The following is a 126,827-nucleotide window of genomic DNA, read 5'->3' on the forward strand; positions in this document are numbered from 1 at the left end:
AAGAAATTCTTTACAGAGGGTGGTGAGACACTGGAACAGGTTGCCCAGGGAGGTCACAGATGCCTTCTCCCTGGTGATGTTCAAGGCCAGGTTGGACGAGCAGCTTGGTCTAGTGGAAGGTGCCCCTGCCCACAGTAGGGGTGTTGGAACTAGATGATCTTCAAGGTCCCTTCCAACCCAAACTATTCTAGGCCCAGAGAGAGAATGCAAGTTCCTGAGAGCCAGAGGCAAGCTAAAACCAGATCTAGGAAAAGAATTTGAAGCTCCCAAGTCTCATTCCATTCATTTATCTATGCAGCCTTAACAGGTTATTAATCTTCAGGTCCCAACAACACAGATGACTGCAGGAGGTAAAAACCTATCTTGCCTATTCATAATGTATGTAAGCAAAGCTCTCTTTTCCTGAACTGAACAGAAACACAGAATAGGAACTTCCCTTGCTCACATTTCCCAGTCTCACGTTCACTCTACGTCTGTGCTCCAAGCAACACTCTCCCTCTCTCAGTGCTTGCCTGGACATACTGTGTCTGTGTAATTCTGTTCCCACAGAGAAATTCTGACACCACCAACCCATTAACAGCTCCTGTTATGAAGCTCCTGAAAGAGCAGAGGGTGCAAGAGGTGAAGGAAAGCTAAGCTGAGAAATCCAAATTAGTGTCTCCATTGAAAAAAATCCCAAACATCTGCTTAGCAATTGTCTGCTCTGTTTAATTTGACATCAAGCCAGTCAGCAAGCAAACACCACAGCATGCAACCAGTCGGTGTTTTCTAGTAGACACTGAGCCTTTTTCTGCAGCAGGAAAAATCCAAGCTCTGGTATTTATGGCATAACAGATGACATACGTCTTGGGCAGAGATGTAATCAGGAACCCTTTCCACAGCCACTATGCCACACTGATTGGTTGCTTACCCCCTAGCTTTCTGAGGATGCTGTTATTTCCGTGTCCTTTGCAACTGTTGCATTTTCTTCCCACTCCTATGGCCTGAAACCTTCATTACAAAAGCAGATTCCCTCATCTGTTCGATACAACTAAACTTAACATCTGTCATCTTGACTGGTGAGCTCTTGTAATGGAATTTGTGTCAGAGGACAGCAAGGAAGATTTATGTGGAGAGCTACTGCTCACATACACTGACAATGTTAAAATAAGGAATAGCGAATTCTTCTAAAGGACTTTCATTGTTTTTCTCCTCCTTGTAAGCTTCAGTCTAAGCTTTTCTGAAATAACTGTGCCTCACCATACTTCAGTACACCCACAGCAATCAGCAGCAGGAAAACAACTGCCCACAGTGTCCAAAGGGCCAGGCTCAGACTAAATCTCTTGTTGGGTGGAGCCTTGCTCAGGGGCCAGATTTACCCTGCACAAAGGTCTAAGAGAGCAGACAGCAGGCAGAAGGACAGGGTCACTGCAGAAGGACAGGGTCACTGCAGAAGCAGGAAGGTCAGTCACAGGGGACAGGTTCTCAAACATTGGAACAGACTGTCCAGGAAGGTGGTTGAATCACCAACCCTGGAGCTGTTTAGAAGACACAGAAACAAGGTGCTAAGGGACATGATTTAGCACCTGAATTGGTAGAGTTAATAATGGTTGGACTCAGTTATCTTAGAGGTCTTTTCCAACCATGATTCTATTAAAAACTAAAAATAATTTAAAACTGAAACTCATTAGAAAACTAACTGAAATGAGTGTCCATACCTGCAACCCTTTGACAGTTGCTTTAAGTTTCACTCCTGACAATTGCTTTAAGGGAATTCACTCTTGTGAGGTCCATGGGTACCACTGAACCATGATCACAATATACATCAATAACCCTGATTTTGCTGAAAGGTTTTGAGCTGGAAATCACAGGCTAGAAAGTTCAGCAAGCCTGCTCAGAGAGAAAACACAATAAAATTTTAAAGCAGGCAACTTGTACAGTTGCCTGGAGTCTCTTAATCTCCTACACTTGAAGACACATTGTAACATTAACTGAGTACAGTGGATTTTTCAACAGTTTGACCAAGAAATGTATCAGCTAAGTAAAAAACAAACAAAAGAAAACCACAAGTGTCCCACACCACACTATACAAAATAAAGCTTCATACAGAGATCCCCAGGGCACCAAATAACCAAGTGATAAAGCAAGCTGGTTTACAGCTACAGTATAAGAGATGTAAACTACTGTAGCTAAGGCTTGTGTTCAGCTGAAAAAATCTTATTTAGGACCAAAGTCTGAAGCACCATAGATGTTAAAATGACTGAACCTGGGAAATCTCACATACCTTTGAGAGGCAAACATTTTCTTTCCTTTGCCTCCTAAATTCCAAAGGAGATCATTCCTGACAATTCACTTAGCGGACAGAGGCATCCTTAATTCATCTCCATTCATCTCATTATTATAATTTGCTTTGGCACTTCTAAATCAGCAAGATCTCCAATTTCTACATTGCCTAGGGGCTGAAAAAGCAAGGAGTGTAAGTAACTTTATGAGAAAACAGATTTTGCCAGCAGTAGAGAAAATGGAAGATCCTTTCCTGAATGAATGATAATAATAAAATATCTGTGATTGGAGAGATTGCATAAATCCATTGTGTTGTCCCAGGTAAAAGCCTGTGGCAGAAAGTTTACAGGGTCTGCAAATCAATAAAGATCAGAAGTGTTGTTTATTCCTTCAGTTTATTTGTTCTTTTTCCACAGATAAAATAGAACTTGTTAATTGCTTCACCTCCAAAAATTTGATCCAAATAAAATAAAGTTAAATAAAATAAACTAAAATAAAATTTAATTAATTTTTAAAAAATCAAAATAAATTAAATTAATTTACATTACATTAAATTACATTAAATTAAATATTGAAACCATCATTAAAACCACTGGACAGGACAATAACATGTCAGTTGTCTTCCACATAATATCATAACTTAACCTAGAACATGATGAAAGGGGAAAGTAAATACTCACCTAACACCTATTTTTTTTTAAGACATTAATTTAGCTTTATGCTACCTTAATTAAATTCTTTTTCATCTCAGAGACCACATCCTACAGACAGGGATTGTGCAAATGCCTCTTCCTCTAGAAAAGAAACCACATAATTGTAGTGTTCTCAAAAGAGAACAAGTAATTCATCCTTGGCATCTTGGTGTTTAACTATGGGAAACAGGTGGTACCATCATGCAAGACACTTGCTATCCTTCAATTATTGTTCAATCATTAGCATTTAGACCCAGTATGAAGACTAAGAAGGAAACAATATTTTAAGTGTGTGTGGGGAAATTATCCCAATTACAGAGGAGAAAAGAGAATAGGTGTGGCTTGGCTAAGAGCAAGGGATCACATAGTTTTCTAAGGACTTCAGCTTGGGAAAGTCGTAGATTGGCAGAGACAGAGACAGAGAGAGATGGCTAGAGCAGACATACATTCTTTAGAATGAGTTTGACTTCAGTAGAAGCAAACTCATCTGCATAGCTCTGAACTTTCAGAAGAAGTCATATGCAAAAAAAAAAAAAAAACCAAAACAAAACAAACCCCACACCAGTAGAAGCTAAACTTTAGATATGTTGTGGATTGCTGAGTGTTTTGTAGCTCTAGCAGTTTGTCTCCTGATTTTCCAGTTCCTGAAGCTGCAATGGATCCGTACCCAGCTTCCTCCAGGACCAGTTCCTCTCCCCATCATTGGAAATTTGTGGCTGCTGGACTTCAAACTTCGTCGAGAAACTCTCACTAAGGTATTTATTTGTCCCTGTGGCTGAAAATCAGCCTGGATCTATTTTAACTGAAGCTGTACATTGCACAGGAACAGCCTAAACTTGGAATTATTGTTTTTAGCATCCAACTAGATAATCAGCCAATTTCAAAGAATCCAAGGACCTTGCATTACAAAAAATATTTCTGAGAAATGAACACCATAACTTCTTTGCTCCTTGCTGTTTTCTCTCTCTTTTGGATACAGTAACATCCTGCATAACATTATCACATGCATTGTCAATATTATGATACTGCATTGACAGTTTCACTCTCTACTTCTGTGTTGGTAGCTAGCCCTGTACCTCCTATGCCTGACATCTCCAGGCCACAAGTGGTGCAATCTCTGTTAGGAGATCAAAGATATACTCTAAACTGACTCTGTTTTTCTTATTTGTACAGCAAAAAGGTTTATTGCCTTCAGTAAACAAATTATTACTAAACCAGAGCAGGAAATACTGATTGTTGTTATGTTTACAACATGATTCCTTTACAAACCAATTAAAACTATTAAAGACAATAAAGAAACTTGCCTAAAACTATTTTAAAGGAAAATATCAGCATGACCTGAGGAAAGACAATAGAAAAAAATTAAAAATCATACGGAAGCTATAAGAAAGAAGGCAAAGGCATTTCTTTGCTTTCTTCAGTAGAGGCAAGAAAATGTGATAATATTGGTTCATTCATTAAAAAAAAAAAAAAACAAACACAGAAAAGCTCTGGGATTTTGCCTGTATTCATTCCTTCTTGACTCTCAGCTGAAAGACAAGACCTCTATTTCTCTTTCTGTGAAATTTTTAAAGGTGGTCTTCTTAGAGGTGTCTTTAGTATCTATTCCATAAAGTGCTATTACGTCCTGTTCCCAAAGCACTTTGCAACGCAAGGCTAGATGTTTTTTGAAACTTGTCATTCATTTGGACATTGCAAACAGGTTTTAGTTATAACTACAGAAAACTCTTTAAATTAGTGTTTAGATGAATGCATTCCCTGGTTTACATTTATTAATTTGCTGTTATTAACTGTTCAGTTAACCAACACCTACGGCAATATCTTCACGTTGTGGATGGGACAGACACCTGTGGTTGTACTGAATGGATACAGAGCAGTAAAAGATGGAATCGTCACCCATTCAGAGGAAATTTCTGGAAGACCTCTCACCCCGTTCTACAGGGATATGATGGGGGAGAAAGGTACAAGATGCAACAATACTGAAACATAAATAAGACAATATAGAAGAAAGACACTTTCCTATATATGACCCGTGCATGGGGTACTGCTTACACAAGTATGTAACTGGGCTTACTTAGCAAAAGGGTTCCATGCAGAGCTAGCATGCTATGAAAAGCAAAACCCAAAACTTTCTCCTCTTACAAAGCACACTATTGACTTTTTTATTCTACTTCTTTTAAACAGAATTAAAGGAATATATTTCTAGAGGAGTTGTCCTTCAGCTGTATCACTTTAAAACAATAAATGTAAAACATTTAAAACATGTACATTTAAAACATGTACATGTTCACGTCTAGATGTTCAGGTCATCTACACACACCTCTAGCTTGTCCTCACCAAAACTTACTACACCTCAGTGTCCAGGGTCACATTTCTAAGCAGCTGTAGAGCTGGAAGATATAAAAATCTAAGTGAGAGACCCAAAGTCAGTATCTGAAATCTAGACATATTTTTTTTAATTGAAATATAACCTAATCTAAATCGAATTTTGCCTCCTGCAATGAAATGATTTCCCTTTCCAGTAACAAAATTAGATGTTGCTGTGTTCTTCAGGCATTTTTCTGACAAGTGGGCACACATGGAAGCAACAGAGACGCTTTGGCATGACAGTTATAAGAAGCCTGGCACTCGGTAAGAACAATTTGGAGCGTCAAATTCAAACAGAAGCCTGTCACCTTGTGAAGATCTTTGCAAACACAAAAGGTAAGTTCACTAGAAGAAAAAACACTTGAGAGTTTTTTTCTGAAATGCAGTTGATTAGGGAAGAAAAAGTTTCCCAATACATTTAAACAAGCAATATAGATATTTTCTATATTAGTGGAACGTTTACTGGCTTCTTGATTGCATTCTTTGCAAACAAAATATTTTGTCTGCAAAGTAGCCAATATAAAATTGTTGTGTTTTATTTTCAATAAGGATAGCACAAAAAATTTCATTATCAACAGTCTTGGGGACAGCTGGTAACAATTCTTATATTCACAGAGTGTAAGAAAAGCCCTATGTTCTTCTCCATAAAATACACAACTTGTGACCTGCTGTGAGTCATTCTAGGACAGCAGGCCTTTAGGATTTGGCAAAGAAAGGACCCCAACACAAGGAATGCATCATTCAGTTGTCCAACAAAACTTCTTTTTGAGGTTTGGATGAAGTAGAAACCAGTAGAATTTTATCAAGATGCCAAAACAAAGCAATTAAATATAAATATTCTGACCAGCCAAATCCCTCACCCACATCATGTTCCATACTGATGGGAAAACAGAGAGGAGCTGCCTAAGGTCTCTCTCCAGCTCTTCATGCAGCAAAATGGCCCTTCTCTCCTCTGACAGCAACATACTCACAGGTCTTTAAAATACAAGACATGAACAAACCACCAAATCTAAATCCCCATACAGCCCAAATCTTTACCTTCCATGCATGCAATCCTTCCTCAGTTGTAAACTCAATCATTGTATTTACTCTTTCCAAGAAGGACTACAAATATTGGAGTGCAGTCAGGATGCATAATTCACCATTTTCCACAGTAGTATATTTCTCAGGTTGTCCTTGACATTGAAATGTGTACTTAATTGAGTTTTTTCTGAATTTAGCCTCTGTAAATTTTAACCATTTTTAGAGAGAACTGTTTTCCATCCTGTAAAATAAGCATTGTGGGAGTTCTGCCTTTTCTGTCTTTGTGGGGGGAAAAGGTATATGTATTTATACAGTTGAATTGTAAGATCTACTTGAAAACCAAAAGGAGACAAATCACTTCAACATGTCTAAGAAACTGAAATTTTAGAGTGTGGGGTTCTTTCTGGTTAGAGGGAAGGAAGAGTTCCTTTTGTTTTTTAACTTCCAAACCTAAAATCACACAGTATCACAGTATATTAGAAGCTGGAAGGGACCTCAACAGATCATTGGGTCCAACCCTGCTGCCAAAACAGGATCACTTAGGGTAGTCCACACAGGAATGCATCCAGGTGGGTTTTGAAAGTCTCCAGATACTTGCTTCCAGATTTGAATGCATGTATTCTAATTAACTGCTCATGTTTGCACACAACCATAGAGCACAAGTTAGAAAGGGCAAAAGAGACCTAATGTTTTTCCTCCTCAAAACCAGTAATTGCTGTATTTTACAAGAATAAAAAGTAGATTGAAAAAACAGATTCCTTGCACATACAATCCAGCCAGGTAATTTGTATTAGAGTTGCATGAAATGTATCTAGTGCTCTAACCTAACACACTCTGAACTCACATGACTTCTAGCCTTAAAAAACAAAGCAAAACACAAACAAAGAAACACTTCCTCTTAATTTTCCTCACTTAGTCTATTCAGAACATTCATGGCACCTCCTATATTCACAGGCAACCCTTTCGACCCCCACACTTTCCTTGTCCGTGCTATCGCAAATATAATCTGTGCTGTAGTTTTCGGTCACCGGTTCCCCAGCGAAGATGAATCCTTCAACAAGCTGATTAAAGCCATTTATTTTGTCATCTACTTTCAAGCTACTATCTGGGGCAGGGTAAGAATCTGATTTTTTTTTTTTCTTGTTCATATTCCCTAAAGCTCATTTGTGCTTCGCAAATTACAACAAACTAGTTAAGTTATTGATGATTATTCCAAGCATTCCATGCCATTACTCTGTGAGCCAATGCAGTAAGAAATACTTACCCTGTACATCTCATTATTTCTTGTGTTCTTTCTTTATGTCAGTAAATGTCCTAAAGTGTCCTAAAATCTAAATTCTGTCAACAGCATTCTGGGGTGTATTAGAAGGAGTGTGGTTAGTAGGTTGAGAGAGGTTCTCCTCCCCCTCTACTCTGCCCTGGTGAGGCTGCATCTGGAATATTTTGTCCAGTTCCAGGCCCCTCAGTGCAAGAAAGACCACAGAAAACTGCCTGAAAGAGTCCAGCATAGAGGCACAAAAAATTGTTAAGGGGGTGGAACATCTTCCTTACAAGCAGAGACCAAGGGAGCTGGGGCTCTTTAGCTTGGAGAAGAGGAGACTGAGGGGTGAACTCATTAATGTTTATAAATATGTAAAGGGTGAGTGCCAAGAGGATGGAGCCAGACTCTGCTTGGTGAAGCCCAATGACAGGACAAGGGGCAATGGGTGGAAGCTGAGGCATAGGAAGTTCCATGGAAACACGAGGAAACATTTTTTCACTGTGAGGGTGACTGAACACTGGAACAGGCTGTCCAGGGGGATTGTGGAGTCTCCCTCTTTGGAGATATTCAAGACCCACCTGGATGCATTCCTGTTTGACCTGATATAGGTGATCCTGCTCTGGCAGGGGGGGTGGACTAGATGATCTCTTGAGGTCCGTTCCAGCCCCTAACATTTTGTGATGATGATATTTTCTCACAGATTTCCAAAATATATAATGTATTTCCACCGAATTATCATTTGCAGAGCACTGTGTATACAGCATATACAATATCCATACATCTTAAAATGAAAACAACTTTTAAAATTTAGTCTTCAGAGTACAGAAGTGCAATTAATAATGAAGCCTTCAAAGTCCTATTCTCTTGAGAAGCTATCTTGCTTCTCATGCAGCTCATGTTATCCCCAACATCTGAGTTATTCTGAGCTTCCTACAAGATACAGGTGACAATTTCACCATATCAAGAATGTTTTTAGGTCTTGAAAGCTGAACCACTGCTTACATTGTGAATACTTTGGCACACTGGCATTCTGTAACACCACCAGGTTCTCCAATACTTCCATACAGAGATGCCTTTAAAAAAATGAGAGTAAGAATAAAGGTTGAGAAAATCTCCTGCTTGAAAGCCAGATTCAGCACTCTTACTGAGGGGCCAGATTAAGCCCACTTACTCCAATTCACCCATTTGCAGAAGACTCTGTTGCATTACTAGGTATGCAGCAAAAAAATAAAATATTATAATTCCCCTGCTCTCCTTTGACCTGATACCATGCATTGCACAACGCTGACATTTTGGTCATCCGAAGAGGAGGAAGTCTGCACTGGCTAATAGATTCCAAATCACAGGCCATAAATAAAACAAAGATTCTGTCAGCAGTCCTGGAGACTGAAATCCATTTACTAAAGACACAATACAAAGAAAAAAAAATCCCTCAATAAATACACACACCAATTTCTCCTGGAGGAAAGCTTTCCAAGACTGAGAGGTCAAGCCAGCTTCCATGTCTTCTCAGTCTTCAACCCTCTCTATTAAACACACAAAGTGTGACTAGTGATTATTGACTTTCAACATGATCATAACTGTTTAGGACTGCTCCATATTACTAATAGCTCATTAATAAATATCAAGCCAGTTATCCTCAGTGCTAGTTCACTTAGAAGGCCATTTAAGGGTTCATAATCTCTCTTAGAAAAGTAGAACAATTTACATTGGAAGGGACCTCTGCATCCATGCTCAAAGCAGGCCAAATTAGATCAGGTTGCATAGGGACTGGTCTAGTCAAGTCTTCAAGTCTCCAAAAATGAAGATTTCACTGACTCTCTGGCAAACCCTGTTCCTAATATTTAATCTCTCTCCTAGTAAAAATGAAATTATTTCTAACAGTAAAAAAAAATTAAAAAAACAAAGCATAAAAAAACCAAACCAAAACAACAAACAAAAGCAGAACAAAACCAAACAAACCCAAAAAAACGTTGAATCCCACAAAGAAGAAAACAAGACAAAAACCAAGAAAATACAAAAAACAAAGTAAATAAATAAGTATTTTTTTCTCACATCTGGCCAGAACTTCCCGTGTTCTAACTTGTGCCTCTCATCCTCAGTAGGAGCCCATGTGTTGCAGTGACTCCACAGTTACCAGGAAGTCAGAACTGGTTCTCAATTTCAAGGAGCTCATCATTCTTCTTTTTTGTTTAAAATCACAGATGTATGATGCTTTCCCATGGCTTATGCACCATCTCCCAGGACCTCATCAGAAAGTGTTCACATACAATGACTTCATGCACAATTTAGTCATGAAGGAGGTCCAGATTCACGAAAGAAAGAACACAGATGATCCACAAGATTTCATTGACTTCTACCTGGCTCAAATAAGAAAAGTAAGTATATGTTTATCACACTGTCTCCCTCTTGGCCTCAATGTCTACTACAAACACTTGCTGTCCAAGAATTGTCATATGCATACTTCATTTGTTTAGCATTGAAGACTTTTGTCTTGGTGGGCAGCTCACTGTTTTCACCAAACAACAACAATTTCTACCTGACTGACGAAATGTCTCAAATTATTCACTTCATAGTCTTCTTGTGAATATACCCTACAGACCAGAGATGATCCTATTTCTACATTTAATAAAGACAACATGGTTCAGACTGTGGTCGACCTTTTGCTGGGAGGGACAGAAACGACAAGTACCACCCTTCTCTGGGCACTGCTGTATATGGTACAACACCCAGAAATACAAGGTGAGCAAAGGCATTATCAGAGAGAACCACATTCAACATTACATCCTAACTGGGGGGCTGGACTAGATGATTTTTCGAGGTCCCTTCCAGTCCCTAACACTCTGCAATTCCTTTGTGATTCTGTAATGAACATCACCAAAGTCTAAGTGTTGTATAAGTATTGGCTCAGTCACTTGCAATACATCAAAGCAGCCCTTAAGAATTACTGTGAATGGTGATACATCAACAATTGAGATCTAGAAAATGAAAGTCTAATAAACGAAACCTGTGTGTGCTTCCCCACCAGTTCACTAAGAAGCAACACTGACAGGACCAGCCACTGTTTCATCTCACTGGAAAGAGGTGGCAAAGACAGAATAACAAACTAAAGACACTTCATATGCAGCCTAGATTCTTCCTAACCTTCAAAGTGGAAAAGCTGTAAAGAGATACCTGCTCTGATATGTATTCATAAACACAACAGAAATTACAATAGTCATTTCAAACTTCAATCCCTGTTTTTTTTTTTTTCTTTTTTTGAAACACAGTAGTGTATTATCTCCATCACCAAGTGGGGTTTATCTTAAATGAGAGACCACCTTGTGCCTTGGGGACATGCTCTTTTTTGATCAACCAAAACAAATACAGCAGTCAAACTACACACCAATGTGTTTCATAGGAACATCGTTTGTTTCATTAACCCAGTCCTGGGGTCCTACTCATACAAAAATCTGCTGGATGAAAGGGGAAAAAAAAGTTAAACTATTTTCATTTTTGTGCAGAAAAGGTTCAAAGAGAGATAGAGGCTGTTGTGGAACCCTCCCATCTCATCAGCTATGAAGACCGCAAACACCTGCCATATACAAACGCTGTGATTCATGAGGCTTTGCGGTACAGCAATGTCACTTCTGTTGGGGTCCCTCGACAATGTGTGAGGAACACAACTTTGCTGGGCTTTCACATTAAAAAGGTACAGAGTATACCTGCATGTCTCTTAAAGCTTTGAGCTATTAATATGTAGTGTGTGATTCTGTGATTTATATCACATTAGCTTCTACAGTTCCTTGCTTGGCATGTGGCAGCGAGTCACGGACACAGAACAAAGCTGAGTGCTCTGAACCAGGGTAAAGCCTACAGTACTGGATGCAAAAGAAACCTTGGGAAAGGTTAACAGCACAAGTAGCAAACAAACATAAGCAAAACTAGTTTTTATTCCCACCAGTCAAACAGGGATGATGTCTGGGCATCAAAGTAGAACATGTTTTTTAAGGAATTGTAAAGAAACGAGGTTTAGTGAATGTCAAGCCAACTAACTTTCACACATAAAGGAACAGCCTGGAGCAACCTACAGTCATCCCTGACAACACACACACAAAAAAAAGAACCCCCAAACCCTGTACTCTTAAGATGATGGCAGCTCAGTACAGTGAGAGATCTGACAGTCACATCAGGATGGATAAACATCCCAAATATATTAAGCTTTAAATGAATTGAAAGGTACAAAAAAAAAAAAAAAAAAAAAAGCCACAAAAAGGAAGGTGTTATGATTAGCCTGGTAAATATGGAAAAAAATCCATGCTCCACTCTAGCTTAGACTGGAAGACAATTCAGTAGTCCTGGTAGAAGATAACTTAGACAAAGCCAAACATGTTATGATAAACAGATGATACATACAAGTGTTTATTATGGCTGTGCACAGATAAAGAACAAATTGAATCCAAACACTGGGTTGCAGGCATAGGATGGCATATTATCTATCAGAGAGAAGTCCAAAAAAGTATCAGTCATACACAGAAAATACAACCTCTGCTTCCTCTTGCAGGGCACACTCATATTGCCCAATCTGCACTCTGTTGTCTACGACTCTGAGCACTGGGAGACCCCATGGAAGTTCAACCCAAATCATTTCCTTGATTTGGATGGCAACTTTGTAAACAAAGATGCATTCTTACCCTTCTCAGCAGGTAATGCTCTGATACTGAATATTCCTGTTTGCTGTGTCTTGCAGCAAAGCTTAAAAAAAAAAAAAACATCTTTTCTAGGTTCTAAAACTTTTTAAAGATGCTTTTATAAAAAAACATGTTTGACACCAAGATTTAGTCAGGTGTTCTACTGCAAGAGACACAAATATTGTCTTGCAAAATAATAGACATAATGCTATCTCCTTGCTGTATGTAGGGTACCCTCCTACAAGGGTATCTGAGCTCCTTAGTCCCTAAGGCATTAAATCCTGGTAACACCCTTAAATCAGAAAATCAATTTATTCTCGCCTTACTAACAGGGAACACAAAGACAAAAGCGATTTGTCAAAATCTGTGACACAGCAGGAAACCAAACCTCAGTCTCCCAAATTCTACAATAACAGTCCAGCCTCAGGTTCTTTCTTATCTCTAGAAAACTAGTAAAATCCAGTCTGTTCAACAGAGTATTACTCAGCAATCAAAAGAAATTTCTGACTTTAAAAAAGCATATTACAATGTGCAATCTACTTAATTTACAATGCAAAATGCAGCAACACAAAGACATGGGAGAGGGGGGAAAAAAAAAAGTGAAAAGCACTCTAAAACATAAATCCAAGAGCTTTTCTAGGCTGTTTCTCCAATAAACAGATTATTAAGAAAAGCAGCACAAAACAGGAAGCTGGCATTATTTACTGAAAATTAATACGTAAAAATTAAACAATAAAAATACTAAGGGGTTTTTTACGTTGCTGTGACACACTATAACACTCCCCATTTGTTGCAGACAAAAAGCAAATAGTATACTAAATAATGTGCAAAGCAGTCAGCTTAAACATAGTAATCCCAGATTTTTAAAACCATATACCCAAATTGCCTGTAAATCCTAAAACCATATTTGCAGAACAGGTACTTAAGCATCTTGAACTCTTTTCTCACCACACATCCACTAGTTTGCATGAATCAGCAGAGACAGACTGAGAGAGTTGGGGCTATTCTGTCTGGAGAGAAGGCTACAAGAAGACCTTATTGTGGCCTTCCAGTATCTTAAGAGGGCCTACAAGAAAGCTGGTGAGGGACTTTTTAGGATGTCAGGTAGTGATAGGACTAGGGGGAATGGAGCAAAACTAGAAGTGGGTAGATTCAGATTGCATGTTAGGAAGAAGTTCTTCACCATGAGGGTGGTGAGGCACTGGAACAGGTTGCCCAGAGAGGTGGTAGAAGCCCCATCCCTGGAAGTTTTTAAGGCCAAGCTGGATGGGGCTTTGAGTAACCTTGGGGTCCCTTCCAACCCTGACAATTCTATGATTTTAAGACACTAATATAGGCTACCATTTCGATCTGGCAAAGGATTTTTTTTTTAACTTGCTTTGGTTGTTCTGTTTGTATAACCTGAGTATTTATATATCCTGAATAGAATATATTTCTTTATGTTTTAGTCTGGAATATATAGATAGATATCCTGCTATATGCTGTGAAAACAATATGCCAAAATGAGTCAGTGAGTCTGTCCATCACTGCACATGCCTCTTTCATTCCCTTGACTTACATACCTGCTCCTCAACAGTGTCAGTCAGAAATAAGGACCCAATAGAGCCACCCCAATTCCTGTTGAAGAAAGCCTGATTACATCCTGCTACTTATCTTCAGAACTGCATCCCACAGTGCTCCAATCCTCTCTCCTCAACAACCAAAGATAGGACTCTGAAGTAAATGAAGCCTTTTAAAACCTGGCTTAACTGAGAAGCCACTCATGGTTCTCACAGAGCAGGAAGAAAAAATGGAAAAGGAGAATCTCATGCTCCAAGGAGAAAATAAAAAACAGAAGCTAAAACACCAAACCCAAACAGTTGATATAATAAGAGATGTAAAGTTTCTCAATTTAAAAAAAAAGTTTCCTCTCACCTCCAAAGGCATCATGCAGTAGGACACAGGAAACAATTATCTTACACTAACAGAACTTATGAAACTCAGTAGAACTTTGCTTGAAGTTCTTTCTCAGAACCTGATTTTTTACAACTAACTCTTTTTCCCTTCCTTCTGCAGGGCATCGTGTATGTTTAGGGGAACAGATGGCACGAGTCGAACTGTTCATCTTCTTCACCAACCTCCTTCGGGCATTCACCTTCCAGCTCCCTGAGGGAGTGAAGGAAATCAATTCTGAGTACATTTTGGGTGCAATACTGCAGCCACATCCATATAAGCTCTGTGCTATTCCACGCTAGACTGCCACATACCACAGTGCAGAGGGACTTCAACCAGTCAGTAATTGCAGATACTCTAAAACCATATATGACTACCTCACTTATATTCAACTGTAGGTAGCTCAGCACAGCACATACAGATTGCTTTATTTAGGAGGTCTGACTTCATATAGTTGAACTATTTAAAATTAAGTGTACTTGCCAAAGCTCATATAATCATACCTTAGGCACATACAAAACCAGAATAGTATCTTACCAATAAACTGTATTTTCACACTCACAGTAGTAATGAATCAGATGTAGGGTTTCAGGGAAGTGCTCTGTATCAAGCAAAATTTCCTGCACGTGCTCAGTCACACACTGAAAATTACACAACCGTCTTGATGAAGCACAGATGCCTGAATAAAAAAAGTTACACTTCAGTATGCTGTTACTATTCTGTGTTCACAGATCTTTTCTTACATCCCCCTAGCAGGAGGTAGTAGAGTATACACACTTAGTGTTGACTCCTTCTCCTTTCACACTCCCTTGAAGCACTGTATGTTGTAGTATAAACTTCACACACATAAATGATTGCAGAACAGGATCTGTTGTAAACGAAGCCCATCTAGAAATCCCTATACCTTTTTCCTCAACTTCTTCAGTAACCATTTCCTTTCTTATCATAACTCTTGGATCCAGACAGTTTCATGCAACATTTCATCCTTCTGTTTAGAAACATGCATTAGGACTACTCGTGTTAAGGAAAAAAAAAAGAGAGTAATTGTTGTAGGTGATTCCTTTCTCAGGGGAAGAGAGGGCCCCATAGGGTGACCAGATCCATCCCACAGGGAAGCCTGCTGCCTCCATAGAGCCCTGGTCAGAGATGTTGCTGGGAAACTCTCCAATCTGGTACAGCCCCCTGCTTATTATCCATTACTGTTCATACAGGTTGGAAGTGATGGAGTACAGAAGTACAAAAGCAATTAGAAAGGACTTCAAGGCACTGGGGTAATTGGTTGAAGGATCAGGAGCACATGGTGTTTTCTTCAGTACCTTCAGTAGCAGGGAAGACTGCACTGAACACTGAAAGGCACAGGAAAACACAGCTAATGCTCAGGGGCTGGTGCCACAAGTGGAATTTTGGCTTCTCTGATCATAGGAACACCCATGCAGCACTGGGCCTGCTGGGGACAGACAGTTCAGCTGTCTCAAAAGGGGAGAAGAATTCTCATGTCTGAGTTGGCAACAGTCACTGATAGGGCTTTAAATTACATTCAGAGGGAGAAAGGGATAAAACCCAAGCTCACTAGAGATGAGCCTAGGGGTGGCATGCCCCTGTCAGGGGTGAAATCAATAGCCCAGCTCAAGTGCTTCTATACCAATGCATGCAGCACAGGCAACAGACAGGAGGAACTTGAAGCCACTGTGCAGCAGGACAGCTATGACATAGTTGCCATCACGGAAACGTGGTAGGATGCCTGTCCTGACTGGAGCAGTGCAATGAAAGGCTATGAGCTCTTCAGAAGGGATAGGCAGGGAAGGAGAGGTGGTGGAGTGACAGTGTATGTCAGGGAGTGTTTTGATTGTGTAGAACTCAATAGCTGTGATGGTAAGATCAAGTGCTTACAGGAAAAGCCAAGAAGACAGATATCCTTTTGGGAGTCTCTTAGAGACCACCCAACCAGGATGAGGAGGCTGATGAGGCATTCTACAGGCAACTGGCAGAAGTCTCCAAATCTTGTACTCATGGGGGACTTTACCAGACATCTGCTGGAAATACAACACAGCAGATTGTTTCTTCTCTAAGAAGTTCCTGGAGTGTGTGGAAGATAACTTCCTGACACAGCTGGTAAATGAGTCTACCAGAGAAGGTATAGGAAAGACATCGAGCATATCCAGAAAAAAGCAACAAGGCAGGTGAGAGATTTGGAGGGCATGCCCTACAAGGAGTGGCTGAGGGAGCTGGGATTGTTTAGTCTGGAGAAAAGAAGGCTAAGGGAAGATCTTATAGCTCTCTACACCTACCTGAAAGGAGGTTGTAGTGAGGCAGGAGTTGGTCTCTTCTCCCAAGTAACTAGTGATGGGATGAGAGGAAATGGGTTTAAGTTGTACCAGGGGAGGTTTAGATTGGACATTGCAAAAAAATTCTTTACTGAGAGAGTGGTCAGGCATTGGAACAGGCTGCCCAGGGAGGTGGTGGAGTCACCATCCCTGGAGGTGTTCAAGATACGTAGATGAGGCACTTCAGGATATGGTTTAGCGGTCATGGCAGTTGGGTTATGGTTGGACTCAATCTTAAAGGTCTTTTCCAGCCTTAATGATTCTATGATTAGTATATCATGCAGTAATTTCCTCTTTGAAGGGAAATGAACAGCCTTTCAAGAAGTGAAGAAAATAAAAAAAAATGGCAACATTTGTAAGAGCAGGCACAGTAAAGATTTATTACACACAGTGCTTCCTTTTGTTTTCTTACCATTTCACAACAGATGCACAAAGTTTTGCTCACTTAAAATTCAGTTGCAAGCATCCTGGATGCTTTGAATTTTCAAACTTCAAGAGGAGCAAGAATAAATTATGCTAGGATTTAGCTAAAAGCAGAAGTAAAATGTTACATATTTCTTGAACATAAAACCTGGTTCTCCTCTCAAATAGTTCCAGTTGTTCCCTCCCATTAGGTGAAAACACCAGGGCTCTACTACACTAAAGGTTGCTATGCAGAACAAATGCAGATGGCATCATTGACAGTTTTCACCTTTTTAATAAAAGACATCATAACACTTTCAACATTACTTCATTTTTATTGAGGAAAATATAACATCTGAAAAAAATCCTCCTTCAGTAAGAAATACTTTCAAGCATAAATTAAGAAAAAAAAATCTCTTAAACTTCATATTCTTATGGCAATGGCAGACCTTGCAGAAACATTCTCACAGATCTACCAACGTAGTCTAATGGGATAGTTCATAAACAAAAGTTATCAAGTCTTATCTTACTCCTTCGTTTATTAAAGAAAAGCTCACCAAAAAAATCCTTCTTCTCAACCCACCATTTGCATGGCTCAATGAAAGGCCCATAATAAAGTGCTCAGCAGCATGACTGGCAGTGTAGGATACAAACTTAGACTTTCTCTGCTCCAGTGTAATTTAATCATTCTTGAGATATGTCCTACCTGAAAAAAAGACTCCAGTTTCTTTCCTCTGTGTCCCCTGAAGTTACTCTGTAAACTTGACTATTTTTTTTCCAAAGTATTATTTAATTATGCACATATGTTTTCCAGTTTCCTTCTAAAACTGTTAAAACATGCACACATTCTCCACCTGTATTGTTGAAGAACTGAGGTACATTATGAAGATTTGCTGTACAATGCTGGTTTCAAAAAAGCCACGTGAAGAACAAGTATTCAGAGTTTACATGATTGAGGAGGTATTTTTACAAAGAAGTCACAGTTTGTACCAGTGAAAAACAGATGGGCTAAAAGTATCTTGTTACTCCATTTGAAACTGACAACGGACAGAGGTGAGATATTCCTCACCCTTCGGATGTTTCTCATCAGAATGAGAATGACAGCGTGAGAATTCCAGATTATCTTTTCATCACAGTTGTAAACGAAATCTGTAAGAAAATGAACAATGCAGTAAAAAAACCCAAAGTCATTTCATGAATCAACTTTTTCATCAAGAAAAAAGAAAGTCATACAGAACTAAAGTAAATCAGAGAAAATGAAGATTTATAAATTAAGGCCAAAATGCAACCTTTTCCTGTGAAAGATCTTAAAAAAAACCCTAATCCTCATAAATCCCATCACCTCTGCAACAGAAAACACAGAGACAACCTCTTAGAAAAATGCACTGACACCCAGTCCTGCTGCCATCACTCCTTAGGAATCAATTGCCCGACTGCTCAGTGAGACATCCTTTGAGGCCAAACCAAAGAATGATTTAAAGCCTTAGACTATGCTGTTGAAGATTAGCTTCAGATATTAATTTCTGCCACTGATGAGAAAACTGTAACTGCCATTTCCAAATTCCTCAAGGTTTCAGGTCCTGAAGAATCTAAACTGTTCCCTTGATGCCAAGAGCACCCTTTGTTCAAGTCCAACCATTTTCATGGAATAACACAAGAAGGGTTATCTTTGAATATATCCTTATACAATAATGGCCTTGCAAAACAACAGCAATTAAGGACTTCATTACATACTTCAGCTCTGAAACATTAAAATAACAAGCACCATGAAGAAAGTACATTCAGAGTGTCACCCATTTTTGCAAAGCACACAAAATCCACATTGTGTGATTTTAAGGACAAAATGTAATCATTGGTCAACACGACCTACATTAAGAAAATTAGTAAACCAGTTCTAATTCTGGATTAAGAGCTTTTCCCTAAGTTTTTTGGTTTGTTTTTATTAAAATCTCAAAGGAAAAGAGCCAAGTATCTGGATGATCTTGTTCTCACCTAATATGCAGAGCATTATCAAGGACATGCTTTGAACCAAATCAGGTATCTTTAAATACTTGTTAAAATAATCCTTTCTACCCAGTAAAAATATTTTAAGTATTAGGCACTCAGCACTCACCATCCATCCATCCCTTCACTATTACATTCACATTTAAATGAGCAAAAGATACCACCAAAACAGTAAATAGGTGGCATTACCTTGATCAGAATAGCTCACACACTAAAAAGGATTCTAATGGTAGGATGATTTATGGGCTCGCTGTGAGAAAAGCTCCAGTGTGGTGAAAGCTAATCTTTGGATTGTCCTTCCACTCTTCTCTTTTTGTTGTGTTTTCTTAAGTCTTTACAACATTATGACATCAACTAAAATTTCTACATCACAGTACGTAGGAACTCAATATCAAAGCCAATCAGATGGAGGAGTAGCACAATGTATAATTAAAGCTGGCTGACATCAAGAATGAATACATCCAGACACATCCAGTTGCATAAAGAGTGTTTACACTCTTGAAAGCAAATGTACGAGTCAAGTACAGTCACCTGTTCATCACTAATAGTCCAACTTCTCACAGATGGTACAGCAGAGGTAGGTACTGTGGAATGACTTGAGGGAATAAACAATGACTTAATAAAACAGCTACACAGAAGCTTTTGTGCATGAGTGGCACGAAAAGAAAGATTTTATTAGCTGCTAACAAATGCTACTTTCTGTCTGAGAAACAAAACATCAAAGATTAACTGCTTTACTGACTATCAGTTTGCAGCAAGTAAAGGAGCATAATCAAAGTCCAGTCTACTAGTACACAACTCTCAGTATTAACTAATACTTGAAGATGCTTCTGCAACATCTTTGCAACACCTGTAGTTAAAAAGTATCACTTACTTCTTGCAATACTTGTCCAAGTGTCTCCTGGCTGTGAATCCGCTTCCTGTTGAAAACCCAAACCAAACTTATTTCTGCAAAAACACTTGTAATGTTTAGTAATTTGTAATGATCTTGTAAACATCAATCATTTATCCCACTTCAAAAGGAGCATCACAAAATCATAGAATGTTAGGGGTTGGAAGGGACCTTCAGAGACCATGGGGTCCAACCTGCCCCACCAAAGCAGGATCACCTAGGGCAGGCCACACAGGAACATGTCCAGGTTGGCTTTGAAAGTCTCCAGAGAAGGAGTAGGCCATTATGCTAAGCTTTGCTCCACATTCTTTCCATTATGGAATCTGGATGCAATTTTATGGAAACTTTTTGCAATCTTCTAGAATCTACAAACTCTGATTTGGATCTGTTATTATGCACATCAGGAGGAACTGCCTGGAATATTGCCTGCTACCCATTGCATTTTCTCAGAAACAGCTGTTTGTTAAAAAGCTTAGTAAAATTTCAGTGTAAATCTTAACATCCAGATATAGTTATAGATCTTCTATCAAAAGTGAGAATGTGTCACTACAGTTACTGCTTCCAAACATTCTGTAATACATGCACTAAAAATACTGGAAATGCAAATAGATGGCAACATATTTTTACCTGTCTATTTTGGTTGCTATGACCAGTGTAAAATTGCCTTCTGTATTGGGCAAGTAGGTAGAAGGTATAATTACATAATTTCCTTCAGGAAGTCTGCAAAGTTGGCTCACTTCCTGTGAATAGCAATGAGGCACACAGCTAACCAGTGGCTCCAAGTGTAGAAAAGAGGAAGTATGTGGTTTCCAGCTGCTATTAGGCACCTAGAAAGAGGAATGAGAACATGCCTGTCTTTTCACGTATTTCAGGCTTCACAATATTAAATGTCTGGTCTGCCACAGCATGGTAAGTTCCATACCCATTCCACTCTAAATGCTCACTCTGCTGTAAAGAGCTACAGGAGACAGATGGGAAGGCTTCCGGAAAACCCAGATGGCGCTATCAAGTACAGATAAACCATTCCTAGTGTCTTTGTAGACAGTTTACACAACCCACTACCCACATAGCTTAAAAGCTTTTTTTGTTGTCTAACCTCACTCTTCCTTGCTGCAGCCTAGTGCCCTTGTTTCTCACTTCACAGATAAGGTGAACATTGTGTCCTTCTTCCTTCTAGTATCATTTCCTGTACTAAAAATTCATATTAGGCTTCTCTGCAGTCTCTACAAGTATGAAAAATGCTATTTATTCTTCAGATATTGTATATTTGAAGCTATATGAATGCTCATTTAAGACACACCTTTTTTTAAGCATTCTTTCTGAAATTGAACCAGCTTTCCCTGCAAAACAGCCACCTAACCAGAAGCTTCCCATCCTACATTTATGCCATTGATTACTGGCACACACGTCAAACCTGTATTTGCCCACATCAATCATATTTTGTTTTGGCTCAGATCACATGCTCAACATATACAGTCCTTCTGAATTCTAAGGATCCAACACAATTTGCCAACAAACAAATGAATAATTATTAGAGATGAAAGATGTAAGGTTTTTTGGTCATGAAGTCTGACCCTCAGTCATTAAGACACGAAGAATTCTTTGCAAATCCTCAAGAGAGTTCATCATTTCTAAAACTACTTTAGAAAGGTGGAAGAATTCAGTGGAACCAACTATCTGGTTACTACGCTATGTAGCACAGGACCAGCCTGTGTTTCTCCTTGAAGCAGGTAGCCCCTTGCCAAGCTCAAGGAGCAGTCGGCTGAGAGGCTCTCACCTTCACACTTAGCAAATGAGCAAATTGGCCACAAGTCTTACCTGGAAAATATGGAAACCTATAGGACGACACTTGCTATCTTGGCAGTGCTGATGGAGGGTAACTTTCACACTGCTTTTTCCTGGTCCTGCAGGAATGGAGAGGGGAAAGCAGGGATTGATATAGAAGGAGGGGAAGTTCCTGCTACCTCCAGCACTTTGCCCATTTTTCCAGCATCCATGCAGCTGCACTGTCTCCCATTCACCGGCTGGGAGTTCTTCACAGAGAGCAGCATCAGTGGGTGGTGGCTTTACCTCACTACCAAGTGTAAGAGAGAAGAGAAATTAAAACTTATAAACCCTGCATGACTTCACAAAATCTAGAATACAGCTCACAAAAATTAACATAAATTCCTTCAAATTACCCACAGAGAGAAAAAAAAGAACTGTACAACTCTAAGTCCTTAAAAAATTCAGAGAACTCCACAAGAACAACACAGCCCTTACAAACCATGCACTAAAGCCAGGTCAGATTTTTGTACATTCATGAAGTAATGCAGCTTCCATATTTTTTCCTCAATACCTTTGTGCCATTTGTCTTATTTGAATGCAATATAACTGACAGGGTCTTCTGAAGCAGACATGAGCACCTCAGTAAGTCCAAAGCAGACACTGCATTCCTGTCTTTAATCAGAAGAAACTACCACTTTACCTCGCAACTTGGTCATGGTAATGTTAATTCTGTTTTAATCCTAGCCCAGCACTGCATTTCACAGCCATAAGAACAATTTAGTATCATTATCAGTTATGCAACTTTTGAAACCATATTTAAGCATGATTTGAAACAGATTGTCTATTCTTATTGCCAGTTCTCCAGCTAAGAACACAAAACAGCTGTCACGATATTCTGCAATTGTTCATTCCAGGCACACATCCAGACTGGACCTCTGTTTTAGTCCAAGGAAGTAGTATACTTAACAGCAACACTAGAAATTTTATCCCATCACTGAAGATGCAACATATTCTACAGATGAAGTATGTCCAGAAGCCAAGTGTAATGCTAGTGAGAAGTATACAATTTGTACCCATACAGGAAAATTAGCTTCATAGTTTTGCAGATCTTTATTGAGTCTAAAATTAGATGCCATCCTGCTTCCAAATTTTGTTGAGTAAATGATTAATGTTTGTTCTGGCTCTGTAATGTGATTTGCTATCTCTCCAAGGAGATAGCAGTTAATAGTATACTATCTGAATATAAAAATATGTGAATAGCTTTGAAACATCTTGCAAACAGTACATTTTATCTCTGTATGCAGCTTACCTGGCATGAGCTGTTAGAAAACTTCAGATGTTTTCAGGTTTATTGGAAAAAAAGGTAAAATTCTGTCTACTCCACACAACTACTTGTAGTTGTGTCTTCTTAAGTATTTATTTTAGGGCTATGCCCACTAGCACAGAATTACTCACAAATAATTGACTAAAGTGTTGAGATAGCTACAATTAAGTTTGAGCCTGCTACAGTTTAAAAAATTTCAAGTTATCAGAAGCTACTGGACTAACATTGCTGATATTTTCTGTTGGATAAGCAGCACTCTTGAACTAGGAACAATCTTTTCTATGTATTATAAAAGTCTATTTTTCTGTCAGAAGTTATAAGGAAAGATAGCTAGAACACAGTATGCAGTGATCCTTCCAAAAATTTTATAATAATGCTGGTAAGCTTCTTGAGGCACTCATAAGTAAAATTTCAGCTGTACTGTCAGTGTTGAACGCTTTAATTCAAAAAAACAATTCTTGGTTCAGCTGAAGAAGACAGCCTAAACATCAGTGCTATTTTCCACACCTGTCCTCAAAAGATGAGCTGTGACCATTATGCCATGAGCCCACTGTTGACACTACTTGCAGCTGAAGCTATAGTGCTCACTAATACATGTTAGGCAAACTGTTAGCATGTGTTTTCCAGCATACCTGATAAAATGCTGCTCGCCTTTTCTGTCACTGATGGCAATAATAATAACAGCTGCTTTTAACTTCTGTGGTACATCTTCAATTTTTCCAGACATTCCAGAAAGAACTCCCACATACTGAGAAGCATGTTCTGCAGAAACCTTCTCAGTGTTTTTTACAAAACAGGCACTTTCTCAAAACACTGCAGTTCAGAGTCAAGAAGCTGCTCATCTGGCTACTTCTGACTTTTAACAAGAGGCAGTAACAGCTTCATGAAAAAGCCAAGGCAATACAACACTACTTAGGTGAATTCAAAGACAAAACAATGCTGCTGTTTGGAACTTGGTACAACCCTTCAGAATGTTTTGGATATTTACACTTTGTGCTGTATCTCATCTATTGCTTTATGGCAACAACTATAAGAAATTTTCTCTTTTAAACCTACCTGAGAGTGATCCTTCCTGTTGAAAATACACGAAGCAAGAAATTCCCTACAGCATCTTTCAGAAAAGTGCTGGGAACAACAAGATAAAACCCAGGCAAAAGGTCACAGCACACATGCACTTCTCTGTCATAGGAATGGCAGGTGGTACCTACAACTGGAGGAGCAGAGAGGGTCTTTGGGAGGTTAAATCGTTTCTTCTCCACCTAGAATAGATGCATAATGATGCGTGGTGTTTTAGGAAAAAGAAGGAGTTTTTAATACAACTAAAGATGATCAAATATTGTTTAAAACATTTTTTTAACTTGTATGCATTTACAAAATGGAACAAGTAAGGAGGAGAGTATCAGCAGATATGAAGAACATCAAAGAGAAGCAGGAGTAAATTTACTTATAGTCATCAAATAATCAGCCTGAAATGTCATGTGCTAGCTTGGAACAGTCCCAAAAGTTCTGTTACTTGGCACTTAATAATAAGAAGGAAATCCACTAACAATTTGTACAGACAGTAATTGCATTGCAAAACAAACAAGATCATTCCAATGGAAATCAGAGATGTAAAATGAGTGAATAACTGAATTGTGTCACCACCGCAGGAAATTATTTTACTCAGATGTTTCCATAATGCTTTAAAACCTGTTTGCAATAATAAAAATGTCACTATCCTATTACCTTCCAGACGTGCAGTCCCACAGCCTGATAATTCTTCCTCTGTCTGCCTTCAGCCAAAGACAAATTTTCCTCTGCTAAGCAAGTCAGATTTTGAATCCTTCCAGCCCAGTCAGCAGTGTATTTCCTCTGTTTCTGCAGCAGAGCAATGCACACCTCACTCTTTTCACAGACTCTCAGCCAGAACTTAGGGTTGGTAGGGAAGCTGCTGTTGTTACGGCAGCCACCTGCAGACTGGCCTCTCACCCAGGCTCCAAAAAGATTCTGTGAGTGATACAGCACTTTCTCTAGCAAAAGAAGAAACACACAGTGCAGATTTCAGACACTAAAGGCTACTTAATTTTACACAACAGATAGATACATGACAGAGATCCTCCAGCCCAAGAAATCATGTTGTCATAGATAGCACTAACACTTTCTCTAAGCACATATTTGAGAGGCATGAGAATTAATGTCACCACTGGTAATGGCAGATTGATATCATCTTTACAACATGAAACTGTTTCTAGAAATATGAAGTCTACCTCCCTTTTAAAAAAATACAATCACAAAGCTGTCCAAAACAAGAGCCTTCCAGGTGGAGAACACTAATCTTTCAAACTAGCAAGTAACCAGATTTCAGAGAAATATCACAGACCCCTGTAAAGATACTCAGTTTTTGACTGTGCCTCTATTCTTCCCAGTAGAGACAGAAAAGGCCTACAGGTCTAAAGGAGAAGGAAGGACTGAGAAATAATGGTCTAGTTGCATCCATTTGCAATTTAAATCAGTTTTTTTCCATTGACATATTATTGCATGAAAAAGATATTTTTCCATACCACACCTGTATAGAGACTCTGAAGTTGTCCTTCCTCGTTGACTGGAAAACCCATGGTAATCTCATCAAATTCCCTAAAAAACTCATCTTCATCAACCCAGAATTCTCCCTCTTGGATCTGTGAGAGCAGTTCTGAGGCAACCGCTGGATCTAGCTGGCTCCATCCTTGACCACTGGCACAGAAGGCAAAATTTAACATTTAGTTCTTTCCCCAATTAAGTTCCACAACCACATTTTATCAAATATCCTACGGAGCTGGGCAATAAAAAAGCTTCTTCATCTTGCTGTCAAATACTTGCATTGAAAATTTCTCTGTGCACTTTGCTAGCCAGTGAGAGGGGTAACAAAGTACCAATTGCAACATATCAAAGAAAACTTAGAAATATCCTAAGACTAGATTGGATACAGAAGCCTACTTCTAAGTAAAATAGATACTTTGCTTACAAAACAGTGCAGTCTGAAGCTTGAGAGGCAAATAAAGATTTTAATAGTTATAAAAAAAAAAGCAACGAAAAAGTAAAAAAAGCTGCACAATAACTGAAAGAATTGTAATGCTGTAGAATGAATATCAAAACTCACTGTGTGAAGCAGCTGGTTATCCCCAAGAATCTGCTGGCTTAGTAATTATAAACCAAGAATTTAAACACCTTGTTATTTAGAGCCCATTGAAAGCCAGTACTCTCAATTTTTTTGATTGTTTCATTAAGAGCAAACAACAGTTCTGCACTTGAACAAAATGGGGCTCTAAGGCTGCCCAGCGACATGCTACCCTCTTGCAACTGCATGGCAACTTACTGTTTGGAAAGGAACTACAAGAGACTGAGTGCATAAGCAAAACTGCCAAAAGCAAAAACCCATCAACTTAAGCCTCCATTAATGTGATTAAGCCATCTTTTTAACTCAGGGGCAAAAAAAAAATCTAGCCCATTCCTCTAGAATGTTTTATTATCATGATTACACTGTTACCATATTTCAATGCAGAAAGCTTGTTCCTTGGGTCAAGAATTGAATGTTCTTTTATACAGTCAAAATATGCTAATGCTTTTCAAAATAAGCTAGTAGGGTCTGCCCTTTCATTCCTGTTATTTTGCTATATGAACTGCTGAACATATTTCTGCATTTCCTTTCAAACAGATCTCTTCTTTATATCCACTTGTCTATATATATCTAATGGATTCCAGCTTCTCCTACTCATATTAATCTACAGAAATGAAAACACAAGTACAAAAAAATAGACATCCTTCCTTACACTGTATTTTGTCTTAAAACATACTTCTTTGCTTGTCATCAGCAACTGAAACAAGTTCAAATGAGAAAAGCTGAGTAAAGCCAAGTGACTACTTATGTCACAAACATCTCATGAACAAAGATACTTAGATCAATTGCAGAAGAAAGCACCACAAAAATCAGACAAAAGATAGATCAACAAATAATCTTAAGTCTATCTCTACAAAAAGATGCTTTGATAAACACAAAAAAAGTGTTATTAAAAAAATAAATTACTAGAACTAACAGATCAAAATGACTAACCTTAGAACCAACAAGCTGTATGATCTCTCTGAAGGCCTGCACACAAACTGAAGTCTCTCTCCTCTGATGTAGCCTATTGGCAGTATTTGCCTATGCAATGCATAGATATGCTTTGTGCTTCCAAACTTTCACAGACCATTTTCCAAATTAAAATAAACCTACTCACCCCTCACACCAGGGACCTCTCCAGCATCGCCTCCCCCAAGGATTTCGTATTCGTAGTAGGAAGATTTCCTTGCCTGACTCTTCAGACAGATTCAACATGTCTATCACAATAAAGGCATGAAATTCTCCTAGTTCACTTGTACCTGAATAGAAAAAAAAAATGGTATTTGAAAGCAAACAAAAGAATCTGCTCCATATTTTACAATGATAGCCATTAAACAATCCTTTGAAAGAAGGCCATTTTGAGACAAAAGGAAATCTAGCACTAAAAGACCCGAACAGTTCACTTTATTTGTGACTATACAGAAATCAAATAAATGGAAAAATTTTAAGAACTCACTATTTGATCTCAAACACCTACAAGTTCTCAGTGTTGAAATTCATTGGGGTTTTTAAGGTGCTTCTTCAAAGGGTGGGGAGTGTCCATTTGTTTTTGAGAACTGACCGTATCAGCACCAAATACGGAAATCATTCCTCAAAAGCACCCCTCATCCTCAACTCAGTAACATCACTAAATCTTTTATTTATCCAAGGTTGTATCAAGTTGCACTATGAAACTGGTATGGTACTAGATTCAACACTACACACTTCCTGGCTGCCTCGTGCTCTGAACCCTGTTAAACAGAAAAATTTACTTATAAATGTCTAGAACTTTACTATTACCTTGTCTGGAATCAAGGACTGCGCAGCTTATTACACACTGCTCCTTCAGATTCATCAATCTTCTAAACACTGCTTTCTCTAAAACCATGCCAGTTTTCTCTTTCTCTGCATTTCTTCCAGGGTCTTTCAGGGTCCATCTTTCAGCAATTCCTCCAGTCAGATCAACCAATGCATCTGCCACCTGTCCTGCCCACAGCTGTTCATAAGATCCATGTACTCTGTTAAAACAAACAAACCAACCAAAAAACAAACAAACATACAAAAAAGGTTTCTACATACAGCAGAACTAAAGTTCTTCAGTACTTTCAACCCTGCATCACCATCACGACTGTGCCCTACCTCTTATTTCCAAGCAGCAATAGAAAGCACATACTCTATTTACACGATACAACATCTAAATATGTAAGCCATCAGACATGCCACTATTTGATGGGAATTCTATTACAATTCATTCCATTCTATATAGAAACTGCTCTAGTCTTATACTAGTCATTTGTACCTAATTATCTGTGTACTACATTATGTTTTGTGATATACTAACTGCTTTCTGTATAAATAAATGACATTTCCTCCTCTTCTTCAATTATTCTTTGTTCACTACACATGACAAACCAGAATAGCACTTCCTTCAACAATTTAATTAAATCAAGAGACTACTCTATCCAACACAGTGGATGCAAAAGGAACTAAGACTGTAACAGAGTTATAAGACATGGTAGAATGATAAAAACTCTACAGAAAACAAATATTATTTTTCAAGCCTAGAGAGATGATTTAACATGCCACTGCTGCTTCGCAAGTTCAGTTCAATGTATCTACAGTCGAATAAATTACTTCATACTTAAAGTCTTGTTCTGCCCTCTGCTGACAAGCATGCAATCTTTCGTCCAAGTTCTTTGGACATCTGCTACCTCACCAATGTGTTTTGTCTCCAGATTGTGTGGCCATCTGGAGAGCATTTTGATAAAACTTGAAATAGCTGCATTTTCAAACATATTAACAATACGGTTGTTACTTCTTAAATAACAAACCAACAAATTAAAAGAGCAGTGAAACTCATACAGCCAGAGTCTTAACTAGCATAAATTTATATAATGTTGCTGCTTTCCATGAAAATATTTGCATGCTCTGAGCCCTCAGCTACCCTCAAAGGCTACACTAGGGAAATATTTCCCTTAACAAAATTAACTGACCAATGCATAGTGACTTAAAAAGCATCATTTGAATCCTAGCATTCATTGCAACTCTTACTTTTCATCATAATTCTCTTCCTAACACCATCTTACCTCATATGCAACTAGAAACACATCTTATAGATCTACACTTTGAAAAGTGCTTTCTGCAAAACCCAATATGGAAATGCTATCAGCTGTTGTACTTTACATGGATAATCCACAGATCCACGCTCAAAGTAGTGAGATAAAAGTAAGCAGGACTACAAGTATTTTAACTCCCTTTAATTCCTTGATAACTGTGTTCACATACTTTGCATAAGCTTTTTCCAGTAGCGGAAGCCAAAACAAATCCTCTGTCTGGCACTGGGAAAAGCAGAGCTTCCCACCAAGGCAAGGCAAGCGATCGTCAATGGTCACTTCTACCCAGTGTCCAAACTGCCAGACTCGACAAGTGAAACAGCCTTGATAAGTCTCATCTGTCCAGCTGGGCTGACCTGGAGGGATTACCTAGACGCCAAAAGACAAAACCAAGACAAACAGTGCAATTTTGTTAGTTTTTTTTTTTTTAAACAAAACTGGTTTAATATATGGTGAACATGAATCATTTGTAATAATAGCAGAAAAAAATACCACAGCAAACCCAGTAAAAGTAAGCGTAACAAAACTGACACTCATATGGAGGCTTGGAATTCTGAAACATGAAACAAGAAACTTCTCTCTACCTTATTCAATAGGTATTTACTCTTCTGCAAAGCTACACAGGCACACAGGAACCAACAGTCTCCCAAAATCCCTTGTTTCACTTGCACATCCTGCAGGTTGTTTGAAAATAACCGAGGGCTAGAACAAATGTCCTAAGATTAAAAGAAGAAGAGTTAAAGTCAAATCCTGCATGACATTCTAAGGAATCTTAGGGAATCAGAGGACTCCAGAGACCTCTCACAAAGTAAGGGAATTTTTACCTCTAGAACATCTCCTCTTCAGATACCTTCAGCCTAAGCAAAGATTAAGAAATTACTGCCTTCTAGCTATTTTACAGGTATTTCATGTGAGGCAAATCTAGTTCCCATGTGAACTTCAGTACACGAAAGTCACCATCAAGCACAAACATAGCAGAGGCACCACTAAGTGGAAGACAACATGATCCATCAGCTCCTTACTAGATGTACGATCAGCTGTGATAGAACTGATGCCATTCACATTGAATGGCACATCTCAAGTTACAAAAAATCTCCAAATTAGCATGAGAGAAAAACATTTCCCAGAGCAATAAAAATAGATTGCTGGTAGCAAAGGAGGTAATTTCAAATGCAAAGTCTGAACGTTTAATCAAATCTGAAAATGAGTTTTTTTAATGGTTCTTCTCTTACCTGTAAACACTGCAAGAGATGGAGAGTTTCAGTCATCAGTAGTAATCAAGGTATGAGGTACAAAGGCAGAAAGTTGCACACTGGGCTTTTTGAAATCATTTGTTTGCCAATTCTATTTGATAACCAACAGCTCTATCACTGTTCTACGGCCATCCCCAGATGTGTGGCATAAAAACAATGCCACCAAACAAAATGTGGCTTTTTCTTCATTACAGTTTTATAGCTTTTTAATTTCCCCTCCATACAAAGGCAGTACCATAAATACTTCACTTGAAAACAATGCACTGCAGAAACACATCCTAAACTTTTTAGCTCTCATATGGCTTATTCTAAAACCCACCCATTAAGTTTAAAAGCAAGGCAAGTCATATGACAAGTTATAACTTTAAAAGTTCTGTCTTATCAGAAATCAACAATCAAAAAAAAAAAAAAAATGCTTCTGAAAAACTCCAAAATCCAGTTACTTGGTTTCAAGACAGTTATGTAAAATGTCTGGAATTTTGGAATGACATAATGCTGGTTTTTAACCTGGTATGCAAATTATCTTCCTCATGAAACATATTCATAATAAAATACCTGAATTTTTACTAGTGTCATGAAATTCAAAAGTTCCACCACAGTATTTAAGTCAAACCTATAAAGAAGCACCCAGACTTAAAAATATTGTTAACGTTGTTAATATATTGTTTACACTGACATACACTGGCTTTATGACTTCTTTCCTTCTAAAAAATAAAACCACCCAGAAACTACTAACTACCATTTACCATTTTAAACGCAGTTCTGCTAAATTCACAGTCTTTTATACCTTACAACTCACCTTAGGTCTCAACCAAGATATCTCGCCTCTGAATTGGGCAAGTGGAGTACAATAATCAAAAAATATAGAGGTATCACTGGCTGGAAACGTGGGATCTGTGTAAAGGTCTCTTTTCACAATTACTTGATTTTTCTCTCCCAGCATTTTCAGCACAATCTTAAGTAGCTTTGCTATTTCCACGGCTTTATATTGCCAAGCACCAACCTATAATACAAGCGAGCATTACTCAAGAATTATAACCAGGAAACAAATAGACAAGACAGATTTATTTAGGAACAGCAAGCCTCTCACTCTTCCCACGGAGCACCCTGAATCACGCCATTGTTATCTTTTTTTCAGCACCTGATACCACCCTAGAGATTCCCTGCTCTGCTGGAAAATAGAAGAGGGGGAGGGTCTCAGAGGTGACCTACATCCAGGAACCCAGTTAGATGCCTTTCTCGCGGAGCTGTCCCTGCTCACTGCAGTGGGGTTGGACAACACGATCTTTGAGGGTCCCTTCCAACCCAACGCAATCTGTGAATCTGTGTAAGCGCACTCTCCCCACAAAGCCCGCTCCCTCAACACTCCTTTCCTCACAATCAGGCCCCTCCACACACCCCTCCTCCTGCTCAACCCAAACCCGCGGCAGACACCCTTCGCCACAATGTGCTTCCGCAGACCACCTCCGCGCACATCCCTCGCCACCCTGAAAACCCCCCAGTCCCCGCCACCTCCTCACCTCGAGGCACGCCCCGCCGCCATGCCCGGGGCGGTCGTTACCGAGGCAACGCCGGACACCCTCTGACCGTCCCTCAGCCACTGCCCAGCCCACAGGTAACGGATTGCGCCGCCGGCCAATGAAGAGGCGATGGGCGGGCACGTGATGCGTGCTCCACCAACCCGGCGGGGCTGACGGCGCAGAGAAGGGGCAGGTCCCGGCGTGCCTCGCGGCCCTGGCAGGTCAGTGTGGGAAGTCTCGGGCACGCCGGGATCCACAGCCCAGGAATGCTGGGGAGAAACGGGGCAGTCCCTTCAGGAGAGCTGGAGGAGGACAGCTTAGCGGTCAGCTCTCACGTGGATACCTAAGCAGCTCTCGGAAGCCGGAGAAAATGAAACCAAACTCTGTTCACGATGGTTTTGACAGAAACTATCGGAGAAATTGCTGACTTTCACAAAGCAGTTTCCTGAAATAATGGCAAAGACCACATTTCCAGATAGTTTATCACTAAACAATTGTCCTAAGGGCTAAGCTGACAAAGGAAACATGTCACTTCTCATACTTTGACACTGCCTAGTGAAAAAGAAAATACCTCACAGTATCACAGAAACATTCAGGTTGGAAAAGACCCTCAGGATCTCCAAGTCCAACTGATAACCCTACTCTACAAAGTTCACCTCCTAAACCATATCCCCAAGCACCACATGCAAATCACCTTTAAACACATCCAGGGCTGGCAACTCAACCACCTCCCTGGACATCCCATTCCAATGCCTGACCACTCTGAAAAATTTTTCCTAATGTCCACTCTAAACCTACCCAATCACAGCTTGAGGCCATGCCCTCTCGTTCTATCACTAATTACCTGTGAGAAGAGACCAGCATCAGCCTCTCCACAATGTCCTTTCAGGGAGTTGTAGACAGCAATGAGGTCTCCCCTCAGCCTCCTCTTTTTCAAACTAAAGAGCCCCAGTGCCTTCAGTTGCTCTTCATAAGATTTATCCTCCATCAAAGAATACAGACTCTATAAACAAAGAACAACAAAGGAAAGAAAAGCAGGAATACAAGGCTTCTTGCAGGTCCTCCTTCAAGAAACCATTGCTAGTTCCAAGGTTTTGCAGCCAAGAGAAGTCCTACTGAAGCAGGCTGCTTTCTCTTCTGTATTTAGATCTTTTATGTTAGTGTTTCTCAGTAAGTTCAAGAGCAGACAAATAAGCAGGCTGCTGAGCTAGTGTGAGAGGACAAATGTGTACCTGAAAAGCTACTTTTCACACTCACTTTATTATGATGATTTTAAGTCTAAGTGTTATGTCACAGGGTCCTTGGGTAGAGAGGTTGTCTTAATGAAGGGGGATCCACAGATAACAGTTGCCTGTTTCCTTTTCACCAGAAAACAGTGCAGGAATCTTCCACTCAAACCTACACCTTAGCAGTGTGGAAATACTGATGGGTCACTGAAGTATCTGTCCAACCACTGCTGTTCTCTGCCCTTTTCTTATGCTCACTGGACAGACATAAAGCCTCTCCCCTGCATACAGCAAATTTAATCAACAAACAGGACTTTCTACATTCAAGTTTTGACCCTTTCAGGAGTAGAGGAAAAACTGCCATCAGTAAGAATGACTCCTCTTGTCTACAGCTCAAGCAAGAGCTGCAGCTGTGCAGGCTGTGTGCAAGCTGACACAGGAGAGGTCTGTTGGGGGAGGGAAATGGGGAAAAAAAGGCCTCTGTCTGAAGAACAGTGCAGCTCTCATCTATGTCACAGAATGGTTTGCGTTGGAAGGGACCTTAAAGATCATCTAGTTCCAACCAACTGCCATGGTTCTACTAGATCAGGTTGCTCAAGGCCCCTAGGGCTTGGAACACAACCCAAATGGAGTATTACTGTCAGAATACAAACCTCAGAGAGGGCACTTCTCATCTCATTAACACAGCCATGCTAAAGGCTTACAAAGGAGATTAAGATCAGATGTTTAGAAACTTGAACAATAAGGGAAGGTTAGAAACTCTAAACAGCTACTTGTATTTCACTACAGTTACCTTCAGAGAACATTTGACTAAACTCCAGCATCTGCTGTGGTCCTTGTATTAAAAGGAAGTTCTAACACATCTAAAGGATAAGGCATAGCCATCTACTAATTGGCATATTTGTCTCAGTTTGTGAAAAGATCCTTAATTTGTTTAAAAAGCAAAACAAACTCCAGCTGAAGGGTTGGTGTTTGTGAAGGGGCTAAGAGCAGCTGCCCTTGTGGTAAACTTCAGCAGTTATCAACAGCACACTCACCCAATGCCTGTCAGTTTCCTTTTTACCAGAAACCAGTGCAGGAATCACAAGGTGATACCAGACCCCAAAATTAAAACAATGCATAAAGCTGATGCTTGCCAAGGTCATACACCTGGAATGTCAGACAGTTGTTATGACTTTACCCTTGTGACACTATCCACCAAATCATGGGAGTATTAAGAATATCCCATTTCCCACTCTTTCCTATAACCTCCCACTATTTCTTAAGACCCTTGGATCTCAGCACACCTGTGGAAAGGTGGCTAATGCTCTGCAAAACCCATTAATGCCATTTCTTAAATTTTAGAGAGATTTATTTTCAGTATATTAGAACACCTTCCTTGGGGAGCACACAGCACACTATGTTCAACATAATCCTAATTCTCTTGACCTCTTATTCAGAAGTATACTTTTTCAGTGCAGAAAGTGCATGCACGTTAAGAAGTAAGGGGAAGTGGTCACACAAGCTCTATCATTCAATGTAACCATCTAGTCTCCCTCTGTATACACTGAGGTCACCTGCAGAGTACAGAAAGCTTTTCTACACTCCTTTATCTATAAAAGAAAAGATTGCCGTGTCCTTTTAAGACATATCTAACTGGTTCCCAAATTATTACTGTAATTAATGAAAAATCAGGATAAAAAGAAATGGTTATAAATGTTTATAAACTTTATAAATTGTTATAAACTTTATAAATAAAGTGCATTTAAATTGGTGCAGAATACAGAGCATGTGAAGTAGTCTTTAAGAAAGTGTGCAATTTCCACTTTAAAAGGATGCTGAAACATCATGCTCCACCCCAGAGCTAAAGCAATACATGTTGTGTGGAAGACATACCTTGCATAAAGAGAGCAAACAGCTCAGTCTGTTTCCTGTAAGAATTAAGAGGTACATACATGGGAAAGAGGTTAGTAACAGTAAGAAGTTTGTGTCACAAAGCAGTAGCTTCAAGAAGTGGAAATTAAAAAATAAGACAAACCCAAACTAGAAATTAGGTATGCAGTTTTAGAAATGTACATATTTAAAAGCTAGAACTTACCTGGGCCTTTAACAAATCTGGTGTCATTTAAATTGGGTCCTCCTAACAGAAAAATAATTGTGTCTCAGAGGATAGTGGCTTGATAAACCCTCACACTGTGGTTTCTGCTGCAATTTCTTTTATACACCAAGTCTGATATTATGGTCAGAATAGCTTATAGCTTTTAACAATCTATAGTACAAAGCATGAAAACAAGTGTCATGTAATGTGCAGGTGCTGGCTGTGTTGGACTGTTTTATCTCCAGACAAACACAAACAGGGAAAGCAGACTGAAGAAGTGCACTTGACCTAAGTGAATTGTGCAGCACATGTGCTTAGTATAGACATACAGAAGATCCTGTGTTATCTGAGAAAGGCAATAGCCAAGGCCACTGCAGTGTGAGAACATGAGAAAATGTAGGTTCAATCAGAATGTCAGAGATGCTTGCTAGAACTGTTCTTGGTTAGGAGGCTCCTCCAGGGAGACTTAGCAGCCTTCCAGGATCTGAAGGGGCCTAAACAGGAGGATGGAGAGAGACTGTTTGCAAAGGCCTACAGTGATAGGACAAGGGGCTTCAAACTAGAGAAGGGCAGATTTAGATTGGATGTTAGGAACAAGTTCTTTACTATGAGGGTGGTGGAACACTGGAACAGGTTGCCCAGGAAGGTGGTTGAGGACCCATTCCTGGAGATATTCAAAGTGAGCCTTAACAGGACTTTGGGCAGCCTGATCTAGCTGAGGATGCCCCTGCTTACTAGATGACCTTTGGAGGTCCCCTCCCACCCAGACCATTCTATGATTCTATGATCAAGCGGTGGACTACAGCAGCAAAATTACTGATACAAGCTTACTGGAGTAATACGTGTAGCTAACAAGAATCATACCTAAAGTATTGACGGATGTGGTGATCAACTGCTAAAAATTGCTGTTAATATTCCATTTTAACAAAGAGTTTGGGTCTTCAGAACTTTTCCACAAGTGATATTTCTAGATCCCATGTCACCATGCTCAAGGATGCAATCAATAAAAAGTCTTAATTTTCAAAATCAAGAAGATAACTCCATCTCTTGGCATCTGCTTAAATAAAACAAATTTGCTGTATTAATCTTACTCTAACAGATCCAAAATGAACGTACCAAAGATAAGGCATATAAATAGTTTCTATTTAATCTCAGTCTAATTTGCCTGTCAATGTGAAGCCTGCTACAAATCAAGAAGAAAAGTAGCCTGAAGCGTTAATTTGCTTTGTGTCAACAAAAGGCAGCTTATCTCCAAACTTGCTGCCAATTTTTTCCTCTCCTCAAAATAAAAATGCACTTCTTGCTTGCACAAGGAGCAAAAGCACCTGAAGGACAACACAGGGAATACTTTCAATAGATCTTGCTCTGCTTTTGTGTTTCAGAGAACCTGTCTTATGAAAACAACCATCTGATGAGATCTCACAGAGATGAGAGCAGAAACACTTAGACCTCATGTTCTTTAATCAGGAAAACAGTCTTACATTCAGGCAGCATTTCCCTGTTCTGATGTGTGTTTATACAAACTCCCAGCTGATCTGTAATAACAATAGGTAATATTTACTTTTGATTATTTGCTTTTGCCACCTCTCCAATTTCTTGCTGTGCCGCTTTTAAATAGCTTCCAAAGTCCCTCTGTGCTTCACTCCAGAAAAGGACAAAGCAAAGCCAATTTACCAAGTTAGCTCTTCCACATGTCTGTAGCGGGGACGCCAAAAAACTGCCCGGAAGGCTGCACTTGTCACAAAGCTGAGTTTAATTTGACAATCATCATAAGGCATCCAAGTAAATTAAAAATTCCCACTAGGGTCACATACATTCTCCCACAAAACAGAACGTGTTAAAACAGAGGTTGGGGGGTCCAAAGGATGCTAGTGGTTACTGGTCTTGGCCAAGCTGCTGCTGCTAGCAGTGGGTTCAGGAGACGCAGCACCAACAGCAGCAACTCAGGAAGTGGAAAGTTAGCTTGCACAAATTTCTTTCAATAGAATAACAAATAATAAGGAAAGAGGTTTGTATAGAAAACACCATTCTCCATACTTTCTGGGAAAATAAAACAGAATGAAAAGGATAATCCCATTCAAGGATCAAAGAGCAGAGCTCGGAGTTCTGAAGCCAGCAATGCTGATGGCCCATTTTGAAAACTACAAAGGCCTGAGTTTATTATTGCTTTTTATCCCAGTTCAGCCCAGGCTAAGGCTACGGTGAAGTCCAAATTAATTTAAAGCCAGAAAATGAAGATCCAGTAACAGCACCTAAGTCCCCATCCACACATGGGTGTAAACAGATATTTTGGTGGAAAAAAAAAAAAAGTCTCCCGAATTTCCTCTCTCCCTGTGCTATGCAGATCCCCACAGCAGGGCTACAATTTGCCCCAAATCATGTAAGTCTCTCTTTCTCATCTCCTTTAGCTGAGCCTCTTCAAAATATTTCACCTTTTATTCAAACTAGTCCTCAATCCTGGTGATACATCAGCTCAGAGATGCTTCGTGGGAGCTCTCTAAGAGGCACCACAGATTCCCAGACATTAAAATTAATGTGGCACAGAGTCTAAGAACCACAACCTGCGCTCTGCGATGCTCTGCCCTCAGCTTCCTGAGACCAAACAGCACAAAGCAGAGCACCTCCCCATCTCATGTGCCTGGCCAGTGATCAAGAGAAATTGTATGCTGCATAAATGAAATGGCATCTTACCACTACCAGAAGTCAGAAAACAGACTCAGGTAAAGTGGGGCTTAAAAGTTTTGCATTTAAGAAAGAGGGTGCTTCCCTCAGGCTATCATATTACAGGGCAACTGTTATTCAAGCAGATGTTATTCAAGGCAGTAAAATTCTAGCATGGATGTCTCCACAGCTGACTGACAGGCCCAACATATGCTAGAGATCTTATAAAAAATTTAATTAAAGGTCTTGATAATAAATGTCCTTTCTGTCTTCCAAAAGGACAGAAGACACACAGTGTATCTGATGAATGCATGTGATACACATCCTAACACATTAAGAAAAGTTGCAGCTCAACTTGTCAAAACAGTTCAAAAGATCTAGGCATCCTGATAGTAGATAGAATTGATGGCATTTGGGGACCTAAATGTAACTTTTTTTTTTTTTTTAATTTGAGCCTACACATTTCTTTATTGCTTGTCCTATTGAGTGCAAATGGAAATGTGGATAATGTTAACTATAGAAGGATTTCAAATTCATCATAGGTTTCCTTGTTGTTTTATATATATAAAAAAAATTTATATATATAAAAAAAACATTACTATTATTATTTAGTCACCTGGGGGCAGGGGGAAACAGGAGTTACTTAAAATTAGTTTCTTAATTATTTAAGCATTAGTTCCCTACCTCCCAAATCACAACATGAAAATGTGTTTGCTGCCACGGACAATTCCTGAGTCTCTCCCTTGCAGAACTTCAGCCCAAATATCAGGATAATGGTGGCCTGACACATACAACAAGTCCCCAGCAACATACACACAGCAAGTAGGACATGCTTTAGTGGCTTCAGTCAGAAAAAAACCCCAAAACAAACAAAAAACAAACAAACAAAAAACTCCACCAAACAAAAAGCTTGGAGAAACCATCCAGAAGAGCCTCAGGAAATGCAACTAGCCACTTTCCATGGAGAAGCAATTGCCCAGGCATCCCTGCCCAGTAAAAACTGAATCAAAATATCCATCCCACAACTGAAGGAGATCTCTGGAACCTGGCAGTGTCACAGGCTGGATACTTGAAGGCACATTTGCTTTGTGTTTTGGGAGAGAAATCCAGTTACAACAACACACCGCAGCTGATGCGCTGAGGGAAAGGAGGCAACACTTGGTCTCTTTCCTCTGTTCTGTCCTCATTTTCAAGCTTCATGGCTGACATGAGCAGGTGATCTAAGCAGACACATTAACATCCCTGAGTGAAATGGCACCATTTGTGGCCTCTGAGACTTTGTCCTCCAGCACCATTGCTGGTGTGTCTGTAGTGACTGCTGTAGTGTTTATGGCGGGAAGTGGAGTCAAGCCCTGTGATAAGATCTGTTGGATGGTTTTCCGCAAATTGGGGTGCAGCTGGTTTTGGGTCTGGCAAAAAATTTCTAAGGCAAAAGATTTGAGGGTGCCAGTGCAAAGGTCCTCGTAAAGTGGAATTGTGTACATCCGAGACATCTGCAAAAAAAGGAAAACTGGATAATACCACTTCAATATAAGTCAAGAGGTTCACCTCTTCTACAGCTACACTCCACCTTCCTGAATGACTTCAGATTGGAAACAAGCAACGCATTTCTTCTACAGACAGCTGAGTCTATTCTACATAAGTTTAATGCAAAGATTTTTATGAATGATAGCAAAAAACATTTGCTGTCAAGGATGAGCTACTTCCACAAATAACAAAACTGTTTTTAAAAGGCCAAGGAAAAGAGGCCACAGTGAATACATGCATTCAGCTTTTGCTCCTGCACAGTAAACTACTGAAAAGGATTTGATGAGCCCTAGCCTTGCCTGAAGTGTAAATATCCAATCACATGATTTAGTAGTGTGAAATTTTCTGGTCTGGAAAAGCCAGGGCTGCTACAAAGCAACACAAAAAAAAATGCACTGGGCAGAGCTGGGACAAGGATGTTGAGTGAGGCTAGAAAAGCAGAGATTATCTGTAGGCATTTCAAATTACATCTGCCCGTTCCTCCCCACCCGCTAGCAGGTGAGCCATGCTCAGCCCCTTCACAACACACCTGGGCTACACTTGGCCAGGAAGCAGAAGTTCCAAGGTCTTTCACGTCGCATGTCTCATGCACACGCCTCATGCACTGCGAAGTGCAGTGATTTTAATCCAGCACTTAGTACCTGGTTTTCCAAGAAGCGACGGACTTTGTAAAGGTCTGGATAATAGTCATTTCGGACTACAATCTGCAGCCAGCGGATGCGGATTTCTGCATTCATGGAGTCCAGCTGAGAGGAGTAACATTCCGAAAGCTTTTTTATCACCTCTGAAGAGAGCACACACATAGAGAACAACTGTGATCTATTTTGTCAAGTTTGAGGGACATCATAGAATCAACCAGGTTGGAAGAGACCTCCAAGATCATCCAGTCCAACCGATCACCCAGCCCTAAGCAATCAACTAGACCATGGCACTAAGTGCCTCATCCAGCCTGCTCTTGAATGTCTCCAGTGATGGCGACTCCACCACCTCCCTGGGCAGCACATTCCAATGGGTAATGACTCTCTCTGTGAAGAACTTCCTCCTAATATCTAGCCTATACCTCCCCCGGCACAACTTGAGACGACTGTGTCCTCTTGTTCTGCTGCTGGTTGCCTGGGAGAAGAGACCAACCCCTATCTGCCTACAACCTCCCCTCAGGTAGTTGTAGACAGCAATAAGGTCACCCCTGAGCCCCCTCTTCACCAGGCTAAACACCCCCAGATCTCTCAGCCTTTCCTCATAGGGTTTGTGTTCCAGGCCCCTCACCAGCTTCGTTGCCCTTCTCTGGACACATTCTAGTACCTCAACATCTCTCTTGAATTGAGGAGCCCAGAACTGGACACAGTACTCAAGGTGTGGCCTGACCAGAGCTGAGTACAGGGGAAGAATAACCTCCCTTGTCCTGATGGCTACACTATTTCTGATACAGGCCAGGATGCCTGGCCACACTGCTGGCTCACGTTCAGCCTACTATCAACCAGCACCCCCAGGTCCCTCTCTATCTGGCTGCTCTCCAGCCACTCTGTCCCCAGCCTGTAGCACTGCTTGGGGTTGTTGTGGCCAAAGTGTAGAACCCTGCACTTAGCCTTGTTAAATCTCATCCCATTGGCCTCTGCCCACCCATTGAGCCTGTCCAGGTCCCTCTGCAGGGCCCTTCTATCCTCCAACAGATCAACACCTGCTCCTAACTTCATGTCATCTGCAAACTTACTGATGATGGACTCAATTCCTTCATCCACATCATCAATATTCAATTGTATGGGGCGCAGCACTGATCCCTGGGGGACACCACTAGTGACTGGCAGCCAACTGGGTATGGCACCATTCATCACCACTCTCTGGGCCCGGCCCTCCAGCCAGTTCTTGACCCATTTCAGAGTGAATAATCAGAGAATAACATCATAAAAAGCATGGAATCACAGAATAGTTTGGGTTCACAGAATCACAGAATGCTAGGAGTTGGAAAGGACCTAAAGATATCATCTAGTCCAACTCCCCTGCCAGGCAGGATCACCTATACCAGGTCACACAGGAACCCATCCAGGTAGGTCTTGAATATCTCCAGAGAGGGAGACTCCACAATCCCCCTGGGCAGCCTGTTTTAGTGTTCTGTCACCCTCACAGTGAAATAATTCTTCCTTCTGTTTCCATGGAAAGGTTGAAAAGGACTTCTGAAGATCATCTAGTTCAACCCCTGTGCCATAGGCATGGACATCTTTACTAGATTGGGCTGCTCACAGCCTCATCCAACCTGACTCTACATGAATGATAACATCAATGAGGTGTAGGGCTCTTTAGAATTTGATCAATTATTTCAGGAATACTTTTCTGCTATCCTGATGCCGTAATTACCATGTGGTAGTGGGGACCCATCCAGCAATCTGTCTAAGAAGAGCACAGTTTGGAACGTTCTCCATTTAGTGAGGTCAGCACTGCTGGCAGCAGCAACAGAGTCCAGAGGCTCTGTGGTCCAGAGTTTGAAGAGCGTCTCCACTGGTCTGGTCAGACTGGATCCCTGAGATAAGTCTGGCTCTGCTAACGGAGGTCCTGTAGCATTGAGCCAACGTTCAAACTCCAGTCCTGGAATGAGAAGCATCAAAAAGGTCAAGCAGGAGTCTCTGCATGTGGCTTGCCTGCCTCAAGGTTCAGGACTGCTTCTCACACAGTTAAAAGAGGTTCTAACAACAGTAAATGGAGATCAACCAGCAATGTAACAGCCTTAGCAGTCTCACTGGGCTAGTCTATGCTACACCTGGAAGAGTGCCAGCAACACCTCTCCAAATTTACCCATGAATTTTCTAGAGCCCAGCATTACAGTGAGTAAGTACAGGAATCACATGTGCTCTTAAGAGAGCCAGGCTAACAAGTATCTATGATCAAACAATGTTTTAATATAAGGTGGGATTTTGTTTTTTTGTGCATGCAATTCACTTTCTCAGAATCTTAAGAAAGACTGAAGAATAAGGAGAAAACCTGATTCATTACAAAAATAGAAATAAAAATAAAAAAGAAAGAGGAGATGAGAAGGCTGATTAAACTCCTCCTACCCACAAGCAAAATGGAGCAAGCAGAGCCTAGTTTTCAAAAGAGCTCTTCCCCTTGACTCTTTACCACCTCAGCACTTTCCCAACACTTGGCAATCTTTCCTATTCCACACCATCTACCCTAAAACTCCTCTCTCCTGCATCCCCTGAATATTAGCTGGACATAAGTCAGCACACCCTGTGGTTAACTCATTAGCCAGACAGTGGGCCAAACACAACATATAACCACTGAGCTCATGCTGCAGCTTCTCCCACCGTAGACTCACTCACTGCATCTCTCCACAAGCCTGTAGGAACCCAGTATCCTTAAAAGCTGTATTCCACTGCCAGTCTGGTTTCAACTGACCAATGGGTTCAGTAATAACTTGCAAGGATAGATACAGGGCAGGATAACATTAATCTCATTTATTTAAGCAGGCGGGCTAACAAACACCTAGCAGATTACAGACTTTTCACAAATCCCCCAGCAGCTATAAATATGGGATATAAGGTAGAGTGAAACATTATGGAAAAGATTCTGTATGAATGGATAGGACCTTGGAAAGAGTTATAGTTCTCAAAGCATGTTTTCTCCAACTACAGTAAATGAAATTTCAAAGCGTAATCACCATTTCCTTATATTTGAGCACATGTAAATTCCACATGTGCTGATCATTCTGCCTGCAGTGTCAAAGATGAGTTAATAAGAAAGTTGACTGAGGGCCACTCAACTAATTAATGCCAAAATTATCAGCAATTTAAGATGCGCTCATTCCCCAACATGGAGGCAGTAACAACAAATCACCACAACCGTTCCTATCATCAACACCTGGCTGCTACTAAAGCATTTTTTTCCCCTTAGCATTTTCCTATACATCATCCAAGCCAAGCACAAAATTTACCGTCCAGATTTTCTATGGTGTTTACAGTTAACTAAGTAAATTTCCTACCTGCTTTGCTCTCAACACATTGCTCTTTCAGCTCTGGAAAAAAATTCAGGAAGGAATCCAGAAGATCTTGAGCTACAACACTGGTAAATTTGTACTTCTCAATGTAGGCCTGAAACAGTAAAAAGAATAAATTATGGTTAGGAGAACGACAAGTTCCTTTGGATGTAGAAGCAATGCATGCAATAAAAACGTAGAGACGGAAAAGTGAGAACAAGTACTTTCCACCCCCTGAGAAGACAAAAGCACTATAACTAGAAAAAAAATTGAGTAGTTGCAAATATATTTGACAGCTGAATACAGGGCTGTTTTCTGATACAGATCACAGATACATAAATAAATCAAGGGCAGGAAGGTTTCCTCATACTCAGCACTAGTGAAACACCAGAACACAACTAACCACTGTATATCCACTGATAGATTATGGACTAAAGGACTAAAGTCATACTTACAAGAATAAAGAGAAAGATGGAATGGGGGATGAATGGGAAGAGGAGATGAAAAATATGCATGAGGCAAAAAGAAGAGGCAACGAGTTGTGCCAGCTTTCAAAACACAGTCAATAACTGACTTGATTTTCTATAGATTTTGCAAATGTGTTTCAAGGAACCAAACCTGCCCCAATACAGGAAACCATGCCCTTTGTCACCCTGGCTGAAAAAAAAATCCCATGAGCTTAATGCCTTTTAATACCATGGAGTCACAGACTATATATGCTGGAACAGCTTTCCAATTATTTGGAGCAGAGAACAAGAGGTAACAAAAATATAGCACTACTCTGTATTTAATACCTCAAAAGCTCAGGATCTGAGAAGAAGAGTAGGAACACAATCACTTAAGAGAAATCTCATAGAAAGAATCATTTAGGTTGACAGGCAGGCCCACACATTCTTCCATCTTTAAAGTTTACCCCTATCTATTACCCATCATGACAAAACCTGGAAAAATAAAACCAAAACAAAACCCAAACCAACCCTAAAGCAGCTCTAAACCTCAAGAGAAACACATCCTTACTCATGCTCACCCTTAGGAAGGAGTCAAAGTGTCTTGGATCACCACAGAGCTGGGACAGGTAGTAAACAAAGCAGTAGCCTTTCTCATAGGTGAAAAGGTTCATCAAATTACTAGGATTTACACCTGAAAGGAGAAGACAACAATGTTGTAAGACACACTGACGACAACACTGATTTCCAACCCTTCCAAGTATACATCAAGGAATCAAGACATAGTGACATAAACCCTGTTGTCAGTACATTTAATTTACTGTAGTAAATTAAATGGAAGCAGTCCAAACACAGTCTGAAAACATAAAAAAAAAAAAACTCAGTAATTGTAAGCTAAGTATTAATTCCCAATAGAATAAGTCACTTAAATGAGAAGTCACTGAAGACACACACCTGGAATTTCAAGAATTGTTTTTTGTACCAAACTCAGGGAATTATCATATCACAAATGTTTTAAGATATCAGTATAAAGTAATCACAGATTCTTCCTTTTTTGAGACCTCCAACACATGCTTTATCATTTTATCTGGTTCCAATATCATCTGCAGTTGCATTTTAGGTTGTTTTAAATATCATCCACGTTGAAGATTGCTTCACACCTCCAATGGTGACCATAGAACTAGAGAATTATCAATGAAACACAATGCTGGAGAGCAAATGCATACGTGGCTCAGGGGATAACCAAACAGCTTCTGTGTTGCTCACTCAAGGGGAAAAAAAGTACCTACATTTATCTGCATGCTAATGTTTACACATATAGTTCTTCAATGAAAACATAAAAAGAACAACAGTTTAATAGCAGAGAAACAGGCTGCCTGGAGAGGTGGCTGGGGCCACATCCCTGGAGACATTCAAGGTGAGGCTCGACAGGGCTCTGGGAAACCTGATCTAGTTGAGGTTGCCCCTGCTGACTGCAGAGGGGGTTGGACTAGACGACCTTTGGAGGTCCCCTCCAACCCAGATCATTCTATATGTAATATATGACATCATTATGAACTACTTTATTTTACACACTAAGAAGCTCAAAACCACACAGCTTTCAAGGCAGTTTTTCATACTCTGTTCCTACTGTCTGATCTCTTCTTAGACAGGATTTCTAGAGAGGAGTTAGCCAAATTTGAAAAAAACTTCCAGGTAAATTTCCTTATTTACTTTTAGACTGGTTTAAAAGCCTGTATTTCTTTTTTCTTTCCTTTATAAAGGTTATGTACAAATTAGTCTTTTTTTAGTCTACAGTCCAGCATCAATATACAGAATTTTGTGTACTGCAGCTTCAGCCAAAAGCAATACCTGGTTCCAGTTTAACCTGAAGCTTGCTGACCGGATTGTCTTCTCCAAGGAGCTTCATCTGTCTGTGGAGAGCATCAAGGCGGAATGCAGTCTCCAAACATGTGAAGGCAGCTCCTACCCCAGAAAGAAACTTATTAGTTGTGGGAAAATGACTGGCAAAACCTGACCTGTGCAGAACTAGCATAGGTACAAAATAAAAGATACCAAAGGTGTAAAGGACACAACAGTGAGACAGAATCACAGTAATGTAATGGCAGAGAAATTCAAGTGGAAAAAGTCCAGAACTTAAACCACTGCATTTACTCTGCTGATTATGCAGCAGGCTGAAGTGAAATACAAAGCAGCATGAAAACTGTGCTTAAGTTTACATCCTTGACATCATCTTACCAGTTCTTACAAGAAGAACAGAGCACCAATGGAATAAGTTTTGTACAGGTAACTTTCAAGGAGCAATCAAGTGCTACAAAAAAGTACTGACACTGGTGGGAGAGCAGACACACAATTCAGTGCTAAGGGTATTACTAAGGGAATGTCCCCTCTTGGGTGAAAATGGAAAAGTATTAGATTTAGTTGGTATATTACAGGTCCTGTGATTCTTTTTTAAGCTTTTTCTACCATCCTACCCATATTGTATTATATAGTTGTCACCTTCTACCCATTAGGACTTATTTTACAGCTGTGACTTGGGTAGGCTACCCCTTCTATTTTAACCACAGCGTAGAGCATTCCTGCTTTCAAGCCAAGCTTGGCTTGAAACTCAACAGAGATCTTTTCTATGCCCTTGCAAATGCAAAACACTGTGGAAAATGGATTTTCAGGTTCAGAAGATCCTCAACGTCCAGCACTATTAACACTGGCTTTCTTTGCTGAGTCTTGAATGACAGCATTTGTTACACAGATACAACCTCAGAGTTTCGCTGTATGTACACAGGAATTTGATATAAGCAAAATGAGAATTAAGAACCAGGATGTATTTGGAAGATAGAAGAACTTGTACTAGCAGAGAAAGGGGCAGATGTGCTTCACAGGGGAAGGCAAGAACCAGGACAGCTAGCATTAAGGGCAATTCCTTCAAGCTAAAGGAGGAGAATTAAGCAAGATCCAAGAGGCATGGTAGTCAGAGGACTCCAATTTCTGTAAACAATATCATTACAAAGATGCCTTTTTATTAACAGATGAAGATACTGCAGAAATGTCAGAAACTGTAAGATTTAGATCAGACGTTTATCTTAGAAACAAAACAGAATGCAAAAAGAGCTTTCTAAAGAATATGGCACAGGAAAAGGCATTTCTTAGTTTCCTAAGCTTCTTGAAACAAGAAGTTCTAAATTTTAAGCAAACAGACCAAAATCAGCAAGGATTTTGTCCTAGGTCACAGAAACAGACTACAATGGGATACAGAACACATCAGTACCTTCTGATTCACTCATACCAATGCTATGTGTAGTACCATGTAACTTCTAAGAACAGTCCTAAGCACTGGGAATTACTCAACATGAAACAGCTTTCAAAGTTATATAATAAACATTATAACATCTTCATATGCTCTCAGAGCATTTTACCTAAACTTCATTATCATCAGGTCACCTCCAAAAACAACATACATGAATAAAAGCCAAGGCATCCTTCTGAACACTCTCTCTGCCAACATTTCCAGGAATCTTTCCAAGACAGTGGACACATGAGAATATACACACACCACAGGCTTTTGAGAGCGTAACAGCACAAACTAGAGAAGTGTATGTTCCCAGTATTCACTCTGATAAAAATCCAATTAAATTGAAAAGCAGTAGGAATGATTTACTACTTACATATTCTAAAGACAGTACCATACAATTGGCCTATGAAATTCACTGATAAAAGCAAAGGCAGGGCTGTACAATTCTACAGGAAGCCTCAAGCAGATAAAAAGATAGCTACATCGATCTGCACTTCCTAAGTGCTCTTGCCATCATTCTTTCCAAGAGTAGGTAACTACTAATTGATCAGGATTAGAAAGATACCTGTTCAGAGGATAGGTATTTCACAGTGTAACCATGATAAGATTTCTTACATCTTTCTTTGAAGCATCCTCTGCTCACCTTATTCTGATGTATGAACACCTAACAGTAGTTCCAAAGTTCCTACAAATATCCTTATAATGCTGAGCTAACATACCTCACCCAAAGGCCCTATTACCTTATCAGGTATTGATTCCACTCAAAGCCAAGACAATGCCAGACTCTAAACATCTAAGATGTCCAACACAAAGTATGGGGCCATGTGTGTGTTCAAGTGCTCTGAGTGGGGTGGAGGGGTTGTGTGTTCAAGTGGGGGGGGGAAGTAGGGTGTTTGTTCAATAAATAATAAAAAAAAAAAAAAAAAAGAAAAACAAACACCTCCCTACAGACTTCAGAGCTCCTGAGGCAAACACTCTATGCAGACAACTCTCCATTACTGGCTAAACACAGCATGAGGAGGAACATTTCTGCATCAATACCATAGGTCTCAGTGGTGATCCGGCGCTGTGCATATGTGGCGAGCCCCTCGCTCAGCCACATCTCCTCCCACGTAGCATTGGTGACTGCATTTCCAAACCAGCTGTGGGCAACTTCATGAATAACATCAATGATCAAAAACTCATCGCTCTCCAGAATGGAAGAGATGATAAAGGTCAGGCATGGGTTTTCCATGGCAACAATAGGGAAGGATGGAGGAAGAAAAACAATGTCATATCTAAAATTAGGGAGAGAGAAGAAAAAGAGGAGAAAGGAGATATGTAAATCACAGCTATTCAAGAGACACACACAGCAACTTTTTTTTCTTTTTTTTTTAAGGAAAGTTCTTGTGAGACTATTTTATGACTTTAGGCACAACTGGTCTAGAAATTTTGTTCCTAATTTTTCTGGGCAGGGGATCACAGAGTTTGTTCTGTTGGCCAACAACCTGCTCACATTTGGACATATTGACAAGACAGTCTGTTCACGTGCAGCAGATCCAGCACTGCCCAGAAGCATCATGCTCCCTTCACACACACAAATTTATTACAAGTTTTCTACCCATGAGCCAGGACCACTATGTTTACTCCACATACACTATCACATACACAGTGTTGGGTTCCCAGAGTCTCCCAGGAAAGAGAGAGGCTGGGAAGCTATCAAATGAATTCATTGATCTGGTGTACTTGCAATGCCAGCAAAATGACTCTAATCTGTCTGCTTCAGAACACAACAATACTGTTTGTTTTGTTTTCTAAAGTTCTCCACCAATGCTCAGCACTGGCACACTGGACCATGCTCTCAGATTATTTCAAGCAACAGTTTGCAAGTTTACAACCACAATGCACTCTTCCTGCTTACCTTTAGCAAAGAAATATAGGAAGCCTTTGTAAACATTTTCTCCTATCCAAACAATTAAAAGCGTTCTCTCAAAAACATTCTCTTTCAATACACAGTCAAGATTAACTTCAGAAATTATTGGTACAGGGACTAGGGCTCCCAACAACTGTACTGTTTTCAGCACCCTTAGGCATACCACAACAAATATTGCCTCAAACAGGATAGGTTTAGACTGGACATTAGGAAATTTTTTTTCACAGAAGCAGTAGTCAGACATTGGAATAGGCTGCCCAAGGAGATGGCTGAGTCACCATCCCTGCATGTTTAAAGCTTGTTTAGATGTGGTGCTTGAGGATATGGTTTAAGGGTGAACTTTGTAGAGCAGGGTCAATGGCTGGACTTGATCACAAGGGTCTTTTCCAACCTGAACAATTCTGTGACTCTATGAAATATATGTCAAGTACCATACATAAAAATAATTAAGATAAATAAAACTACCATACCTTTAAAATGCATGGATTTGCATCACAAAAACTACAGTATGAAAAATCTTCACTCCTCAGGGAAGATCTGCTTTTTAGAAACCTGCACTTCTGCCCACCATACCAGGCAAAACACCACTGAGCCTCTGTGGTCCTTTCTGCCACTTGCAGACACAAAACACCAGAGTTTGTTTCCAGCTACCACAGCACTGCCAGATGAAAGGCTCACCTTGTCCTGCCACTGCTAGCACAGGGTGAAAGCATGATAATTTTTCAAGATTGTTTTATTTTATTCCCATTACACATTCCTGGGAGACTTATTAAACTGACCTTCCCCATATATATGGGCCATACAGACTCTCTGCAGCAGTCAACCAGCGTTCAACGATGCCAGAAAGCTTGCTGATGGCTGTTGGCAGCAGGCAAGGCTCTGCCCACACTCTGCTCCTGTCAGAAAACAGAAAACATCAGGTGATACTTCAGCAAACTGAATTATCTCTTAGAAAAAATAGCCTGACTTCTCACCACACTTCCATGTATGGTAATAGAGCTAAGAGATCTTACACCAGACTCAGGCCTTCTTTAGGCTAACACTCCATAGATAGATGGCAACAGATAATCAAAGATCCCTTAAATAAGGTCATGAGACAAGTAACCATGACGACTACATGGGACAATAAGCAGTATTTATGAAAGAGGGAAATATGTTTGCCAGTGCAATGACAGGAATTTCTTTACATCAAACTAAACCTCCAGCTCTCTGAACACTCACAGCTTATGGTCCCAACTGCTCTCTTACCAATTATTCAACATATTTACTACACATAACAAAGAACTGCACAGAAATACAAAAAGCAGAATCAATTCAATCAACTCACTGCAAATCTTACCTTGGACCTATATCTGCATGTATAAGATCTCCTGCCACCAAAGCCACTAGGTAGGCAGGAACTGGATATTCCATGTAAAATTGATATACACCTTCCTCTTCTAAATAGGTACTTTGGGTGGCACTCATCAACACCTGTATGCCTGCTGGAGCCTGGAAGATCAACATCATACACATCAACTCACTAGATGGATCACAGCTGAATGACTACACCACAGATCTCTCTGGGTTTTTTTCATCTCTGCCTGAGAATGTACATTAAAAACAAATAACACAAAACGTAGGATTTCTGTGAGGTTTTTATACCACAAACTACCTAGCCTGTGAAAACACATCAAACAAAAATAATACTTCTCTTACATTGCATGGATCCTTATGCCTCAAAAGTGCCCACATATCAAATTATTTCATCTACACAAAGCACAACATTATTTGATCCTGCTTTCATAAAACTTTGTTTCAAGAATTGATACAGTTGAGTATTATCATCAAAAACACACTACTGGAAGTGACCAACTAAATTCTCTCTTCACATCATCGGTTTCACAGTTACTCATTTTGTCATCGAGCATGGGGAAGACAGGACCCAAGCACCACAGGCAACAGAGTTGTTTTTGTGGCTGTTACACCAGTTCTGGCACAAGAACCAGAAAGGGATCTAAAAAATCCAGCATTTTTTACAGCACTAAATGTCACCATTAACATTTTATGCCATATGTACTCACACAATGGCATTATGCTTTCACCAGTTAGCAGCAGCTAAGTGCTCCATGAACCATTTATAACCATTCTGTCACTCACCTTGACAGTAGCTGAATAGGTGCATTTCACTGCTGGTGTGTCGAAGCAGGGGAAGAAAGACCGGTTACACACCGAGTGGCCCTGTGTGAAGACAAATGGCTTGGCATTGCCATATGTCAGTTCTGGATCCAGCCACCAGATCTATGGAAACACGAAGAGAAGAAGAGGTGAGGGCAAGAGATGACATCACAAGGAAGAACTGTCAAAGAACAAAAGCTGAAATCAATAGGACTGTGAAGGAGAAAAAAAGATCTCAGCTGTGCAGCTCCCTGGATGAACACCTCGCACAGGGCACACCTTTCTATTCCTGTTTATTTGTTGTGACTACTCAGAGTAATTCCTTACTGTCCAAACACTGAGTGGGTGCCACACAATCTTCCAGCCACTCACTAATTCTGTTCTACCGGTTTGCTTGGTTAATAACAAGTCCCTAACAAACACCCATATGATCTTACTCTCAGAGGAAGCACTCTGAATGTCTTCATGGTTTTAATTCAACATGAACAGGAGTAGTAGTGGTAAGGTAATTCAAGCTGGGGGGGAAGAAAAAAAAAAACAAAACAAAACACTACCCAACCAACAAATCCAAACCCACAAGCAAAAGAACCCTGAGGCTGAACAGTGTACACAACATTATCTCTGACCCTGACCTGCTGGCTGAAGCATCAAACGTTTTGACACTATCCAAAGAAGTCAGTATATGTAAGAAACATCTGGTCAGTGACACTGACGGCCTCTTTCTACAGAGTGAACAAGGATATTCTGGGTGGTCACATAAAAACAAAAAAACAAACCCAAACAAAACAACAAAACCCCATCATTAAGCATGTCAATTTTCAGTATCAAGCAGCAAATAAATCAAGAGTCAGACCCTGAACAAATAATTACCACAGATTAAGTGGGACTTGGAAAAGTGCAGTTATGTGCCTTTTTGTCTTTTCTATTTCAAATGTAATGTTTACGCTTTCACATGCTCCCTCTCTCCAACTTTGAAGTGTAAGAACAATTTTAAATGAGGATTTTCTTGTAATCCTAGAACTCTGGAGCTGAACTTTCACAGAAAATATCAAATATTGTGAAACTTGCAATAAAGTTTGAACCACTGGAAGTCTTGAGAACGGTTAGGAATAAAACTTCTGAGTCTGCTGAATTCTTAGATGAAAGCAACCAATAAATCTGAATTCAGGGAACAGCAGTTAATGAAGACACTGGTTTAGTTCTGGTCCTCAAGAGACAGCAATGAAATACAGAAGAGAAGCCTGGGTACTCTGCTCTCATTTCATCAACATACTACAATTCTCTGAGTTAACCTTTAGAAGTCAAAATTTTCTCTCTCCCCTTCTGCCCTATAAGGTTATTATTTGTTATCTTCTCTTGGCTTTACACCCTTTCCTCCAGACATCAGTCTGCTCTTCTTCCCAACAATCCACTCCAGCAGCACTCCTGTGGATCAGGTAACACATCAGCAGCAGCTTTCTGTTATTCATGTAGAGATTCACACTTGCACTGGCAAATGTTGGGGTTTTTTCAGTGGGAGGCATTACAAAATTGAAAACCTTTATCTAGAAGTAAAATTAATCTCAGAGCAGCATTCCTATATTGAATTTAAGATTACTCTTTTTATTTTCAAGCCTGTTGGGCCAGAAATGTGCTTCAAGCATGACTTCTGAGGAACCCTGCCTCCCTTACACCACGAGAGTAAGGCTATGTGACTCTTTAAATCCACGTGCTGCATTTCAGCGCATCACCAACCAAACCCCAAGCTCACAGCTGAGATGTACTATGCAGCTACAGATCTCCACTCCATGGATACCTGCATTTCACAGCAACAAATAACATCTCTGCAATGTGACACTGTAGAACTGCAGACAACTGTTCCAGAAGGCATTTAGGGACATGTCTCATTAAAACCCACAGTTTGAAACTAATAGCTTCCACCCAGAACATGCATTCACATAAAAATTCAAGTGCTATGTTTGCCTCCTTGGTAGCACTTTTCTAATGACCCAGGAAGGAGGCTCAGAAGTTAAGTTTTTTAAGATATGCCCCAAGGCCAACTTCTAAAAACAGTCCTCTGTCCAGAAGCTTTGTGCTTGTATCACAGAAAGTCTGACTTACAAACTGTATCATTGGCCCTGCTGTGGAGAATCACCTTCAGAAGGTTCTGTCTCCTTTGTTATTTTGAGAGACAGAAAAAGCTAACAAAGAAAACAGGGAGATAAAACACCACCAGACCTAAGTTGCAACACTAGAGTAGGAAGGAAAGAGTGTTGACAAGCTATGCCTTCAGAGCAAAGAGATAAGGGGAAGTTCTCCTCAACCAGTGTAGGAAGAAAATACAAGCAGGAAGCAAAGGGGAACCAAGAAGCTGATTCTTGTTTACAGGAAAATCCATAAATTAATGACCATTTCTTTACAACCATTCCCCCTTTATGTGACATTTGGTTGATGTTAAATGAAGCACCAGACCCACAGGCCAAGAGAGAAAACATTTGTAGAGGCTGAAGTCTTTTTTTACCCCCTGTTTCCTAATGTCTGCAGCTACACAGCAGGCCTCTCTCTCTCCTTCCAGATGCACTTGGAACAATGATGAAAGTTATCCTGAAACAATATAAATAGATCTGTAATATAAATAGACCAGGCTATGCTGCCAGACAGAGGCAGGACTATGGCCTGGGGAAAATAAGCAGCATCCCAGAAAGGAGTGCAAGGAGCTGGGTACTGAGGGGGTGGAGCAGCATGCAGGCACAGAGCAGCAAGTGGGGCCATATAATCCACTCTGCATCCAAACCCCTCCTGTGCTCACCTTCAGAGATATACAATACATCATAGTAATGCTCACCATTTTTATCTAGTTTTTCACAGATTCAGGAGAACTGTTTCACATATTTCTATGATGAATTTCAAGTGGAAAAAAAAATGCTGCTTAGTTCCTCTGCTGAACAGAGTTCTTGGGCAGTCAAGGTTGCTCCCTTAAAAAATTGCTGCTTAGTTCTTCTGCTGAACAGAGTTCTTGGGCAGTCCAGGTTGCTCCCTTAAAAAATTGCTGCTTAGTTCTTCTGCTGAACAGAGTTCTTGGGCAGTCCAGGTTTCCCCCTAGCCTCATACTGCAAAGAAGCTCACACTTTATAAGGCACCTGCCAAGAACATAATTTTTATTGCCTTGGATCATAGTCTTTTACCCAAATACAGCAAATGACAAAGGCAACTAGCTGAGACTCAATGTCAAATCTCTCCATGTTTCTACCTGCATTATTGATGAAGCTCCGAGATGAGCTGCTGTCACAGCTTCTGTTCCAGACAGACAAGCCAGTCCATCAGACGGCAAAATAAACTGCACATCTGTGATGCAGAGAATGTGACAAGAGCAAGGTACAACTGGCCAGTAAGTCACTCTAAAGGACTGAGGAATCAATATAAGTCTAACAGAACAGCACTGCAAAACAAGCTGTCCTTTTTGCTGAATTATGAGCAAATGCTATCATTTTTCACACTAGAACACAAGCAGAGTTTGCATTTAAGATTGCCTTGAAAAGAAAATAGCACTGGTGTTAACATGTGCTGCCAAACCAGAGGTGTGACAGTGGGCAAGAGACAGATGTAGATTTTTCTCTCTAGGGGAAAAAAAAAAAAATCTTATCAAAGAGTATTTGTAGGACCAAGAGGAGGTGGGGGAAAATAAGGGGAGAAAGAGCAAGACTGCTGTCACTGACACACCTGATCAGTGTGAGCCTTCAGCCCACACCATAAGAGATACACAGTATTTATCACAGTCTGGCTTCTGATGCAAATGGGTGATGTACTGACCATATGGTTTCCTAACAGCACAAGGAGCTGGAATGCTCTGTGGAAGGCAGATTTAATCTCTCAGCTGTCTCTCAATGTCCATCAAACAACCAAAGATCTTGGCTCCTTCCTCCACACGAGAATAATGGGACAGTCCAACAACACATCCAGATGGCTCAAACCAAGTATATCAAGGCAACAAAATTCCAGTTTTAAACAGAATACTGTCTCTGCTGCTGATCTTGCTGCCAACACGTCCATGCTGCACTGTAACATCAATTTGCTGTTCTGGAGGTCCCACAACTAAGCTAATGGTCCCACAGAAAATAAACCTTGACCCAGAAAGATTATATTCAGAGAAAGGTCAAAGAAAACTGAACTTTAGAAGGGGGGGGGTCTAACTGTAAAGTTGCTTCACGTATGCATACTGGATGTGAGTATGAACTGGTTGTATGGGTTACAGGTCCCTGCTAAAATGCAATGATAGGCTAAACGACAGCAATGACATAGAACTACAATGGCACAAAATTATTTACAATCCAAAAAAATCCTCAACAGTTCAGTGTCCTGAACATGAAGGGTTACAACAGGTGCTTGAGGACAAATATTTTGCCAGCCAAAATCTACAATAGTGAGTGAGGAAACCTGGTATGATTTATGTCATTGAGCAAGCCTGCTTCTGCTTTCCAGTATCACTTGAAAAGGGCAGTACATGGCCCTGACACCATAACCATCAATAATCTTTTGACACTAGTCTTTGTAGCTTCATTTCAACTGAAGTAGTAGATGCCATTAAAGATACAGAGAGGCTTCAAAAGACAGGGTGAAGCATAGCTAGCTCCTGTCTGATCCAGAGGAAGTAAGGCAAACAACAGATGGAATTGAAAAAGTGTATCACTCTCAGCATCCTCAGATACTTAACATCCACACTGGATTGTGTGTGGGACCAAGGAAGCAACATGTTAACACAAGGGAGACTAAATGAATGCTGTATCAGTCAGCACCCTGCACCTACTCACAGATTTCAGGTCATTATTGAAACTGAGTCTCAAAGCAGTATCCTGTTACTTCTGAGATAATTTCTCCATAGACTGCCCCTTTGGCAACTGGGCTGGCAAAACCCAGGAGAAAGCACAGGCTAGCCTAAGACAAAACAGCTTGTTGAAGAGGAGGAAAGTATGTTATCGAGTGCTTTGAGAGGTAGAGCTCAGCCAGACTGAGAATGGTATAGAGCACACAGCAACACCAAATTAGCTTTAAAGCCCTCCCACCATAAACAAGGCATAGAACAGACATAAGAAACAGATTTCTTTGTAAAATCTTGGAATAAAGAACAAAATCTTCTGAACACGCTACATGCCCTAAAAGACATTTTCCTTGTACCTCTTCAGTGCAGAAAAACTACAGCTGAGTATTGTACAAGGAAATACGAAAGCCAAAAGCTTCAGATGTGAAAAGGAACAATATCTTCTCTTACAAGTACCCCTGAGTGTTAAAAGTGTCACAATTTCACCTCATGTCTGCACTTCTAGGGAAGAACTAGCACGTTAAAAGGTCACCACCTAAAATTCACTATCTATAGTGAGAAAATATATTAAGAATAGCCAGATCATTCTGAGAATTAAATTACTTTTGTAAGTGTCAACGTAGTATTTAAATTGGACAGAAAAAGACCCAAACTCATTCTCCTCAGCAACATTTTGCTAAGGAAAGGTGTAGTATAGACTTGCTATTGGGTTATTCACATGAAACCATTATATTCAATTCCTGCTCTTGTTAAATACAGACCGACCCATTTACTGGATCTGTGCAACAGCAATACCAAACCAGCAGGCTGAGAGTCAGTTCTATGAGGTGAGACACCAAGGTTGCAAGACTCTCAAAAAAAAAAACCAAAACCATTCCCTTAGCAAACAGATTCACCATACTTTAATTCCAATCTGAACAGCCAATATAGTAACAAGAAGAACTGATGTTCCAATGATAACATTTTACAAAGTTATGACAGTGAAAATATAAAAACAATATTTGCTAAACAGAACCTTAAAGCCCGTGAATGAACTAAGTGAATGAACTTCTAAATACCAGAGGTTTAGAAGAAAGGACAATTTACAAAGCATCTCACTGCTTTGGAAGGCTAATCCACACAGTCGTAGAAGAACCACCCACAGCCACTTGAAATGGGTGGTTTGGGCCACTTCTCATCTCTTTCTCTAGCATTAAACTTGTAGGAATACGTGGAATCTCCCTCAGCTCTTCTCAGAGCTTCTGACCGTGCTCATTGGAACATCAACCAAGGTGTGCAAGACCTGATTTTGTAAGCACCTGGCAAAATCCACAGGGAAACTCCTGTATTTGTGGGTGACGTCACTTATCCTCAAGAACTCAGTCGAGACAAGAGTTTTCAAACTTCCACGCCCCTCTCCAAAACTGCAAAGCCCTTAAAGGGCTAAAAATTTAAAATTATTACCATAATCGAGGATCAAAAGCCTTGGGGACCACAGCGACGGGGTAAGGAAGGTGGGGGGCCGGTCGGCAGGAGCATGACCGCTGAGCACGGTGTGGGACCGCGCAGGGCTCGGTGGCAGCGGGCAGGGGCCCGGCACCGAGCACTTCTGCGGTAAGGCAACAGATGCTGCTGGCCAGCTGAGGCGGGACGGGGACACAACAGGAGGGGCCGATAGTGAAATATCTTCCGCTGCCGTTGCTGCGGGGCCAGGTTACTTCCCCGATGGTCAATTAGAGCAGAAGGGAAAATATGAGAAAGGCCCGGGTGGCTGGTGGGAGCTCCGCCAACCACCCCGGGACTCAGTTCCCTGTTTTCTCTCCCCATCTTTCTGCACCTCTTCCCCCCCCCTCCCCGCCCCTCGGCAGCGCGATACTCACGGCGGGGCCGTCGGCTGTAGTGTAGCGGACGATGATCTGGAAGGGCTGGTGCGGCTGGAGGGCAGCGGGCAGGGAGACGGTGAGAGACGAGCCATAGTCAGTGAAGGGGTCCACCCTGAAGCCAAGCGGGCAGGCGGCGCAGGGCGGCTGGGCGAAGAGGGGCAAAGGCGGCGGCGGCGGCTCGGCGGCGGCGGTCGAGGGGCTGACAGGCGTCTCCCCCGGGGGACAGGCGGCGGTGGAGGGTAGTGGGCCGGCAGCGATGCATGGAGCAGAAAGAAAGGTGGCGGTGGAGGGCGGGCTGGCGGCACAGGGCGGCGCGCAGGGCGGCGGCGGCGGCGGGCAGGGTGGAGGGGGCAGTGGGGCAGGGGTGCCGGCGGTGGCGGCGGCCTCAGCAGGCGAGAACACGAAGGAGCAGGGCTCTTCTCCAGCTGGGGCGCGACGGTAGGCGGCCGAGAGGACGTGCAGGGCAGGGTGGACGTCCAGCACCAGGGCTTGAGGCTGCGGGCGCAGGGCACAGAGCTCCAGTACCAGGCAGCCCGCCAGAGCTCGCGCCTCGGGCCGCAGCTCCAGCCCGAGGTGCAGGTGGCGGAGGCTGAAGAGCTGCGAGCTGGAGGCCGACGCCACGTCCGGCGGAGGCTCAGGAGGCGGTGGCGGGGCCGGCGGCGCCTCCGGCCCGGCCGCGGAACCCTTGCGACAGCAGCACAAGCCAGGCGGCCGTGGAGCCGGGGCCGCCATGGAGCGGCGACGGAGAAGGAGGTGGCGGAGGCGGCGGCTGCTATGTGAAATCCATGGGCGGGCGGGGAGGAGGGAGGCCCCGGCGGCCGGAGCGACCGGGGCGGGGAAGGGAAGGGGGGGGGAAAGGGCCGCGCAGGCCCCGCGGCGGCACCGGCCGAGGGAGCGCAGGGCCCGGGCCCGGAACAGCCAGCGGCGGACACGGCCGCCAGGCGGCGCCGCGTGGGGAGTGGGGGTGCGCGAGGGCAGCCCAGCCGGCCGGCTGCGCGCGCAGCGGGGGACACCGCCCCTCCCCCAGTTCGCGGGCGGGCCGTGCACGCGCATCGTCCCGGGCGAGCGCATCTCCGTGCGCGTGCACTGCTGCTGCCGGCGCCGCGCGGGTGCCCGCGTGTCGCCCCCCGCTCTCCCGGGGAGCCACCCACACGTGCAGCCCCGCACGGCAGCGCCTCCCTCCCTGCTCCACTCGGACCCGCCGCTTCGCGGGGCAAGGTGCGCGCACACAAGGCTTTCCTCGGTCCGGGACAGGCCCATTCCCCGTGTTCCTGCTTTTGGGGACGGCTACCGGCACGGCTAGAGTGCCTCGCTCCGTTCCCTCACCCAGCCTCGCAGGCAACTCTGCCTCCTCCCCACTGCCTCAATGCTGCGTTTTCACCTTCCCCCTCACTTCCAAGATAAACAACCCCAAACCCTCCACACCGCGGCTCCCAGTACGGCTGACGCACCTTCATCCCACCAGTACCTATTTCGGCTTCCTCCATCCTGCTCGTAGTCACGCTCCTCACATCTATCTCACAGTCTAACCACAAATAGCTTCCCTCTTCCAGCACCCTATATGCCCCCTTCTTTAAATCTCTTCCCTCCCACCTCAGTGCCCGCAGTTGTCTTCCTCCAACACTCATCACCCCGAAGAGCCCCCAGATCCCGGCTCACACATAACACGTTTTACTCTTCCCCAGCACTCGAGGCAACCAATCACACACTATCCACTGCTGCCTTCCCAGATCAGAAAGGACAGAAACCACAAAATTACCATTTTTATACAACCGCTTGTTTCTTTGCATGGTAACAGTAGGAGACTGTAAGCTGGAAGGAGGGAAGGTGTGCTGAAAGGAAATGTGATTCCAACTCCAAGTAGCCCAAAAGCAGCACAGGAAATCTCTGCCCCATGTAGTGATACTTCTGAAAGTTACTTTCACTGTTAGGTTTTTCCTATCTCAACTGCCTGAGCAGCCTCCAAGACTTCTTAAATGACTCTAGAACAATTATTATATGGTTTGGTTGTAGTGAACCTGTAGTGGTACACTCTAGAAGCCTCCCAAGCCTTACAGTAACGACAGCAGCATCTGCACCAAGCTCCAAATGAATTGCCTCTGTATTGTCATACTTGAGGGAAAAACAGTGACCCCAGCACAACATGACTGCTGTCACCAGCTGAACCAATCACAGTATTATCACAGACTGACCTGAAGCTGGGACTGTAAAGAAAACCTATGTGCAGTTGCTTGTATGCAATAAAACTCACACTGCAGTTACAGTAAAACAATAGCAAGGCAGCATTCAGGAAACCTCTTTTGTTAATGACAGCATTACAGCCACCCAGCATCTTCTTGGTATGTTCTTTTGAAGCACCTGCAAGAAGCAATTTTATCTTGGCCCAATCCCTTTCTAAGAAAAACTTTTTGTCCTGCCACCTCTTCTCCCCACATCCTCCTTTCAGTAATCAAGTTTCTGCATTCATCCTTTCCTTCTGATAGCTTCTCTCACTCCTATCATTTGCCTTTTGAAATAATGGTGTGGGTCCTTTTAAACTTTGCTCCCAGCGATGCACTAAGGCTGCTTGATCTCCCTCTGGCTTTCATCCAGGGGTAGTATGCAAGCCGTAGCCCCAGCAACCTCAGCATCTGACTCTGTGTAATCTCTACTGCAAGTAATGGTGACATCTTCTCAGGTGTTCAAGCCAGCACAACTTCAGAGCCTGTATTTGGACTCAGTTACACTGATCTAACTCCCCTGTGTGATTTTAGAAGAATTCCACCTCTGTTTTGATTAAAGGCCCAAGCAAGTGAAATGTTTCCACTCATCAAGCATATGAGATGAGCAAGAACACATTGTGTCTAAGAGTCTCTAAGCTTATGGTAATGAATGGGGTTGGGCTGCACTCACTATATTTGGGCAGAATAAGTAAACCCAATGCAGCTGCAGTTCCTGAGGGTAGTACAGCAAACCAATTCTCACAGGCATATCTGTCTTGCTTAGAGACACCTATTGGTCTTGGGTCACAGCCTTTGCTGTATACTACGAAGGACGTGTTATCTCCATGCTATTTTAGGCAGGATCTCCTTAAGGAAAGTCTCTATCCCAATCCCGCAGTCCTATTCTATTCCTTGTACAACAAAGCCTATAAATTCTAAAGAAGGATCCAATTCCTGAAAATCCCCACCATGAATATCATCCTCTTGCAAAATTCTTCAAAGACACAGATATTTCAGTCTCATTTGTAAATACCGATGTTTCTTCTTTCCACCTCTGTGACAGAACCCTGACCCAGGCCTCAGTTTGCTCCTGCGGTTCAGGACAGAAGCCAATTTAAAAAAAAAATACTGCTGCCCATGTAAGAAGCAATACTACTGTACTGTCTGTGAGAAAAGTGCCAAATGAAGCAGGTAAGTGATCATAGCATGAAGCAAATTTCCCTCTGGCCATCTATCTCAATTCCAAAGTAGCAATGCAGAAGCTAAGGTTTAACAAAATGGTTGAGCTAATCCCTGCTGTCCATGGGTGACCATTCACTTGCTCCAGATCACAGGCACTTGTTTGACACCTTGTTGAGATATTTCAGCTTGCTGAAGCAGCAGGAAAATATTTACCTTTTTAGGAGAGCATAACTGAGAAGCAGCAGTTTGGTACAATGAATCTTAAGTGCAGTTTCCTCTTGCACCTATGCTAGTGTTAGTTAGCACCTACTGAAAAGAGCAGCCCCGCTTCACCTCCCTTCCAGGTGTGCCTTCCTGTCTCCTTCTTTGTACAGCATTCCTGTTTTTTGAAGGTGAACTTTCTGCAAGTTAACTTTCTGAACTGAGTCACTGCTGGACCAGGCAAGAGCCACTGCTGGCTTCAGGAAAGTGGAAGGAACTCCCAGCCTGGAAGAAGAAGGAGGACAAGATCAGGATGGCTCTTTTGTCCAGACTGCCATTAGCTCAGCCTTAGCTGCAAAATGAAGCCACACTCTGACCCCAGAGGCTCTTGAAGATTAGGTTCATTAGCTTGTTTTTGTCAAAAGGAAATACTGAAATTCACAGGGTAAACTGAACTGTCTTAAGCAGATATATTTCATGTTCTCTTCCTCTCTCCTTAAGGTATTCAAGCCTTCATCTTCACATTCTACCCAGCTCTACTTTCAGGGAAGCAGGGTATTCTCTTTGGCCTACTGCCCCTGCTCCCCAGTTGCTTTTTGTCCTCAAGTTTCTTATCAGAAAAGAATCCTCCACTTAGCTGGGTGTTCTCTGGAGAGGCCTGTTACTTCTCCCTTTCCTAACCACAACATACAGTCACTGTGTTCCTTGAAGTGAGTAATACTGAGTAAAATGGTGGCCAAACCCTGACACAGAGTAAGCCTGGGTCCAGCCTCTGAGCAGAGGAAGGTTCTAGTCCATTCTTGCTTAGGACAAGACTTCCTAAAGAACAAACTGCAACAAATGATGCTTTTTGTGCTATCTTCAAGCTATAGTCTGAACTCTGTTGGTGCTATGATTTGCCTGTGGTGTTGGTAGGTAGAAATGCTTGTTGCTGTGACTTTGCAGTCACAGAGACAGTAATGCTTGAAGGCTGAGAAAGTGGAAAAACCTGAGCCAAAGAAGGATCTTCTGTGTTTTGTCTGACCTCCCTCCTTCTTGCTTGGCTTGCATACTTGCACTATAAATTATTACTCCCTGTACTACTCAACACAAACATACATATATGGCAAGCCACCTCCATGCTGGGGTCCACAAAAATTACCTACTAGACTTTTAAACAAACACTTCCAATATGAAGGAAGAAGAGTTAGGCCATGGTACCTAGACAAGACCAAAAAACCCCAACACACCCAGCCTGCAAAAACCTGTCCCCCAGGGCTCAAAAGGATGAGTTGTCATTTATGTGCCCAAAACAAACCACTTAAGCCAATAAATTTTACAAAACCCAAAATAGTTTTATTTACTTTTCAGATTTCTGCCTCAATGAGACATTTTGCAAACATGCTAAGGCTACAAAATGTCCAAGTTGACAAAGACATGCAACGCTGACCATTCAATAAGTCACAGCTATTATAGGAGCGACTGTGCCCACCTGGGCCACAGATCCCATCAAACAGGGATGGTGTACAGTGATCATGGCAACGCACTATGCAGGACCTAGTAACCTGAGGTAGGTCTCTTTACAGTAAGAAAACGATGTCCTACACCAGTGTTACATCCTGATCCACAGGAACGTGTTTAAAGTTCCAGGAGATGTGGGGTGGGGGACTGTTTCCTTAACAAGTGTGCAATAAAGAAACAGGAAATATTGATATTGTTTAACCTTAGTGTAAATGAGAAGAACAAAGAGTTAAGTGTTACCCACGCCAATGAAAGACACCCTAAACCTCTGAGGAGTGTTAGCAGCTTCAAGATAAAGGAGTCAGTCAGCTGAAGCAACTCTGAAAAGGCTTTCCTGCTAGCACACAGGGTAGGATTTGAACCTTATGATTAATTTGTTACAGATCATTCCACGAATAGATTTTGGTTGTGTTAGATCAGCGAAGCAGGAAGAGCTTGGGCTTGCTTGCATTAAAGTAAACCCTGCTGATACAGTAAGAAATACTGTATCAGGACACAGAGAATACAAGGCCTTCATGTGACCCTGAAGTGGTTCTCCACTCAGAAGATCACAAAAAAAACATTGCTTTGGGAAAGCATCATGGGAAAGCAGCAGCCGCTGCCGTGGTGAACATTAGCGATGCTCCAAATAGCTTTGACAAATTACAATGCAATAGTTACACCACAGAGCTCTTCCCCCCTGTGCTAGACAACAAAGATGTGACAATAAAGGACACTATTGCAAAGCTTCACTTCCACTCAGACATGCAGAAAATCCAGCACTAGGAAAAGACCAACTGTAAAAGACAACATGGTGTCTGATACAGTTCGATAACAAAGCCAGATCTCTGCTACCATAAACTGTACAAAAATGATAGAAAAGAATATGCACTGTTATTAATACAGTGCTTATTTTAATAGAAAATAAACAGCTTACATTTCCACTGTAAATATAGGCTATATACAGAATTATGTATAGATATAGCTACATGTATAAAGCTTCATTATAGGCCTCTGATACATTTATAACTATGGCTCCCTGAGCCATTTGTAGAGTGCATTTAATAACAAAAAAAAAATTAGTAACATGATTATGGAATAAATACAATAATAAAAATATGAGGAATTCTTCTGACACGATTTTAAAAACTTCAGCTTGACACATTGTGCTAAAAATTAAAAGATGAAAAGGCAATAATCTGCTTGAAGGAGGAGGAGGAGGAAGAAGAGCTGGCCTGCCACAGACAGGGAATGTAGCTCTCCAAAATTAAAGTGACTTTGCCCTGAATTTTAGCCCTTGACAGCAACCTTGTTCTCCGCAGCAGCAAACATAGCATAGAAGCGCGAGTTCTCGTTGGCCAGAAGGGCAGACGGCGTGTCGAACTCCACTACCTAAAAGCAAACAAGGCAGGTAAAGTATGTCAGTAAAATCCAGTGGCAAATGGACTCCTACCCCTCAGGCTTGTAACACAGTGGTAAAGAAGCCAAATATGGCATTCATCTTCAGAAGAGCCAGCAGGCAATGGAAGTATGCACCCTTATGGATACATACGGCAGCTGCGGATGCCTCAATCTAGCTCCAACACTGGAACTTCCCAGCCGGAAGCAGCCACTGGTGGCTCTGACAGGGACAGATGCTATGAGGTTTTTGCCTTCTCTACCTTTGCCAAATGCCTTACCACCAGAGGCAAGTGTCCTTATATTTGATATTGACTGTTTATGGCTCCCATATGGAAGCCTGAAAAGTGGTTAAATTCTCTCTCATATGCCTGTTTGATAGGACAGGGCTACATGAAAGTAATGGGAAACTACCACTGAGCCCCAGCAGAGGTGCTCACATCATCACCCAATCTCAGAATTAACCTACCAAGGGACTTTCAGATGAAAAACACTTTTAAAAGAGAGACTGTTTCTGTATGGTACTTTCTTGGGGTATGTTGCCCTCTGACTTTGTTACAGTCAGTCATTGACTGATTTTATTGGAGTATTATTACCAAGGATGTGAATGAACATGGAGGATTTTCTACCCTGCAATTCTAGCTGTTCACAGATTCACAGAATGTTAAGGGGCTAGAAGGGATCTTGAAAGATCATCTAGTCCAGCCCCCTTGCCAGAGCAGGGCCATCTATGCCAGTATTCCTTCAAGCTGAGCCTGTACATATGGCACCTCAAGACCGCAACAGCAACTGCAGCCACAAAAGCCATTCTGCTTACCTGTCCCTGTGTTAGCACCATGATCCGATCAGAGCCCAGTACCGTATGCAGGCGGTGAGCAATTGTTAACATAGTGCAGTCGCCAAATGCCTCTCTGATAGTCTCCTGGATCAGTAAATCGGTCTCTGTGTCCATAGCAGCTGTTGCTTCATCCAGTATCAAAATCTGAAAGTAGCACATGATCCTGGCTGTTACCCACAGTAATGCTTTCCCTCCCTGAACACACAAATATGTAAAGTCACCATGACCAAGAGTTGTCACAACTGGCGATCCTTGCTGAGTTGTGGTCACAAACGTATTTTTTACAAGCACCCTTCATGTAATTGTCTTCAACAAAGTTACCCTATGGATCACACTTGCGATTTATGGTCACATTCTAGAGCCACAAGATGTTTGAGTTCTGACCTGGCCCTCAAAGGTTTCCACTGTTTTCAGTTTTACCTTCAGCAGCTTAATCTCAAATACAGATTTTACTAGTAAACTAATCTGACACATGCTTTGTGGTGACAATCCTTCTGGAAGGAGTCGGTACTGACTAGGCTGACTAGCTTTCTTATGCTGGAAAGAATTACCCTTCCTCTCAGACTCAGACAAACTGATTTGGAGTGGTGTCTTGTCAAAGTTAAACTCGGTTTGGTTTTGTGCACGTACTGCAAAGAGAGCAGTAATGTCTGCCGAGTAGTCTGACTTTAAAACAGATACAGAATGAACCTTAAAATATTATGGTGTGCAATGTTTAAGAAAAAAAGATGTTAAAATCAAAATCCTAGTCATTCTCAATCCAAAAGTCCTTTCTCACTATAATTATTACTTGTTTTCCATTCCTGTAAAACCTTTAACTTCACTGGTCTCAAATCGCCCTTGAAGACTACATTTTAGTGGAGCACCATGTAGAAGGAAAATACTTGGCTGATATTCAGAAAAAAGTGGAAGGAAAGAATCAGTAACAGGACACTGAATAAATGAGGCCAGTCTGACACCCTGTTATTAACACTAAGAAGCAATACCTTCCTGATGGCAGCACATTACAGGAGCAAGCAGCTGGCTACAGATGCCTCCCTAGTTGTTCCTACTCACACTTCTCTGAGTCACAAGAACCATTAGTGCAATACCTCTGACAATGAATCTAGCACTAAAACCTGCTTACCTGCTTGCTCAATCTTATCAGGCTGCTATCTCCAGCTATTTCTCTAGCTGGTATCTCCAGCTATTTCTCTAATCACTTTGCTCACCTTGCAATGACGCAGTAAAGCTCTAGCTATGCACAGTAGCTGTCTCTCTCCAACTGAAAAGTTTTCCCCATTTTCCATCACTTCTGAATCAAGCTTCATAGGCAACTGGGCAACCTGTACAAGGAAAGAACAGACAATAATCTCAGAGCATTGTACAGACATTTTGTACCTCCATAGCATGAGACACAGTTGCTCCTCCTGCAAATCAGATTTTGCCCACGTTCCAAAATATAGAATCATAGAAGCATTTCAGTTGGAAAGGACCTCTAAGATCATAGAATGGCTTGAGAGGAAAGGGACCTTAAAGGTCATCTAATTCCAACCACTGCCACGGGCAGGGACACCTCCTACCAGGTTGCTCAAAGCATCATCCAGTCTGGTCTTAAACCTTTCCAGGGATGAAATATCCACAACTTCTCTGGGCAACCTGTTCTAGTTTCTCACCACCCATAGAGCTTCTTCCTAATGTCTAATCTAAACCTACCCTGCTCTAGCTTAAAACCATTGCCCCTTGTCCTATCACCACAGGCCTTTATGTAAAGTCCCTCTTCAGCTTTCCTGTAGGCCTCCTTTAGGTAGTGGAAAGCTGCTATAAGAGCCTTCTCTTTTCCAGGCTGAACAGACCCAAGTCCCTCAGCATCAAATCCAACCACTGACTGTCACACTTTGCTGTCCATCTCTCCCTGTCTCTGTTGGGGCAATGAGTAACAAGCCACAAATGCTAGAACAGCTGTACCGTATCAAACCTGCTCAGTGTGGTTGAAATGCCTGTGAGCCAGTGACAGCTCCTCTGAACACCACTAGGACCAAGCTAAAAGAGCTATATCCTCCCAGTAGACAATCTTGGAACAACTTAAGTAAAAGTTACTTAATTTCTAGAGAAAAGTGTGCCACTTTAAAAATCCTATCAACATAAATACACATCCTCCTGGCAATCTTTCTCATCAAGAGGAGAGGGAATCTAGTCCCCAAAGGAATTACTGCAGCCTGCATACCACAGCCACTTGACTTACAAGAGAAGAGCTGGAAATGTCAAGGCAGTGAGACTTGCTGCAGAGGACCTTGCAAAGGGCAGAGTTTAAGTTCAGTATAAATGGGTATGTGTGACATTTACACTCACAAATGTAAATGCAGAATGCACACTTAAGTCACATACAGAAAAATATCACCTGAAATACTGTAACACCCTGAGTGTGATGAAGCAGCACTTCGCTGTGCTATATAAAAAAAAACAACACCTAATATATGGTATGGTCTCAGGAAAAAATAAATCAGGAAAAATGGGGAAAAAAAAACAGTCAAACAAAGCATAAATAACAAGAAAACCTTTCATCTAAAGGTCTCTGAAGTAGCTACTCAGAGAACATGTCGCTTTGGAAAGCAAAGCATTAACGTGTATCTCTTTGGGCACATAATATACTTACACACTCCTTCATGTGAGTCCTTTCCAAAGCATCCCATATTTGTTCCTCACTGTACTGATTGAAAGGGTCCAAGTTTGATCTGGAGGGGAAAATAGAAAACATAACCAGAATTTTTATTGTGCCATGAATGGCAAAACAGCAGCATCCAGATGGATGATTCCCATCTAGCCTTCTGCTGCTAGAATATCCTTGCCAAGGAATTCAGATGCTCTCAGCACACTAAGGTTAGAATAGGTGAAGAACAAACGAGTCAAGGTGGAAGACAAAGACAGACAAACTTCAGTCAACTCTGAATGGAATGCAATGCTTCCACAGAGGACAATCACATCCAGTTCTGCACTGGGCCAGCTAAAATCATTTAGCTTGTGCTTTGTTTCAAAACCAGAGAAGTCAGGATGCCTGAGGTCTAACATGTCATCAGGCAACTATTTGAGTTCAAGTATATGCTGGTAGCCTGCTTAGGCCTTCTTGCCTTCTTATAGTCTCACTGACCTCACAGTGCCACTGAACAGCACAGGTTCCTGAGGAATTATCGAGAGTTTGCTGCGAAGATCTGCCAAACCAATGTCATTTATTTTCACTCCATCAATTTTAATGCAGCCTCCAGACAGTTCAACAAGACGAAAGAGTGCCATTCCAAGGGAAGATTTCCCTAAAAATTTGAGGCAGGAAAAAAAACATTAGTGTTTCTAAAGAGTCATAGCAGCTTTGAGATGATAAAGCATTTTAAAAGCTACCCATACGTAAGAAAAGTGTTTTTAAACACCATAAAGTCCTGACAAATAATGCTGGTAAATGTTGAGGTTCAGCATTTGAACTTCTAAGCAATTGTAGGGGCAGTTCCTAATGAATTCTCACAGAAGCCACCCCAAGCCTACCACCAAAACCTTGCCTCCTAAAACCAACACAGCAGTATTAATTGCTGACTTAGAAACTACATCTTGGAGTTAAGTCACCTGACAAACAGGGGGGTTAATTCTTCACATTACAGACTTGTGAGTTAGCTCAGAGACAAACCTGCCTGCATCATCAGCGTAAAAAGAAAGTTGAATAAGCTGCAATGAGCTTGTAGGTAGCATTCTATGCTGGCAAAAGGCTGTCAAAAATTATGAGCATATTGGCTCAGGCACAGCAAGATACTCCTCTACCTTCAACAGAAACTTGTTCTCATTATTGTTTACAGGGATCCTGCTTATGAACAGCATCCACCACTGACATTGCTGGAGCGCTCCTGTGCCATCAATTTATTCAAACACAAAAGACAGAGGAGAACCAATGTGAGTGCCCCACTCTACTCCATTCCCATTCTCCACAAGTACTAATTTAACTCTGCTTAATGTTTTTTCCTTACCAGAGCCTGTCCTTCCCACAATGCCAATCTTTTCCTTTGGTTTGATGGTAAAGGACACTTTTTTAAGCACTAGAGGGAGGTTCTCTCGGTACCGCATCTCTGCGTTTTCAAAAACAACTTCCCCTTCCTGTGGCCAGTCCAGAGGAGGAGTTTTATTCTTAATTCGAGCAGGAGCTTCCAGGGAAAGTGTCTTTAAAAAAAAAAAAAAAAAAGAAAGAGTTCAGTTTACAGTAAACAAAACACCAGAAAGGAAAACTATCAGTTGCAGCACTCAGCAGGAGTTTTTGCCTGAAGACTTGGCCCATATCAATTTATGGCAGTTTGTGATGAGCTGTGTGGCTGGATGTGGGCCCAGTGGCTCAGAAATTTGCTGTGTTGTATTGACAGCATTATTATTATTTCCCTTGTGTTGCCTCAGTAACACTGATCCAAGCAGTGTTTTTCATCAGTGGAATTCAAAATGAATTTTAGGCCTATTATTTATGATCACGATCCTATTGAAACACTGGATGTTTCTGGGTGCAAAATCTGCTGTATTTCTATGTCTCATTTGCTGTGCCATGCCAGGGTCACCTCTGATGATTCTGACATAGAAGAGAACACCCATGTGACACGTTATACAACTGCTACCCTCTTCCTTCCTCATTCTCCCCTGTTCTATTAAACCACTGAGTCAGTCAGGCCCCTTCCATCTGGCTCACTTTTGCTATTTTACTCTGCCCCTTAATAGGTCCCTCATTAAGCAGTTCAGATTAGACACAAATGCAGAACCTCTGAAAGCCAAACATGCACTGGTTTTAGCATGTTTAGAATGGAGCCAAGGTCACTTGCCTACATTGGGCACAAGCAGCCTCAAAGAATGGCAGAAATTTTCTTGTGGGATGTCACCTCACATAACTCTTAAACACACACAAAGTAAGAATCTCCAACTGAACCAGGTTATTTCAACTCTTTTATAGTCACTAGAGAGAAGCCAGCACTTTTGGAGTGTGATTCTTTTCATTCTAATATAAACACTTGGAATGGGTAATAAATTGCTCTCTGGAGATACCCATTTCCTACACTGACTACAGAGAGATCCCACAGGGACTGTGTCAGTTGTGGACATCTGCAACATCTAGTTAAAGCTAGACTAATTGTACCCCAATGGTTTGAGTAAAACAGCAGCCTGCCACAATAATACTCAAATTCTCTGAGCTTGGTGCTCCTAACAGCAACCTGTGAGCCACACTGAAAGAAGTCAGCACTTTGCAAGACACAGAACCTGCATGGTATTTCACTGCTCACCCACCACTTCACACTCAAACTAGACTGGATGTCTAGAGGTCCAAATAAGAAAGAAAAAAAAATATCACAGGAAGTGTTGCCTAACAATGACATAAAATAACAGACAGTAATGTAAAAAACAATTGCCTACAACTATAGGTTTTACCACTGAAACTATAGGCTTTACCTGACAGTAATAAACCCATCTCAGCCCAGTGAGAGATACTAGGCAGCCTTTGGCAGACAGCTGCCAGCTTGTGTGGTCACAGGTCTTCCACACAGAAATTTTCTACTTAGATGCCACAAGAGGATTTATTTAACTGAGAGAGTGGGCAATTGTAATTTTTTCCTGCCCTTCAGCTTAAAATCCACAACCTAAAAAAATTAATCTACAAATAGCAACTATTACATAGGCCAGATTTACTAAATGGATACAACTCTCCCTTCAAAGTGCTAAGTAAAAAACTTTTCTCCTGAAAGACCAGACCCAGTAGAAAGTTTTTTCCTGGCTACTCTTTCCCCATTGACATACATCCAGTTCTGCACACACAACTCCTAGTTATGAAAAAAACCAGTTACAAATATTCAGAGTAGTCAGAGCAGTTTGGTAACCATTTAGCCTGGCATATTTCTCACATCTAGCCTAGCACATTTGTCATATTTGCAATGACAGCAATTCCTTGACTTTAAGCATATGGAAATATGTGATATAGGATAGCTGTAGAAAAAGATGATGAAGCATGTAGATGAAGTTACAGTTATCTGTGTTTAATTGAAGGAGGTCCATCAGGTTTGGAACAAAGCCTGCCAGAGCACCATCCTTTTACTTTAAAATACTGCACTGAATTCTCACTTACGCCTTTCACACACTCTACTCTTCAAGAGTGTCAAACTTCAGCAATGCCAGGCAAGTGATGCCTGTAAGCTGTAAGCTACCAGCTCCTGTGCCATTCATCCTGCCAATACTTACATACTTGCTTCATAAAACAAATTCGTGTCTCAGTATTACAGTACATGCATTAATGCGTTCACAAGATCAGAAACATACTTTCTACACTAAGGCAGACTATGGCTGACTTTCTCTTTTCCTATTGTTCACTGAATTGCTGGCATAGGAGTTTTTACAACAGGCAACTGAATATGTAATTGTCCTACCTTGATATAGTGATCAATCCTCTCCACTGAGGTGAAGCGAGCTTCTGTCTCTGAAGCAAGTCTAACTGTAAACTGGAATAACCCTGTTAACTGGAGTGATGAGAGAAAACAAAGACAAATTTAGAGAGCTGTGATTTATTATTCAAGTAAGAGACAAAACTAATGGATAGTGTGGCTAATGACCAAGAAAGTGTTTGTCCCCTTGTACTTGGCACTGGTGAGGCTGCACCTCAAATATTGTTTTCAGTTTTGGGTCCCTCACTACAAAAATATTGAGGTGCTGGAGCACATCTATAGAAGGACAGTGGCACTAGTGAGGGATCTAGAGGACAAGTCTTATGAGTGGCTGACGGAACTGGGGTTGTTTAGCCTGCAGAAAAGGAGGCTCGGGGGAGACTTCTTTGCTCTCTACAACTCCCTGAAAGGAGGCTGTAGCAACACGGACGCTGGTCTCTTCTCCCAAGTAACAAAAGAAAGCAGCCTCAAGTTGCACCAGGAGAGGTCTACATCATAGTTCAGGAAAAATTTCTTCACAGAAAGGGTCCTCGAGCCGTGGAACAGGCTGCCCAGAGAAGTGGTGCAGTCACTATCCCTGGTGGGGTTTAAAAGATGTGGTGCTGAAGGACATTGTTTAGTGGTGGATCTGTCAGTGATAGGATAACGGCTAGACTCCCTCTTTAAAATCTTTTCCAACCTAAATGATTCTCTATTTGATACAAGTGCTCTTGGCATTGGACATCATATAGTTATGGTGTCCAAAACAAGTTAATTTGAGTTAATAGTTAACTCTGAAATACCTATAATTTATTAATCACTTAGAAAGCTAGTAGTTTAGAAAGGTTTCCCACAAGCAACAACTTTAACTGTAAATCGTCTAAGTGTTGGAATTTCACTTCACTACCACCAGGAGGCAGAAAAAGGCAAACAACAGCTCACAGCAAGCACTCCGAGCCCAGCAGTCAGACTCCCACAGCTGCAACACTGGGAGCTGCTCGCTGTGAAAATGTAACTGCATGAAGACACCAGCTTGGCCTATATCTGATGCACCATCAATCCAATTTCTGGAAATATTCAGGAAAATTGCAATATGAAGTATATGAAGACAGTTTCTATTTCTTTTTTTAAAAAGAGGCAGCTCCTCAAAATAATAGCCTTAAGCACCTAGCTCCTCATAATCTGGCTGCTTGCAAAATGTCCTGACTCTGAATTCCTTTCCCTCTGCTACAAGAATGGTCTCCTTTTCCATTCAAGTGCATTAATGAAAGTTTTCAGTGGTATGGTACTTTTACTCATTAGGGATAACTACATAATTAAATATTACAGTATGTGGACATGGAATACTGTGTCCAGCTCTGGAACTCTCAATACAGGAAACACATGGACCTGATGGGAGTGGATCCAGTGAAGGGCCACGAAAATGATCAGGGGCTGGAGCACCTCTGCTACAAGGACAGGCTGAGGGAGCTGGAGTTGCTCAGCCTGCAGAAGAGAAGGCTCCAGGGAGATGTAATAGTGGCCTTTCGGTACCTGAAGGGTGCCTGCAAGAAGGCTGAAGAGGGACTGTTTACAAAGGCCTGCAGTGATCAGATGAGGGGCCACGGTTTGAAATCAGAGAAGAGTAGATTTAGATTGGATGTTAGGAAAAAGTTCTTTACAATGAGGCTGGTTGAGCACTGGAACAGGTTGCCCAGAGAGGTGGTTGAGGCCCCATCCCTGGAGATATTCAAGGTGAGGCACGACAGGGCTTGGGTGCCCTGATGTAGTTGAGGATGCCCCTGCTCACTGCAGGGGGGTTAGACTAGATGACCTACAGAACTCCCTTCCAGCCTGAGTGAGTCTATGATTCTATGACATACTCACCTGCACAGCATATGAGATAGCCAGCCCAGCATATGCAGGAGGAATCTGGCCATGCATTAAGACTATCATAAGGCCAGTGGTCGTGATAAGAGCAATGCTGATAATGTCCAGCCGCACAGCCAGCCAGCGCATCGCGCAGCTGAACAGGTAAAATGGTGCCTGGTTGTCATCTAGGAGCTCCTGATACCTGAAACACATACAAGAAAGGTTAGTAGACCTCCACAAGCGTCATGTTCTACAACTAGTAGAGCTACTTAAACCCTTGTTCCAGGACCAGAATCCAGAGTGGCAAGACTACTCTGTCATTAACATAAAAGTCTCAAACTAGGCCATGAAAGCAGGGTTTACACTTTCCTAAATAATGCCAGATATCTACATAACTCAGAAGTCAAATTACCAAGTTTCTGCATACAGCAACAGATTATACTGGGATGAAACAAAATTCAGGGACTTTATACATGCTTTCAGCACAATTTCACCTATGCAAGACCTTCCAGAAGACGCTCGATGGCTACAAATTAGTCCACAGCAGCAGTGCTTCAGAATATTCACAGCAAATATTTTACACACAAGCATAGAAGTCAAGTTACAGTAATAGATAGAACTGGTGACACTAATTGAAACACATCAATAATCAATTTACAATCCTGACTCTGTGAAGCTGAGGAAGTATGTTTAAGGGGAGACAGCTGAGAGATTAACAAAGCCAGTAGCGAGGCTTTTCTGATCATCCGGCTCAGTTTTTTATACCACTGATTTCTGCACAACGTGTGCAGAGACTTAGTACTCCAGCATCAGCAATACCAAGGGACTACTACTTGCACCTTTGCAACCTTTCTTCTAAGCTGGCGTAGCAGTGTCTAGGCAGGGCTTCTGTGGCAATTTTCCTCTTACTCTCATGCTTGGTCTCATAACCTTTCACCTGGAAAACCCTGACAGGGTTACAGCAGGTTCTCATAAGAAGTAACCACCACTCACATGAGAAATGTTTCACTTTCCCTCACTAATATTTGTTTTCCAGATTTTCGTTTGTACTAGAGAAAAATCAAGCATAGTGAGTAAGGTGGCTACAATCACTTAGATACTTGATAAATGTTACCCATTATACATGTGCTTAGAGGCTAAAAGCTCAATGTGCACATTGAGTTTTAGCTAGCATTCTCTAACCCATGTTATCACAAGGAGAAACAACCAATAAAAAGCGTGAGCAGAGCCCAATGAAAAATCTATGTACTACTAGGGAAAAAGTATGGTCAAAAAATTGTCCTCACCATCATCACTGCCACCCCCTGTACTGCAGAAAACCCCAGAGGAGGGCATTTGCTTGGAACCCCACCACTGTTCTTCCCAGCTGGCAACTAGGGAGTTTTGCCTTACTCTCTTCCTTCTTGTTCTTCCTCATTTTTTCTCCTGAAAAGTAACTTCTACTCTTAAAGCCAATGCATGCCATTGACTATAGACCACATTAATTAATCTTTGTGAATGTAAACCTGTTGCACACTGTTCTGTGCTCCACAACTGTCAAATGGATATCTAGACTGACCTGTGCAGAAATTCCTGTCCTTTGTGGTAGGCATGGATTGTGGAGAGACCCTGGATGCTTGATGTAATATGAGAGAGGAATGGAGACTGCGTGATGTTGTCCAGACGTTTGAGCTCTCGAATAAAGACTCTGGAAGCAAAGAAGCACTTTTAAGTGAGACACACAACCACCACATGCCAACCACTACACTCATGTGCATATGCACCTGAATTCCATGTCCTTACTAACAGGTCAAAGTATCTTTACTTTTACTCAAAGTAGCTGCTGTACTTACCTAGATACAACATGCAGAACCATGAACAGCACAATGAGGGGCCCCACCGCCACCAGGAACCAGGGGAAAACCCCAGCGATCATCCCCACACAGAAGAACACAAGGATGACATTCTGAATGAACATTTCTGCTTGAAAGGGCAAACGAACATCAACTGGAAAAGATGGAAGGAAAAGAGGAAGATCTTGAGTACAGAAACCTGAAACAACCTATACATACCAATTCAATCCAGCTGTGCCTCCTCATCAACAAGGACAGCACTGACCTAATTATCATCTTTGCTACACATCAACTTCACCCTGAAACTCAGGGTTCCCTCTGCATTAACTGCTAAGAGTCCATGCACAGTTTGTAGGTAGAAATGCACGTTTTCTTCTTTGTGAGTGAATAGACAAACTTGAAGTATCAACTGCCTTCCACAATCATAACCAGGTACGTCCCAGTTCCTGCTTTGTCTATTACAAGTACACACTTAGCAATAGATACCGAGTATGATCATCCCCATCCCTACAGCAAGAGACTGGAGAACATTAAGGAGGTAACTGGGAGGTCTGATTGTGGGATTTACAGAACACATAGTGAGAGATACCTTCATCCATGTCTTTGGAAAACCTGTTGAGAATCCGCCCAGTGGGTGTAGTGTCAAAGAATTTCATGGGGCTACGCAGAATCCGCCGGAAGAGCTCATCATGGAGCCTTGAGGATGCTCTGAGGGTTCCCTGACAATGCAGAAAACATTGCAGGATATGAAAGGATGTCTGCCTTCCTGTTGCTGCATCTCCCCCAGGCACCAAAACTTTCTGCTCATTTTCTCTCTCCAGCCATCATTATTTTTATTGCAAAAATAAATGTGCTTCCAACCAGTGCAAGGAAGCCATTAACTCAGGGAGAAGTTTAACAGAAAGCATGGTGCAAGAGATGGCTTATGGAAACCTCACAATTTATGATCTGACTTCCTCTCATTCAAAAAATCTCCCTCAAGAGATGACCAAAAAAGCCACAGTGACAGCAATATGCAAAAGGGGAGGGGAATGTGTGTGTGCACAAGAAAAACAGCAGCACTGCCACATACCTTTACAAAGACAACGCCACGAACAGCTTTCAGAATCAGCATCACTGCCATAGAGAGTGCATAGATGCCAGCATAGTAATGCATGTGAGGGTTGTCTTTCATACTGTCACTTACAACAGTATCGTTTCCCAGAGTCACAGTGGTGTTCTGCAGAAAATTCAAGGGTTCAGTGAATAGTTAGGTAAGAGAAGGATTAATCATTTACATATTACATGTGGTAGAATTTAACTGTTCTCTATCCCCTCCCACCATATTTGATTTTTTCTTCTTCAAAGTACTTCAGCGATCACTGAATACTTCCGCAAGTTCTCCCTAGCACAGATATTTGGCTTGCAAATTGTCTCCTTGGCACAAGTCCTTGGCATTTTTCCTACAGCATCTTTGAAACTGATACCACAATGCCTACGTGATTTGCTTGCTTATCTCTCACTTCATGTTTAACATTTCTTGTGTTCTTCTGAACAAAGCCAGACACCAGCATACCACCACTCCTTCTACACAATATTCACCTTGGATAGGTTGTAATCATCTGCTTATCAAATATATTTGTTATTTTCTGACAGTATGAAGTAAATTCTTTACTGTCATACTATCATACATTCTCATTTTCTTACTTTGCCTTTTTTTTTTTTTAAATCTTCAAGGACCTCATTGCTTATTCAAAAATTATTGGCCATCTGCACCTCAATATTTCTTCTCTAAGTAGTTTGCTCCCCTAGCCCACCAAACAACCCCAAAACCCTCAGTTATATTTGAATCTTTAAACACAACAAGACTTACAATCAAAACCCTCAGAGTGGGAAAAGTTCCAAAGCATCCCACATCAGTCTTCAAAGAAGTTCCCAAAAGTCATTTGACTTAAAGCCATATACTTTAACAAAACTATCAAGGTCACATTCAAATAAAAAACGAGACTAAAAATACTAATTCCTCCTGCAGCTTGTTGGTGCCTTTCACATTATTCCTTCCTTTTCTTAAACTAACCAAGACAGAGAATAAGAGGGCAGTATAAACCACAAGAGCTACTGTATTTTTTTCTTATTATTGTAGCTCTCTTATTCTTGGAGATGAACTCTCCAGTGAGATGACGTCCTGGGGAGACTTACAACTTGCTTAAATTAGGAAGTACCATTTGGTCTCACAGGACTGCTTGGAATTAGTCTGGGAGAACAATTCCCCTGCTTCTTAGACACAAGAGAGTGGAAAAACAAAAAGTTATCTTACTCCACTGCCTTGCTTTATCCAGAAACTCAGCCACCAGTTGCTAAAAGCTGTACTGCCCACGTTCAGCACAAACAGTGCCATGATGATGAGGAATGCGAAGGGGCCTCCAGCTGCCTGAATGTAGATACCATACACAGACCAGGGGACAGAGCCTTTGCCTTTCTCTTCCAATTGGACCAACTGGCCTGTGAAACAAAAGAGGAGAGAATGAGGGGGGGGAAATAAAAACTGTTCCAATAAGATTTTTTAAGTTTGTGAATGTATGTGAAGCTACAGTTAAAATCTACAGAGTACTTTCAGAAACATAGATATTAATTAATACATAGAAACCAATGGTTCAAACAGTTTTGCAGTAAGTAGCATTTCCTTTGCAGAATCCTTCAGATCACAATATGCCTGAAAAAGCATAATCAGCACAGACTTAAATACTAGGCTGGTATCAGCCTCACTACTGCTTTTTAAATGCTCAAGTTAATGTTATAGAGAACCACAAAACAGAGGTCAGGTCTTACAGTTTGTCATACATAAAACCCCATGTCCTTACAAGGACTCTGCAAATACCAAGCTAAACACATTGCTCTCTTCGGATAGGAGGGAGAGGTGGTATGGGAGCCAGGTTACTACAAGCAGCTTTGTGCCAATGGCATCTGACCAATGGCAGCCTGCTCAAACTGGAAAACATTGTGCAGGCACACTCATATTTAATGAATTCGTGTTCTTTGCCCATTGCCTGTGTCTGTATCAACCACACTGAGTGACCAGGACTTGAGACAGCTTTCAAAACCTCAGAGGTACATTCATAACATACTTAGAAAGCAAAGGATTTGAGTTTATTGGTGCATAAAACAATTACAGCCAGAAATCTGATTACATAGTTACCCTCTTCCTTCTTTACAACTTTTTCCTTCTTCACAGACCCTGTTTTGGTACTTTTGTCTTGTGGTTTTTTCAGTGAACTGTTTGTGTTCTTCTTTATATTAATCTGCAGGAAAACAATGACACTAAACATACCACAGTAATTTTCTTTGACATTTTCATATCTGAACCCAAACCTTTTATAAGCTGCCTCCTAAGGACAAAGGCTTTCAAGAGCTTAGCATTCCTACCAAGGAGGTTATTAACTTTGCTGTTATTATGGATGACTGCCAACTCTGGTGGATTAAATTCTCCTCCTGTTATTATCTGAACTGCTACCAATGTGCTCTGGTAATATGCAAGATTATTTCCCAGAATCAGTGACACTGTGCTCACACATAGTGGAGAAATTACATCCCTACTACTGAAAGATACAATCCCCTTGTCCCTTGTAAAAATAACTCACAATTTTATTAAGAGGCTTTTCTTCCCCCAAACATCCTAGCAGTTCACTCAGGAAAGCTCTCATGAAATATCTCGAAGGATGAAATCCACTTGATCTTCCAGAAATCAAATGTCCAAGCACTAAGCTGCACAGACAATCACTGTTCTATATCCAGACACCTTCCCACAGATGGAAGTTACTACCTGTTCCAAGACAGCCTGCATTAACTGAAACCTTCTACACAGCGTCTTCAGGGTCCTTTTCCCACACTTTACGTGAGAAGAGACGTGTAGCACATGCCAACCCACTGAGAATCCAACTTTACCATCCATTTCTTCTTATCCCATCAGGAATACAAATTAATGCTCTTTCCATGAGCAGACATTTACAAAGAGACAGTGAAGGTCAGCCAAGCATGCAGCCTGGGGAATCTCAAGTTAACTGCCATTACATGAATCTTAAAATGGCAGAACATTAATCTTCCTGCCTCAAAAAGGACATGTAGAGTAATGCATTATCACAGAATTGTCAGGGTTGGAAGGGACCCCAAGGATCATCCAGTTCTAAGCCCCCTGCCATGGGCAGGGACACCTCACACTAGATCAGCTGCCCAGAGCCACATCCAGCATGGCCTTAAAACCTTCAGGGATGGGGCTTCCCCTGCCTCTTTGGGTAACCTCTTCCAGTGTTTCACCACCCTCATGGTGAAGATCATCTTCCTGATATCTAGTCTACATCTCCCCTCGTCTAGCTTGGATCCTTTCCCCCTAGTCATATCCCTACATGACATCCTAAGAAGTCCTTCACCAGCTTTCTTGTAGGCCTCCTTCAGATATTGGAAGGCCACAATAAGGTCTCTTCAGAGCCTTCTCTTCTCCAAACTGAATAATCCCAACCCTTTCAGCCTGTCTTCATAGGACAGGAGCTCCAGCCCTCTGATCATCCTCATGGCCCTTCTCTGGACAAATTCCAGCATGTCCAGAACTTTCTTGGAATAGGGACTCCAAAACTGGAGGCAGTATTCCAGATGGAGTCTCGCAAGAGCAGGGTATTCTTTTCCTTCTTTCACTAACACCTCCCAGGAAAAAGCATCACCTAGCACCTTTTATATTTGTGTGTTTATCACAATGCTAGCTTTTCAGAAGCTTTTTTAAAAACACCTGCAACTTGTGAATAAGGAGTATCTCATCTCCTAAAAAATGTGCTTTTTAATCTCTCCTTACTAAGGGAAAATACACACAACACTTAGAAAAGTCATCATCAACTAAAGAACAGCAAAGCTGCATACTGCAAAGAATAACTTCAGGAAACAAACAGAAGGAGGGTAGGAAAAAAATTAAGCTGCTGGAAATGTAAATGCAGATTCTATTGACTGGTTCGTATTATTTTCTAGATTTACCCTTTTTACACCAACTAAAATCAAAGAATCATGGGATGGTCTGGGATGGAAGAGACCAAAGGTCATCTAGTCCAATCCCCTCTGCACATACCTGACTTTGCATTTAAAGTCATTGTCTCGTAATTTAAGCAGTGTCATGAAACACTCCAAGCAAAGCGTTTTCACAGTTACATTTCCAAAACACTGTCACAAGTAACTTGACAAGTTGCATCACTTCTCCTGTGCCTCAGTCACACCCTATGTGAAAACAAAGTAGCTAGCAGACAAGTAAGAATTTTTTCAAGGGTTGGTCCAGGTCTGTGCTCATCTGTAGGTAAATTAAGCTGTGAGCTGTGCAAGTAGTGACAATAAGCCTCCTGTTCTCAGCATCCCCATTACTACACTGCATTCATGTTCAACTCACAAGCTCACTGGCAGATGCCTCTCTCTTATTCATTTCCTAAATATTAACTGTGACTGCAAATAGGAACTGCTAACAAAGGACAGGTTGTTGGTCAGATCAATGCGCATGTGAAGCCATTTTCCAGTCTTCCATGTATGCATTTTGGTTCATTTCATCAGAAAAGTCATTATTCAGAGTACTTCAAAATAAACAAGTACCTCAATATGTGGTGTCTCTCCCAGCTGCAGGTTATTAAAAATAGTTGCATAGTCCCCATTTAAATTCATCAGTTCCTCATGACTTCCTCTCTCAGTAATACAGCCTTCTTTCATGAAGATCACTTCATCACAGTCAACAAGATACTGGAGAAAATGGCAGTAACAATAAGTCTTTATCATTATGTCCACTAATCAGACACACTCCCACACAATCCTTTTCAGTAATTTGACAATTGCACACAACACTTCTAAGGTAACAGATCTGATTTTTTCAAGGTCTTCCACTGAGTACAGCACCATGATTACTCTCTCACTGCACACAAATAAGAAGTTTTTATGTTCTAGCAAAAACAATCCATTATGACAACACAGTTCAGGGCATCAAAACACTGCAAATACTGATAGTACACTAAGATTTAATATTTCTATGCCAAAAATGTCAGAATACATCCATTCTGGTTTACTGACACCAAGTATTTTTTTCTGACATGGTGGACTAGCTTTACAGCAAGGTTGAAAAAGGTTTTGAAGAAGTATTTCTCTGGAAAATTTTCTTTAGCCAAGTGTTAGCAGCCCAGATCAGACGGCAAGCAACACTAGAATCGAAGAAGTTGATTGTGCTTGGGGCCCTATTTGTAAACTGAGTTTACCACACATCTTAAAGACAGATAGGGTTGTGCTGTAAGAGGTCAGGGCACACAAGTTTTTTAGTATGAAGACAACTGACCAAACTTCAAGCAAGTCCAGATAGTAACAAAGTACAAGAGATGTAGTACCTGAAGCTGATGAGTAACAAAAAGGACAGTCTTTGACTTCAGGTGCTTCCTTATGGCACTGTTAAAGATGTGATTTCCAACATGAGCATCTAAGGCACTAAGGGGATCATCGAGGATGTAAATGCTTCTATCGCTGTACAGGGCTCGAGCCAGACTGATTCTCTGGCGCTGTCCTCCACTCAGGTTTGCCCCACGTTCACCTATCTGCACAGACACACACTCGTTATTTTATTTCTATGCAACACAGATATTCACAGCCTGAGGTGACCAGAATATTTTTTATTTATATAGATACAGAGCGACATCCCATAATGTTATATATTGTTTTAATACATATGTATAGTCTAGTTTAGGTGTCCACTTCCTCGTCAAGTGTGTTAAACATTCAAACTCAAGGTTAACATATGGTTGAAATGGGGTAGTTCTTTTTTGCTTATTTTACTTTTTTTTTTTTTCCTATTAACATGGCCATGCTTTTTTCTTAACTATTTTAAATCACATTCAAATAGAAATCACAGACACATTCAGGTTGGAAAAGACCCTCAGGAGCACCAAGTCCAACCAATAACCCTAGTCTGCAAGGTTCACCCCTAAACCACATCCCCAAGCACCACATCCAAATGATCTTTAAACTCATCCAGGGTTGGTAACTTAACCACCTCCTGTTCCAAGAGGTCTTGCTAAAGCAGCTAAATTTACAACACAATAAAAAATTCCCAAACTGTTGATATCATAGTCAAAAACATGGCACAACTCTCAGTAGTCCAGGACCTGAATCAATAAGCCCAGTCCAAGAACATGCCTTCAACACTTGGCTTATATACAATCATAGAATAGAATTATAGAATCAGTCAGGGTTGGAAGGGACCACAAGGATCATCTAGTTCCAACCCCCCTGCCATGGGCAGGGACACCTCACACTACATCAGGCTGGCCAGAGCCTCATCCAGTCTGGCCTCAAACACCTCCAGGGATGGGGCCCCAACCACCTCCCTGGACAACCCATTCCAGGCTCTCACCACTCATGGTGAAGAACTTCTTCTTCATGTCCAGTCTGAATCTCCCCACTTCGAGCTTTATTCCATTCCCCCTAGTCCTATCACTACCTGATATCCTAAAAAGTCCCTCCCCAGCTTTCTTGTAGGCCCCCTTCAGATATTGAAAGGCCATAATAAGGTCACCTCGGGGCAAGTGTAGCAGACTGATTTTCCCCCCACCTCAGACTAGTCCACCAAAACAGAACTCTACTTTTCTCCATCAGCTAATTAGTTTACTATAAGCAAAATGTATACCTCTGTTAGATCCCCATTTGGAAGGATGGCTAGATCAGGCCTTAGACAGCAACCATTCAACACCATATTGTATCTAGAGAACAATTAGACACATAGTAAGAACACTGTTTTTCCTCCCCCACCAAGTGTCAAGCCAGTACAGCAGTATCTCACTTTCCATACTAGTAGCACACATTCTGGCAGCCTAAAACAAGAGACCTGCTATGCATTCCCAGGGGAAAATTGAGGACAATGATTAATCACCTACTTCTGAAGTACAGTGATGGTAAGGGGACAATTTCTTTCCCAAGAGCGCTAGCATGGACCGTAGGGAAAGCCCTCACTGAAGCAGGGGCATGGAAAGTGCCAGTACATTGCAAACAGCAGCTGTCTAAAGAGGGCAAGGCCAGGACAGCAAGAGCAAACGCCACTTCAGTGCTAAAAACAGAGATCAGACAGTGCTCCAGCAAGAGGTACTGCAAATGAGCTGTTACAGGTCACTGACAGCCATCAGCCACAGCAACCACGTGCAAGAGTGGCACTCTCTGAAATGAGGCTTAAAGGAGTCTTAAAGGCACATTCTACAAGGATACATAGGCTTTAACTGTGGTCTACTTGGCACTAAACTGTCCCAACACTTCAGCCAAGAAATATTAAGCTTTCATGAAAATCAGAAAACAGTTTGACAGACCTTTCTTCATCATATTCCTTGCCAAAAAGAATGTTGTCCCGAAGTGTAGCATTGAGAATCCAGGCCTGCTGGGCCACATATGCAAATGTTCCATTTACTGCAATGCTACCCTCCAACAGGGTCATCTGAAATCAAAGATAAACTGTGAAATTATGCTATTCCATGTTTAGAACAGACTGTCTAGTACAGAGTACAAACAAATTAACTAGGGGATAAGAAAGAGCAGAAGAAGTCAAAACAGAATCTCTCACCTGTCCTAAAATTGCAGAGATAAGTGAAGTTTTTCCGCTCCCCACACTGCCACAAATTCCAACAAGCTTACCCTAGACAGAAAAAAGAAAAAAAGAGAGAGAGAAATTATGGTATTTTTTTTCTTACATTCTCCATCCCTTTCAGAAATTGGACTACTTCTAGCACCTGAGGGGACAGCTGGACATTAATGACAGTAACATCCCCCTGAGAAGGGACATAACAGGCAAAAAAGCAAGACAGGCAGAACTTCACCTCTCAAACAATAAACAGTGAATACCACCCCACAGTGGACTGACACTGAATCAACTCTATTTCAAGATCTGCTTCCCTTTGACTGGGTCTGATACAGTGATGCTGCACTCAGCTAAAAACATCAAGGCCTGCCTGAACGAAATGCGTCAAGATACTTCTGAGAGCAGTAAGCAAAGATATAAAGAGGAAAAGACTGAAAGAAAAGCAGAATTTAGGATACCTGGGTCCCGCAAAACTCCCTGCCTATGCAACACAACTTGCTAAGAAACACATGCAAAGCTAAGACTAGAATTCAGTCACTTTGAAGCATTTCTCTGCAATAAAATGGGTGGGCTGATATCTACATTAAACAATGAATTTATCAAAAGTATTTCTGTTCCTTTTGCAAAAGAGGTAAACTGGACAAAAGGGATATATCTATGCACACACAGTACACATTGCTGACCTCTTGTCTACAGATTTCTGATCAAAAACTAGGCTTTAGATTTTCAAGTGATTGTGCACTCCTTTTTCAAGGCTGTTTTTTAAACTGCATGCATTGATAAATCCACAAATCCCATTACTACAAAATCCAGTGCCAGGCTGAAAAACCTCTGTATTTGTAGATCATGGAACGGTCAGGGTTGGAAGGGACCTCAAGGATCATCTAGTTTGAACCACCCTGCCATGGGCAGGGACACTAGATCAGGTTGCTCAGAGCCCCATCCAGCCTGGCCTTGAAAACTTCCAGGGATGGGGCTTCCACCACCTCCCTGGGCAATCTGTTACAGTGTCTCACCACCCTCATGGTGAAGAACTTCCTAACATCCAATCTGAATCCATCCACTTCCAGTTTTGCTCCATTCCCCCTAGTCCTATCACTGCCTGACACCCTAAAAAGTCCCTTGCCAGCTTTCTTCAGATACTGGAAGGCCACAATAAGGTCTCCTCGGAGCCTTCTCTTCTCCAGACAGAATAGCCCCAACTCTCTCAGTCTCTCTCCACAAGAGAGGTGCTCTGAGATGTCATGTATTAAATTCAATGCTTTTTCTTTGACATTTTATATGCTTTTACCCATCTCAGAATGGGGACTCCAACTGCTTCTACGTTCTTGAAAATCTCTATACAAACATTTCCAAGGAAGAAAACTGCACATTCTTAAACAAAAAGGCCTGTTACACTCCATGAGAACTCCGAATCACCTAAAATGTTCACCCAGAATATAGATGAAACCCTGCAAGATTATGAAATGGCTATAGGAATACACCAATACCCTGCTGATAGCCCTGTTGCCCTGCTGATAATCTTTCTGTGCAATGGCTCATACATTGTACTGAGAGCTACAAACAGCACCCCCCCCGTGTTTGATGTAATAGCTGTACAGCCTGCAGTTGTTTCAGAGGTTGTTTGCAAAGATCTAGTTTGCTAAAACAGCACAGCTGTTTACATCAAGATCAGACACAGCATCCTGGATACTGCAGTTGCCATGGATATTACAAGAGTGTGCAAAAGCAATATGCTCCATTTCATGCAAAAATACAAAGCTCTCTTTTCCAAGGGACAGCTAAAAATGAGGTCTTTTGATAGCTCAGACTTCCTCCTGTTCTCTCTTACCCTTTCTATCTCCAAGTCAATGTTGTAGAGAGTCCTCTGAAGTCGAAGGTTAACCAGGTGGATGATTTTGTTCTCCTCTTCTGGGCTAGGATGATCATCACTGTCCACTAGAAGATGGCCCTTCTGCTCTGCCAGCACAGCTTGCTGTCCCTCATTCTGCAGCTTCATTTTCTCTTTCTTGCCTTTGGTGACTTTCTTGTCTTTTTTCACTTTGGGGGTCAACTTTGGTGAGCTGTGGACGCTGGCGTGGGAGAAGTCCCAAGCCAAGGTAGCATTTTTCACCTCTATCGCGGTGTGAGGATTGGCTGGTTTTTTCTTTATCATATGAACCTCTTCCATTAGAAATAAACTCTGATAGGAGTTGTGAGAGAGGTGTAAAGATGAGACACCTGATCAAGACTGGGAGACAAGCCTATGGCACACTCACGCAGCAAAACACACCAGGCTATACAGTAGGAGGAAGCTGAAGAGCAAAAGGTAGCTCATTAGTGTAAACTAACTCCAGGCCTGCTAAGTGGCCGGGACATTCCTGGATGTGGTGGAAGCACTTGGATACACTAAGACTTTCACAGAACTGCAATACTCCGGATGCAATATGAGAGGGGCTTATTCTACAAACACTGTTTGCAACAGCAGCTCTGTAACTTCCAGAATAAAAACACACAAGAGATGGGTTGGAGAGGAGAGGGCACTTTGACAGAAAGTGACTGACATGTCCCACACACCAAATCATTACAGAAGGAGATGAAATGACTTTTAACTTCAGCCTTTATCCTTCAGCTTTTCTGCTGGGAAAAAGTCATCTCACATAAATTTAGCTGACAATAAGTAGCAAGCCATTAAGTCCACTGTATCATGTTTTCCACCACATCCATCAGTATTTACAATCAATACAGATTAGGAAGAGATTTCTTACACAGTTTAATTACAAGATAAAATGTTTTCCATTTACATAATTTATGTTTTGAACCAAGAAGCCTTTTGTGATTAAAGACATCTCAATTCTCAGCCTTATTTACTCTTGCAACTGCTGTGCCTGAATCATACATTCATAAAAAAGCTCATACTGATTTACAGATAAAAAGTCAGTTACATTTTTACTGTAATGTTAAAGTATCTCCACCTTGTGTTATGCTCCCTACAGAGATTACACTGTTTACAGTCAAACTGGGAAATACTAAAATTTCTCCTTTCTCTTCCACCCCAAAACTCCATTTAGTGCATTTGAATTTAAGAAAGTATGATTTAAGGTGACTCAGAAGGTAAAACAAAAATTCCAAAGCAATGGAATCTCAAAACCATTCTGTAGATCCCATTCTTTTCACACAGAGATTTGTTTCATGGATTAATTACACCAAATCCATGTCTGTAAGTGCCTGTGGAATCCCATTTGAAAATTTCTGCAATGTGCAATGCACTAATGTCTTCAAGGGGAAAGACAAAGCCCTGTCCCCTGAGTTCATCTAAAGTACACACGGTATATTGACTTCACAGGGATTGAAGGATGAGGTAGGATTGTTTGTTATAAGGGTTTTAATTTTGTGCCATAGATGCTGTTTTGTCAGATCACAACTGCATTTTATTCATGTATTAGAGTTTAAGTCATTTAATCTGGTCTAGAAACACAAAACCTCTGTTTTTCATGACTGCAAATAAAACTTCAGTGGTTTGTGCAAAGCTGCCTACATAATACGTGACATTTCCAGAGTTTTGCTAAGAAAACATGAAATTTCATTGCAGACACATTGCACTGTTTTTTTCATGCAGATGGTCTTTAAAAGGGAGTTTAGGAATTATTGTGCTCTGAGTCATCTATCCTTGCATTCATCTCTTACAGGGGCCAAAATTAAAATCATAAAATCATTAAATATTTCATTTTCCACACTGGTATTATCTTAAACATCTAATATTCCTTCACTAGATTTTTAGGTCTTTTGCAGACTCAAAAAACCTGGAGTGCAAAGTGTAAAGAAAAGGAATTCCTCAGTCACTTAAGACAGTATCATCTTCTAAGTGTTCCCTTAACATCTATTATCCACATATAACACTCCACACTTGCAGCTGAATCACAAGGCCAAATGATTGCTTACCTTAAATCTGTCAACAGAAACAGATGCCTCAGATAGAGACTTCACTGAGAAAGGTGTTACTTTTAGAGCAAAAGTCATTGAATTGAAGACAGTGACCACTGTGAATGCCTAAAAAACAGACAAGAAAGAGAATCATATTTGGATGCACTATATTAACAATTCCAACTCTCTAAAACCTAAAACGTCACAAGAAACAACAGGGCCCACAGTCCAAAATAACCATTTAAACATTCAGCATATTTTCCAACACCAGAATACAGACCAAGACAGACACCCTCAGTGTCTGCAAAAACCAGCAGCTAGTAAATTCTGGTTTACCCTATTACTTCTGAAGACCCAGGTTCAAATCTTGGTGTAAGCAATTTGTGCTCTTTGCATCCAAGCACACTGTAAAACAAACGTTCAGTAATCCCAGCACCCTATCTGCATAGTAAGCTGGAGTGCCCGTTCAGCACAAAACCTGGGCAAAGTCAGCACTGAGATCTTTCTGTGCAAAATGCAAGTCTACATTTGCTGCTGTCACACCCACCAGATATTCAACTCCTGTGAGCAAGGCTACAGCCTGGCCACACAGGCACAGCCACAAAGTGAAGAATGTGATGAAGAGAAACGGCTTAGCAGAAAAGCTACTGCAGCAATATAGTAAAAAGAGTATTTTCAACACTGCAGGTAGTTACCTGAGCTGCTGTAAGATCATAGCCAAGGATCATATGGACAGAAAAGGTCACCACACTGGCAATGACTACAACTATGGGCGCTACACCCACAGTGATGCTCTGGAAGTAGCCCGCACGCTCCAAGATCTTACGTTCTTCCTCACGAATTTCTAGAAACACAAATAGAAGCACAAAGTTTGAAGTATGATTCAGGAGGGGTACATACACAACAGCCACCCCTACAGCATTATATACACTAAGAGGCCTAACTCTTATGTTTTAGCATTTACCATTGTATGACTTCTCATAGAGGCTACAGTTACAGGGGGACAAGCGAGAAGAGTCTGCAAATCTCAGTAAGAATGGAAAACTTTATCACTTCATTAAAACATGGAGCAGCCACAGCACATTTATTAAAAAAATAAAATTAAAAAAAATAGAACAACATTTAAAACTTTAAGATTAGTGCCAGGCCACAAACATCATTTTGCTGGAAGGTGAAACCTTCAGAAGCAGGTCTGTTTGTCCAACTCATCATGCTCAGCAAATAGGAAGTTTTAAGTATGAAAATGTAATTACAGAATCACAGAATTGTCAGGGCTGGAAGGGACCCCAAGGATCATCTGGTTCCAACCCCACTGCCATGGGCAGGGATACCCTCCACTAGATCAGATTGCCCAGAGCCACATCCAGCCTGGCCTTAAAAACATGCACATCAACACCTATGGTACTAAGCTAGAAGAGTGCACCAGACTACTAAGAAAAGAGGTATCTGCACAAGAAGAAGCATTTACAGACTGTGTCAACTCACTTTGAACATTCTGAGAAAATGGCTTGACCCAGGCATACATTTTAATGAACTTAATATAATTAAGAACTTCATTCATCTTCTGCACACGCTCATCTGTTGTTGATACACACTTTCTTCTGAAATAAGCTGTGAGGCGTGATACAAACATCTGAAACAAAAGGCAACACCATGCAACGTTAATGACAACTCAGAAAGAGCAAGTACATTCCATTCCTCCTAATCACCAGAGAAAGCCAATTCTGAAACTGAAAAAGAGATTCAGAGATGGAGCAAGGTGGCTCTTAGAGTAAAAGTCTGGCTAACAACTCTTTTCATGTCCTCTCACGCCATCTGCACAGAGCACTACATTCATGATAGCAAGTTTCAACAAAACTACAATCCGTGAAAATAAAGGTGTGCACTTTTACCAACATTGAACAGTACCAGATTTGCTACAGTTTCTGAAGCACAAAGACTACATTCACCTAAAAATACAGCAAGCTGACCCTCATGGCAAGTGAACAGTAGCCAATGTTTTTACTTGGTGAAAGCATGAGCTGGATTTTGCACTGACAGATCCATTTCTGCCATATGCCAGTGCTATGAAGGAAGTAAAACAGTTTTAACATTTTTTACTACACCAATCTAAAAATAGATAGCTGTTCAAGTATCTGCTGGTCTTCCTTTCATCCCATTCCTGGTTTGAAATTTAAAACCAAACACATTACTTTAGGAAGTTTTCAGCTCCTTGCCCTTCCTCATACACCTGCTATCTCTTTTGGAGTCCCCATCAATAGAGAAGGGCTCCTGAAGAGAACTGGAAAAGATGATTGAACTCCAGTCCTTACCTTAACTGCCTGCTTTAAAATACAATTCCCATTACTTTGGTCCAATTTATCTGGCCAATAGTAAGGACTAAAGTGGACCTCACAGTAGTCAGTATTCTCCATGCTTTTTAAAATTCATGTTATGAATACAGTGACAAATCTTCAGCAGCCTTGCCGAGCATTTTACAGGCAGGCAGATTTTGGCTTGAGCTAGCCTGTTTCACAGCTCAGTGGAAGTAGAGGGAGGAGTAACTAATTAAGAACACCCTCTCCCAGATGTGGTGCTTTCCAACATCTTTTGTTGAAATCACAAGCAATGTGCACACTGAACTCCTGTACGCAAGCTAGAAGCCTTGTGTCTTTCTAGCCTCGAGCACAAGAATTGGGGCATTGTGCAGTTTAGTTTAGCTCTGCATATCTACCCCAGTCAAAATCAGCTTTCCTATCTCCATTATCTAATTTTCTTTATAATTTTGAGCTTCCTGTTTCCAAATTTCTGCTTCATAGACCATCTTCAGAAGTACCTTCAATAACATGCAGCACCATACACAGGCTAAATCCAGCACATTTCAACACCTTCTATTCCGAGCTATACATCTGTCTGAGCTAATAAAAATGAAGCAAGTCTTCAAGCTTTCTAACTCACCATTGCTGGGTAGAAAAGGATGAAGACAGCAGAGCCCAAGAAGCCCGTTGGACCCAGAATAATCACATTATAAACCATTCCTAAGATGGCCACAATAGGGCCTCCAGCCAACAAACTGCCAACTGCTGCAGCTTCAAACATCCTTAGACCATCATTGGAACATACATTTATGAGCTGAAAAACACACAGGAAAGATTGTTTAGATTTAAGGTACAGCTCATGCTCAAAGCAAAATATTGCATATCCCCTTTTCACACTGCGGTTTCCGAAACGATGCTGCAGCTTACCTCTCCCAAAGACTTCTCCTTGATGTTCTTCAGCTTAAGGATTTTCTTAAATGCCATTGTCAGGATAGCTCCACGCAGTCTGACCCCCGTGCGGTAATTCAAAGCCCAGGTTAGTGCAAGGGACCAAGATCGCACTACTTCGGTCATAAAGATGCCAAAAACTAAAAACAAGCTGTACTGCAGGTTGGACTCACTCTGCTGGGTATACTCCAAAAGGTGTTTCACAACGAACGCCTACAGGGAGAAATGCAAGCTTGCATGAACACCCGACCATCTCAGAAGACCACACAACAACTTTATGTTAAGTTAGAAATAAGTAGGCTACTTTGCTTTTAAGAGCCATTTGAAACAGAAAGCATCTTCTTTCTAGAAGTAAAAGGTGTCAATACAGGAAGTACTGTAAAACGCACAGCCCTGCTGAAGAGCCAAGCACTGAGTCAAATTTAGTAAGTAAAGAGAGTTTAATTTGGAGCCATATTCCTCGCAGCACGCTTCTAATCCTCCGTGTCTTCTAACTTAACATAAATCTGTCAGTTAGCTGAAAGCAATGCATTATCATATAGAAGAGTTTTAAGATATAGTCACTAAGTCTGCACACATTAAGAGACATTCCTTTACATGACATTACGACCTTTTATTTTTATTATTATTACTTTATCTTTGGTTTGCTTCAAACGTGCTTATTTGATAAAAAGGAACAATGTACCTACAGTTGTAGAGGGGAAGAGTGAGAAGGACATTTGCAAAACATTCCTGGAAATAAACATCAGCAGTTTAATGGTAAATTAAAAAAACAAGCAGAAAGCACAAGGTACGCGATACCACAAATCATTGGGGACAAGGAAGGAAAAAAAAATAAAATAAAAAGACAAAAAAAAAATTAACCATTTAAGCCCTCCCAATACCCTCCCCCTCCAAAAACATAAACACTTTACCTCAGGAATCACATTTCAAACATCACCTGCAGAAAGAAGACAGCCCCCAAAACCACCGATTCCCACCTCCAGCTCTTTGTGATCCAACGGTACAACGTAACATCATACAACTCACAGTCACCAGCAATATTAAATACTATCAACTGCGAAACAGGAGGCTTTTATTTGAAATAAAAAGTGCCATCTGAAATGGTAACATCTCAAAAAACACTGTACAACAAGTAGAGCATTGTATAAACATACAGTCTGCACATACAGCATGATGGTAAAGGGCTAATATCTAACAGTCAGTCTTAACCTTGAACATAAACTAGATTTGGAACTACAGACAAAATTATAAAGATACAGAACAGTACTTGTTCATGAAGTCCAAAAGAAGTCAAACTTGCAGGAGGCTTCTGAGGCTGCACAAATCCTGAAATCTGGTTTAGAATGTATCTTACATGTAGTAAGGCTTCACAGACAGCAAAATATTTCCTAGAGAGCTTTTCAGCAATTGGTGCTTTAAGATACTGGTGCTTTTGGTATGCTAGTACAGAGCCCACAACAAAAAGCAACCAAGGGGAAAAAAAAATAATAAATAATCTGAGACCAAAGAAAATACTTGAGCAGCTTTTCACATCATAGTCCATTGAAGTCCTCTTGGCTAAACCAGATTTGGCAAATAAGAGTTCTGTATAGTTTGAAGAGAGAGGAAAAAAAACAAAACCCCACTACTTCACTTCAGCAAGGGTATTGTCAGCTACAGCCCAGCACCAAATAACAGAAAAAAATGGAGATCAAATTCATCTTTCTGAGGAAAGTAATTCTGCATGTCAGAACCAAGGAAACATGCTGTAAATAATTTTGCTCTTTCTTTTTCACAGTTGTGAATTAAAGCCAGATGTCCACCAGGTTCTAGAATGGCCACTGAGAAAATTTACATACCAATCCCTGAACAAATGTCAGGAGCTCACATTCATAGATCTATGGCAATCCGACTTTCTCCTTACTTGGATTTAGTTTTACATCGACTCTTTGGACCACAACTGCATACAGTTGGTTTGCAGTTACTAAGGAGATTACTGACTTCTTTTTCCAGTATTCAATCCAACATATGCAACTGAGTCACTGAACAAGCGGGGTGAAAATTCCCCTTTTTCCTCACGAGCTGTAACTCAGCATGGTCGCAGACTGCAAGCATTTTCTCACACACCACAGCATTGCTGAAAGTCTCCAAGAGAGGATGCATAAAGATAGCAGATGTTTCCTGGGGTCTCATTCCTCCCAAAACTTTTTAGTGCAATTTTTCAGCATTATTTTATAGATTCAGCATCTCCAGTGATGAAATAGAGATCACCTTTCATTATAACCCCCCCCCTTTTTTTTTTTCTCCAGAGGAAAGAAAAGAGGAAACAGCAGATTAAAGAATTTTGAAAAGGGAGGGGGAAGAAAAAGTCACACAGAGTTAATATTTACATCTGAACACACACTATTTGAATTCAAACTACTTTAATAAGAATGCAGAATAAATTTATTTACCAAAAAAAAAAAGAAAAGAAAGTTACAAAAACTAAAACTCAAGCTAACAGGGGACAAAAACTCCTGTGACTATTACCATAGTGGCTGGTACTAGCTGCTCAGCTGTCTTAAGCATTCCCATTGAATAAACATTACCTTACCTTTGCTCTTGGCGTTGGCTCTGCCCAGCAGGACTGTCTCATTCTGACGCAGAAAACAGCCATCCTGAAAATTCTAAAGAATAGCTTCTGTCACTGGTCCCACTGCAGCGCTGGCACCCCTGCTGCAGCCAGTGTGCAACAGCACAGGGCAGGCTGCAACTGGAGCCAACTGGGAAATTGGGAAACTTACCTCCAGTAGCTTACCACTCCCCCCTCCAATAACTGACCAAACTGTGGTCCACTAAGCTGTGGACTAACTGTATCAAGCTGTGCTCCACTTAGATAGCAAGTTTCCCCATCTCCCAAACAGGAAGAATAACTGAACAGTTGCAAACATGGACACTGTTCAGACATGGAGTTAAACTGACCAGGCTCAGTGATAGAAAAAAAAAAACCAAAACTTCTTTGCTCCTCAACCCAAACTTGAAAGTTTTGGTAGCTGATCAAACAGCAGCAAATACTGACTGGTGAATAAAGTTTCTCACTCACCTATCCTAATGCATTCTGATGGTTATTACAAGGCAGTCTGACACATGCAGCTGTCTCACTAGGTTATAGGTTTCAATACTGTGCCAGATGCAGAATTTACCAAAATACAAAAAAAAAAAAAAAAAAGGAAGACACTTAAAGGACCTGGTATTAAAAAAAAAAAACAAAAAAAAAAAACAAAAAACAGGTAGGAATTCTGCAGCAGCACCTTTCCAGTTATAACCATCACAATGCCCATTAGCAAAGCCACATCTGTTAGCTGGCGTTTCAAAGTCATAGATGTTCAATTAAAATTTTTGAATTCTAATATAGTGTTTAACTCCATTTTTATTATTTCCACATGAGGTCAAGCCAAGTGCTTTTCCTGATCTCCCTTTTCACCGTCAGGTGACTGAAAGTGTGACAGTACAAGAAAGCACTGATACTTCTGAGGAGACAGCATAGGCATATCTATGAAGCATGCCACTTCTAAAAACTGGGAGGAGGGATGGTAAAGACTTATTTTTTTCATGCCAAATGATGGAATCAAAAGAGAATTGTTCCTTATTCAGATAAATGAATAAGGTTGCCTGTAAATGGGCAAATATCTGTAGGTAATTTTAAATCACCCAAATTGAGCATCAATTGCAGCAGTAGCCCCTGGCCTAGTCAGGTTGGTTTGTTCTATTCCTTCCCCTTCCACGTGTTCTCATTCAGCATTTCAGCTGAGACAAACCAAAAATAATCACTACAGAAATCAGGGGTAACCCTGATGCAAGGTCTTTGCTAAAGATAAAAGCAGCTGATAAAGCCCTGTAGTGAAACAATGACAGAAGCTCTTCTTGGGGAAAGCTAGTGCTGTTAAAACCTTAATCATAATTTATTGTTAATTACAGAAGTATGTTCATATATTTTATAATACAAGCTACTATAAATTATTACCAACAATAACACAGAAACATTTGCTGTTATTCATATTACATGGAACAAGGCAAACTTTAAAAAGCAGAACATCCGTTTGATAAGACATTTAAAAGCAGGAAAACATTTTAAAAAGACATTTCACCTAACAGTGCACCCAAGTGTACTTACCCAAGAAATGAACCTTCAGCTTACCAGCACACTGAAACGTGTACTACTAGCAGTAATACTGCTCCTACTCCTCAAGGGAAATGTGTAGAAAATAAATTTAGTGAAAATTTCAAATGTAAATCTGCACAGCACGTGCAACAAACAGGTGACAAAAAAAATGGTGTGAATGTCAAGTCTCGTATGCTGTTATCTTCATTATGACCCATAGCAACAAACAGCAGCTGTTCCTAGAGGCAGTAAGGTTCTCTAACACCTCAACATGAAACCTCTCTGACCATTCTCTGTAGGATCAGTAATTCTATACCCACAAACTTCTTCAGACCTGCTCACATTAGTTTTTAAGTAGTGATCTAATAAAATTGTTTCATTCCACTTCTTGAAGACTCTGCTATCAATGCCAATAATCTAAGATTAGCATTTTAGAAGACTGAGGGTTTTTTCCCAAGATAAATTTACAGAATTGCAAAAAAAGAAAAAGAAAACAATTTTTAAAAGACCTGCACATGAGAATTTTATGCAAAAAGACCACATACAAGTTAAGGAAGAATTTTAAACTACACTCAAAACCAAAGAGAACAACCATGTGTGCATTTCCTCCAAGATACCTGAGCTCCCCCTCCCTTTTCCAAGAACTTGCCTCGGTATTCAGCAACTGATCCACCAGCTGTAGGAAACCTATCTTGGATTATTGAACCAACTCTGCAATTTTGCCCCCAAATTTCTAGCTAGTCAAAAACATTTAAGTGATTCAGCAATGAAACCTTAACATTTTACAGTTGGCCATGAGATGGAGCCCTCTGGGGTTGTTAAAAAAAGGATGGATATTACTTACTGGTCCACTAAAACCCGCGAGCTGCGTGATCATCAGACACACAATGGAAATTATGAGCCTGGTACGACAGAAAATCCACACAACCCTCCGGAGAGAAGCATCATCAGGACCATTTTCTTTCAGTTCTTCCTGCCACAATCTCTCCAGTCTGATAAAAACAGAAACCTCATGTTATAGCTTTTTCATCATGACAAAAGGTACAATCTCAGAGGTACTTCCTTTCAAAAATTCTAAGCAATTACTAGCACAGGACAACATATATATCAAGAGCAATAACTGCATGGTGCATTCTATGAGGAGAAGAGAAATATCTACATCTTGAAGTACATATGTTCATTACTTCTACAGAAGACAGACGATGACTTTTGCTTTGCCTGGAGTCTCTTTAGCAATCTTACATAGGGAGTTGTCACAATCTTTCCTTGCCGATCTGACACAAGTGATGTGGAGTCAAAAATCTTGAGAAAAATTCTCATTAACCATAATGAGGTTACAGGTCATAACCAGGTCACAAAACCTGACCCATATTCAAATCACCTTGCTACTGCCAGCATTGCTTTTCATTATTTTAATGCAAGACTTTTTTTTTTCCAGTGTAGCCTTGAGAAAACTTTATTTTAATAAAAATAGTTTACAGACATGCAAAATTAGAAAAACAATAGTAAAATATTGCTGGAGACAGAATCCTCTCCATTGACTGAAATCAGCAAGAGAACAGAAAGGGTGCAACAGGAGGAAGTGATCTATGAAAAATAAAACTGAATTCCACTGTTCTGAGAAAGGCAGAACAAGGTGTGCTGCTCTCTAGGGCAATACTCTATCATTGCCTGTGAACTAACAAATAAAGAAGCAATAAAGTAAGGAACAGAATGTCTCTACCTTCTGCAATTAACATCTGAAGACTCATGCCTTGATAAAGACCATACATCATCCATAAGCAACTCCCCTTTCTTGTAAGCTCTGTGGGCCAAAGGAGTGAGCCAGGAGAAGGTCATGCAGGAAAAAAGCCCAGCATTATCAACGGGGTGCTGGTGTCTACAGGAAAGAAGAGTTAAAAAAAAATCATAAACAAATAAAAAAGGAAACAGAATTGTAAATCCCTGAGAAAAACAAAGCCTCCCCTCACTGAAAGCACCCAGAGTGCCCACAGCCAATGCCAGCCACATTTGCTAAACAAATTCTGATGTTCTCAGTACCAGTCAGCAGACCTACAGCTGCAGTTCTGCTTTGTGACTGGATTGAAAAGCAAATGCTGTGACAAGTTCTTTTGCCACCTAAAGACTTACTTGGAAGTAGTCCGTATGGGTTTCAGTGCGTTCAGGCCATGGTGGTATTTGCCCTTGTGATGCTCTTCATCCAGCATTCTCAGCTGGGAATGCACGGAGGTGTCCAGTGGCAGGCCCTCTGCCCGAGCAGCTGCTTCCAAGGCATCTTGGCATTCAATCTGCTTTCACAAGAAAGACAAGGAAGCCAGACCTCAAAACTATGTTTAAAGCCCGTGACTCCTGACTGCAGCACCTTCACATTTTCTTTTGCTGTAAATTATTGCACAACAGCATTGCCTATCATTACATGTCTTAGGAGACAAGCTTCAGCCTGGCAACAAAGACAGGGATGGCACATGTTCTAGACCTGCACTTGATTGCTGCATTTGTAAAACAAATTAACACCAGGATTGTGCTAGTGCATTCAAAGGACACATGTATAGAACTTGCATCCTGCCACAGGCAATGCAACTGAGAAAGACTAAAAGACTACAAAATCAAGAACCTATGACATAAATTCAGGAAATAAATGACTGGCTTGTCTAGTGAAATTAAGACAGATTTTCAATGAATTCACATCCCCTTACAGCAATTCAGATATTCTTACCCACAGAAAATTTAAGTTATTTTCAGAATATTACTGAAATCCCTTCTTCAAAAATATCTTGCACTAGATTATAAAAGCAAATATGCATTAAGCACAATCATACTTTTTTAAATCACACTTCCTGCTTTTTCTTTGTCCGTAAACAAATGGGAACAAAGATGACTTTTATCAGTTCCCAGTCACGCTTCTCAATGACTCAGCAACTTTATCAACAACCACTCAAGAGGCAAGCCTTATCTCACAGGAGTTTTTCCACAACCTAGTGAAAGGCAATGCTAATCTAAGTGGAGGAAAGGAAACAGCAACGATATGGACTAGCAAAAATACTGCAGAGTTCAAATAGGTCTTTTTATCAGAAGCCAGATATGGCAAAACCATCTGAGATTAGTTTGTTATCTCTACTCACAGGGGGTTTACCACTGGTTGTGCTAACTTAATGGATCGTTTATTGCAGTGCTGCTACCTGTTTGCACTCTTTTTTTTTTTTTCGATGGAGCTACTTTTGTGGGGGGGTGGGGAGGACAGGGGAAGGGGAGGGAGGGTTGGAAATCAGTTCTGAGGTAAGAATCTTCCTGTCTTCCTGGCTGTCTCACAGGGATATTATGTTTACCCTTATTAGAGCAACAAATTTTATTTCTTTGAAAACAGCACCCGTATGTGCCTTTCAGCCTCATAAAACCAGCATCTGCAAAGCACTAAATGCACATTGATAGCAAGCACTTGGTTCCTAGCTTTGCATCACAATTTTTGTCAGAAACGCCACCACTTGTCACAGACTTAGTCTGTCCTACATTTAACATGTAAGCATGTGGCACATTAAGGCACCTAGCTTCCACTGATGTCAAGTGCAAGAACAGGAAATTTGTAATAGTGTAAATATGCCCTTTGCTTATTTAACCAAAGTACTCAAACAGTGCCTAAGGATGTTGTCAACAATCCGTGGTCCTACTTTCAAAAACTGATCCCCTAAACCTACAGTTATGGCTACAAAGGAAGACAGCAAAGTAATAATTAACGTTACGACATTCTGACAGGTGGAGCGAGTCAAAAATATGCAACACTCAAGATCTGAATTAAAAGACTTCTCACTTAATTTATATTCAATTTCTGATTCTCTAAGTGCAATACTGCCTTACTAAACTTACCTAAATCAGCACTAATAAAGGACCTGCAAAGATGTCTCAGAGGACTCAGTAGTGAGTAAAAGTTCTGCACCACTGCTTTGCTGGTTACAGCAGGGGAATTCATAGCTACTTTGCTACATTACCCTTTCTAAGAGCCCCAGGCAGATCTGCCCAAACACCCAGTTGCTGATAACATGCTCCTTTGCAAGTGATGCCACAGGCTATAGGTAGAGTCTTTGTTTTTCTGAGCACGCATGAACTGTCCATAAGCTTAAAAAAAAAAAAAAAAAAAAAAAAGGAAAAAGGTCTTTCCAAACCAAGCTGCTGTATTTCTCAGGATGAAAGAAATCCGGAAGAAGTTCTTCACCACTTACAAACAAGAGCTATTTAATAAGAAAGCCCAACTTTTTTTAGGCAGTCCAAAAAAAAAAAATCTCACTGTGAAAAAGAAATGAACTCTCCAGAGGTCTGGCTCAACGGAATTCTCTCAAAGGTGGAAAAGATGCATTGATAAAAGATCAGGACACTGCCCACTGCCTTTGAGTGGCTTTTGCATGTTGCCACATAACTGCAAATCCCTAGTCAAAAACATTGCATGTGTCCATCTTGGTAATACTGTCAAAATTCCACATGAACAACTACCAAGAAACAAATGCATCCCACTACTGTACAATTAAGATTCTAAGAAAGGTTCTGTGTCACATTAGAAAGCCATCCTTATTAGGAAGAAATTAAACTCCTAAGCAGTTCTAAGATGCACTTCTAGAGCAAAAGGTTGGACTAGATGGTCCCTGAGGTCCCTTCCATCCTGGTATTCTACGGGGAGGAAAAAAAAAAGAAAAATACTCAGGTACACAAACTAGCAAAACCCCAATACAATTAATTTAGGTTTCCAGTTCCCTGTTATTTTTTCAGATGTTCATCAACTGAAGACATCCTGATTGCCAGCAGGCACAGAGTTTTCTTGGAAACCAAAACCCTGAAGAAGTCATTAGCAGCGTGACCTAACAGACTCCAGCACTGCTCCTGAAAGAAATGTCTAATAAATCATGACTGTACTATAAATCGGGCAGCACTTTTTTTAATTCAGCAACATTAATATACCAATACAAGCAACGAACCAGGTGGTACAACATGGTGCTGACAGCTATAAAGAAATGCTCACAGAAACAAGCCTAAATGAGATATTGCTAACCAGAGCAGGGGGAAATCATTCAGACATTCCTTGATATACAGCAGCTCATTACTCAGCACCAGAAAACACCAAAATACAATGAAGAATTCTTACAAAAGAGACAAAGAATACAGCAGGAAAAGTTACCATACCACTAAAAAAAAAAAAAAACAAAACCAACAACACAGAGCTCACCTCCCTTTTGAACACCAGAGCCAGTCCCCTGTCACTTCAATTCATAAAAGGTATTACACTCAAAACTACTTTCTGCAAGCAAACTGAACAGTTGGGATTGGAATAGCTTTCACACAAGCATAAATTTAGGACTTTCCTGATAGATAGAAGAGGGGAATAAAGGATAAGGTATTGAGAGATCCATAAAGTTACGAATGGCATGAGGAAAAGAACCAGGGAACAAGGACCCACTGCTCCTGAAACAAAAGAACTGGGGACACTGTGACATTAATGTTTTTCACACAAAGAATACTTCAATTCAGAATTCTGTCATAAGATGCTGTGAGGTTCCAATGCACAAAATAGAATTAAACTCACATAGGACAAGCATCACAGCTTACTAAACACATGACAGGGTGCAAGCATTTGTTTAGCATCTTATTAATAGCTAGAGGACTTCCAAAGCAGCTTCTGAAGTCACAAGCAGCTCCTAACAGAAGGTAATGGTTCTGCACTCCATTTTTGAAGCTGTGGCACACCTGGGTACAGGCTGATGTGATTCAATAGGCAAGTGGGAAAATGAACAGATGAAGAAAGCTTCTAATTTTGAGAGCAATCCCAGAAAGTATGGAGTGTACTGAAGAAGTGTGACCATATCCATGATCTTGTCTTGTTCTTTTAACTCCACATTTAGGCTTGAGGTGAGGAGAAAGTTCCTCACAGAAAGAGTAATTGGCCAGTGGTATGGGCTGCCCAGGGAGGTGGTGGGGTCAGCAGCCCTGAAGGTGTTCAAAAAAAGATTGAATGTGGCACTTGGAGCCATGGTTTAGTTGTCAGGAGATGTTAGGTATTAGGTCAGACTTCATGACCTTCGAGGTCTTTTCCAACCTGCTTGAGTCTCTGATCCAGCTCACAGGCAGAGAAAGGGAAGCATGGCTGGTGCTGCTGCCTCAGAGCACACCTGCCCCCCACCCCTACTTTCTGCAACTTGAGTGTCACAAAGTAATGAGAGAGCCAGAAATATGACACTGGTGGCTCACGATATGTCATGACAAAATCTGGTCGAGGTGAGGAAAGTAAGTGCAAGGAAAAATATTCACTCATTAGACAGCAGCACTGTGTCGGTGTGAGCTGAAATTCCCCCCCCCACCAACAATAACCAGGCTAGCTCAGTCTGGAAGCAAATGAAAAGCTGTATTTACAAGCAGAGTCTAAAATCTACGATGAAATGCAATGAATATGTACAAATATACAAAATTCACAACATTCACAAATATATACAATCAACAGAAAAGCACAACCGATCTCCCTTTGCTTCCCCCCAAGGGGACCCTCCCAAAGGGGCCTCCCTCTCCCGGGAGCTTCCCCCCCCAGACCCCCCTGGACAGAGAAGCAGAGTTAGTTAGAGCAGAAAGTTGTTAACTTAGCTGCCAAGGTCAGTATGTGTTATCTTCAGCCAGAAGAGAAGAAGAAACAGCAGCCAGAAGAGAAGAAGAAACAGCAGCCAGAAGAGAAGAAGAAACAGCAGCCAGAAGAGAAGAAGAAACAGCAGCCAGACAGCCCAGCAACTGCCCCCACTGCCGAACGCAGAATGTGCAGAGTGCCTACTTTGTTTTGGGTAATAGTTCTTAAACATTTCTATCTATCCAATGGAAGTGTTTAGAACAATCGTTATTTTGCTTTCTTACACCCAATAGTGACTTATTTACATTCTTTCACTTTTCTCTGTTTTGAACTTTGCAAGGAAAAAATTAAAAAGACGGTTTCAAACCATCACAAGTACCAAATTCACAATCCACATACCAGGGCATGCAAGAAGGCCACAAACAAAATTCAGGAGTGAAGCTACAAAGCTGTCAAATATACGTTATGTCAGAGGTAGGCAAGACAGAAGCCCTGCAAGAAGTAAAGGGGCATCAGGGACATTGCTCAGAAAGGCAAACTCAGAACCACAGAATAGGAGACTTCTGAAAACCTGCTAAGCAGTCAGCACAGGCATTGAGGATAGTAAGCAGGTGAAGAGAAAGGAGACAGCTGTGGTTTATGTTGGAAGAAAACAAAACAAACAGTGAGATCTTAGCATTTCACACAGGCAATCTCACTTTGAATAGAGAAAGCAGCAATTTATTGGTTTGACAACTGTAACATCATATAACAGCAAACCCAGACAAGCCTGGAGGCTAAGCAAAATAGATTTTTCCATCCTTTATTCATCTTGCCAAAAAAGAAAGTGTACACAAGTCAACATACAACCCCAAGCCCCACCCACCAAGCCATTGATTCCTCTTCCATAACATTGAGCATCTTCCAGGACTCGTCTTCACAGGGAAGAAGCTGCATCTCTCCTAGTCCTGCTGCTACCTCACAGGAAACTAGAGCAGACAAAGGCTTCTTTTATTTACCCTTGCAGGTAATATAGAATACAAAAGCTACTGTGGTTGATTCATTATTAAAGTTTAAATTGTTTTAAGTAGTAAAGAATTCTAGGCTGGCAATGCTGCAGAACAGGAACTCCCACCTCTCCCATTTACAGCTCAGAGCTTGGCAGGCTCTCTCCTTTGTTCAAGTCTGCAGTAAGGAGAGGTAAATGAGAAATTAACAGACCAGCACAATAGAGCTCAGGACTAAATGGGCATATGGGGAGAAGAATTTTATATATATAACCACTACTTCTGCTCAGTGCTCTAACAATACTTCTCCACATTACAACTCCAGGATGAACAGGAATTAGAAAATATTTAAAAGTTTAATTAAAGGTCTGGTGTTTCAAAACAAGATTAGTCATTAGTTTATGTAGGGTGGGAAAGAGTAGGATCAGCTCTTCCAGTTTAATTACTAAACCCAAATGCAACAAGAGTCTAAGAAGAGATACTCTGAAGTTGTAATTACATTCTTCTTCCCAGAAATTCCCGAGTCTTTCCAAGCATGAACACATTTGAAAGTAGCTAGGGGTTTGACACACTGCTTTTGCAGGTAGCAGAGGCAACCACTACAGCATTGATGTCCAGACTTCTGTGAGTCACACACATCTAAAAATTAAGTAGGTTTGCAGGTCCAAATATTGCCAAATCTGTTATTGCTTGGTGAGGCAGCAGGTGCTCTATGAACTTGATATTCCACTAAGTCGATTCTTCTCTTCTTTCACTGGATTTGATGCAGTACACAATCTACAGAAGTATTAATAGGAGGATCTGCAGTATTAGGCTACAGTATTTTGTAGCTAGAATGCTTTCCAATACCCTGCCTCATTAGAATATGATCTGTTAAAGACTTGCTTGGTGTATCATCCACCCACACTGGCCCTGAAGGAAAGGCAGCAAGGACCAGGCATGGGGCTAGATCACAGATAATGGGTATGAAGACTGATCCTCATAGGCACCTGCATGCATTGAGTGTAAAGTACAGTCAGCACATCTGATTTCACACAGCACCAAGATGAGTCCACCAGAGAGTTTTAGATGCTTAGAAATTATGGTTACAGCTTCCAGGACTGCTGCAATGAACCAAGTCAAGAGGCTCAGGCCTCCCCAACTTCTTTTACCTCCTGTCAAGTGGAATACAAATGAAAGCTTGTCTTTGCTACCTTCCCAGTTTCAGCTACAGGGAAGAGCTGCTCTTTACAACACCAGCCATATGTCCAAATGCAGGAATAAGGGCAGCTTAAGTGAGAAGATAAATTGCTGTTCAGAAGTGTGTTCCGACTTGCTGCAAGAGTTCAGAGATTCAAAATCTTGGTCCAGCCATTCATTCTAACACACTGTTACATGCAACTTCATTACACATGACCTCTGTAGTTGCTCTTCTGGGCTAGGATTAAGCAGAACTTGAATTACCATTTGTGTCATGGTTTCAAAGCCAGCCTGAGTTTATGCATCCTCAGATTATAAGTCTCCCAGTAGTGCTTGGCACTTAGAGCTTTGTAACCAAACAAGACCCAGATATGTGTGTTTTTGATGAGCCTGAATATTGTAGTCACTTCTATTGAGCTTTTCTACTTGAAGCAGAGTCCTTGCTGAGGACATGTATATCAGTTTCCTCCAGGACCACTGCTTATTTTACCCTGCCCTTGAATTCTGGCAAGCATTAGCACCACGGTGAGATGTTCTGAATTCTTCCCTGGCAAATCCACTTATGCTGCAAGAAAAGCAGTTTTATATGTAGTGCTCCTTTTAGGATACTGCAACAGTAGCTGCTGTGTATACATACAATTAGCAGCTATGCACCTGCTTTGGCTGCTGGTATACATGAATCCAAGCCTCTTGTTTTACATTAAACCAGTATTCATGAACTTGTACTCAAAGGATCTAGGTTTCATTCAGAGCTGAGGTTATACACGGATCATCCAGCACTGGAGCTGTGTAGTTCACGCATGCTGCCAGGACAGTAACAGCAGACTCCTGTGGAATTGGAAATAACCAGCAGCCTTAACTATAAGTTGCCCTATGCAGAATTAGCACCCTGCATGTGCTCTGACCATAAATCTAGGAAACTAACTCTTCACTAAGCAGATCACACTATCAGAGGACAGGCTGAGGATCTATCCTCTGGCTTGCTCGGGTAAGCTTTTCTGTTCTGAATCATATGCAGACAGAGACATTCAACACCACATCAGAGAGGTGTTGTTCTAGTAGCATCCTTTACTCAGGACATGCTTAAGTAGGTCACAGTAGAAGCCACACAGGTCAGTTTAATTCAACACCAAGAGTGCCCAGAGAATCTTTAAATTCCCATCTTTTGTGGAGTAGGACCACCAGCAAATAACAGCAGAAGCCTTCACAACACAGTATTTATTGAGCTTAATACAACAGCCTTTTGTTCAACTCACCTTCCTATACCAACATGTGCTTCCGAAAGTAAGAGGCATTCCAGTCAAGTGACAAGTTAACTAGTAAGTGCAAAGTAAACACCTCAGGACTTCAAACATGTTGACTTTGAAATACTGTAACCTTAGTCCCCAAAAAGGACTGAAATACAGATTGTTAGTGGGACAGCCTCTGTGGAGTCTGTAGCTCATATCACAACTGACTATTCTTTAACACTAAGATAGGAATGCTCTAAAATGTTATAAATATCCCTGTGTCACAATGCATCACAATTCTCTGCATTTAAACTGACTTTTGACACATTCCCAGTTAAGTTCTCCAGTAGTTTGAACAGATCCATTAAATCCTTCTGGCAACTCTGACTGTACACTGATATTCTGACACAGCCATATGTCTCCAACACTATTATGGAACAGATACTGCAAACTTTCCTTCACTGATAGTTAATCTGCTTTGTACCCACTTTTTGTCATGAGCTGGCAGACTTACAATTCCACTCTAAACAAAGGAACAGCAACCAACAGTAATAAAGACAATACTGGCAAGGGGCCAGATCTGAGGTTTTATCATGTGGCTAAGACTTAGACAAAGGATGGTTAGTGCACTAAAGAAGACAGCTGGCTGTAAATGGAATCTGTGAATCAGCCAGAACACCAGTGCTCCTCTGGAGAATGTCTCTGCCAAGTGATGGAGTTTGCCTTTGGAAATTCATTGCTCTGAAACAAATACCCCAGCCCCTCAATTTTATAGATTATCTCAGTATGTTTCTAGACAGCATCCTGCACTTGCCCAGACAGTGCACAAGTTGCATCAGTTGTAGACTGCATCATGCTTGCTTCTTATGACAGTGTACACTGCAGGCTGTTAAGACTTTAGCCATGAAAGCAGTAAGGCTGAGCAGCATTTCCTACAGGGACCATCCTCAGAACTAGTCTAGTCATTGGGTCACAGATTCCCTGCTACTTCAGCTGCTCAGCTATAACTTCAGACTTTTAGCCTTTGGAGCTGCTGTCACAGATCTGAGGCACTGCTTATTCATTTAGGAGAAACTGGTTCCTTCTTAGCAGTATGTATCACCCCCACTCCCTTCACTGGTAGCCTGACACTGCAGCAGTCAGTTCACAGCAGGACAAGGACACAAAGCAGGATCCATGGAGGAGCACGCCTTACCTAACAATCTTTTATAACGTTTTGCAAAGATCACTAGACAAATTCTTTGTCATTGGACTTCTACAATGAGGTTTAATAACATTAGGCTCTGATTTTTTCCGTAAGTCTCAGGAAATAAGTATCCCCTTACAGTCTGACTGCACAGCAGCATACACAAATGCATTACATGGCAAGAGCTGAAATTCTAATTCTACATTTAAATGGTACCTCCTCACACGATGATCTGAGAAAACAAGGCATCCAAGACTGCACTTGTATGTAGTCTTCAGACAAGAGATCCTCAAGCTGCTAAGAGTAGTCACACAGAGCATGATGGCAGCAGTTAAAAGATTCAGAAATATGCACACAGATTTCCTCTACTCTCGCACATCTAGCACAGCCAAACAGCAATTTGATGCTCAGCTGGCTGCCAATTAAAATTAATTCAGTACTTTGACATTTTTCTTGATGCAGTAGACAACTGCATTTTCAGCTCATGCAGTGAGAACTGGCATCAGCTCAAACTACTGCAGCTTCTAACTGTAATCTGAGCCAGCCATAGAGCAATATATCTTTCTGTAGGGACTGATTCAGAACACCTACAGCTCTTAGGAGCCTGCTAGGCTTCAATTCCTAAAGTTCTGTTTATGAAAATATCGAACCTTCTGGAAAAATGTAGAGACATCCAGCAGTGGCAGATACAACTGAAAACTTAAAAATTAAGCTATCTAGAGAAGGTCTAATCTGACCATGAAGTGCCAAGGTACTAGTATCCAGGCTTACATTCACATCCCTATTTTTGATCATGTTGCTCAGCACAGTTGGTTCAGATACTTCAGATGCTCCAGAGACATTGAGAGGCAGATTTGATCTGACTACTGGACAGTCAGACAGTGATAAATCACTTCAAAGCTATCAGTGCTTGAACAAATTACATCAACTCCAACAAATTCAGATCATATTCTCTGTGGTCTTTGATAAAAATTGTCAGACAAATCTGAAAAATGAGAGATCCAGGTAAGAACAGGAGTTAGTAGGGCTTCTGATAGGTGAAGCTAACATTTTTTCCTGCATGTTTAAGGCAATCTCTACTGTACCACATTGCACAGTGTCTTCAAATGCAGCAATTGGTACTTGAGGCTTACCATAGATGGTACAGATGCAGTTGTTTGTGCTTCAGCAGCAAGAACCTAATCCTGAACGCTGCTCTCCAGTCACAACCAATTATAGCTTGGAGTACTTTTTGAAAATTAGTGCCCTAGCATTGTTAACTTAGGGACTCAAATTTCAAGAATTGAGTTCCCAAAAAGCATTGTGTGTATCATGAGAACAAGCTGCTTCTACATACTCTTCTGTTGTTGGAAATATAATGGAGTAGGGGAGCAAAACACTCACTCGCCTGCTGTTCCATCAAATAAACATGAAGCCTACACTTGAGAAGAGCCTGTTCCAAAACCACTTCGAGAAGAAATTATTTCTGTTCATGTCATTTTACAATGTATTTCATGGACACAATGAGATCTGCCCTCCTCCTCAGGACACACTGCTTTGAGGAGGAAAAACTAAACACAATTACTTCAGACAACTTGTCGGGCACAGAAGCATACCAAGAACTAAACATTCCAAAGGTCTGAAATACAAATCAGTATTTTAAAATGTCCCTTAATTTTTATTCACTGCTAAAGAAACAGCTTCTAGCAAAATGAAGAGCACTGACTGTAGTGCTAGGCAGCAAGTGCACCCAAAGGTTATCTTCATTCAGAAGAGCCATGCCCCCACATACTCTTAAGTCAAATTAGCACAGTATTATGCATTGGGAACATATAGTTAAACGCCCTGTTTTGTAAGCTGCATGAAAGTCTCCAAAGACTTAAAAATCAATTGTTATAAAGAAAACACTGCAGGAACTCATTCGTGAGGTGAATATATGCATTGAAAAGCTGAATAAAAATAGTTTCTTGAATTTTATTCCCAGAGCACCTATTTCAAAGGTCCAAATTTCTATAGCAACATTCCCATTAAGAACCAGGAAATTTTGGATTAGACCTACTTATACTGCAGCATGATTTCAATTATGATTCCAGGAAGCCCATTTGAAAAGCTCCTGTCTTTCAAAGAAGTGATTTTGTTCAGGCTGTGACCAAACAGCATTTGAGCTTCTAAGGAAAGAATTGCAAGCTCTCATTATCCTGAGCATCCATTACCACATCCTTTCAGCAGGAAACCTGAATACCAGTTACAGAGGTTTCAGGGCAGAAAGGGCAAAGTTAAATATAACCTTTATGCAAGACAAATAATAGAGATGTACAAAAAGGCTATGGGACTTTGGCTCAGTAGTCTTTCACCTATTAAGATCTTAATCAGGGAATCAACTGGCCTTGTCCATTTCAAGTTAAGAAGGATGCAGCAATACAGGCAACAGGAAAAGCAATGAGATGTTATTGATTAGTTAGATGTACCTGTAGCCCTGTCTGAAGTGGTCATCATCACTGGCTATTAATCAGAGGGCCTGAACTACCAGAGGCAGCACATTCCTGTATCCTCCAGTCAGGGGGAACTACCCAATTCCACCTTGACTCTACAAGGTATATCCCTGCAGCATGTTAGCAAGAAGTCTACCTCATGCAGTATATTTCTGCTGTGAGAGTCCCAAAGCTGCATTCTACAAAGATCTACAAGTTCATGGTGAAATAACAGCCTTAATCTGCTTGCAGTTTACTTGTAATACAGGTGATGTATGCAGCTTTCTCATTTTCTAGTCAAGGTACTTCAAATCCTGAGCTAGGCTTTCTAAAAGAAATTTGAGTCCCAGTCTCTGCTGATGACACACTGGACTTGTTTTCTATATTAGAGTTCCATGACATCTTAACCCCTCTACCTGAACAGCTGTGGTCCTACCCTTCATCACATTGGTGCTTCACTGTGTTCTGTCACCAGCTGCACCAACATGTGGCCTATAAGCCACCTTGGACATCTGACTCATTCCAGGTTGCATAAATGACAGAAGCAGCAAAGGACACAGGATCTTCTCTCCTACTGAAACACCTCACAACCAAGCTACAGCTCCTGCAGTCAAGGACTTCCTCTGCCAGTAACAAAGCAGCCAAAGCTCAGCCTTATGAAAGAAGTCTTTGCTTATCGCTGATACCAACAGTACAGAGCATCTCAACAAGCGATAAGGCCAAGAATGCTGCTGAAACCAGAGCTTGTTCTAACTGGAAAAAAGCCTAGTAAGAACAAACACAAACAGGTAACTTAGATAAGGTGTTATGAATACAGCTCCTTTCATTTAATCTCAGTATTTTGCAAGTAAGCAGGATTTAATCCCACTGACATGCAACAACAAATTCAGAGCTGTTTGTGGGTTTGGTTTATATACATTCAAGATACAAGGCTAGCAAAATAAAGGGTACCAATGTTTGAGCCAGAAATTGACTCAATCCTGGCACACTGAACAAGCTAATGAGCAAGCAACCTGTCAGAACAAGATGATTTCATTAGTAAATCTGGTTCATTCTTCTGCTCAAAAAAACAAAAGCAATCAAACAGATAAAGTTCCAGTTAAGAATTAATGTAAACAATTTCCTTGCATCAGTGATCACAAGTTTTACAGAATCCTCATTTTGCAATCAGCTATTTGGATCTACTACCCTGCAGGCAGCAAGTCAAACAGCAGAGGTAGAAGGGTAAACAAATTTAGAGAAATAGAGTTAAATCTACCTGAAGCTGCCTCAAAATTGAGATTTTAATGCAATACTGTATGGATGTGCAAGACTTGGGATGAGGAGAAGAATGAAAAGTAAAATTCATGGATTAAGATAAGAACAATAAACTAAAATGTTATACCAGTAAGAGAATAAAAACGAAGATAAAAATAAATAAACCCAAAAAAAGACAAGTGATGCACAGTACAACTGCCCACCATCCACTGAGCAACACTCAGCCAGTCCCTGACCAGCAATCCACCCCCTCGGCCAACTCCTCCTGGTTTATATGCAGGGCTTGATATTATATGGTATGGAATATTCCTTGGGCCAGTTTGAGTCAACTGTCCTGGCTGTGACCCTTCCCATCTTTTTGTGTCCCTCCAGCCTTCTCATTGGCAGGGCCTGAGAAGCTGAAAAGTCCTTGACTTAGTATTAACAACTAAACCATCGGAGTGTTATCAACATTATTCTCACACTAAATCCAAAACAGCACTGCAACAGCTAAATTAACTCTATTGCAGTCAAAACCAGGACAGAGGTAAACCAAGGATTTTGTCCTGAAACATTCATCCAAGCATCAACATGATTAGATGACGCAGACCAACGGGCAGAGATAACACACTGTGACTGCTGCTTAACTCCACTGCCACTGGCCAGGGAACAGAGCTGCCCACCAATGGCATCACTGTCGTCACCACTAATGTGACAGAGCAGATTTGCTTCTGGATGGTCTACAGTGGCTGGCAAGCCCATATCATCAACATAATAAATGCTGTTAAGAAGCTGTGCTGTGACTCCACAGGGCTCTTAGTTCTGCATTGGTGCCTGCTCTAATGGAATCAGACACTCTACCTTCCTCCAAACACTGTCAGCAATAGTCTGCTGAGTCATAGAGCCTGTAGGGACATGGGAGCTGCAGGGCCTGCAAGTACAAACTGCACTCTGCCTGCTGCAGAGCAGATCACTCCAATCTCAAAAACAGCAGTGCAGCACTGTCAGCCCACAAAAAAACACTTGACAAAATCTTTTACCCTCTAAGCGAAGCAAGTGAGCCTTATCTGAAGGACACAGTATCTCTGAGTCCAGTATAACACTGCAAAATAAGCCTTTTTGAAATGCCTTCACAATCCTTCCATGCAAATATAGCGAGTTCCCCTATTTCCAACCCACTCACACCAGGGCTTTCACAGGCAATCTACACAGAATATGCAGCAATACATTTGCAAGTACCTGTCATTGCAAAAATCAGACATTGGTAGTCTTAATTTTCTTTGACTTCAGAAAGTTCCACGTTAGTATTTCAGGAAGGTTAAGAACAGGACATGCAAGAAAATACTTCAGTGCTAGCAATCAGAGTAGCTAGTATTTTTCATTTTTTCCACTGGTACAGGTTGTTAATTTCAGACCAAGTCTTGCACCAGTGTGGGGGTTTTCCACTTATCCAAGCATTTATTGCCCTACAGCACTTGGCACACAGAGTTTTCAGTGAGCACAGCCTCTAGAAAGCAGAAGCTCAGAACAGTGGCATGAAAGCTCTAAGTCAGTGGTTGTTTCAAGACCCAGCTCTCAAATTAAGCTAGAATTATGACAGCATCTCACTAAGTTAAATACAAAGGTACACAAGAAACCATATTCCATACAGATTTCTTTAATCTGAGGGGAAAAGTAAAATCTACCAAACTAGACATCTGCTTTAGAAAAATGCGCCCTTGAGGAAAAAACATGGCATGATTAAGATTTTATTCAGTTGCCAACACTGAATGATACATGATTTGTGCTGAGCTGTTCTTACTTGGTGGTAATGATTCTCTTAACTACAAACACTTATAACATTTTCCAGATTCACATCAAGATCTGAACACTAGAACAGATTATTTCTTTCAAATGTTAATAAAGTCACATTTACAAGTGAAAATGCTTAATATGTGCTCAGACTTGTCATTAAGATAGTTAACAGTACCCTTTGGAATGACCTCTTCCACACAGAAGGGAGCATTCACTATTGACCTTCAATGCAGTGAAGCTATATAGAGCTGGCACAGCAAAAAGACTGCTGCATATAATTTAATAGCTATATACTGCAAAACAAACAATGGAAAATTAAACAGACCTTATGTTTAGCATGCTGAAATCGTGACCCTTCCTGCTCTTCATGCTGCACTGAGTTGGCTCTCTCCCTCACACTTCTATACCCAGGACTTGGTATAATGTACTCTTTTCCTATGTCGATGTCTTTCATCTTCTGTGAACGCCAGGGTTTGGGTGTTTATTTTCACCTCAAATACCTGAAAAATAATTAAATTTAATTTCATTATATGCTATGCTCAATAGCAATTACTTCAGGTCATCTATTTTCAGGGTTTTTTTTTTTTAATCAAAAAAAATCAGAAAGCAATTATATTAGTTTTATTACAACAGGAATGTGACTTTGGAAAGCCAGACAAGACTAACTTCTCCTGAACTAGTTTAAACATGCCCTGAGGTAACCAAATAGTACAGTGATTCTCAATGCACTGGAGTACTGTCATACTTCCTCCCTTAGAACTCCAAAATAAAATACAATTATGCAATCTGACAGATTAAAGTAATAACTATAGTGTTTGGTTGAAACCTTGAGAAACTTGACTTGGAAGATCAAATTCTTGAAATCTTTTAACAGTGTCTGAAGTTGAACATACCCAGCAACTTACCAGTAAAAAGTTTTGCAAAACTGATTTCTCTAGAGATACCACATAATAAAATCAGTCATTCCACACATGCTCTAGACAAACATCTTTCTTCCCTGTAGCATTATTCAGTTACTCCATAGGCTTGAGCCTATTAAGTATGAACATGCACAGGAAAGAGTCACATCTTCAGTACTGCAGGTTCTTCCTCAGCCTATCAAACTAAACTGTAAGGTCAAAAGGAGAAATAATTCCAAAGAGAAGGGGAAAAAAACCACCTCCCAATGCAAGACTTTGTTCTGTAACTGCTTTATTGCATTCCGTCACTTGCCTTAACCTAACGCGATGGAAGAAGCCCCATCAAGTGACATTAGTTAAGAGTCTGCATCAGCAGGTTTGGCTTGGTGCGCTGGGCTGCCACCTCTCCGCGGTTGCAGAAACCGCCTTCTTCCCCCCTCCACCGGCACAAGTCACCTCCAGCGCAGGCTCCCAGCTGCCTTCCAGCAGCCAGACCCGGTCACCGGCCGCCCCCCACTCTAAACGGCTCAGTGCTTATCCCTTCCCCCCGTCGCCGCCCAGAGCCGTATGTGTGAGCGCCGTGCGAGGATGCTGCAGAGCAGCAGCAGGTCCCGGGCCTGCTACACCCTTGCGGCTCTCTATCCCTCCAGCACCGGGGACGCAAACCAGCCTCCACCACTCTGACACCCCCAAGCAACCCGGGGAGAGAGAGGAGGAAGAGAAGAAGGGAGGAGAGAGAGAGAAGAGAGATAAAGAAAGAGGGGAGTTTCTCCCTCCTTCACCTCATCTCCCCCGCCCTCCCTGTGTCCCCGCCGCATCAGCGTAAACAAGAGAGGCCCTCCCCGCCCAGGGACAGACCCTGCCACTCCATCCAGGGTGGGCCGAACAGCGACGGCACCGAGCTCCCGGCCGGGAGGGACACAGAGCAGCCCTCTTCACTGGAGAATGAGGAGGAGACAACGTCTGACTGAGCATCCTCGGAAAAAACAGGGGAGCCAAGCCGCCTCCTCAGTCGCCAAACAGACCCCTCGCCCACACAACGGCTCGCTTGCCGTTCCCACTCCAACAGTCCCCCAGTAACGGGTGGGGCAACCCTGCTCACCTCTACCCGGCGACTACCCTTGCTGCGGCTTCTTCACTAAGCAGCCGCCAAGCCAAACAACATCCCTTATAGCGGTTCCGGCGAGCCCCAGGGTGCCTGCGCGGATGGGGGGCGGGACTGTGGCAGCCGGTCCCGCGCGATGCTCTGCGGGTAATGTAGTCCACGACCTCGAGCACTACGCCCGCTGGTCTGCAGAGCGGGAAATACATTTCCCAGAGAGCCCTGCGCGGGGGCCTTATCTTGATCACGCCCGCTCAGCCCCGCCCAGTCCCTTATATTTGATCCAGCGCAGGGGCCACTCTGGAATATTCCGAGAGGGCTGTGGTGCGGCGGGTTACAGCACCGCGGAACGGTGTTTTTGCGTCTAGTCCCTCTCATAAAGGGCTGTAAATATCCTTAGCAACCCTGAGCTGTGTCTTCTCCCCTGCTGTGTTTCAGTCCCTTGCCCTCATCTGACATCTTTTCACCAGCCACATTTGGCTGATGCCTCAGTTAAGTGGTTTCTATAACAACTGCCTTGTTGCAGAGCAGTCTTTGTTCTCCTGTCAGGAGTGTGTGTGAGAGTCAATTTGATAGAAAGCTGAAATGAGTTCAGGTGAAGATGGGAATCCGGAACTAAAATTGTAACCCAGGATATTCCTTCCAAACCCAGCCCAGCAATAGAGGTAAAAGGTGTTACTATGCAAGGAACAATTCAAGGACGGCCTTCAGGTGCCAAAGAATCCCTTCAGAGCTCCTGACACAAGGTTATACATCCTATAGAGCTCCTATTCCGTTTCAGACAAAAATGAGAATCTGTTTCACTGCAGGTGCTCTGATACTTTGGGACAGCACTGACATGCACATTAGCAGAGCCTTTTCTATCATATGGCAGCTGGGAGCACACATGGCTGCTACGTTTTCCTGCAGCCTGTTCCCCAGGACTCACAATCAAGCAGTCTCGGATTGGGCTGGCTGAGATCTTACGGGGAAGAAGCCGCAAGGTGTACTTCATACTTTATAAATGCTATGTCCCAGCAAGAGGTGGATTTTAAGACAGAAGCTGGGGAGGCGATTTCAAATCAGTCTCTGAGTCAGTCTCTGAACAATCATTAAAGAGGCCTTAGTCTGCATCACACACTGGAGCGTGAGGGTAAATAGATGTGCAGTTACTGAGCAGTGTAGTTAAACAGCATCAACAGAAAGGGCAGAATATGAATAATGGAGGGAATTTAACTGTGATGAAGCTCTAGGCGAATTAAACTGTGTTGAATCACTTGTGCTGTATTGACCTGAAATAATTCTGAGTGTGATCAGTGTGTCTTTGGCCCCTTGGCAGTCGAAGCAACCAGAGCTGCTTTTCAGAGGATGGCTGGTTTTGAGCTCGTGATATGCTGAAGCCCAAAGGCTCTGCATCATGTGCCTAGGTGGAAAGAGAAACATGAATCTCCATTATTCCAGAGTGTTTGCAAAATGTATTTAGAAAGATGAGCAGAGTGTTATTTAAGCCAAGGGAGCCAGGGCTCCTTGTTCTGTCTTCTGTTTCTCCACTGCTTGAGTGTTTCTGAGAGTAAAAGGGAGGGTGTTGAGTACTAGTAGAAAACTGTTCTGGTAAACAGTGGTAGGTACACTCTGAGTAGCTGTGGGCAGTGGGCCAATGGCAGCATCAGCAGTGTTTCCACACCTGTAGTCCTGCAAGTGTATGTACTCCCTTCATGTGACAGTGGGAGGAAAATGCCTATGTAGGCATAGCCAGCTTTTAAGTGTGTCATGAGTATCCTCCAGCGTTTTTTCTGAAGGATATAAATGTACTGGTGCTGCTACCAGAAGAGTGACATCTTTAGCTCCAGTGGCAGCAGCTAATGCTTTTAGTGCTGCAAGTCCTGGATTCATCCCTGCGGGATGGCAGCTGTTACATAAACAAGGCCTGTACAGTATTAAAACTTGCCCTGATTCAAGATCTGAGATTTATCGTAATCAGCCCTGACTGCAGCCAGAAAAGCACAGCCAGACCAAAGAGCCAACAGCAGCTCCAAAGCCAAGGCCTGCAGACTATGTGGGCAAGGAAGCAACACCCAACAGTTTTCTGCTCCTCCACACCCCAAAAACAAACTAAAAAAATAAATAAATATTAATTTTTTAAAAGCAATGCTTGATACAAACTGAATGCTTGACCATTATCAACCATTGGAGCTGATAACCAAGCTTCCCAGCATTAACCAGGAAAATCAAGGCTCAGTTTGTGGGAGTGATAGCCTTGATTTATCCAACTCTCCTGCCACACCTTTCCCCATAGGATCTCAGGATCTGTTTCTGCCTCACAAGGGACATGGAGCACATGATGCCCAGGAAACTTAACTGAGCTGAACCTCAGGCAGAAAAAATAGATGACCTTTCAGGAGATCTCTCAAGCTTGAGGAGCATTGCAGCATGAGCTCAGTTTAGCAGCACTGTAAGACCAGTGCTTGCAATTGAAGAGCAAGAAGAGTTACAAATAGTCCCTGCACATATTTAGTGCTGCTAGTGCCCAAGTTTTCCTAAAACTCCCACTGCTACATGCAGGGTCTGAGCAGGCTTGTGACCGCTGCCTTGCAAGCTGCCTGCTTAGACACTCCTGTCTGTGATGTGCTGGGCACCTCTTTGCCTGTTGGACCACCTATGCTTGTCCACTAGACTTGTCCACTGAGCATGCTTCATGCCTACCTGGCTCCATTCAAACCCACAGCACAGAGACAGTAACTTCCCTGTGGACATGCTACCAAAACACTCTTCCCCATCCTAGTCATAGATGCATAGAAAGGGGTTAGCAAGGTCATAGTATGAAAGACCCAGTGCCATGAGCCAGCTGTTTCCTGTAACTCATCATGTGGCTGCCACTTTTCCATGTGGCTGCTCTGATTTTCAGGATATGTGGGGCACTGGACCTTACGGGATGCTCAAGACCTAAGCAATACTCCAAGGAACCCCTCACATTGCAGCACAGAACCTCTCTGAGCTCTCTCCTTTTCCTTACTGCATTCTCATTGTGCTTGCAGCTCTGCAGATGACTCATTCAAACATTCAAGTCCATGTGCTTTATGTTGCTTCAGTGCTGAACGATCTTTGTGGCAGATCAGAAGCTGGGGAGAGTGGAGGCCAGCTTGCAAAGCACGGCAGGGAGCCATGGTTTCCCCACCCTTCCTCTGAAAAATAAAGAGAGATACAATGAATTTGAACCTGGAGGGAAAAAAAAAAAAAAAGGAAAGAAAAAAAAGTCTTCCCCTTTCCTCCTGACCTGTTTTGGGCAGGAGGAGTTCATTAATACCTTAATACACCTGTGCATTCAGCTTTTCTGGAAAGGAACTGTACTCACTTGATGCTTGTGCAAAACTGGTAGCGGTGTGGGTGTTCACACTGTGATTGCATTGCAGAGGGTAAGGCTGCCAGGCTGATCCAGGCAAAGATACTGCTCCAGGCTACAGCAATACCTCCTTCCCTTCAGTTCCTGTGGAAGGGTGAACCTTCACAGCCAAGCTAACAGTGCTTTATCCTTGTCCTCTGAACCTTCTACAAACAGTGGGGCTTTTGCAACAGATGCCTTTCAATGTTCGGATATATATTTGTGCCCTGTTTCTGCAGTGTTTATGCTTGTCAGAGTGCAGAAGTAAGAGGTGCAATACTGCACCGTATCACACACTACATTTGCTTTGTAATTCATCATTCAGGTCTGAAGGAGAGGGCATGGGAAAAAAGTGCATCATCTGAGTTCACAGGCTACTATCTTCTGCAGAGAGGGATACAAGTAACACCCTCCCAAAGCAATTAACAGCAACTAATTCAAAACTGTTTCTTTCTGACAGGGAAAGGCAGGAGCTCTCAAAGCTGTTGCAACACTTAAAGTGTAATCCAGCACAGAAAACCAGTTCAAGGTAGTTCATCTGTACACTGATTGCTTGATCTTTCTTCTATATACCTGATGATTCAGAGAACAAGATGAATTCAAGGGCAAAGCACTGCTGGTGCAGACCTAGCTCAGTAGTAAGTTGTGTGGTTGCTACAGCTTGCACCACACCCACGGTTAATGAGTAATTGGATAGGAATCTACAGCATGGGTCAAGCTGGAGCCTCCCTACTCTGTCAGGCAGAGCAAGCTGAGTCTTGGCTGTGTTGTACAGCTGGTATTTGATGAAGTTAAGGGAAAGGCCAAACAATGCTACAATAGAAAACCTGCAGATGTGTCTAGATGAGCATTAATGGGCTGGAATGCTTCCTAGCTATACCTCTCTGGCTTGGAGAGTTATCTCCTTTCAGCTGTCTATTATTTGTAGGGTGCAGATATGCAGTAGTGGTTTGGAGCATTAAGAATGTGAGGAGAAACTCCTCTAAGCCCTCTCTGAGAGCAGTCCAGAACTGTCCACAAGTGAGAGCACAAGGAGGAGCCAATGAATACATCAAGGGTGTTTTCAGTTGGGGCTGCTTTTCTGGAGCTGGTTTTGGGCTGGCCAACCAGCCATGGCTGGAGTCACTGGTGTGGGGGAATTGGTTTAAACCTTATGAAACCCAGAGCTGGTGGCCAGGGCATGACACAGCTCAAGGTTACCATCGGCTCCCAGGGACACAGTCACACAGGCACACTCAGTCCACTCCTCGTCTGCCGTTGTGAAAGCAGAGCTGTTGCTTTGCTGAGGTGAAGATGTCACTGCTTCCAGCTGTGTGGAAACAACAGAGCTAGACACAGCAGCAAGATCACTCAGCTGGCCTGTATTAGGATGTGGTTTTCTCCCATTCCCCCAAGTTCTCCCCATTTCCTACACCCATTGCGAAGTGACCCTCTCAGCATGCATTCAAGGTCTCAGTGATGCTACATAGCAGTGGCATCCAATGCTGCCTTCTGCTGCTCTCTCCTCCCCCAGGACACCTTTGTGAGTGCCACTAGCTCTCATACCACCTGCTCTCATCCCCTCTGGAGATGGCTGTTGACAGTAGCTCATGATACCAGGGAACCAGCAGACTGCATTTTCCCTTGTGCTCCCAAAGATCTCTCCAAGGTTCGTGAGAAGGATGTGCCAGCCTCAGGAAACACACAGCAAGCAGCCTGTGGGGAGAGGACTTTTCTGTCCCATTGCAAACACCAAAAGTCACATGAATGAAGAGGGCTTGGGGGAAAAGAAAAAAAAAAAAGAAAAAATAATTAAAAATGCTGGGTGCCCCTGATGGTGCCTGGAATCCCACATGGCAGAGAAAAGGTCGGCCGGGATGCCAATTTTGGAGCTCACCAGTGTGATGAGCCAGTTTTAGAAGTAAATGAGGACAGCCAAGGTCAGAGAGTGTTAGGCCTCTGGGACTGTCACCATGCGGCTGAAAACTGTGAAAAAGAGAAAGCTGCAAGCCAAACACAGCTCTGTCCTTGCCCCTGGAGCTGGGGCTCTCCTGCTCCCTGGGGTGGCCAGGTCCCAGGGGCCAGCCCTGCTGCTCACTGGTTGATGGGGTCAAGGAGCTGTTTTTTGGAGACTGCTGCTTGAGATCACAGAGGAAGGCAAGCAGCTCTGTCAGCAGACAGCCAGGTGATGAGAACTCATGGCAGCAGTGAGTAATTAGCACGGCTTAGGGAGAGTTACTCTGCTCTGTTGCTGGGGTTGAAAGAAGCCAAGGCAATTTTCTCCTGCTTTCTACCCCCAAGGAAGAACGAGACTGGTTTCCTGAAACAACCCCCTGTGTGCATCTTGTTTTGCTGAGCTAATTGCTTTTGCTTCCTTGGGAAGCTCTGCCTGAGCAGCAACAGACATGCTGCAATGCCACAACACCCAGGTGCTAAGGTCCTCAGGAGCCCCATGCTCCCCTCCCTGAACTACCTCCTCCCAGGATTCCGTGTGGGACTGGTACAATGAATGGCCCCCAAGTGGTGGACTAGAGCCACAGTGCAAGGAGGATGGGTCAGGGTGACCACAGCCCTTGCTCATATCTCACCTCTTTGTATCAACTGGTGGAACCATGTGCACCACCTCTGTGTGATACCAAAACACCTGGGGCAAAGCCTAGGCAACAGCCTGGGTTGGCCAAGGCAAAGCTTGCAGCGAAGATGAACCCCGAAAGGCAATACTGATCATTCTGAAACCTTGAGGCTCTTTGGTAAGGCTACAGAAATCCCCAAAGAGGAAAGTCTATGTCTGGAGCCATGTCACGTGCCTGTCCCATGGTCTGCAGACTGGGGCCCGGGGGTGGAGAGTCCCCCAGCTGCTTCTGAGCCACTAATAGGAAAAGGCCCACGTGTAATCATGGCTTAGCCAGGTCACCCAGGAACAAAGCACTTCAGCTCCTGTGTGATGCTCTCCATCATGACGCAGGAGGACAGCAACCTTCTCAGCTGTGGCTGCAGAGATGAGGCTGGTGCTTGAGGAGTGAGAAGCAGCTCTAGGGTCTGTAGCCTGGTTAACACAAATCACAGCCCCATAATGCTTAGAATAACAAACAGCCTAAAACTGATAACCAAAGAATAGCCCAACCTCCAGAACCCCTGTGGCCTCTCCCCAGGACTGGAAGAACACCACATGGGAGATATGGGATGGAAAGACTAGAAGCACCAGAACCACCTCCTCCAGCATGTGGTTACAGGGTGGAAACATGAGGATAGTGCTTAATTCTTGGGGTGGTCAGCAGCTTGTTCTCTGACCACAGCTGTATCACATCTCCAACTAGTGGCTCAGTTCCTCCTCCTAAAAAAAGTACAACTACTGGAAATTGTGTGGCAGAGGCAAAGGAGAGTCTCTGCATGAAAACCAGAGCAAAGTCTCAAATCGCTGGCGTGCAAGAGATCTTCCCCATCAGTGAGCAGCATCAGCCTTCCTCTTAAAGACAGAAGATTGAACAGTCTGAACTAATGGAAAATACCCTGTTCATTCCCAGCTCCTTGTCAGAGTGAGGCACATGTAACATCAATCACCAGCTGCTCCTGCTTTGAAAATGCAGTGGCTCTTTGTGTGGGTGGGAAAAATGAGCTCACGCCTTGCACAGCCTTTGTGAATCCTGTTCCTGCCTCCTCTGTCTTTAAAAAAGCCAAGGCCTGCTCTCTGCAGTGCACTTAATATGGCTCCAGTCTGATAGGAATTAAGTCCAACTTTCAGTGTTGGATTGTTGCTTTTCTATTTCTCCCATGTGTTTGCAGTGGTTTGCACAGAGGAATGCACCAGGATAATTTAAAACACATTTAACTGCTGGCATTTATCAGATGGCACTGATGCCCTGTAACTGCAGGCAGAGATACAATTCAGATCAAGTTTATAGCTGAACACCTGATCATTTATAGGTAAGAGCAGGGCTGGGTGATCCCTTTGTCGTCCACCTGTGGGCGTTTAGAGCTGTGTGCTCTGGACTCTCTTCTTGCATCAGGTCTGGGTAACTACAGTCATGGTGCCTTTGAGCTTACCTTTGCCCTGTTTTGTACTTCACATCATTGTGGACATCCTTTCAAAGTCCAAGCCAGGTCTTTATGCATGCCTCTGCCAAAGAGATTGTTAGGGTATCTGCACTGCAGGGATCAGAGCTGTGGGGTTATCTCTAAAGGCCATGGATCAAAGCTGAGTGTTACAAACCTGCTAAGAGTGTTTATTCTCATAAATTGGCACTGCAGCCATGCCTGGAGTCCCTCTTTGGAAGTAGTGTCCCTGTGATGGCAGCAGATAACCCCAGAGACATTCCAGCCCATCTCTGACAGGGTACATCAAGGCTGGCTGGGTCAGGACCTATCTGAGTGCCAAGGAGGGAGCATATCCCTGCTCCATGGAGGTAAGAATTTAATTTCATCTTAGATGGCTGTGTCAAGCAAGAAACAAGTCTAATAACTACAAGGTGGCAGGTGAAAACCAGCAGTGCTTCAGACTGTGTTTGATTGCAAAAGGATGGAAAGAAGTAGAAATAACACATCAATTTAGGGCACCCAAGCCAGCACTCAAATGAGAGTGCTGCAGACAAGTGAGTCTGGAATGCTGTTCCCAGAGAAAAGGTATCTCAACTGCCTGTGCCAAATATTCCTATTAATGTGACAGCAAAGTGGTGGGAACACCACAATGAATTCCTCAGCACATCTTAGGTATAGACTCTCATCACATGGATTAGCACATTGCAGTATAGAATTATTAATTGCTTTGACTTGGAAGAAACAGGGGAAAAAAGGAACCTCTAATCCAGGATAGTTTTTTTTCTGGTTTCCAATAAACTACTTTTTTTTGTTGTTGTTTTAATCTACTACAGCTGGAACCAGAAACTACACTACATCTACACTACCAGAAAAAGGTCATTAATCAGCTACATCTTTCTACTTTTCTGCAACCATGTGCATGTTACAGTTTGAAATATATCCCTGACAAATTAAAAGAAGTGTTGGAGTGAGTCCATGGGAAACATAAGTTCAGTAACCAGATCTGTAGTGTACAACATCTGTCAAGATAACGTGATCTCTCACCGGCTTTGATGTGATGGAAGGGGGCTGCTGAGTTCCCCTGGGAAAGTTCCCCTTCTCTGTTAATTAGATCTTAAGGCAGCCCCAAGACATAGCTTTTCTAAAACAAAACTCAGAGCATGAGCCGCTGAATGGATCCTTGAAATGGCAGAGCTACTGACTATCACACATTTCCCAGCCATCCCTGGAAATGAGAAGCCTCTTGGGCTGAGCATTTTGATAAAAGTGCCTTTCCTGTGGAGCTCCAGGCTCGAAGGGAAGGAAGGGTGAAAGGAAATGTGCCCTCTCCTCTGAACAGGGTAGTTGTAGAAAATGCAGCGATCAGAGCACAGATAGCTCTATCTGGATCAAAGCTCCCCCTTGCTTCTGGCAGATCAAGCAGTGGGAATCAGGGCTGCCTCCTTCCTGAAATGATGCATCTGGAGCTGGCAGCAGGGAGAAGGCAGAAGGATGAAAAACTCCTTCAGCATCTCCTTCAGGCAGGTCTGTGACTGTGCCAGGAGGGAATGCTGAAAGAAGATGAAGGAAGATGAAGAAGATGAGGAATAGCTCTGCCCTCGCACAGGAGAGTGGAGCAGTCCTGTCTTGGAGCAAGGGAGCAGGAACAGAATAACAGTTCCTACTTGGTGGCTGCTGTGTCAGTGGCAAAAGGCCCCTGGATGGGAGGGATTGTGAGGGGGTGAAAAGCTGGAGCAACACTCTTGGCCACAGGGTGGCCAGCCATCCTTCCCCTGGGTATTTTCCTTGGCTGTTTAGAGCCAGGGAATTCTCCACATGGCCCTGTCAGCACTGGCTTGTGGGTTTCCTTTTCATAATGCATGTTACACCAGGTCCTGTCCTTGTAATCTGGCACTGACCATCCCCACAGTCCCAAGGTTGTGATTACGCAGCCCCATGTCTTGCTCAGCCTTTGTCTTTCCCAGAGAGATGTCATCTTCTCTCTGGCTAGCCTCATGAACCCTTTCTCAGCAGACATGGTTCCTATCTAACTATGAGCTTCTCTGGGCTATCTTTATACCCCTGCTGGAGAAGGGCTCCTCACAGCTTCTCCTACTCCAGGAAAACACGTGGATCAGAGCTGGAAAAGGGTTAGCTGGAAAAACAGGAGACAGCTCTGCTACCTCCCCATTTGTGTACTACTGAACTGGGGAAAAGGACCTGCTTGAGGGCTGCTGCCTCATTTGACATGGCTCAGTGCAGAGCCAAATGGGAGTACAAAGCAGGGGGTAAACCCTGGACTAATGTAGGCTCTGAAGGACAGGGACCCCAGGGAAGGACATGTTACCAGTGAGTAGCAGTGCAAAAAAGTTGTGTTTGAATCAGGGACATAGAAGGGGCAGGGGAAGTATTGGTCTGCAGATTTGTGAGCTCAGGGAGAAAGTGATCTCCTGGGTGTTTATGCTTAGTCAATCCTTATGTGATCAGGAGTGCTGGTTCCCCAAACCGCTCCAGCATTGTGTCCAAAGAGAAATATGCTTTGCTTGTCGGGCTTGAGTCATGAAGGGTAGCTGCCTCTAGGGGCTGGAGCATGTATCAAGCCCAGATGGCCACTGATTCCAAGGCAGGGTGTCAACTGACTGAGGAACCTTGTGCCTGCCATGTCTGAAGCCTCATCATTCTCTGAGAGTGACCGGAGAGATGGATTGGCAAGGGATGCAGCCAGCGTGTGAGCAGCAGTAGGAGAAGAGCAGCACACCCTCAGCCCTGCATCTGCCTCATGGTTACCTGGGCAAAACCATGTTTGCTACCTGGACATGAGCACCATAGGTCTGGGGCTGGAGTGTCCTCAAAGATGCACCCCATCACACAGACTTCATCCAAGAGCTACCTAAGGATTCTGGAAGTAGCTGTTGTTAGCTGAGACCATGGGGAGAGAGCAAAACCATTGCAGGTGGCAGAAACTGGAGCAAGGCTTGCAAAGGGCTGGAAACTCAGTGAAAACATCCAGAGCAATATGGCCGACAGCCCAGACTGTTTGTGAGGGGAAAGCCTGGGTCCAGAAGCCCAGGGCAAGGAGTAAATTAGAGAGAAGTTTACTCTGGGACTTAGCTGTGTTTTCCCTGCCTCTCCTATCATTTCCCATTCCTGAGCTCTGGGCAGAGCTGGTCAGTGGCAGACAGACTCTCACATGGGTATCCTTTCTTCAAGCAGTGGGGCATTTTTGCCATCCTCTGTCCCTCCAGGGATACCTGTGTATGGCATATCTGTGTGATACCCAACAGCATGAGATAAGCATGCAGCAGCAGCACTTTGCTGTTGCACTCTGCCTACCATAATGTTCTGCTCCTTGCAATGCCCACCTCCAGCCCTATCTCCATATTCTGGCAACTGGGGAGGTGCTGGTGCAGCAGAACCTTTCTTGATGCACATCCCATCTGTCACCGGGGTAACATGAACCACAGGGCAGCTGAGCTACAGGGTGTTGTGGCAGCCCAGAGCTCAGGCAGCAGGAATGCATCCTCCCTGCCCAGCATCTCACTGGTGGAAAGGGCCACCAGGGAGTTCTGCAGATGGCACCCCAGGGCAGGTGGAAAAGCAGGGGGATGCAAACAGGGTGGTCTTGTGTCTTTGTCTTTCTCAAGGCTGCCAACCCAGGAGCAGTAGGATGCCAAGAGCAGAAGGGGATCAGTAGCTCATCTAGAAGAAATCCTCTGCTGAGAAGTACAAGAGAGGCCTTGAGCAAAGAGTGGAGAAATAGCCTGTGAGTCAGTGTCCCTGCTGTCAGCTTGGAGCCCACAGTGTGGGAGGGAGGGAATGAGATGGAAAGGTCAGGATGCAGAATCCATCTGGCTTTCATGTTTGCTGGCTTACTTGTGGTCTGCAGTCTTCTTTTACCTGCAGGATTTGGTCTGGTGCTCAGGTGAATCTTGTGTATAGCACAGAGCCATTCAGGCATGCAGAAGGGCTGGACAACACAAGCACATCCTGGTTGTTGCCTACCCCTTCTCTCAGGGGCAGGAGCATCTCTAAGAGTGCTTGGGTCAGACAGATCCTTTTCTACACCTGGCAAGTGAGCATCAGCCATCCTGGGTGAGCTCAGAACAGCCCCCTGATCCCAGACACCCTTTGCCAGGGTTCATAGCCTGTCACCTCTGACACTCTGTGAGGACAGCCTCAACTAAACAAGGCTCCCTGCCAGTGTGCCATGGGCCAGGAAGAGCTGAGTTTAGGCACTAATTGCTTCCCTGACCTAGAGTTGAGATGACACACATCCCATAGCTCTGCTGATGCATCCAAGGATGCTCCAAAGGCATCAGAGCTGCTAGCCACAAAGAAGGACATGTGAGGGGAAATGAGCCTCATGCTGACTTCATGCTGGTTCCTCTATGCAGAACTCCTATGATCCTCCTCACTGCAAGTCTCACCTCCCTGAGGATCCCCTGATACAGGTCCCACTCAACTGCGATGAATGTGGATCCCCAAAACTGCCTAAAACAGGACCAAATCTGGAGCTGCCTGCCAATGCCTTGTGGCCCATTGCCTATGCAGAGGGAAGAGCCAGCAAGCAACCAAATGCTCAGAGAGGACAAAAAACAGAAAAGAGAAAAGGGCCAAACCTGCAAGAACAGGGCCTGGGAGGATGACCCAGAAAGTAGAGTTTCCCCACCATGTTCATCTGGTGGATGCTGCCCCATGATGCTCTGTCTAGAGGTATCCAAGGAGGAGAGAGTAAGGAAAAGCCCCACAGTATATAGGTCTTCCCACTCCTCAGCCCAGCCACTATGGGATACTGGGCCAGATGGACCTTATGAGTGACCCTGTGCAGACTCATTTCAATTTTTCTGAGCCACTTTCAATTTTAGAAGCTCCCCTGGAAGTATATTTCTTCCAGGAAATGTGTTGGCCTGGATGCTACTGGCTTGCACGTCCTTGGTGAAGCCAGAGGGAAACATGTCTGCAGAGTCTAAGGAATATTTATCAGGCTCATTTGGAGTTCAGTTCATTAGCAATTACCTTGATTTGCCTTCCCCTGCTCTTGCCAATTTACCAGGGCAACGTCTTGGAAACTCACCTCATTTGCAGAGAGCAGGATGTAATTAGCCAGATAATCTGCTGCTTCTCCTGTCCAGCTCTCTGTGCCTGGTCCTGACACGGGCAGTGCCTGTGCTGGCTGGATCAGACTAGACTTCTGATGCTGTTTATGTCCTTACTGCTATGTAAGCAGGAAAGAAGATGCTGTCCTGCCCTGAGGCAATGACAAATCCACATCTTGGATCACTCCTCAAGCTGTAACCCCTGGGCTGAAACAATCTGGCAGCTTTTGTTCTGGGTTTATCTTCTTTGCCAAGGCAACAGGATTCCCAAGGGTATGCAGATACCTATTTTTGAAAAGCATGGGGATGATTTATTTCCCTAGGGCAGCTCGTTTCTATTTTCTCACTGTGTCCATCCTTGCTGCTGTTTTCCAAATCACTAGCTAAGGTCAAGCATCTCAGCCACAAGGTGCAGCACAGCAAGTGCTCAGTCACAAGCTGCGGGGCACAGATGGCACCATGCAAGTGGTGCCTGAATGTTTTAACTGATAAGGGAAATGTCAGGGAATACCCAATGCTGCACAGTCCTTCAGGAGACAGAGGAGAACTGTTTCCTACTAAGTCACTCCTGAAACTGCAATTCAGCCAATTAAAAGAGCTGGTGCATGCTGCCTATTACACTACTCTCCTGTTCACAACCCAGCCAAGTCCC

General features: G+C 42.1%; 4 protein-coding genes across 6 annotated transcripts; 1 reads left to right on the forward strand and 3 right to left on the reverse strand.

The window, feature by feature from the left end:
• Window positions 1–3,538: 3,538 nt before the first annotated feature.
• Window positions 3,539–14,509, forward strand: LOC128970958 (cytochrome P450 2J5-like). Its single transcript, XM_054386377.1, has 9 exons — window positions 3,539–3,709; window positions 4,753–4,915; window positions 5,508–5,657; window positions 7,299–7,459; window positions 9,810–9,983; window positions 10,206–10,347; window positions 11,109–11,296; window positions 12,149–12,290; window positions 14,331–14,509. Exons 1-9 carry the CDS (start codon window positions 3,539–3,541, stop codon window positions 14,507–14,509), a joined length of 1,470 nt encoding a protein of 489 aa, XP_054242352.1.
• Window positions 14,510–18,046: 3,537 nt separating this feature from the next.
• Window positions 18,047–31,326, reverse strand: CAPN10 (calpain 10). The gene is made up of 12 exons (XM_054385951.1): window positions 31,183–31,326; window positions 29,715–29,846; window positions 29,303–29,499; window positions 27,818–28,035; window positions 27,156–27,297; window positions 25,466–25,632; window positions 24,646–24,929; window positions 23,977–24,179; window positions 21,648–21,903; window positions 20,457–20,656; window positions 19,812–19,857; window positions 18,047–18,082 (listed from the first exon to the last, which is right to left on the reverse strand). Exons 1-12 carry the CDS (start codon window positions 31,324–31,326, stop codon window positions 18,053–18,055), a joined length of 2,019 nt encoding a protein of 672 aa, XP_054241926.1. The 3' UTR covers window positions 18,047–18,052.
• A 7,150-nt stretch (window positions 31,327–38,476) lies between these two features.
• Window positions 38,477–58,554, reverse strand: RNPEPL1 (arginyl aminopeptidase like 1). The gene is made up of 11 exons (XM_054385950.1): window positions 57,820–58,554; window positions 51,148–51,288; window positions 50,348–50,499; window positions 49,788–49,904; window positions 48,138–48,373; window positions 45,659–45,772; window positions 44,389–44,501; window positions 43,368–43,476; window positions 41,747–41,974; window positions 40,036–40,178; window positions 38,477–39,360 (listed from the first exon to the last, which is right to left on the reverse strand). Exons 1-11 carry the CDS (start codon window positions 58,552–58,554, stop codon window positions 39,088–39,090), a joined length of 2,361 nt encoding a protein of 786 aa, XP_054241925.1. The 3' UTR covers window positions 38,477–39,087.
• Window positions 58,555–63,830: 5,276 nt separating this feature from the next.
• Window positions 63,831–112,181, reverse strand: ABCC5 (ATP binding cassette subfamily C member 5). Of its 3 annotated transcripts, none has more exons than XM_054385947.1 (29): window positions 112,053–112,181; window positions 97,206–97,363; window positions 96,799–96,954; window positions 95,920–96,067; window positions 90,932–91,165; window positions 90,645–90,818; window positions 89,193–89,340; window positions 88,403–88,551; window positions 87,726–87,833; window positions 85,636–85,986; window positions 83,790–83,861; window positions 83,539–83,663; window positions 82,869–82,941; window positions 81,577–81,780; window positions 80,801–80,944; window positions 78,381–78,483; window positions 77,502–77,686; window positions 76,278–76,424; window positions 75,795–75,924; window positions 75,206–75,359; window positions 74,932–75,060; window positions 73,389–73,575; window positions 71,529–71,618; window positions 69,108–69,297; window positions 68,249–68,408; window positions 67,757–67,835; window positions 66,333–66,446; window positions 65,101–65,265; window positions 63,831–64,277 (listed from the first exon to the last, which is right to left on the reverse strand). In XM_054385947.1, the coding sequence occupies exons 1-29, from the start codon at window positions 112,179–112,181 to the stop codon at window positions 64,176–64,178; spliced, it is 4,308 nt and encodes a 1,435-aa protein (XP_054241922.1). In that variant the 3' UTR covers window positions 63,831–64,175. The 3 variants fall into 3 exon arrangements, with proteins under 3 accessions (XP_054241922.1, XP_054241923.1, XP_054241924.1); XM_054385948.1 differs by having other exon boundaries at window positions 97,206–97,366; XM_054385949.1 differs by lacking the exon at window positions 74,932–75,060.
• Window positions 112,182–126,827: the final 14,646 nt, after the last annotated feature.

Source organism: Indicator indicator, chromosome 13, assembly GCF_027791375.1.
Source record: "Indicator indicator isolate 239-I01 chromosome 13, UM_Iind_1.1, whole genome shotgun sequence".
NCBI classification, from domain to species: Eukaryota; Metazoa; Chordata; class Aves; order Piciformes; family Indicatoridae; genus Indicator; species Indicator indicator.

Excerpts from the sequence above, each read along its gene's own strand:
- LOC128970958 (XM_054386377.1), top strand. The coding sequence starts at position 3,539 with ATGTTGTGGATTGCTGAGTGTTTTGTAGCTCTAGCAGTTTGTCTCCTG. Across the intron at positions 3,710-4,752 it reads GTCGAGAAACTCTCACTAAG|TTAACCAACACCTACGGCAA; the intron begins GTATTTATTTGT and ends TTAACTGTTCAG. Across the intron at positions 7,460-9,809 it reads AAGCTACTATCTGGGGCAGG|ATGTATGATGCTTTCCCATG; the intron begins GTAAGAATCTGA and ends TTAAAATCACAG.
- CAPN10 (XM_054385951.1), bottom strand. The coding sequence starts at position 31,326 with ATGCTGGGAGAGAAAAATCAAGTAATTGTGAAAAGAGACCTTTACACA. Across the intron at positions 29,500-29,714 it reads GTAAATACCTATTGAATAAG|GTAATCCCTCCAGGTCAGCC; the intron begins GTAGAGAGAAGT and ends TTTGGCGTCTAG. Across the intron at positions 20,657-21,647 it reads TAGGTTTCCATATTTTCCAG|GTGCCTAATAGCAGCTGGAA; the intron begins GTAAGACTTGTG and ends TCCTCTTTCTAG.
- RNPEPL1 (XM_054385950.1), bottom strand. The coding sequence starts at position 58,554 with ATGGCGGCCCCGGCTCCACGGCCGCCTGGCTTGTGCTGCTGTCGCAAG. Across the intron at positions 50,500-51,147 it reads CCTATTCAGCTACTGTCAAG|GCTCCAGCAGGCATACAGGT; the intron begins GTGAGTGACAGA and ends TTGATCTTCCAG. Across the intron at positions 41,975-43,367 it reads ATGTGTTGAGAGCAAAGCAG|GACTGGAGTTTGAACGTTGG; the intron begins GTAGGAAATTTA and ends TTCTCATTCCAG.
- ABCC5 (XM_054385948.1), bottom strand. The coding sequence starts at position 112,181 with ATGAAAGACATCGACATAGGAAAAGAGTACATTATACCAAGTCCTGGG. Across the intron at positions 83,664-83,789 it reads TCTCTGCAATTTTAGGACAG|ATGACCCTGTTGGAGGGTAG; the intron begins GTGAGAGATTCT and ends CTTTGATTTCAG. Across the intron at positions 77,687-78,380 it reads AGTTGTAAAGAAGGAAGAGG|GCCAGTTGGTCCAATTGGAA; the intron begins GTAACTATGTAA and ends TTTGTTTCACAG.